Below are 144,179 nucleotides of genomic sequence, written 5' to 3' on the forward strand. Positions count from 1 at the left end.
CTTCTGAGACAGAGATCATATCCACAGAAAGCACATGGCCTGTTTATAAATATCGAAACATGGCCCGTTTCTATTCATTCGTTCATTCTATTTATCAATGTACTAGATACTGCAATGGCTCCCCCAATACAATACTAATTTGAACAACACATTTAACCATTAACCGGCCTCAAATCGAGGCCTCCTTCACTAGCCATATATAAGCAACTATGTTTGAGTGTGTGAGAGATAAATACATGTAATTAGCATGTGTGTGTGTGTGACTGGGGTGAACTGGCGACATGCTTTTGAAGGAGCGGAGTTTAACGCAAATCACATGCGCCGAATCTGCCTTCCTTTTATTAATACGCCACGTTACATTTCATTCTGCAATCAAACCAAAGCAGCCAATTCGTTAATTAAATAAAGGGTGATTATATATTTCAAAACATCACGTAGTTTGTTCATATATAAATGAAAATAAAGCTTTAGAAATGGATCTCCACCAATGATTCAATCGCGTTATATATAGGCAGCTCTGCCACAGCGCCTCAACACAGAGCAGCATCCTCGACAACGCCCCGCTGCCACAATGACACACCAGGACCCCCCAAAATGGCTTAGGCCTTACTGCGTCATATGCATTGGACCTACAACTCTGAATAACGGAAGAAGAAGAAGGAAAAAAAAAACGACATTTCCTCTATGGGTGGGTGGTGGGATAAATATTCAACCATTACGCCTAGTAGTATGGAGTCAGTTCAGCTATGCAGAATCACACTCATATTAAATGATACAATCTGTAAAAGATACTGACTGGACCTTTGATTTAACACGAAAAACAATGCTGTCAGTGTAGACCCTCCACGCCAAACAGATGCTTTGCAAACACGGGCGCCTGTTTATTTCACACACGCCCTGCACAAGCGTGGCACTTTGTGATTCAAACGAAAAAACAAAAAGCACCATAGACAGCCAAGGGCGGCCATGCGCATCTTACTACAGGACACTATTAATTGGGGGGAAATTGACACGGACACCACTGTCTTTGGCCAGGGGGCAGTTGCGCACTGTCTATAATTTCTAGCTCACCCGGAACAAAGCTATTTCTGCAAAGTGTGTTAGCTGTAGAGCACATGGGTACACCTTGCGTGGCAGCGACACACTGCCTCTGTGGTGTGGTAAATGCTAGACCACATAAATAACAATATACACAAATACTTATACGCATATATACAGCTATGGTTTAAAAGCACCTTTCTTACACACATACACATAGCATGCATATACTGAACTGGTTATCATGTGCTTTTACAGCCGACACGGGCAGCAGCACAGCTCCCCCCCGGATAAGCGCTCCGCCGCTCCGCGCTGAGGCTCAGACACCCGGAGCCGCGCAATGGCGACACGGGGGGAAACCTGCCTTCATTCATAAAGTCGGCAAACGAGGCGAGTACTACAGCGCCGTGAAGGAGGCGGCGTCCGCAGCCTGTGCACCGCCCAGCCCGGAGAGAGGCAGCGGGGGAGGGGAGGAGCAGGAGGGGGAGGCGGCAGCGTGTGTGAGACGAGCCTGAGAGCAGCAGCGGCAGGAGTAGTAGCTGGAGGAGGAGGGGGAAAGGAAAAGAGACGCGCGGTTTCGCTGAAGATGCTACCGTTTGTCTTTCCGTGGGCCCCTCCGCCAGACCACGAAGCTTGTTTTCGTGCGGGGCAACCGGTCAGAGCAATGCCTCCGAGCTGAGCCTGTATCGGTGCACAGAAGCGCCCTAAGCCTAAACGAGCACGGTCTTCTAGGGGCAAAACAACACACATCTCCATAAAAACAAAGCGGATAACAATGATACATAACACACACAAGTGCGATCTGTCACTTTCAATGAAGGGCGCATTTTGGCATTGGGAAGGGGAGTGCTGCAAAGCAAATCATTCGAAAGAAGATGCCTACAAAAAGCAAAGACGAAACCACATAAAACACAATAATAATTAATCAAACGTGCTATTTTTGTCGTGCAAACGCTGTGAAATGTTTCTTTATCCGGTCTGTGTTCAAACCTGAATTATAATTCCTCTAAAAGTCAAACGAAAGAAAAACCTGTAATTCAAAAGGACCCTTACTGTTTAGAATGAACTGTTCAAATTCTTTATAAGATCAATAAATGCACTGTAATTAAAATACGTGTTTATATAGAACCAAATAAAAGTATTACTAATACTCCACACTCCATTGATTAAAATATCAATATCATGTTTAATATCATGTAAAATCAACAACTACACAATTGTTTTAGTAAAACAATCCTAATATCCAGAGACAACAAAACCACGAGGTTCTATTGTTCTGACACTTCCTCTAAAACTACACTACAACTGGGTGACAAACATTAATATAAGGTTATCCACCTCATAAGTCATAAAGTGGCTGTTGTCTGAAATAAAACTAATTGAGAGAAACAGCCGTTTAAATTAGGTTACTCATAGTGCACAATTAAGTCATATTCTTTTATCATTTTTGTTTAAACTTCAGAACATTGTAAAACTACTTTTTAAATGTGTTTTTTTTGTTATATAAAAAGATGTAACAAAAGTTAAGGACATCTAGGAAATTGTTAAATTGGATCTGAGTTTACTTTACATTTATATTTATTATTGTTATTAATAAGAATAATTTAACTTCATTTAATAATCATGTGTTTCCTTATCTAAAATAATTTATTTTGAAAGGAACCCCCCCTAAATAATCTCTTATATGTGTTACTGTTTCCCAGGTCTGGGGGAAAAAGCTGTTGAATATGTCAGATTTCTTCCATTTCCACTGCAACTGCCTTGTTTTCTCCTGGAATATTTTCCACCACTGTTAAACTAAAGATAAATCTAAACATTTATCATCTTAAAACACTATTTGCTACCTGAAAAGGACTTCACTTGTATCAGCATATGACTCTTTTCTAAGAATAAGCAGTTCAAAGCCTTTCCATCTGAGAACATGATTGATCTGAACCAGAGAGGCACCTTATGTAAAAACAGCAATAACCAAACATGTTTGTGCCTTGAAGTGTTTTAAAAGAGAAAATGTTTCTTCAGACACAGCACAAGAGACTCAGTGTGGACTTAAAGAGTACTATCAATTTTTGCTTTTTTGTTACAAAACATAACAAACTAACTAAAATGTAACTGATAAAACATCACAAAACTTCGAAAATGGTTTGCTTTTACAATTGTTTTTTAGATTTTACTTTACAAATTACTATTTGAACCAATACATAGAGCAGAAAAGCGGTGTGTTGAGTCTTTCTATTACAAAATTTGAATGGGATCACTGGCTTTAATTTTCATAGCTAGGATCAACTATTAGCTTTATTAAAAACTTTGCAGAGAGCCTGAAATTCTGTGATTTACAATGAGAGAAAATATAAGAGCAAAATCTAAGCTTCACTATTCTACTTTTAAACACTTGCAAATTAGAAGCAGAACATTCTCAAACATAGAAACAAACGCTTAAAAACTTTTTTAAATTAACTTTTTAAACAAAAATCCCTCCAACTCCAACCAGCAGACCTCTCTGTTGGAAATGGCAAACTTCTTTAAATCATTGTTTTAAAAGTTATTCTGCAGCAAACTTGTATAATAACTTGTCCTAAAACAATTGTTTTCTAAAATAAATAAATAAAACTAAGCAAATTACTTTTCTCAAAGCAGGTGTTTTATGAAGTCCTGGGAATTCATGAGATTTCTCATTGCTTTCACTACAGAATTAGGATTTAATTTTTATAAAATACAATACTGTATAAAACAAATTAAGATTTCCAAATAACATTATACAACTGAAAATATAGGTATCCAACAAATAAACATTAATATTTATACAACAGTGAAAGGAACACCACAAATTAAAATGAACTGTTTTGCTTTCACTAATCCAGTACAATTATTTTATAAATTAGTATCACTTGTTAAACATTCTATCAGGATAAATAAGCATGTCAAGATCTTGCTGAATTAATCTTAGTTTAAACGAAATGATTTCCTTACACATGCATCTTGTGACTATACTTAAAAAAAGACACACAAAAAACTAACTTTAAAAACTCTACAAAGGGTTATTTTTTATCATGAATATGTCCCATTCTCCATTCTGTTCCAAGTCATGTACATGTAAATATTTTCTCTGTTTTCAAACAAGCAAAATAAAGTTTAGAACATGATTAAACCATAAAAGACATACAAATAATTCAGCACTCAATAAAAGTAATTTATTTAAGATTTCTTCACCCTTATATCTTATTTTATTACACTGAAGGCTCGAATATCTTGTAAATGCACAAAATTACCTGAAAAACTTTTTTTTCCTCTTTAATTACAAACCTAAGAAAACTTCTCCAAGTAGTAAAAATTGATTATTTTAAATCTGTTTCCTTTAACATTGGCTATTACATACAAATTAATGAAAACTCCTACTGCATCAGTTTTTTGAAAACAGACAAAACAAAAGAGACAATTTTCTCTCTTAACAGCCCTGTCAACAACATTAGGTTGGGTTGCATGAAATAATACACATAGGATCAAGCGGAAATCCAGGATGTAACCATTGTATAGCAACTGGGTGACTGGAATATTTAGGCTCAGCAACTGACAAACTCCATCTTGCAACTTCTTCATTTTGGTTAAACCACATTGCAGCTAAACCAGCACAAAGAACAACAGCTGAGTTCTAGAACACAACGTGCAATTCTCACATCAGAAAAAACTAAAAACAGTTAGAGAATATGCATTTCTTTCAAACCATTTTCAAACATGAATTTATAAAACAAAATAGGATTTCCAAGCTACAAAATTTAAGAAAACCAAACAGATACAAAATAAATAAATTAGTACAGAAGGAAGCCAGATAGTAAAATCCACACGATTTTACTGTAATCATAACAAGACCAATTTTGTGTTTTTATCCCAAGGAAAGTAATAAGAACTTGAATTTTGAACTTTACGAATGGCTTCCCTTTTTTTATATCACTATACCTTATGTATATTCTTAGTTATGTATTTATTTATTTTTTACATTTTCAAAATATGAATTTGGCTGGTTTCGTTTTTTCAGTTTAAAATCTAACTGATCTCAGCAGCAACAGGATGACACTTCATTGGATACTCTGAGTTGTGCAACCCCAAAAACAACCACTAACCAAAACATAATTTCAGATTCGTTAACAAATACTACCTGAATCAACTTCATGAAGTAAAAATATTAAAAAGTAAAATAATTAACCATATATTGAAATCATTGTATGCTGTATCACCACCCTATCCCCTTACTCAGTAGATATGTTTACATCAGAATACAAAGATAAGTTTAAGGCATATTAAATTATGGTTTTGATACTGATTCTGCAAATCTAGGTGAATCAGGAAGAGACTGTTTCCTGAAACTAAGTTAATTAGCTTTTTAAATTGCCAGCAAAAATATTTCTGAACATCCCACTTTGAGATGTAAATCACTCTTTTTTTTATAATTATTTGTATTGAGTTTATGAAATAGTTCACACAGTACCAAACAAGGATACATGAATATGATATAAAATGCAGAAATATCATAAACTTCCAAGCACAGTGTGCTTTTTAAGACAAAAGATTAATTATGGGACGTATATACATTATATCCCCATCCCACAATCTTAATAATAATAATAATAATCATAATAATATATACACATATATATAATAAATCATATTACAAATAATAATATTAACTGAAAAAAGGGGGGTGAAAAATAACTACCATGCACAGCCAGCAATAAGTAAAATGAAAGGCAACCAAAAAGGGATTTGGGTAGCTCAGCCTCCAGCTAAGGTATGGAAGGGAGGCTCAATTTATCAAAAAGAGACAAAAATGGTTGCCAAATTGAATAAAACTTCTCAGTGGACCCTTGAAGTGTGTATTTGTTTTTTTCTAATTTGAGAAATTGCATAGTGTCCCTGATCCAGTGAACAAATGAGGGTGGGGCAGCCATATAAGTCTAAAATACTGAGGACCAGAAAGGGACGAAGTTGGGACATGTCCAAAACATATGGATTAGAGTGGCCAGAGCCTGATTACACCTGTCGCACACTGAGTGCAAACCTGGAAAAATCCTAGCCAGTTTGGTTTTAGATATACGGGTACGATGTATAATCTTGAATTGTATAAGCCCACGTCTAGCACACACAGACGAGGAGTGCACCCGAGATAAAATAGCCACCCACTGCTCGTCATGGAAAGTTATGCCCAAGTCTTGCTCCCATAAAGTTTTTAATACGGACAGGGAGGGACAGTGTAAGAGAAAGATAGTGGAATAAATCTGGGATATCAGACCCTTGTTACTTGGTAAAACGCCACGTATGGAATCTGTATCAGTTTTCAGGGGAAGTGAAGGAAATTGAGAACGTATAAAATGCCTAACTTGCAGATATCGAAAACAATTGGAGGTCAATGAAACTTATTTGAGAGCTGTTCAAATGATATAAAAATCATATATTTTTATAAATCCTGAATGGTTATAATCCAAACATGAAATGCATGGTCTACCAGAGAGGGAGGGAACAGGTGGTTACTGTCAATAGGGGAAAGTACAGAAAGTGACATCAGGCCAAAATGTGTTCTAAATTGAGTCCAGATTTTCAGAGTGTCTAACTATGGGATTTTGACTATAGTTTGAAATTGGTATTGGCAGAGATGAACACAGTAAGGCAGTAAGAGATGAGAATTTACAGGAATTCACTTCTATTTGTAACCAAGCTCGGGTAGTTTCTTGTGATTGGGGCTGGCACCAGTATAACAGATTCTGAATATTGGCTGCCCAGAAATATATTTGAAAATCAGGTAGTGCCATGCCCCCATTGCCTTTGTAGGAAAACGCTCTGTATGTGAGGGGATTTTTTGTTCCAAATGAAGGAGGAGATCACCTGATTAAGCTTAATGAAGAACAATTTAGGGGAAAAAATTGGGATGCATTGAAAGAGTTACAAAATGGTGGACCAATGGATAAGGTCTTGTTTAGCACATTCTAAAAGTGGGGTAAAACTGGATTAGCGTAACTGAAATGCACAGATATCTGAAATTATCATGGGCAATTTTAAAGTGTGAAGCGGGTATTGGGTGGCAGCTTTAATAATGGGAAAATGTTCACTTAAATCAAGGTTCAATTTATATCCTGAGAACTTCCCGACTGTTCAAAAATGGGTATTGCATGGGGAAGAGAGGTTGACGGATCAGTATAAAGTAATAGAACATCAGTGTACAGGGTAACCTTCTGAGTGTGACCTCCCCTTTCTATGCCCCACACCTGCTGATTGTCACGAAGTGCAGTGGCAAGCGGCTCAATAGCTAAGGCAAAGAGGAGAGGGGAAAGTGGACACCCTTGTCTGGTTCCAGGCTGAAGAGGACAATATTTAGACTGGGTACTATTAGGTCGGACAGAAGGAAGAGGGGAAGAGTACAGCAATTTAATCCAACAAATGAATGTGCCAAACTGTTGTAACATATCAAAAAGGTCGAATTATCGAGGGCCAGACAGACTCAAGATGCAGGGCTAAAATGTTAGCAAGGATTTTAACATCCACGTTTAAAAGGGATATGGGACGATATGAGCTGCAGGTGATGGGGGGTTTATTTTTCTTACGCAATAAGGATAGGGTTGAGGAATTAAAAGCGTCCAAAAACATAGAAATTAGGATAGGTGATTGCCATAGTTATCTCATCAGGGGAAACAGGGTCTTCTAGTGAAGACTTCATATCAGAATCAATAGAGGGAATGTTGAGGTCATTAAAAAAGGAACCTAGAGAGGAAGGTTCTGAAGGCGATTCGGATGTGTAAATAGATGAGTAGAAATTATAGAACTGATTGTTTTTATCCTTTTGATCATTTACCAGGCCAGACTGGGACTGAATTTGTGAAATTAAATGGGGAGCAGCTGACTGCCCAAGATGATGGGCGAGTGCTTTACTGGCCTTGTCACCATACTCATAAGTTGTATGGCGGGCTTTGTACAGCAAATGTTCTGCCTGTTTCGTAGACAGAAGATCAAATTCAGTCTGATAAGCTAGACGCTCCTTGTAAAGTTCTGGTGTAGGGGAGCTGGCATAAACTTGATCTGTCTGAGTGATGAGATTCACCTGTTCTGAAAGTCTCCCTGATCTGCATTTATTATTTTGAACAGTAAATTAAATTATTTGACCTTGTATATAAGCCTTAAATCTCTCCCAAAGAGTGGAGGGAGAAATCTCTGGTGTGGTATTTGTTTCTAAAAAAAATCTGTTAGAATCAGACAGTAACTCTCTAGTTACTAGTTAGTCTCCAGGGATGATGTGTAGCAGATTGATTAGGAAAACTTAATTCTAAGGTTATAGGAGCGTGATCTGAAATGGCAATACTGTTGTATGTGCATGAACAGATAAATGGGAGTAATTTATTGTCAAAATAGAAATAATCAATCCGGGAGTAAGTGTGATGGACATGGGAGAAGAAAGAATATTGTCCTGAAGATGGAAACAGGAACCGCCAAGGGTCAGAGATTGCATAAGAATCAAGGAAAGACATATTAGAAGAGTGGTCAAGAGCAGGATTGAGGGAACAATTAAAGTCCTCACCAAGAATCAGCTGGTGGGAATCCAGGAAGGCAGGGAGGAAAAAAAGTTAGTCATACCAGTTGGGGGCATAGACACTGGCCAAAATTACAGGAGCATGGGAAAGTTTGCCAGTGACCACAATGAATCTACCATTCGGATCAGAGGTAACCTCCGATGCAATAAAAGGAATTGTTTTGCACACTAAAATTGCTACTCCCCGAGCCTTTCTATGGAAATTTGAGTGAAAAAGCTGCCCCACCCAGCCCCTTCAAATCCTGAAGTGGTTCGAAGTGTGAAAATGGGTTTCCTGTAGAAATGCAATGTCTGTCTTAAGTTGTTGTAGGTGAGTTAGGACTCTATTACGTTTCACAGGGTGATTAAGGCCCTTCACATTCCAACTGGTGGAGTTTACAGAGCACCCACCAACACAGGACCTCTGTCTGGGATTAGTCATAGTAAAAATATTTTATAAGATTGGACTGATTGATCACAGAGTGGCATAAGAAATAGGAGAGTGTTACCAATCACATGTTGCTTGGCTGAGCACACATCAGTTACAAAGATGAAAAGTGAAGAAAAAACTAAAACAAAGCAAAGATAAGAATACAAATAAAATTCCCACCCTCCATCCAAAAACACTTCCCCAAACAAAGTGTGACGTACTAATAAGAGTACAACACACATTACAAATCAACAAATTCCTCAGTTCCATCATTATTTCAAACACATTTTGAAAAAAACAAAACAGAGCTACCAAAAATTATCTATCCCCATAAATTCAGAATAGAGAAAGAGAAGTTAGAAAAATAGAAGAAGAATTTAGAAAAAGATCAGAGTAAAAAGGACACCAAAACTAAATAGTTACAACAATAATTACAATAATGTAAATAACAAAGTCAAACATGGGCAAATGTTTAAGAATGTAATGCAATATGTGCAGGAGGATGGTCAGAAGTGAGAAAACAACAATAATAAAAGTATATATATATATATATACACACACACACACGTACATACACACAGATAACACACGCATATATACTATTCTTCTGTATTTCACACGGGAGAGGGGGTGGGTTGGGAGTAAATTAAATAAAATGAAATGGAAAAAAAAAACAAAAAACTGCAAACTCATCTAAAATCTTATAATGCAGAAGTAAGAACATATGAAAGTTTACAAACGAGAAGAGGGCATTCAACCCATTGTGCTCGTTTGGTGTCCATTAATAACCGAGTGATCCAAGGATCCTATCCAGTCTGATTTTAAATGTGCCCAAACTTTCAGTGCAGCTCGCTGTCATGGCTGTGTTGTGTAGCGTGGTGGGGTGTGCTGTTGTGTACCCCGGTGCTGAGAGCCCAGAGAGCATGCGGGGCTGCGAGAGGGGGCTGGGCATGCGGGGCTCCCTTGTAACTGATTCTGACTGAGTGATTGTCTTGCCTAATCTACACTACTATCTTACCACACAGGTCACAGGCAGCAGAGCACTGAGCACACACACACACACACACACACACACACACACACAAACTCACCCACTCTCCCTCCCTCCCTCCCTCTCTCACACACACACACACACACACACTCGGTCACTCATTCCCTCTCCTAAACACACAGTTACATACATACTCCCACCCTCCCTCGCTCTCTCTCTCTCTGTCTCTCTCTCTCTCTCACACACACACACACACACACACACACACACACACACACTCTCCCACCTCACATGTGTTCACACCCTCTTCAGCACACACTAATCCAGAAACTCCAGTCTCCACATCGCTGGGGCAGAAGAGGGAGGATTTTACATGTTTAAATAAAGACAAAGGTTTCTATTTTCTGCGTGTGTGGCTGTTGTTGCTAAAAACTGCTACTTTTAAAAACACAAAAGTTTATTCTTTTTATGAAAATGTGTCAGGTTATGTTTTTAATTCAATGCCAAACAGAAGCATTTCAAAAAAAATCTGATTCTTGTTTTTCTAATTATTTTGTTGTTGTTTTTGTTTGTGGAATTTTATGCTTTTGGTTCTCTCACCCACTTGGCTGTTCAGTTGGCAAAATAAGCCCCTGACCCTTTTAAGTCACTATTTGAAAAGGTTAAATACCCCATTAGAACCTAAATACCCTGAGCAAAACTGCTGAGAACTTCAAACCCAGAAACAGTGCTTTAAAAACAAAACGAAAAAACAAGACCCTTAATTTGAATAACATTAAAACAGGTAAAATAAATATGTTACTATTATAAATTATAGACGTTGAACATACTTACCAGAAAACTAATTCACAGTACAAAAATCAAACCAACATAGCACAACACAAAACTGGACAACCTGATTAACAGTGACCCCTCACATCACAACCCAACAACACAACACGAAGCGGAACACAATCTCACTGATGCTCTGAAGCACGAAGTATTGAGGTTCAAGTGTAATTTGCAGGAGAAAACAACATCATTTTCTCCACAGCATCTATCTGGGTAGATTTGCTGGAGAGGGGCTGGGGACCGGGGTCGGGGGCAGTCAGCGAGGCCTGATTTAATTGCGCTGCGAGGGGCTGGACGGGCGAGCGAGGAAGAGTGCGATAATACAGGGAGTAGCAGCGGGGGAGGGGCAGGGAGAGAGAGAGAGAGAGAGAGAGAGAGAGAGAGAGGAGAGGGAGGAGAGGGAGGGGGCACTGGCATTTGCTCCCTGAACAAACTTAATTTGCACCGAACAGGAGCATGTCCTGTCACAGCACCTTAGCCTATGGTATTCGCAGACATGCAAAAAGGTGAAGAAAAATAGAGAGAGAGTGAAAAAAGTTTAGATTTGAAGACTTGACTATATTAAAGTTCTTTGTGTTATTTTTGTGTTCGTTTGTTTGAAGACATTGCATTTGTTGATTTAAAGCTCTTCTATGGACCAAAACGCTACTTTAAAAACTAAAATGCCTGTCAATTATTTTTTCTTTCTTTCATTTTAAAGATTTGTAAAAATAAATAATTATTCCTTTCTTTTTAAAATCAAACATTTCCGTGAACTGGAAATAAATAACAATTGAGGAAGACGAGATTAATCATTAAAGGCTCCTAACAGAGAATATTTAAGAGTAAATATGTACATCAACATTTTGCTTTTAGGTTCTTCCCTGAAGCTGTTGTTTTCATCAAACACTTGGTTTTTAGACCAATGCTGAATGTGTTTGGAAAAAAACACAACCATTTTTATTGTACAAGTATTTGTGAATGAAAGGCAATCACCTGCCCTTTGTATTATTCTCCTGGACTAAAACTAACACTTTTTCTGAAAATAAACTACAATCTTTCTGTACAATACAAACTAAATCACAAATATATTTTTGTGATTTAGTTTGTGATGTTTTTTTTTAACACCCATACAGTCAACCACTATAATAACACTAGTAAATGAAAATGTAGCTACAGTTTAAGAAGTGATTAAATACTGAATCTGAAAACGAAACTCTTCAACAACTGTTTTGCCGCCACCTCACTTGAAGTGAATACTACATATATTGATCAAATAACTATCAAACTTTGCATTTGAAGAAGTATTGGAACTTAAGTGGACAAATTAGTAAATTTTCAATTTGGCACCTGAATGTAACTGTGGTAGTAATTGTTATTGTGTAAATGTGCAAAAGAGCTTGTTACAGCGTCTCCACAGCTGCACTGAAGAACATTATCAAGCCAAAAATTGTTAAGGTCACTGAATTTCCTTTCTGCAGCTTTACTGAACGGTTACTTGAACTCTCCCCGTTTGCAACAGACTGATAAAATAACAGATAAATAGTCAGTGTTAAATATTTGCTTTAATCCGTATGTTTTAGTCAGAAACAATAAATAAAAACAAATACACACACACACAATTCAAACAGAAGACAGACCTGCACCATTTCTGAAACACAAAGCAGCACAAGATTGTGAAACTCAGGTGGTTCTGAGTCCCTGTACACAGCTGACCGAACTCAACCGGAGTTGGTGATGATGCTGAACTGCTCTGTGACTGATCCTAGGGCTCCTTACCCCCATCGCTCGGCTGTGTGGGAGTCACATCACTGTGCCATGGCCGGTGTGTGTGTCTCTCTCTCTCTAGGGGCTTGGTCACATGGGCTACTTTTGCCAGCAGCAACCAGGGGCACACAGCAGTGGTCAACTTGTTGCCTAGTTTGCCTGATTGTGGCCACCCTGGTCTACACCTCAACAACAACTGATCAGGTTTTCAAGCCACCGGTGAGCAAACATGTTCCACCACAGAAACTCACCAAACTCTCAAAGTGTTTTGCAGCCACCTCCCTACAAATTATTACTCCACATATTGATCTGGTACATTCCAGACCGCCGCATTCGTTTTATCGTTTGCTTCTCGGTACAAGCCTTCACTGCAGCTCATTCGGGACGTTCTGCCTCTCCTCGGCCCGGCTCAGAGGGCTCCCAGCTGCTGCCTGCACACAGCCACCTCCCAACTTCCCAGAGCAACTTGCTGTGCGTGTAATCGCGACACCCACACAGGTGTGCCCACCCCCCGATGTTAGACTACAGCTGCAGCCAGCCACCGCCACTGCATAGGCCACCATTTATCACACACCTCCCACTGCAGTATCATCTGCCCAGGCTGAGCCCATTGTATATATTTAGTTCGTTAGGTAATGAGTTGGTCTCCAAACCCCCATTCAAGACAAAAGGCAAGCTCAAACTGTCAACACGGGTGTCCCTTGCTTTCGTCTTTGCTGTACCTGGGACTGCAAGGCTCAGATTCGCTCAGGACACACTGAGGGGGACGTCAACTAAACTAAACTAAATATTAGGAAGAATTTCACATCTAGGTTTTGGAAACTATATATTTTATATGCATGTGTGTATTTATATATACGCTGTACATATATATTTAATTTTCTGCATAGGTTTTCTTGGAGGATGAGGATTTGCAGAACTATTCTGACAGTGTTGTGATTGCAATGACGGCCCTGTTCTTGGAGAGTTGTTTCTGTCTGCTGTGTGTGTGTGTGTGTGCAGCTCTCAGACAAGGGCTCAGTGAGTCAGGGGAAGAGAATGAAGAAGGAAGTTCTACCCAGTTTGAACAAATTTAACTGGTTTCATTAAAAAGAGAGACTTTGTCTTCTAGCAAAGTGGAAGACTCTGCTCTTGTTCTGCTACTACTGCTTTTCCACACCAGTCCCAAAATATAGAGATGAGGAAACAAGCAAATTAATTCGTGAGAGAGTTTGAACTGATGTCAGCTGTGGTTCAGGATGCTTTAAAGCATTTTAAAACTGCTGCTCACCTCTTTAGCTAATTTAGAGGCCATTCAAAAAAGAAAAAAGGAAAGGGAAGTTGTTATAATAATGATAATAATAATAACAACAACCATTATAAGGGCTATAATTACTTTGTTGTGGTTTTAAAAGTTTCAATACGGACATTTTCTTTTCTTTTTTTTGTACTCTTTTTAATCCAATTCCTCAAGCCAAGATCCAGAACGGCAGTTTAATTAGTTAAAAGTTCAAACGTTCTCCTTCTTCTTTTCCCCTTTTAAGGCAAATCCAGTATATTTTCATCCCCTTTTTACAAGATAATTCTCTCATTTGACAGGAGGATTATGCAGGCTATAGAAATAAATGCTCACCGTTGTTCACAGGCTGGGGATCGTCTAAACCCCTATGTATGTGCGAGAGAAACTTTTCGAGTGTGTGTGTGTTTCTGTAGCGTGGTCTCTGGATGGGAAAAGAATGCCCGGGCCATATCAGTAGCGATTTAAACAGCGTAGGTCCTCTCTGAAGCAACCAATCCATGTTGCTGTTAGTGGGGCACGCCTTCTATCATTAACACTATATTACCCCACTCCTCCCACCTTTCCAAGTCCTGTACCGATTCCTGGGTTGGAGATTAAGTGACGCCACCATGAACTTTCAACACTAAGAATCCCTGTGTTTGATGTGTAATAACTGTTAAAGTTTGCCTGTCTCGGCGAGGACCCGCCTTCCATCTCTCGTCTCTCCTCCGCTCCTCTCTCTGTCTCTCTCTCTGGCTTTTGTCCTCCAGCCATTCAGAGTCACAACTCACCAAGCGGGCCGGTTTGCGATGGGGAGTTTAAAAAGATGCTGAGATGCAGCTCGGTTCAGGAGAAACACAGGGAGAGCAGCTGCACTTTTTGGGGAGGAGATCCTAACCCATTTCAAACTACACCTCACGCTGACAGGACGGCGCAGAAGAACACTGGACTGCCACCCCACAGATTTACCTGTTGAGCGAAATGTCCACACACGGTGTTCACAGTAGGACAAAACTCCAACAGCTCTGCCTATCATTAAGAACGGGCAGCTCGGGTTATTGTGCGGAGGATTAAAAGGATATTATTAAGTTTGCATTGTATCCAAGAGAAAGACCACTGTATCTATTTCACATAAAAAACAACCAAAAAATAAAAGACCTGGAGTATAGATATCAGAAAGGCAAAAAGGCAAAACAATCCCTACAATGCCGATTATACATATTGCCAAAAACAATAATCATCACACCACAATTCCACCTGTACAAGCATTAACTGTACAGAAACCACAAGGGGACAAACAGGATTTACCACAAATAATAAACATGTCCCCATGGATATGGCACCTCTCTGAACATCTTTTCCAACAGTGCGAGAAATATGACCCAACTTTTTTGGGAGGTGGAATACATTCAAGAAGCAATACAAATAAATTAATGAAATATTTCCAGGCTTTAGGTTGTGAAGATATTAATAATAACCAAGGAGTGTGTGTCATCTGCGCAAAGCCACAAACAACCACACTCATTTCAATGATTGTTTTTTACCATATTCCTCCACTAATCTGGGCACAGTTATTGGGGTTGTGTCATTCAAAATTCCTAGCCAATTTAAAATTACCGTCACACAATGCAAACGATCACCCAGCAAGATTACATTATAGTGCATCAAGCCGCACAGTGTGATCTTCACACCTTTTCATGCTTTTGTTGTTCTTAATGCTGAAATTAAAACACTGCTAACAGATTTTATGATTGTTCTTTTGTTTATTGTTTAAAGAAAAAATACAACTAATTGGAAAATATGATCTTTATTAATAAAAAAGTTTTTCTTTGTACTTTTGATCAGGAAAAAAAAACGTTCTGCGTCTTGGCCACTCTTCTCCTTTTTTACATTCAATTTACATTTTTAGTAAGTTACTTATTTATTTGTATGTATTTGTAGTGGAAAACTTCTTCAGATTAGATTTCTTTAATTACCAGGATTGTAACAGAAACTGAAACGACAAGATCCTGGACACCCAGGTACAAACACAGGGTGGAAAGACATTAGGGGTTTTCCACACTTTGTTCAAAATCAGACTAAAAGCATTTCCGCCGTCTGTCAGAAAAGTGCTGATTACACTGGTGGAAAATGTTCCTTTATGGTTTTATAAACATTTTTAGATAATACATTAAAATTTCATCAAATTGAACACCCTTCTTGCTTTTTGTTTTAAAATAATTCCATTATCACCTGACTAAACCTTATTTCTTCTTTGTTTTTAGTTTTCCCGACCTCAACTGTAACACATTTTTGGATGAGATGTGATTTTTTCTTTAAGAAAAGAAGAACTAAACATGACCCCTCCCTGCTCTCAAGACTATGATTCTCCACCGCCATGTTAACCTACACCGCACCTCGTGGGAAAGGCCATGTCCAACCCCTCACCCATCTACCCCTGACACACATGCAAACACTTTTTTGTTTGCTGTTTTTTTTTAGTGTGATTATTTAGTGTTTTTTTCATCCAGATTTGAGAGGTTCCAACTAAAAACGTATGTCATCTCAGAAAAGGAAAAACATGATTATCCTGGCAAAACCTCCATACTAAATCAACTGCATTGCAGCATATCCATTCTCATTTAGTTAAATGACACTGATTCACATTATTTCATTTGTTTTTTCACCTTTCTGTGGATTGGGTGTTGGTTCAAACGGGGCCGTTTTATCTTCTCTCAACAAACAAACACATTCACTCTGAGACGTGTGAGACTCTAAAGGCAAGGCATGGCTGCCCAAGGACCGGCCCTGGCCATTTCTGTCTTCACGTGTGTTTGTTTATTTGTTTATTCATTCATTTTTCCCAGAGCTAACACGCCACTGCTCCCATGCTTTGAAGCTCACTGTTGACAATTAAGTAACAGTCTCCTTCCATGTGTTGTGTCCTGCTAACTATTTTTTTCACATTTAAATGGTTAGAGAGTTCAAAACATACAATATATTAATAATAATAATGTAATCGATCAATTATAAGTGCTGCTGTGGTCATAAACCCTGGCATGGGCAGTGCTTTGCCCGATTCCAAAGATCTGGCCTTTCCTGATGATGGTGTGATCCTACATTGAAGAAAAACCCAAAGATGAAATGTTTTTTATTATTATTTTATCTTCTTCCCCTTTTGCTTCCTTCCAGGTCAATGGATTACAATTCTAACTCAATTTCATGAGACATCCTACCACCCCCCTGGTCCACTGTGTACTGGGGGGTGGATGTGCTACAGCAGCTCAGTGGCCATTGACTGGTTTCTGTCCTGCACTATGGGAGAGGGGCAGGGAGAACTGGGACACAGCCCCTTTAAAACAAGACAGATGGTTCGAACCAGAGAGGAGGAAGACAGCATTTCCAGAGAGTGGGGGGGGGGCTCTTAAAGAGACAGCTCTCTCTCTCTCTCTCAGGACCCGTCGACAGCAAAAACAACTACTGTGGATGATCTGGGGAGGGGGCCTGCCACAAAACACACTTCCATGCAATGCACAGAGATACAGGCCAGTCATTGTATCCCATCTCCTGCCTGTGCTCTAAATCAGATTGTGTTTTTTTTGTGTTTTTGTTTTGCTGGGGGGTGGAGAGGGAGGGGATTCTACTTGCTTTAAATATATATTTAAAAAAACCTCCAAGGAATGTTCACTGAATCCAATCCAATATGCGTTTCCTGTTTCAATACAGTTTGCGCACACTGACTTGAATTACACACATTTCTACTAGTGAATTTTAATAATTATTATTATTAATGTATTTAATTACTTATTTTTTTTAATTGCACAGTGCAGGTTAAATTGTCCTTATCTTGTGCAATAAATAAAATAAAACACAAGCAGAGCACTTTTCCAATTCATACTTTATAGTGGAGGAATGCTCATAGGTTTCACTGCTAAAATTAGCAAAACTTTAGAAGGTAACTTCCCTCTAAATCTGAGAGCAAAAGCACAGGGCACACAATGGAGGCATACGCGCCCCAATTCGCTGCTAATTCATGGCTTCCATACACACACTGATACATCTGCTACTTCAGGCATGTTTGAAGTTCAGGGCAAACCTGTGCACTCACTGCACAAAAAACAAACGCAATCACGGTCACGCCTGTGGCCAGGAGCAGCCATTGCCATGTTCCCTTCCTGTGCCATGCCTTGCCACTCTGCAGCAAGAAAAAACTGAAAGACTCCCTCCAAATACACAACAACTTACTCTCTACTGAGAGACAATGCGCAAAGCATAAAAACACCAAGATTGATTCTTGGGGTGCATGAATAATTAGTACAATAAATACATACATGCCTAAATAAACAAACAATAAATGTATCTAATCTCTCTAATTTTTCCTTTTTATTTTTATTTTCAATCAAGTGTGATATTTATTTAGATAAGACAACCATGACACAATATTGCACAAAATATTTCACAAGAAAATGTGTCTAGCTGATCAAGTATGAGGGAGGGCCAGTGAGGTGGACTGACACAGGGGGTTAAATTCTAACCAGCCCAGCTAATGTATTCCACTATCCCCTGATTTCCCCACTACCACCAAAATTACACCCACAATAATAATAGTAATAATAATACAGAACACCTTTCACAATTAATCTCCACGTGCTGCACACAGAACACAAAGAGCAGACTGCACAGAAAGACCAGGTCACAAAATACAAAGCATAACCTACATATATAAATACATTTATTTAAATGTAATAATAAACTCCACATACACACACAGGAAGAATTAAAAAAATACATTTAACAGTCTGTACAGGAACAAGTAGGCAACGAGGCAAATAAGGAACTGATATCGCCCACAGGATTGGGAATAAATCGGAGGTTTAAATAGCAGTTACTGTTCAGTGACATTTTTGTGTGTTGCCTACACCTTGCTTTCCCTGACTTTTACACCCATTCGCAATCTTAGCAAGGAGGTGGGGGACTTATTAAGGATTAAAAATTCCATTTAAAATATGTTTTCTTATATGATGAGCACACACTGTGCGCTAATTAAATCCACCAGTTGAACCACAGTAGTTTTGAATTATTTTCTATTCTTTTCTCTCCCACAACCAAACATTTCCACCAAGACCCGTTCCCTTCGGGTGCGGAACAACATATCGCATGTGAAACATTATCAGACTCAGCAGCAGCAGATCTGCAGAGCATGCCGGGTCTCAATGTCCTCCTATGATGGTGGCATTTTCATATTATACATAGCATCCCCTTTCTGAGGACGCATTTGTATTGCTGCTGCTGTGGTTGAACAAAAGCCTGCCCCAAAATGTAAAAATCACCCTGGTGTAAGCCACCTTGATTGTAGTCAGACATCAACCACTCCTGCTTTTACTGCCAGCTACTACAGCTCGTGTCTCTGTGTTCTATCCATGACATCACAGTCCACTCACTGTGACATCAACAAACATGACCAGTGGCCTCTGTCGCGGGCGTCCCAAACCCAGCACAAAGGGGACATGACCAATGTACAACTCGTACCATCACAAACAAAAAGAGAAGATCCACGAAACACAAACATGTTTTGCACAACCATCACCTCCTGCCTATACGGCCACGCTATTGATTTCTATGGAATGGCAGTTCAAAGGTTTACACAGACCCTGTATTAACTCAGTTCAGTCAGCTGTGTTGTTTAGGCTTAATCAGCATTCAACCAACTCCAAAAATATAAAATTAACAAATAAGTAGACTTTAATGAGCAATATGTTTAAACCAAACAAAACCCTGAATAACAGTATTTAAAATGAAATGAAGTTATGAAAACTTTCAACTACAGCTGTGTGTATGTCTATACACACACACACACACACATATATATATATATATATATATATATATAGAGAGAGAGAGAGAGAGAGAGAGAGAGAGAGAGAGAAGGATGAACTGCCACATTTTTAAAAACAATTCAGGATATATGAGAAAAAAAATAAGGTTGATGTACACCAATAATATAAATAATTACATTTATTTCAAGATATTTGGGCAAAGAGCCCTGCTGTGTGTATCTGAGTATATATATATATATATATATATGTAGTTTTGCTTTCTGGTAAGCATTTCCAGTTTTCTATCACTGAGCATTGTAAACATTTTAACTGACCAACACAAAAGCTTTGCTACCCCCCCAGCACCCGAAACTGTCAGTCTGTCAGGAAGTATGTATGTATAGGAAACACTTAAATGACATGATCAGACTTCACAACCGTGTCACATGGTGAAAGAAGGAGGGCTGTGAGACACACAACTGACCTTTTCTGCCTGTTCTAATGGTCACCTTTCTCACACAACCTAGCCTGGCTTTCTTTTGTATGAGAAAACTAACACAGCTCTACAAACATGATTCACAGAAGACAATTACACACCGACAGACAAGGGTTTACAGCTCATGAGGAACTGCGTACAAACTATTTTTGTTGTAGTTATTTTCTTGCTGTTGTGATTGTTTTTTTGCTTTTTTGTTGTTGTTTCAACACAAACTGCTGTCAGAAAAAAGTAATTGGCTCAATTCAGACACACAGATACATAGATCAAACCATCACCCCAAAAAATAACCATAATAAAATAAAATGAAATAAAATCACGACGTTACTGTATTTTTAGTGACAATATTTGTACTGCTCCCCAATAGCCCTTAATACTGCATTGCCATGTGGAGCGAGTACTTCTCGCTCTCACAGTACAGCGTGGCCACATGGTTACCGTTCAGGGGTAATATTAAAACATTTATTGTGGCACAAGTGCATTTATGTGTAAGAATTGCTGCAAATGACAAGTGCTGTGTAATTACATTTCCCTGCAAGCACAATCCTCCATTGTGGGTCAAACGTGCAGTTCTAGAACGCCATTATTGTCTATGTGTGACGTAAGCGTTCGCCTCTGCGATTGGAGCACGTGCTTTCAACCCACATATTTATTTTATTTTGTGTGTATATATAAATATATTCAAATATATCTGTATGCCCTGTATGTATCTGTATGCCTTGTATGGCAAAACGAAATATAATAAAATAACACAATATCGACACCCACAAAGAAAGTTAATTGAGGTATGGAATTAATTAAAATTAAAAATATATATATGAAATAAACAGAACAGACAAACACTCCCTTCGTTACATAAGAACACTCTGTTGGAATATAAAAACAAATACGACACTTCTGCTGGCGAAAGATTTTTAAACCAATTTTCTGAAACCCTGGCACCACGGTAACTCCCAATCGGTGTAATTATGTTTATTGCAATAGTTAGTACAACACACCGAACCAGCGCAGTATGCTTGTACCCAAGCGCCGACCCAACAGGTTTCCACCAAGCTTAAGGGTGACTGTTATTATCATTATTGTCGTTGTTGTTGTACAATAGGATGAGGGTTAATTAATTAAAGGTGATTCCACCAAGAAACGTATTTAAATACAATACAAACAACTCACGCCCACCCTCACTACTAAACCTGTACTAAACTGCTTCTCTGTGGTCTCTGGTAATGTAGTAATATATATATTATTGTAGAAAACAACAAGTACAATAACAATAATAATAATAATAAAAACAACAATAATAATACTTTTTGGGAACAAAATAAGGCCTAATTTGCATACTACACAATGGTCGGCGAGCACCACAGATCAGACCTCGCTCCGAGCCTGTGTTTCTCCCCAGCACACCCTGTCTTTTGGTCCCAACATGAATGTGCTGTGCGCGTTGTGACCACGGAGTTACATTTATTTAGTTTTCCAAACAAAATTAAAAACTATGGAAAGAGAGGGAGGGGGCCCCTTTCGTCCTTCAGTTCTAATACTTGAGCACTTTAAAACAAACTGGCTGCTGAATTAAGCCCCACCAACCCCCACTCCCACTCCCACCACCACCACCGCCATTACCATCACCCTACCCCCTTCAACAACACAATCGTTATAGACTTTGAACCAGACTCCACCGTTTGTGTGGTGTGCTCCGATTTTTTTGGCCGTTTCCAAAAATATGTACTAGAAGGGCAGAGGGAGAACGTGAAACATACCTGTTCAAATAAGTTTCTTAAACTGTACAATTACAGTGTCTTACACACGTAATGTGTCACTTTAGAAGCGATTGACAGCATAGAAGACACTGTAGTTTAAAACCACAGATTCTATAATAGTTCATTAACATAACCATTCCCCAAAATGGGGAGCAGTGAACAATGCAATAAAAGTATTTAGGAATTTAATATAAGCATTCCAATGGTTATGTGTGTGTGTGTGTGTGTGTATATATATATATATATATATATTTTTTTTATATATATATTTTTTTTTACACACACACACACACACACACACACACATATATATATATATATATATATATATATATATATATATATATATATATATATATATATATATAACAAAATCAGAAAAATGAAGCAATACTTTAAAAGAAAAACAACACCACATTAAAAAAACATGCAAAAGTCAGCCAGCTTCTAAAGTTTGCGTAAACAACACTGAGATAGACGCACTTATCCCCCATTCTCAAAGCCACCATACTTATCTGCGCACAGATAACTAATACCAAAAAATCATCGAGATAAAATAAATCAATCCAAAAATGTACACACACCACAGCTTCATTATACTGAATGACTGGGCCTAGAAAAATTACCATGTGCAGCTATAGTGGTGACGTTACGATGAATGTGGGGCTATGCTGCTGTGTTACATTCATTCAAACTTTTCCTGGTCATTTTACATTTCTAAACAATGCATTTACGAAAAACTAATGCAGGCAGGAGTATGACGAATATCAATAGCAATGTGATGTGAAACAGTTTTCTTCATAACAAAAATGCACACAATGGGGGAGGGGGGTGGGGGGGGACAATAATACAAAATAGATTGTTGATTTTGATCTGGGCCAAATCAGCGTTGAGTTCTCTTTAAAAATCACTAAAATCTTAATTAGTAAATTAAACTTTTCGTGTGCTCTGGGACTAATTTTCACTATTAGGCCCCAGTCGGGCACTGTGAGTTATGTATTCGTCACACTGCAAGACTTCGACTCCTAGACCCACTCGCCCAGACTACTGAATGCCATCAAACCAAAACCACGTTGAAAAAAATGATAATAATAAAAAAACACATCAAGAAAATAAATTGACATAAGGTTCAAATACCTCTGCTTCTTAGGGACAGAATGTTCGACTTCTATACGTTTGCCATGAAGTTCCACTTTGCCTGCAAAACAACATGTACATTTTTATATTTGTGTATATTTATCAATGTTTATATTTTCATACACAGACTCCGTCATTCATTCTTCCTCGAACGTCGAACATGACTTTTTAATATATTTTCTTAAAGCACTTTTGTTTCCTTGACATAACTAAAGGCTTAACAAAAAAAGAACAATACACAAATCATACAAACACAGCTCACAATCAGCTTTGAAAAAGTTTTGCTATCCCAACAAAAAGTTTTTGGGGGTTGTTTGTTTGTTTGTTTGTTGTAAAGTATTAACAGCACACCAGCCCCGTGTGGGTAGCTAAACATACATTCTGTCGATGGCTTCACATCTTTAATACCAACTGTAAAAACATGAAGGTTGCCATTGCACAGTGATCATGTCCACAACAGTACAATTCAACAAGGACAATGTGTTCCTTCCAGCACAGACCTTGCCTGCACGTTTCCTCATTACACAAATCATTAAGCTTCTACAATTAACAAGGGGAAGTTTTACAGCTCGTCCTTCTATTTGACGAGCTTATAACTTTTGTTGTTGTTGTTTTTTTTCCTCGTCCTTTTCTTCAATTCACGGTGGCGCTACACTTTCTGACAGTATAGGACTTTGACTACGGAATCGCACACAGTTCGACAGCACTACTCTCGTTCGAGCAGGCTACTATAGTTAAACCGTAAGCATAAACAGCATGGCGACCTTCGCGCTATATGGATCACATCACATGCTACATCAAATGTACAAAATCAGGAACATGCATTTCTCAAAAGGGAGACCAAATAGATTCAGTTGTCACATTCACGGTATATTTAAATAACCACCACCTTCCCCTCAGTTATATACTGTATATACATATAGTTTATATATATATATATATATATATATATATATATATATGTATGCAGGGGATGTATGTATGCATGTGTATGTATATCTATATATGTATGTATGTATGTATGTATGTATGTATGTGTAAAAAAAATAAAAAGTGTGAAGGCTATATATATATATATACACTAATTGAAATCTATACAGTACAGTTTGACCTAACGGCTGGCCTTTTTTGCACAAATATAATTCAATTCTTCTTATCTATAATGGCCTATTATCTAAAAAGGGGGAGGGGTGCAATGTGATCATATAGCTGAAATGTATGAAAAGAAAACAGCCGTGCGAAGCTTCAGAGTTCCTATAGCTTTTGCACACACACACACACACACACACACAAAAAAAGGCAAAAATATGTTATATTTACATGTACATGTACACACTTGGCGATACAACCCCCCGGACTACTGTTTCGGAATCGTCCCTAACATGCAATTCATTTAATTTCAGATTTATTTATATTTGTAGGAAACTCAATTTGTATATGTCCCCCACACACACACCCCACCCCCGTTAAAAGTTGAGTATCTCGTTCTCCGGGTCATTCCAAGAATCCTAATACACCTAATCCCTAAATCAAACGGAATCGATTCGCTTTCTATAAGATATCCCATTGCCCACCCCCCGTCCCCTTCCCACCCCGCTGAAAATAAAGTATGTGGAATTTCAAATTAAGATAGACAGCGTTTTCAGAGAGGGATGCTTTAAGTAACATTCCATATATACAGATATATAATTTACCACTATTCTGTGGCTGTTGTTGATGTTCGAACCATTGTTATGAATTGTCTGATATTCAATTACTTCATAAAATCCACAGCACGGTAGAAAGGTTTCGTTATATTAAATGGCTTACCAGAAAATGTCTCGATCGCTTTAATTGCCCATTGGTCGTCCGGACAGTCAACGAATGCGTACCCGGTTTTCAATAGAAACTGACCCGAGAATGGGATCTTGCAGTCTTCAAAGACTTTGATCAAGTCTTCTGGAGTCACGTTTTCGCTCAGATTTCCAATGTAGAGCTTGTTCATGTTGAAGAATAGAAAAAAAAAACTAAACAGGTACCCCCCCTAAAAAAAGAAAAACTATGATAAGAATAATTATAATATTATTAATAATAATAATAAAAAAAATAATATATATATATATATATATATATATATATATATACCCCAAAAAACTTAAAAAAGACGGAATAGGAAGAAGAGGGGTGGTCTACTCCAGATAATAATAATAACAACAATAATAATGTTAATCACGCAAACAATAGCACTTGTAAATTATTATTATTGTTATTACTATGATGATTTAAAAAAATAATAAGAAAAAGGCAAAAACGATAAGGGGGGTGGAATAAACGAAAATAAATGAGGAAAAAGTTGTGTGTAAGTGAGAATGCAGCCGGAATCAGTCGAATTAAGATCGCGGTAGTCAAAGCGGAGTAGTCGACGCTGCGGTACCCACTCTTTAAAGATCGCAACACTGTATCAATACTGTGGACTCGCAACAATCTTGCGCTGCTGATGGTCGCGTCCGTGCTGGTCGTAGTAGTAGTTGTAGTAGTATGGCGGGTTCATGAAGAAAAATGTTCTGTGCGCTCTCTCTCTCTCTCTCTCTCTCTCTCTCTCTCTCTCTCTCTCTCTCTCTCTCTCTCTCTCTCTCTCTCTCTCTCTCTCTCACACACTCTCTCTCTCTCTCTCTCGCTCGCTCGCTCGCTCTCTCTCTGCCCCTAAACCTTGAGCTGTACCCAGTACTGTCACAGATCTTTCTCCTTTGCGATGGCACCGCCTCTAAAACCGAGCTGGAAAAAAAAAAAAAAAATGAGTCAATTTTTTTTTGTTGTTTGCAAAGAGGAAACCACGTGGTGTCGGAGTAGCGCGAGCTGGGCCGGCCCCGCGCGCTGGAGCCCGTGTGCATGCTGCTCGCACGGGAGCGCGGTGTGTGTGCGTGTGTGCGTGTGTGTGCGTGTGTGTGTGTGTGTGGCGCGCAGCCGGTGTGCATCGCCAACGTATAGAGACGTGCGTGCGGGAGCCACAAACACAACAATGCACGCAAATGCCCGCATGCATGTGGCGCACACCTATAGCGAGGTGGACGGGGGTGCATTGGCGTGATCGCGCGGGATGTGCTCGCCTCGCCATCTGTTGGATTCCAACAAGGCGCGGGATGATCGGGGTGTATGAGGGTGGTGGTGAGGGGGATAATCAATACCCCTTTAAAAAAACAAAACACCCCCATTACGAATGATTCCCAAACCACTGGGCCTTTTTTAAAAAATGGTGTTTCATGTGTTTAATTACCTAATGCGCACTGGGGCGGGTTATCTGGTTCCATGTGCACGCATTGTTGCGATCTTACGAGCGAGCCAGCCATTCCTCAAAATGCATGGCGTATCAATGCATATCCCATCCCTCAGCACTTGCATCTCCTTGATGCGTGTTCCTGTTAAACCAGGAACCAAAAAGGGGTATTACTAACCATAATACTATTACAGATGGGTTCATGGAGTGTTGCATTCGTGGATCACATCGCACTGCATTGATAAGAGGAAGAAGAAACTGACAGCCTGCGTGGGCCTCAAAATCTGGGTGAACTGAGGGCGTGCGGCGGGTGTTCCACTTTTCCGCCGACACCGCGCAGCCGCTCTCCCGGGCGCCGAGCCCCCTCCAGCAATGGCCTCTCCCACTTCCCCACGCTGTGCCTCGCTAGGCCCGAGACCAGGGAGAGCCACTCCTGGATAAAGGAAGCCTGCAGTACAAGTCACAAACCACCACCGACTCTCGGGAGCCTGAGAGAAACACACACACACTCTCTCACAAAACTGCTTTCTCTGCCCTCTCCACCCCCCACCTCCCCTTCCCGCCCCCTTCTATCCCCCATCGTCGCTGCACCGGGTTTATGGTTAAAGTACACCCAGAGTAGAGTATTGTGAGGCGCTGTGTATGTTTCTTTTTTCCTCATTTCAAAATGGTGCTTTGCAACGCAGTAGGCCTCGAAGCGCAGGAGCTGGAGTCAGTGTTTCCAGCTGCAGCGAGAAAATGCACGAAAGCGAGAGCAGTGCAGCGCCGGTCTCTCGCTCTCTGTCGCCTCTATCTCTCGCTTTCTTTCATTCTAATGCTTGTTTTACAATTTTATTTCTTAATTTTAGCCCCATTATGAATGACCTGCGCTGTCGGTTTTCTTAAAAAAAATCTATATAAAAATAAGCATAATTTATCCTAGCCGTGAATTGTGTAAAACTAGAACAATTTCCGTTCATTTGGTCATACTAACGTATTTCTTTGTTTTTTCTGTTTAATTCCAAACTAAAGTTATTTACATTTTAGTTAACGACTTTGTTGGATAAAAGATTTAACAAAGAAATATTGCAGTATTGCGTAAGGTATTGGTTGCGTTTTCGTTCCCTTCCCCCAAAACATATGTAAAATGTATATTTGCAATATGTCTCTACGTGTCATTTTTCTGGCTCAAGTGCAGTGTTTTACTATTGTGTAAATCTCGACTCTGACGTAGTTTATCTTCTATCGATTTAATATATTTTGAACAGGCTGTTGGGATCAACTTTTCTTACGTGTAACGAAATGGGCTTTGCCGCTGTCGATTACACGGTCACTATTGTATTATTTTTAAGTTCATATTTTCTGTAGCTTTCACAGGTGTTAAACTACATAATACTGAATACGACCCACACTGGAATAAATTAGCTGTTAGGCCTACATTTAGAGTATAATCCAGGAGCTAAAAGATCATCATCATCATAATAATAATAATAATAATAATAATAATAACTCATCATCAGAAAATATTTGTGATTATCTTAGTCAAATTAGTTTACTTTTGAATGAAAAGTTAAAACATGTTTATTACTACTTAAAAAAAATAATGGTGATAATGTATATTAAAGTGAGAATCTAAATTGTCACTTTTTACGTTACAAATATTCAAAGCTGCTCTTAGTTTTAGGAAATGTGTGAAACAACTACAACATGTAAGCAAACCACATTCAGCCCTTCCACAGGGTTTGTTCAGACTAATGCAGTTTTTGCAAAGATCTAATAGATTTGCATCAATTTGTATACAGAGAGCTATTAAAGCACATTTTAGCATTACACACAAGGTGAACGTAATAACAACACAATCTTATTCAGGTAACTAATGTGTCATTACTCAAGTAACTCATTGTTTTATTTTATCATGTAAGACATTTACTGCGGTTGTTTCAAGATTGTGCAACACCAAACATTCACAGAAAGTTATTGAGGAATAAAATAAAAAGAAATTAGACCAGTTCACCATATAAATGGGCTATTTAAATGGCAATGTGCAATATATATATATATATATATATATATATATATGTAAAGGATCAAGGGCCAGCACTTATCACCTCATTAACAGATAATTCAGACAAATCAGAAAATTTACACAAACAACTTTGTCAGAATGGACATTACTAATCTTGAGCAGCTTGTTTTGGGGGGCAGTAGATCAGAAGAAAAAGCTAGGAATAGCAAAGATGACATTTGCTCCTTTATCCACACAACAAAAAACAGGAAGCAAAGAAGGGAGAAAAACTCATCAACACAAAACACATTCACTAACTGTGCAAAATAGGCTGCATTGCTACTGGGGAAACATACTCTACACACACACTACACACATACTACCCTGAAGCTGCAAAATACTATCCTGAGTCACAACCACTCAAAGTTCAATATCCGTCATATTGTACTGTCATATTAAAAATTACACTCAGGAATCCAATTAAAAAAAAAGAGCAATAACTAATTTAAATCCCATCCATCCATCAGGACCTGTTGTTGGCATTGTTGAAGATCATGTGTCATGTGACTGGACAATCTGTGTCCTGCAGCCAGCACTGGACACTCCTTAAGGGAATGTGATTGTGATGTCAGCTGGTGACATCATAGTATCTATTGTACATCACAACCCCTTCCATCTTAATATACTGAATATATATATACTAAATAATGTCTGCACTTGCTTAAAAAATATATTGAAATGGAAATATAGAAAAATAGAAAATATATATATTGAAGCCAGTGGTGTAGTCGAGGGACTGCGTCCACCTAAATCATCAACCGGGGGGGTATGGTAGAGTATACCCACCTTTGAATCACTACAGCAGTGGCTGAAACATAGACGGGACAGTTTTTTCTCTTCTTCTTTAAATATTCCTTATGTTTGTCCAATCAGTCTGCATGTGTTACAAGATTAAACAAACCTGGGACTTTTTATCCCTTGAAAGGCAAACAGTGTTTCTGAACCCGTGAACCAGGAGCTACTGGATCTGCTGCTGACCCCCCCCCAGGTCCTAGGAGATCTGAAGTGTGAGCAGACACATGTCCTATCTCTTGAAGGGAAAGACCTACGCGGAGATCCTCACACACCAGGGCAAAGGCAGCTCGATGTGTTGTCCTCTGTGTTTCAGATGCATGCTCTGCGGCAGTAAACAATCAAACCACAAGCTAACTTTTATTTTTATTTTTTGCTTCTGAAGATTCTGTCCTCAACAATTATACATATACATATATAAAAAAACAACATCTGTACCCCATTAGGGCTACAGTGTCCTACATATGGAGTGGGAAGGCTGCATCGTGCACCGCATAACGAAGGGCTGTCTCGCCTAATGAGGGAAGGTCTGGTGGTCCCTTACTGCAGTGGCTCTCAGCCCTGGTCCCAGTGCCCCGTGCCCCACTGGCTTTTGTTCCAGCCGAGCTCTCAATTACTCCATTAAAATAAATTCCTTGTTTTGGAATGATTATACATATCCCCCCTTAACATTTTTTTTTATCTGGGTTTCCACAAAACACTTACCTGGCCCAAGCAAGAAACAGAGAGAGAGAGAGATTGGTCAGCCTCCTATCACACAAGGGGAAAAGGGACTCGCTGTTTGAGCGCAGACAAAAAGGAGCAGGTGGTTGGGTGACCTGGTGGTTCAGGCAACAAGAGCCCACATAGGTCCTGGTTTTCCATCGCTGTGAAACCCCGTCCATGGGGTGGGAAGTGGCTCAGGAGGGTGAAGCTACCCACCCTGTGCAGCATCTGTTGACACCGTAGTTCACCTCCTAGCCTCTGTTAATCAAGCCAATGTCCATTTCAAATGTGGCCTGATGCTCTGCACTTTCACTTTCAGCAGGAGCAGCTCTTGTCCACCCTCTGCAAGACCAAGGCCTCACGATGAAGTTTCATCTCGTCTTGACTTACATATATATATTTGAATATATATGATTATATATAACAGCTTGTACAATATATATATATAGACACAACGGGTCACAATATTACGATGCTCAGGCTTGAGACTTGATTGGGTGTTAGAATGGCCCTCTCTCCTTGTACTTCTGTATTGCAAAGCCACGCGAATAGTCCCAAAATGGTGCTGTGTATGTGTTTTTACACATGCACACATAGATATATACTGAAAATTGCAGAGCATGCTCTTCTGAAACACAAATAGTTTGTTAAAGCAATTTACACACATCCACAGCACACAGAGACTCTCTCTCACGTTCACACAAGACTCACACGCTCAGCTTCCTCCCCTGGCTGAGATGTTCCATCTCTGTTTGTGGTCTCAGTGCCCCTGGGGTAGAGCTGATGCCCTGACCAGAGTATCTGAGGAGCCCATTCTGTGTGTGTATGTGTGTATGTGGGTGGGGGGTTGGCTTTGTGTGTTCAGACAAACCTCAGTTCAGAGAAAGCTCATCACTGGTGCGTTTGTGTACTGGGAAAATCAAAACAAGTAAAGTGGGGGAGTTGTATGGCAATGTGCTGTGTGTGGTTTGGATGGATTAAGTTGTTCATTTAAGAGGCCCTTTTCGTTCATTCAAATACTGTTCGGTACAAATAAACATAAAATAACAGAAGCAAGGCAGATTATGTTTCGCTGGTTTATAATGCTGCCCTCAAAGCAAACAGGATCTCAGCCCTCCTTGGGACTACAGTTGGAGAGTGCATTTCCCTGCTAATACTGTACTACGTGTCTTGAAAAGTGTATATATATTTTTACAAGATCTATAAGTTACTCTGGGTAATGGCGTCTGCCAACAAATAAATACGAATTAAATACTTAGATGTACACACACACACACACATTACCGGCACCCACACAACTGTGAAAATATTACGAGGTGGGGGGGGGGAGCTCTTAATGCAGTGAAAGTGCTGGGCTGCATAGAGGTAGGTTTAGCACGCAATACTGAGAGACAGTCAATTGTCCCACTCAATCATAGGCGATCATTCATAGACGTGAAATGCCCCCCACTCTTTGGCATGCTTCTCCCTGTTTGACCCCCCCCCCCCCCCCATAAACATCTCGGCGGCCCCCCCTTTCAGAAACGAAAGTTACGCCACTGCCTCTCTGGTTGTCTGTGCAGAAAGCCAGCCTGCACAGCCCCCTCCCTCTCATGCACAGTCAGTAGGTCAGCGGGCCTCCCCGTCTGCTGCACCCCCTCCGACACTGGCCCGGACTGTGATCCCAGCTCAACATGGACCCACACGCCTACAGCACAGCTCCCCTTGTTAAATGGCGGCCTCCTGTTCACACAGCACTGGCTTGCATGCGTGTCTGCAGCGAGGCTCCTGCAGGGTGGGACCGGGGGTCTCGTCTATAACGCCGTGATTGAGTGTTTTATTATCGTGATCAGAAGAATTGGGCGGAAGGTCGGTTTAGTTAAAACAGTCTAAGCACATCTAAGAGTTTTTTTTTTTTTGCTCGCAGTGGCATTGACAAAAATAAAGACAGACCAGAAATAACCCCCCGTAATGCATCCTAAGCACAACGGAAATGATTCAGGATTTCGTGTTTTTAAGAGGTACCCCAAGCGCCTGTGAGTCAAAGTCTACTTGCAAAGTATGCGGCTGCTATAGACAGTATCAGTCATGCGTTTTACACCACGTCCCCCATACCCCCAGTTCTCCGACCCCGAATTCGTGGCCGTGGTTAATATACACATGCATTCGCGTTGTGCACGGTTGCGGTTGGCCATTTTCGCTCATTTCCACACTCATTTTAGTGTGATGTCACTCGGCAGCATCGCAGTGCTGGGGTGTCGTTTCCGGGCCTTGTGCACAGGAGAGGCCGACAGCAGCGCCTCACAGCCCGCCGGGGTGAGGGGGACAGACGGGGGGACAGACGGACACACACACACAGGAAGAGACCCAGACACACAAAGGCACGGCAAACGGCTTCACTTGGGTGGAACTGGAAACAATAGCAAGCCAGTTAGTATACGTAAAGAAAACAAAAGCAAAGCTTGAAACAAACAATATCAACATATTGCATTTAACAATTATGTCATTACACGTGGCAAAGAGGCGTGTAGACAATGGCCGTGATATTGCATTAATTTATATAATTGTGTTATGTTGCATTGGCTGTGGACTTTTACAGGCGATGAACCACACACACACACACAGAGCAATCAACAAAAAACACAAACCCTGGAGCTGAGAATAATATAATAATGTATTAAACACTTATCCTAAAACCAGTCCTATATGTATAGATGCTTTATTCCAGCGGCAGTGCTCAAGGGTGAGCAGCGAGCCAATTCTTCGGTCAGTTTTCTAAACAAATCCGTGTGGCCGGTTTGCACTGCAACACGTGGACACACTTAAAAGTTAAGACCTTTGCAACACAGCACTGGGAAGGAAAGAAAGAAATGGCACCCAGACGGGCAATGTGCCGGAGGAGAAACCGCTTGCAGCTGCTGCCATCAAGCGGGAGAGCCGAGTGAAACACCGGCCGAGGCTCGAGTCTGCTCCCCGCTGCAGCACACACACACACACACACACACACACACACACACACACACACAGACAGACACACACACACACACACACACACACACAGACAGACACACACACACACACACACAGACAGACACACAGACACACACAGACAGACAGACAGACACACACACTCTACACACACACACACACACACACACACACAGACAGACACACAGACACACACAGACAGACAGACAGACACACACACTCTACACACACACACACACACACAGACAGACAGACACACACACTCTACACACACAGAACCAAAGACCAAAGTCAAGATACGTCATCTTATCCTCAGACATGAATGTCAAACATAAATCAGAGTGCAAATAACGTGTATTTCATAGTTTTACATTGATAACAATAGCTTTTGACATTTTTAGCATCCAGTGTTAAATTTGCACTCACCCATATAATTGTAACACTTTACAATAAGGTACTGTCATTCCTCATGAATTAATATATGAATACCATAGGATTTAAACATCAATACATCATGAGCATCAGCTGAGTTCTGATGCTGAGCACATGAACCACAACCCTAACCCTAACCCTGTTATACATGTGATTAACATAAGAACTCACATGACGTGCATGACATGTTTATCCTGTGGTATTCATATATGAATTCATGAGGAATCGCGGTAACGTAAAGTAAAGTGTGAAACATATATATATATATATATATATATATATATATATATAATGCGATTCCATGAGAATATGTACAATCATTCTATAATTACAGAATGTAGCTGCATTGGCTGGTATTGTGGGCAAATTCGTTGCTCTAATCAAATTACAGGCTCTGTCATTACTTTCGTCAAATACTGCAATTTATGTATTTCAACGAAAATAGAAAAACGAACTTTGCAACGATATGGATGCAATTTTGATAGCATATTTGTATTCCTGTTCTCGCCAAACTGATGAGTTTCTGTTGCTGTATACAATGTTTAGCCAAAGCTCAGTTCTGTAATGGAAAGTGTGTACTCTTAGAACTTATGCCTTAAATGTAACATATTCAGTGTTTGTTCAAGTGTTTAACTTTGTGTTAAAATGTACCCCATTACAACAAAATCATGTGTATTTTAACACAAGAGTGTGTACTTGTAACACACATTATTGTGTTGGAATTTGGTCAAGTGTAACACAAAGTTGTGGTGTCCTTGAACAAACACCATATGTTGAAGTTTACAAATGTGCTTTTAGAGTGGCAGACAGATCTAACTGATATTCAGACGCTTTCTACTTCTTCTGTCTCTTATGACAATTTTCTTTGGCTACCATTTACATATTAAATCAAGGAATTACGATATAAAAGCTGCTCCATACTTCTTGGGGGCTGTTCCATGCATATGATCAATTCGCAGGTAGTACAAATCCACGAATCATTTCACAGATCTCTTGGTGGCAATCAGTTGTGGAAAACGTTGTGTTTTTTGTGATTCTGTCTGTATATATATAGGCTACACACCATCACTTACTCGTATCGCTTCATGGAATGAAAACAATGGACTGGACACAGCAGCGGTGTAAAGGTTTCCCTTACAGGGTGTCCCCGCCTGCACTTCTTAACTGGAACCTGAGCCTGAACTCACACATTGTCTAAGCAGTGCGTTGACCTTATTTCCAGCCCCTAAATGTTAGGTGATTTCACACTTACTTAGAAAGTTTTACTCGAGTGTTTAAAACAAGATTGTAATTGTTCAACACTAATGAAGTACATCATTGTTGTAATGTGGGGTTTTGGTCTTTTCGGAGAGGCGAGTTAGAACGGAAAGCTGGAGCGCGACAGAGAACGCCCTGGGTAAAATGACACACACACCAAAAACACATACATGCTAATAAAACCATACAACGATTTTTTTTTAACTTAAACATTAATTAGTACACATTTCCCTTGTACAGGATTGTTGAGCAAACACAAAAACACTTTGTAGAGGTGAATCGCCCGTTTTTCGCCGACATTAACAAAGACCGAAACCCCAACGCGTGGGAATTACACTAGCATCCTGTTTGATCGCACGGAATCATCGTGAATAAAACATATTTTAGAACAGATAGTGAACAGAACACCTCTGTTAAAAACACACTCCGTTTATCCTGTTGATAAAACGGCTCAATGTTCTATAGCCTATTATATTTTACATTTAAAGCACAAGTTAATAAGTGGAACGTTCTATCAATATTTGTGTAAATGATACTACTACTACTAATAATAATAATACTAATAATAAATATATTATAATTCGTGTATTATAATACCAATAATATGTATTATTATTAATAGTAATAATAATAATAATAATAATAATAAGAAGAAGAAGAAGAAGAAGAAGAAGACAAGTATATATTTATTTATGTATGATCGCCATGTATTCTGTGGTATTCTGTATCAGCTTTTAAACGAATTAACTCGGTTAACAAACAAGTTTGGCTTCCAAAAGTTATGCTACACAACATGTATTTCAAGTATACAGGACCACTTCGCCAGCGTGGTTTCCCCCTTCTTATTCTAGAGCCAAACAAACAAATGAACGCTGGTAATTAATATAGGCTGTATGTGTACAGTAATTGTCTTTGTGTATATGGACAATATTGGCGTGTATTCGAAAAAGCAGCCCGTTCTCTTATTCGATACTGTTCATATTGAAACGGAATGTCATTCTGAAATACAAGATTGACGTGGAGATTGTAACGGAAACAGCCCAGGACACGACTGTGTATTTCAATAACGTCTGTTTTATTAAATATTATTTTAACAAACAAAACACTGTATTGCGTTGTTCATTGTAACACCTTGAACACAAGCTTTGTGGGATTTGCTTGTTTTTCTATGTGATAACGGTTAGATTTAGTCTCCAGTCTCCCAATTCTGATGGGTAGAGCTGTTTGAGATGGTAACAATACTCAAAACGATCCAAAATAAAAATAAAAATTGACTTTCAAATTGTACTGAAAAAACAAAACATGTTTTTCGAAGAAACAACGTCGCCGTAAAAACCAACACACAAACTCAGACAACGTGTATTTCCACACATAATCAAGAGTGTCTTACATTGTGAATTACCTGCAATCTGAGCACCACACGATGTTTTCAACACAATTGTTATTACATATTCCACAAATCAAAGGGTACCCCATTATAAAACAAAAACAAATCTATTTTATGTGTAAAACTCTGAGATTAAAAACAGCTACTATGCATTATGATGATGATGATGATGATGATGATTATTATACGAATCAGAATACAAATTTCTCAGTAGAATTGTTACAGAAAATTAACGAATTGCATGCTTTCACACGATATTATTATTAATAATAATAATAATATTAGATTTTCTTTCAATCTGCACACTAGACTTAAGTGTACAACAACAAAATGTCATTAAAATATAAAAAAATACAAAATAGACCACTCGGTGAAACGAAAAAGGCTATAAAACACAACACAAGAGGTAAGGTTGAGGTACGCTTACATACAAGCTACACAATATACTGTACCTATAATCGATTATACCATATGATAATTAAATCGGAAACAATCTAACAAGTAGAATAGACACAATCTGCCAAACATAAACACATACATTTAACCATGATCTGCAACAGCGGTTTAGTAACTCGGTTTAAGCCACAGGGTCGTATACGCAGCTCCCTAACGCCTACATACATCAATGGGACGGAATATGTAAATATTTAACATACACAGATGTTGTCGACATTACTCTCACACCCCTCATTTGAAACGACGTTATTCGTACATTCGTTTAGTTTAATAAGTACTGTTTATTCCTATTCAATAGCCTACTGTTGTTCCTACACACGTAGCCTATCTCAAGCCTATACATGACAATCTCATGTATTTGAAAATGGGTCCAGTCTTGAGAAAACGGTACAGATTTCGCCTGATTGGACTGAGCTTTCAGCGGGTTTAAACTCAGTCCAGAAACAACGGGGAAGCAATCCGAATGAGGCTATATGGGTCTCTTATCAATCTGTGGTCTAATACTGTCTAATTATCAGATTCCGTGCGCAATAACAACCACCTTTAACTCAAACAGCCCAACGTTGTTAGAAAACAAACGGAACTGTTGTCCACTTATTTGATGCAAAAGGCTAATCATCGTCTCTAATGCGGCGGCACTAAATTGTTTTTGCCCCGTGGAGGGTTTGAGCTGGCGATAAGCGCCTGTGTATGTCTCTATAAAAAGGCGCAGGCTCGGTTCCAGTCTGACAGGGACGCAGAGACGCCAGCCGAACTCCGTTTGCAGAACCGAACCACAGTCCAGGTGAGCTAGCGCTATGAGTGCTCTGTGCTCTGTGTCCTTCTCTGCTTCTCTCGGTCTCCTTTCCATCCCAGACATCCCAGAACGACACATAACACCCAGTACTGACCTGTGAGAGGGGACAACATGGTCCTAAAGGCAAGAGCGCAGGAGCTTTGGGGACAGGTCCAGAACCGGGTGATGGACACAAACGGGAAAGGTGTATAACGACTGCAGGTTTAAAAACCGCATGCATGAGAGATGCATTCAGGATACTACAGGTGTGGAGGGATTATGGGGAGTCAGAAGTACAGTTAAGTCTCCTGTATGCACACTTAAACTTTAAAACAAAAGCATACTTATGATTTACTTGCATATACTTTTTCTCAAGGGGGTAGTGGGGTTTGGTAACCGTTTACTACAGGAGGTTGGATTAAATGTGTTCAAGTTTTGCTGAAGACAAACAAATAAACAAACCAACAATTAAACTCAACACTGAGCTCTGAGGCTCAGAGGGAGGCAGGAGGTGGCAGGGTGGGGTGTAGCAGTACAGCTGTGCACTAAATCTCACCCACCCTGGCGTGTACGCCCTGTGCCCCTGGTGTCCCCACAGACTCAGACAGACCATGCCGAGGGTGCGTGAGTGCGTGCTGCTGCTGTGTGTGGTGGGCGCGGTGCTGGCGCAGAGGGAGTCCGCAGAGAGCAGGTGTGGGGATGGGGACGGGTCTGTGTTTGTGTTCGTGGCTGCCTGCTCTTAGGTTGACCGTCACACAGCCCAATGGTCGTGCAGCACAGATCAAACTGTCTGTGTCTGTCTGTGGCTCGGCGTGAGTCTGTGCTTCTGTGTCCGTGCTCTGCGTGTGACATTGTGTGTGTATGCGTGTGCCAGGCTGACGTGGGGCACGGCAGAGCGGGGCCGGTTGCTGGGCAGACGCTACGCCGAGTCTACCATCGCCAGTGACATCAGCAAGATCGTAGACTCCATGGTGCAGAAGAACTTTGTCAATTTCCTGCTCACCAGGAGGGAGAAGAAGAGCGAGTGAGTGACAGAAGAGGGAGGGGAGCAGAGTGTTGGAGGGTAGATCTCCCTATTTAGTTTGTCCTGAGTTGTGTAATTCTGGTATGAAATATTTATTTATTCAATATTTATATATTTCATATTTTATTTTATTTTTATGGTGTGTGTTCTTTCCACACCACCACGATGATGGCACTCCAGGTTTGAGAGAGTCCTGTGTTGGGCCCGCGGCGAGAGGGCTGCTCTGTACAACCCCCTGCCAACATGTGCTCTCTCTTTTCTTCTGTCCCTCCCCCTCCCCCTCACAGACACACAGCCGACTCCTCCGCTGAACTGGGTGAGACGCAGCACCTCTTCAACGACCTGATGAAGCAGGAGTTCACAGAGTGGGTTCTCAGCAAGGTCAGCAAGGACAAGTGAGTGCAGGCCCGGCCTGGCCACCCCTGTATGGGCACTGGAGGCGACAGGTCTGACAGGTGTTTCCACTGAAAACAGGGCTTTGGCAATCCCACCGAAGTGAAATGCATTGGTCCTCCTCCATACCTATCTAACTATCTTCATCATTTAGTCTCTTGCGGTTCAGAAAGAACATTAAAAGTGACAGCTAGTGTCAGTCTGGCTCAGTCCTGTAGCCTGTGATGTCAGGAGAAGAGCCGAGCAGTACTCCACCGAACTGCTCCAACTGTCATTTCAGATCTAAACCAGCTGTCTGCCTGTCTCCCTTTCGCCTGTTTGCAGGGTCCAGTGATGTCACCTGTTCGGAGTCTCGGGATCACCAATCAGAAGTTGGGAAAGCAGCTAATTGGGATACACCCAAAAGGGTGGTGATGGCAGGGGGGATTGGGGGGATAGGGGGAGCATAGTGTTGTGTACTGGCAGAGTTGATTCTATTGTAAAAATGCCACACACAGCCTGCAATAAAAGCTGCTGATTAAACAACTCTGATCGTCTCTCTATTGCTATGTTGTTTCCTGCCTTTGCGACTGTTGCTGGGAGTGCAGTAAAGCAACAAAATGTGAAAACTGAGAGGGTCTGAATACACTTGCAAAACACTGTACACACAAACACAATACTAAATAATATGATGATACAGAAAGGGGGTTAAAGAGTACTGTAATTGTAAACCAACGAAGCTTATAGATCCCAGTTTACTGAAGGTAAATAAATTAAATTCCTAAAACTGTGTAACTGCATGTTACCAATGGTTAGAGCTCTTTCAGCAGAGGGGTTTGCTCTCACCCAAGATGGCGGACTGACATCTCTCTCAGCTGCGCAGCCGCGCTACTCTATCCGCGGTACAGGAAGACGTCATCAGCTCTTTCCTGCCTCTGATGCTCAACGTAAACATTCTCAGAAAGAGACAACCAGGAAGCGGCAGCAGATTTTCTTTTCGATTATATTTCTAGATGTATAATCTTTGCCAAAAATTAGAGCAAAGATAATCCGAAGAAACTAACAAATTTAAAAATGAACCCGCAGCAGTATAATCATGCAGTGACGGTGAATTAGTGATGCGATGACCGGATCGGTGCATCGGTGATGTGTTGAGCAGTTCACACACGGAGATCAGAGAATAACGCCTGTTATTAACGATTTATTTATATTAACGATTTATTTTGAGCACACCGGCAAGATGCACCGAAGGGGAGTGGGGGCCGGGGCGATTGCCAAGAAAAAGCTCGCAGAGGTAACTGTCGGATGCTAGATACGGGTTGGGGACAACAAGAAATAAGCTGACCGTGTTGTTATTATTGGTTAGTTAGTTGTGTGTGTGTGTGTGTGTGTGTGTTTTGGGGTTGTCACTGCCTTTTTCATAATATGCATGCTTTATAAACAAATATACAAATATAAATAAATATGTTTCACTTTTCAGGCAAAGTACAAGGAGCGGGGGACAGTGCTGGCGGAGGACCAGATTGTGCAGGTTGAGTTTCGGGCGACTTCTGTATTTTTGCCTTTTTTTCCAGTCACAATGCAGGCACAGGTCATTTTTTAAAGACTTTTGATTCTTCCAGATGTCGAAACAGCTGGAGACGTTTAAAACACACCTGGAGGAGTTCGCCAGCAAACACAAGCAGGAGATCCGCAAGAGCGCCCAGTTCCGAGTGCAGTTTCAGGAGATGTGCGCCACCATCGGGGTCGACCCTCTCGCCTGTGACGTATTTGTTTAACTTATTATTATTGGGTCATTTGGCCATTATTTATTAAAGTCTTTAAACAGTGCTATATTATATAATATGTGAATTATAAATCCCTTAACTGTCCCCTAAATAGATTCACGCACTGTGCTCTTAGGTAGGCTCTCCTTCTCGCATTGCAGATAACGAAAACATGCTTTCATTTATTTGTGTTTGTTTATAACTGGAGCTCAGCTGATTGTGTGTTTTCCTATTTTTTTAAAATTTTTTTGGTCTGTGCAGCTGGGAAGGGTTTCTGGTCAGAGATGCTGGGCGTGGGGGACTTCTACTACGAGCTGGGGGTCCAGATCATCGAAGTGTGCCTGGCTCTGAAACACAGGAATGGGGGTGAGTCCTGGGGAAGCCTGCTGTGCATACGCGGGGTAAAACTTCCTGGATTCATTTTGCAAGTGAGGCTTATTCTGTTGTACAAAACAAGATGATGGCAGCTATGGGTGGTTGAGCCTGGCGGGGGTGATGCTCTGTGGGAGGCAGTTGTCTTTGTTGTAACTGTAGCTCTGTCTGTCGGGCAGGACTGATCACCCTGGATGAGCTCCACCAAAGGGTCCTGAAGGGGAGGGGCAAGTTCGCCCAGGATGTCAGTCAGTGAGTATGCAGCCCCGGGGAATGTCAACAGTTACATCCCCTCAACAGCAGTGTGGCAGCCCTGTACCCCAGCGCCACCACTCTGGACGCTGTTGCATTCAGAACCTCCTGTGCTGTGTTTTGCTCTTCGGAGCGGTGCTGAAGGCCTCCACAACTTTGTCTGACTGTGTCCTCGCCCCACAGGGATGACCTGATGCGTGCCATCAAAAAGCTGAAGGCGATGGGCACGGGGTTCGGGATGATCCCGGTGGGCGGCTCCTACCTGGTGCAGTCCGTCCCGGCAGAGCTCAACATGGACCACACAGTGGTGCTGCAGCTGGCTGAGGTAAGGCAGGGGCTGGGTCGGGGGTGGTCGAGGATTCGGGTCTTCTAGGCGTGTCTCTGGCGTTGGCGAATCCCGCCCGGCTGCGTGTTTACTACACTTGTGTTATCATCCGCAGAAAAAGGGCTATGTGACGGTGAGCGAGATCAAGGACAACCTGAAGTGGGAGAAGGAGCGAGCCGGACATGTACTGGTGAGAGAGGGGGGGCTGGGGCTGAGGGGGTTAGCTGCTGGTGGGAGGAGAGGGGACTTCAGGAGGATGGGACAGACCACCAAGACCTGGGCACCGTTCCTCATAGCTGGCTAACTGAGTTCAGGATAACTTGACGTAAGTCTGGTTTGTTCCTTTCCTGGAAGCAAGCTTAAAGTCCAGCTGAGTAAATTATCATAGATCCTTAATCGTAAACATGCTCCAGCACAGCCTGACTCAAATTTAGCTGAATCTGTGCGTAAAAGCTTGTGCTTCTACAGAATAAAAGCATTCAACACAACCCCTCTAAAAAGTCAGCACCCTTCCTTAGAGATTAAGGAGCAATTTTAATTAGATCAGCTTTTTGTAGGGAATGAGTACTGAGAGATCACCAAGATAATTTGCATAATTGACATGTTTTTCAATTTGAGTGTTGTAAATTCGGTTTGCAAAGTATAATTTACCTAATAAATATATTTAAGCCATACATTGCCCACACCACCTGGCACAGCCGTGCTTTGACAGTAACGCAGACTATATGCATCGCACTGCGCTTGTGTGTGCTAGTGGCGCATTCCTGTACTCAGTTGGATATATCGGCAAAGCTGCTGCTACGAGGTTATATACAATTAATACAATTAATATGTAACCCTATTGTTATAGTTTTATAGACTACATTATTATGCAGAGATCCACAAAGTAATTGGTGCTGTGGACTGCAATCAGATCCCCATCAAGGCACCTCGGGACCAAATGAGGCAGATTATGTGAACAGGAAATCATTCCACAGCATTCATGTACAGGTGCTTATGACGTTATCACTTACATTAAATTAAAAATTAGCTGCAATTCAGCAACTGATGCAACTAATCATTTGAATGACAATGATACAATGCCAGTGCTAGACAGTAGGGTATCAGACTTTGGATAATACTGTACATCATCCATGCCTCCACCTGCCTCATTTCAAGTATTCCTCAAAACATTCCATGAGAAGGTATTGCTCAGTCAAACTGACAAAAGTTGCAATGTCATCTCTTGTGCAGATCAGTATTTCTGTGCTCCACAATCCTCCCTTGTGAGGCAGCATGAGCATGTGCATGTATCTGGATTTCTTAAGTTGGAATCCAGCAAACAAGACAAGATTAGCCTCTATTTAGCTTCGAGGAACGGAGAATTATCAGATTAACTGAACTAACGTTTGATTAGCCTGAATTAGGTAAACCAGGTATGAGTAACGGTGCCCTGCTATTTATTATTATTATTATTATTATTATTATTATTATAGTTGTTTTGGATGTCTGGTGGCTCACCTGACTGTCGTGTCTGTGACCTCTGACCTCTGTCTCCTCTCAGGATCACCTGTTGAAGGAGGGGCTGGCATGGCTGGACAGCCAAGCGGGGGGGGAGCCGCAATATTGGCTGCCTGCTCTCTTCTCCGAGCTGTACTCCTGTGATGTCAGCCCCGAGGAGGCCAATCAGATGGTGCCGTGAGGAGTAGGGTGGGGCAATGCAAAGCACAGCTTTCTGACAGTCACAGAGACACTCAAGACTGTTCATCTCATACTTCGTGAGCCACATGTGCCGAAGAAGGAACCATATTACTACTTAACATCAGGGGAAGTGTCTGGAAAAAGGGATTTAAATAATAAAAACAACTTTTTGTAAATAATTGAAGTTGTCACTGAATATTTCCTCTGCTTATGAGATATTTTAAAAAATTGTTTTACATTCAATCAATCAGTTATTTTCTTTTTAATTTGATACCTTTTCATTGTAGGACACGGGTGGTTTATGCACCCTGCTATAAGTGCACAGTAAGAGTCAGTTTGTGTCATTTAAAATTAGTATGTGTGTGTGTGTGTGTGTGTGTATATATATATATATACACTCACCTAAAGGATTATTAGGAACACCTGTTCAATTTCTCATTAATGCAATTATCTAACCAACCAATCACATGGCAGTTGCTTCAATGCATTTAGGGGTGTGGTCCTGGTCAAGACAATCTCCTGAACTCCAAACTGAATGTCTGAATGGGAAAGAAAGGTGATTTAAGCAATTTTGAGCGTGGCATGGTTGTTGGTGCCAGACGGGCCGGTCTGAGTATTTCACAATCTGCTCAGTTACTGGGATTTTCACGCACAACCATTTCTAGGGTTTACAAAGAATGGTGTGAAAAGGGAAAAACATCCAGTATGCGGCAGTCCTGTGGGCGAAAATGCCTTGTTGATGCTAGAGGTCAGAGGAGAATGGGCCGACTGATTCAAGCTGATAGAAGAGCAACTTTGACTGAAATAACCACTCGTTACAACCAAGGTATGCAGCAAAGCATTTGTGAAGCCACAACACGTACAACCTTGAGGCGGATGGGCTACAACAGCAGAAGACCCCACCGGGTACCACTCATCTCCACTACAAATAGGAAAAAGAGGCTACAATTTGCACAAGCTCACCAAAATTGGACAGTTGAAGACTGGAAAAATGTTGCCTGGTCTGATGAGTCTCGATTTCTGTTGAGACATTCAGATGGTAGAGTCAGAATTTGGCGTAAACAGAATGAGAACATGGATCCATCATGCCTTGTTACCACTGTGCAGGCTGGTGGTGGTGGTGTAATGGTGTGGGGGATGTTTGCTTGGCACACTTTAGGCCCCTTAGTGCCAATTGGGCATCATTTAAATGCCACGGCCTACCTGAGCATTGTTTCTGACCATGTCCATCCCTTTATGACCACCATGTACCCATCCTCTGATGGCTACTTCCAGCAGGATAATGCACCATGTCACAAAGGTCGAATCATTTCAAATTGGTTTCTTGAACATGACAATGAGTTCACTGTACTAAACTGGCCCCCACAGTCACCAGATCTCAACCCAATAGAGCATCTTTGGGATATGGTGGAACGGGAGCTTCGTGCCCTGGATGTGCATCCCACAAATCTCCATCAACTGCAAGATGCTATCCTATCAATATGGGCCAACATTTCTAAAGAATGCTTTCAGCACCTTGTTGAATCAATGCCACGTAGAATTAAGGCAGTTCTGAAGGCGAAAGGGGGTCAAACACAGTATTAGTATGGTGTTCCTAATAATCCTTTAGGTGAGTGTATATATACAGTACTGTGCAAAGGTTTTAGGCAGGTGTGAAAAAACAGCATCAATTCTTCTAAGTACACTTGCACAAAGTCAGGGATTTTGTAGGCATATAGTCAGGTGTATGATTAAACAATTATACCAAACAGGTGCTAATGATCATCAATTCAATATGTAGGTTGAAACACAATCATTAACTGAAACAGAAACAGCTGTGCAGGAGGAATAAAACTGGGTGAGGAACAGTCAAACTCAACTAACAAGGTGAGGTTGCTGAAGACAGTTTACTGTGAAAAGACACACCATGGCAAGACTGAGCACAGCAACAAGACACAAGGTAGTTAAACTGCATCAGCAAGGTCTCTCCCAGGCAGACAGTTCAAGGCAGACAGGGGTTTCCAGATGTGCTGTCCAAGCTCTTTTGAAGAAGCACAAAGAAACGGCAACGTTGAGGACCGTAGACGCAGTGGTCAGCCAAGCAAACTTACTGCAGCACATGAAAGACACATCGTGCTTACTTCTCTTCACAATCGGAAGATGTCCAGCAGTGCCATCAGGTCAGAATTGGCAGAAAACAGTGGGACCCTGTACACCCAGCTACTGTCCGGAGAAGACTGGTCAGAAGTTGCCTTCATGGAAGACTTGCGGCCAAAAAGCCATACCTCCGATGTGGCAACAAGACGAAGTGACTCAACTATGCACGAAAACACAGGAACTGGGGTGCAGAAAAATGGCAGCAGGTGCTCTGGACTGATGAGTCACAATTTGAAATATCTGGCTGTAGCAGAAGGCAGTTTGTTCGCCGATGGGCTGGAGAGCGGTAGACGAATGAGTGTCTGCAGGCAACAGTGAAGCATGGTGGAGGTTCCTTGCAAGTCTGGGACTGCATTTCTGGAAATGGAGTTGGGGATTTGGTCTGAATGAATGGTCTCCTCAATGCTGAGAAGTACAGGCAGATACTTATCCATCATGCAATACCATCAGGGAGGCATCTGATTGGCCCCAAATGTATTCTGCAGCATGACAATGACCCCAAACATACAGCAACAGTCATTAAGAACTATCTTCAGCATAAAGAAGAACATGGAGTCCTGGAAGTGATGGTGTGGCCCCCACAGAGCCCTGATCTCAACATCATCTAGTCTGTCTGGGATTCCATGAAGAGAGAAGCAACTGAGGTGCCTAAATCCACAGAAGAACTGTGGTTAGTTCTTCAAGATGTCTGGGCCAACCTACCTGCTGAGTTCCTTCAAGTGCAAGTGTACCAAGAAGAACTGATGCTGTTTTGAAGGCAAAGGGTGGTCACACCAAATATGGATTTGATGTAGATTTTAATTCTGTTCACTCACTTCGCATTTAATTGATAAATATAATCTATTAACATGTCTGTTTTTGAAAGCATTCTTACTTTACAGCATTTTTTCACACCTTTTGCACAGTACTGTGTGTGTGTGTGATATATATATATACACACACACACACACACACACACACGTCTGCCATTTTACAGGAGCAGTTTCGTCCAGGTATGTTTGAAATATTCCTGTTTTTACAAATTCTGAGATCTCATCTTGAGAAAAGACTGTTCAAAACCTGCTTAATGCACAAAAAAAAGCAAACTACAGAAACAGTGTGCCGTTTATTAATCGTGTACCAATACCTACCAATAACAATCTTGCAGGAGCGTAGTACAGTGCACTACCCACGCTAGAGCACGTTCTTGCACAGATGTCAGATTAAATATACAGATGTAAAAACTATATGTATATAAATATTTTTATTTTTCTCAACCCAACACTGAGTTCTTGCACATACCCCCATCTGTATGTTGTGGATTACTTTTTTCCCTTTAACCCTTTAAAATGCAACAGCAACAAGGAACATAAACAGGTTTACAGCTGCCTCCAGCAACCAGCCTGGGATGGGGAGGGGCACTCCAGAGCAGACACGCATCTTCTGATTCTGTTTGGCTTTTGACTTGACAGACCAGTGAATGTCCAGCATAAATGAGATTTGTATGTTGACAGACTTTCTTTATTATCCTTATAATTATTTTACAAAAAAAAAAAAAAGTCAAGGTGTACCGGGAGGTAATGAACAGCGGTCCTGGGGAGAAACCTGGACACCCCAAACACAGAGAAATATAGAGTAATAAAGCCCAATGATCAATGGGCTCAATTAAACATCAGGATATAAGAAATCCCAGTGGTCCTGCCCCCCACCCCAGCGGTACTCCCAGGTGCTGAGGTGCATTACAGCGCGGTGCTGGTTCAGCAGTCTGCGCTCAGGAGGCCAGCGAGTGTCCGTTGGGCTGCAGGAGGTAAAGCCACAGTGGGGGAGTAGCTCCTCCAGCACAGCTCAACGGCTGCACTCACCCTCCCCGTACATCAACAACGAAAAAAAAACACACGCTGTACAAAAGGCTACGAAACAAAAACAAAAAACATCTGCAGAAATCGAAAAGGCACAGAATTGGAGGTCAGCTCTAATATTCAAAACAAAAAGAAACAAAACACATACACAAAAGTACACATACAAGTATCATATGAAAGCAAGGCGTTGAGGTTTGCTAGTGTCAGTGGCCCTGCGTCTGTGTTGGGGAGAAGTCCGCAGTGTGTCACAGTAAAACAAACAAGGAAAAACAAGTGTCCTCAGTCCGCCTGCATCAAAAAGCCCCCGCTGCACCCCCGCCATGCAACCCCGCCTGGTGCACTGCGGGCAGAACTGCAGTCCAGCTACTCAACATAACAGTCAAGATTTTTAAATTATTTAATTTTGCAGACCATGTAAGCTTGGGTTATATGGCTTTTTGTCTGGGAGTAGGGGGTGAGGGAGACTCTCACCCCCCAAGGTACGTCCAAGCTGTCAAAGGTTCAGAAAACTCCCCCACCTCAACCCCCCACAAACACTAAAATACCCAAAACATGGTCGAAAGACTGAGGGAAAGGGCCCAGACAGAGAGGAGCCCCCACTGTGGGAGTGTTGGGGGGGTATCATCCTTCCAGAATGGTGCAAAAGGGTTCCAGAGCACCCACGCTGAGAGACCACACAAAAAGGGGGGGGGATCCTGCAGCCAAACCTCCACACAGTTTTTGCACAGTCCTGCACTGTGGTCAGGCCTCCCTTTGCCACCACCACAAAATAAAACACAAATATTACAAATAAACAGAGTCTGTATTCACCTGGGACAAGGCCAGACAGAAATCAAGCCGGAGACGACAGGACGGAGATCGGAAAGAGGTTGGCTGGGACTGCCAAGCCACACTGCCGAGGGAACGAGCGATTTCCTCTCCGGTGTTTGTGTGGGGGAGGTACCACCTCTAAAGACCAGTCAGAGGTGGGTCTGAACGTGGCTTTAGGCAGCCCAGCTCCTCCGGGCTCAGCGAGGGGAGGTTCTGAGCGAGTCTTCTGGTCTCTTTTCTTTGCGAGCGTGTGCCTGTGTGTAAACGGCAGACCACGACAATTGCACATTCGGGCAGGTCAGCGTTTTCTTTTCCTCCCCCAGCGAGCCGGCCCGTCGAGTCTCCCGCCTTTTTGTGGGCCAAAGCCAGGCTGCCCTGGCGCCGGGCTGGTCGGGGCTCTGTCTCCAGTGACACGCGCCGCTGCCGGCTGCACCGCGATGGAGTTGTGTGGCAGGCAGCTCTGGGCACCTGGAACCACAAGGATCTTTTGAAGCCCTGGACCGCAAAAGGTCTTTAAATAGCGAAAATTAAGTCATGCGATTAATTTGATGCAACCACCAGCCTGTAGTTCAGTCATAGAGAGGCGCTCCAGAAGTAGAAGGGAATGCAGCCCCCTCCGGGAACTGACCCGGGCTACGGCCCACCCCCCGGGACTGCTGGCTCAGGGGAGGGACCGGGAGTGACATGGCGCTTTTGGCGTCCTAGTGCTTTAATCACAGGGAGTCTCCACGCCCCGACCAATCAGCAGTCTGATATCACTGAGATGTGGCCTCCTTTTGAGTTTACCTTAAGGCATTGTTCAATTATTTCCTTTACTACAAAAAACGGCTCTGGTACAACAGAAATTAGTATTATTTAAATCTTTACAATAAACTTTTTTATTTTTTGCATTTTTTATCATTGTATTTTTTATCTTTTATAAATCGATAAAGATAGGATTTGGTCATTGTTAGGAATCCAACAACAAAAAACAAATCATAATCAAAAAAAATCATAACATAGTAGAAATGTGTCGGCCTCTGTTCCTCTCTCCATTAAAGAGATCTGTCAACAGCCCCCTCAGGACTCACCCTGGCGTTTAACTCTGCATTGGATGTTGGAGGGATTTGCTCTTTGGTTTGTGATGAAATCACCATCAAAGCCTCCGTCTTTCCCCTGGTTAGACAGGGACAGCTTGCCGGTCTCAGGTCTGTGTCCAGCTCTGTGTCCAGCTCCGGGTCCCCCTGTGGCCCAGTGCAGCGCTCCACGTGTCCCCCCCCGGAAGCACAGTGCTGGCAGATCCACGGCTGCGTGCCGATGCTGGGCCCACATAAAACAGCACCTTAGCTGGAACAGGGAGCAGCCGGGGTAGCGCTGCAGGGACTGTGATGGGAGCATCCCACAGCCCGCCGCCGCCCCAATCCACACACACACGGGGACTGACTGGACACCAATTTCGGGGACGTCTCTCAGTACAGAAAGCTTCCAGAAAGACCGGCAGCTGGGTAGCATCCCAGTCTATTTCCTCCTCCCTCTCCTCTCTCCGGGTCTCACACTCACTTTCCAGGATGCCAGGGATGGGGGCGGGGAAAGGGCTGGGGTGGGGCTGGGTTGGAGTTCTAGAATAATGCCCACCAATTCCAGAATCCTTCTAGGGCTCGTCTGTGTCACTGATGATGTTTTTGTATTTAATTCTGATCTCTTTCTCTCTCTTTATATATATTTTTATATATATATTCTTTTTATAATTATTTTATTTACATTTTCCACTCCAATCCCTCTATCCCTGTTTAAGAAGAGAAAAAAACAAAACAGAAAAACAAACTAGGGGAAAACGAAACAAAAAAAATATTTTAAAACCCATTCTCTGTCTTCCTCTATTATTATTATTTTTTTTACATCATTAATTTTATTCTAAACACTCCCCCCCGGGAAAAAAACAAACAAAAAAAACAAACAAACAAACAAACCCTGCTTCAAAAAACAGAAGCGTCCTAAAGGGTTGTTTTCTATTTTTTGTTCCTTCTTTTTCTCGAAGCGTACAGAGCACAGGCTGCTTCGTCGGGGGGGTGGGGGGGTGACGAGGCGAAGGGTGGCTGCCCCAGCCTGGCTCCTGTGAGGCCTATGGCTTGGAGCTTCCCTGGCTGTCGGGGTCGGTGCCTGAGGAGCTGCTGTCCGAGTCCGTGTCGGCCTCTCCCTCCTCCAGGGGCAGCTTCTCCCGGAGTCGCTGCTGGATGCTCTGCAGGCGGGACAGCAGGGCCTGATAGTCAAAGTGGCCCCTCTTCTCCCCAAAGGGGTCCTGCCGACACAGCAGCCACAGTCAGCAATCATACACTCCCACAGAGTGATATACACACACACACACACACATACACCGATCAGCCATAACATTATGACCACCTGCCTAATATTGTGTAGGTCCCTCTTTTGCCGCCAAAACAGCCCTGACCCGTCGAGGCATGGACTCCACTAGACCTCTGAAGGTGTGCTGTGGTATCTGGCACCAAGACGTTAGCAGCAGATCCTTTAAGTCCTGTAAGTTGCGAGGTGGGGCCTCCATGGATCGGACTTGTTTGTCCAGCACATCCCACAGATGCTCGATTGGATTGAGATCTGGGGAATTTGGAGGCCAAGTCAACATCTTCAACTCGTGATTCATCAGACCAGGCCACCTTCTTCCATTGCTCCGTGGTCCAGTTCGTGTCCATTGTAGGCGCTTTCTGACTGGTCTGCGGCTACGCAGCCCCATACGCAACAAACTGCGATGCACTGTGTGTTCTGACACCTTTCTATCAGAACCAGAATTCACTTTTTCAGCAATTTGAGTTGGATCGGACCACACGGGCCAGCCTTCGCTCCCCATGTGCATCAATGAGCCTTGGCCGCCCATGACCCCGTCGCCGGTTCACCGCTTTTCCTTCCTTGGACCACTTTTGATAGGTACTGACCACTGCAGACCAGGAACACCCCACAAGAGCGGCAGTTTTGGAGATGCTCTGACCCAGTCGTCTAGCCATCACAATGTGGCCCTTGTCAAAGTCGCTCAGATCCTTACGCTGCCCATTTTTCCTGCTTCTAACAACTTTGAGGACAAAATGTTCACTTGCTGCCTAATATATCCCACCCACTGACAGGTGAATTGATAACAAGATTATCAGTGTTACTCACTTCACCTGTTAGTGGTCATAACGTTATGGCTGATTGGTGTGTATATATATGAATTCCTACTTCAAAGTGTCATAACTGCAAGCTTTAAAGCAACAAACCAACAAACCACGAGAGGGTCTGAATACTTTTGCAAGGCACTGTATACATACACACACACTAATATATATACACACATACACATAGTGAACACACAGACCCACAGACAAGCTCTTGCCCCCTACCTGCATGGTCTGGCCCTGGAGGTGCAGCCTCTCCTTGCAGGCTCCCTCGTAGAAGTCATAGTACTCCAGAAACGACTTCTCCATCACACTCCTACACACACACACGTGCATCATTACATGGTGTTACACTCTATATTCTATTCTGTTACCTTGTATAAATATTAATATAATGTATATCAGTCAGCCCTCATTATACTGCCTGGTAAGAACCATTGGCAAAACTGCCAATATAGCAAGGCTGGCATTATAACATGGTTATTAAAAAAAAGTATGACTTATTTCCAGGCTATTTTAATAAAGATGCATTTTTTAACAAACTTCAAAAAGTATTTAATAAGGCATTTTACAGTAGGCTACTGCAATACAGTAAATTTTGTACAGTATTTAAACTTATATAATATTTAACACAATTTCTATTTTTTTTTTCCAGATGCAGCATCACTGTGTCAACCAAGCAAAAATTGTATAAAGCCAAATTTAAAAAATATATATTTCTACAGTACTGTATTGGTGATCATTAACTTTACTATATGTGGCACAACTGGTGTTTTTACAGGACATGGATCTTTAAATCGTTAAATGTTTATTTTCACAAAGCAATTACTAACTACTAGTAGCACATAGCACTGCTATTTAAGTACAGTTCAAACACATTACAATAATAAACAATGTACAGCGCTGTACTTAACATGCAAGCCTACATTCAGTTTTACAGTACTCTGCTGATTTTCATTTGTTGGGCTTAATTTAAGCAGAACCTGAGCATAACATAAAGATTTCATATTGGGAAGCATTTGTTCAGAAAGTGTAAACTAGGTTGGCGGTATTGCTCGGGAGCACTGTATAAACAGTACAAATAATGTTCATCTTAACTGTACTCCTCCTCCTCCTCACAGCTGGATGGAGGCGTACAGTGGCTTTCAAAAGTATTCACTCCTCTTGGACTTTTCCACAGGTCATTGTGTTACAGCATGAAATCAGAATGGATTTAATTAGGAGTTTTTGCCACTGATCAACACAGAAAATCTCCATAATGGCAATGACAAATATAATCTGCAAATTGTTCTAAATTTATCACAAATTCAAAACAGAAAATAACTGAATGTATAAGTAATCACCCCTTCAGTCAATATTTGGTAGATGCTCCTTTGGCAGCAATTACAGCCATGAGTCTATGTGGATAAGTCTCTACCAGCTTTGCATATCTGGACACAGCAATTTCTGCCCATTCTTCTTTGCAAAATTGCTCAAGCTCCACAAGTTGGATGGAGACCTTTGGTGAACAACAACTGTCAAGTCTTTCCACATATTCTCAATTGGATTGAGGTCCGAGCTTTCACTGGGCCACTCCAAGACATTGACCCTTTTTGTTTTTAATCCACTCCAGTGTGGCTTTGGCTGTATGCTGGAAGATGAATCTTCTCCCAAGTCCCAGGTCTCTTCCAGGATTTCTCTGTACTTTGCTTCATCCATTTTGCCTTCTATCTTTACAAGGTGTCCAGGCCCTGACACAGAGAAGCATCCCCATACCCTGATGTTGCCACCACCATGCTTCACAGTAGGGATGGTATTCTCAGGATGATGTCTGGTGTTAGGCTTGCACCAAACGAAGCGCTTAGTGTTGAGACCAAAAAGCTCTATTTTGGTCTCATCAGACCATATAATCTTCCTCCACTTGGTTTCAGAGTCTCCCACATGCCTTCTGGCAAATTCTAGCCAAGATTTTATGTGAGTTTTTATCAACAATGGCTTTTGTTTTGCCACTCTCCCATAAAGGCCACTTTGGTGAAGCACCCAGGCTATCATTACAGTCTGCACAGTGTCTCCCAGCTCAGCCGTGGAAGACTAACTCCTTTAGAGTTGCCATAGGCCTCTTGATGGCCTCCCTGACTATTGCCCTTCTCGCCCGGATACTCATTTTGAGAATGGCGTGATCTAGGAAGATACACAGTTGTGGCATATTCTCTCCATTTCTGAATAATGGACTTTACTGTGCTCTGGGGGATATTCAGTGCCTGGAAATGTTCTTTTGAAGAACCTTATTCCGGATTTGCATTGAATGTTCCTACGTCTTCATTATGTAGTTTTTGTTAGGAATTGTACCTGCATCATGTGACACACCTTAATTGCACAGAGGTGGACTCCATTCTGCTAATTACGTGACTTCTAAAGACAGCTGGTTTCACCACAGCTCAATCAGGTGTGTCATAGCAAAGGGGGTGATTACTTGTGCATTCAGTTATTTTCTGTTAATTAATTTAGAACAATTTGCAGAATCAGTGGCAAAAACTCCTGATTAAATCCATTCTGATCACATATTGTAACATAATGACATGTGGAAAAATCCAAGAAGAGTGAATACTTTTGAGAGCCACTGTATGTAAGCTACAGTTAAGGATATCCCATCATTGCAGGATACATTTGTGTTGGATTATTAGCATTTCATGGTGCAGACAGACTCACCACAGGGCCTCTGGGCAGGGGCATTTCCCATCCAGCATGTCACACACGGCCACCCGCATCGTCTCGTGCCGCACACACTCATTATAGTTCTTACTGTCTCCGGGGTGCCTCTCCTGTCACACACAGAGACACAGGGACACGTGTGTCAGAGAGTGAGTGAGTATGTGTGTGAGTGTGTGTGTGTGTATTATACTGGGAGAGGAGCCTACCTGCTCGAACCCAGGCTCGTTGTGATAGGGGTTCTCGGTCATCAGGGACTGGATGGAAATCAGAACTGAGGAGATGCTCTGGGCTGGACTCCAGGCCGGGCCTGTCCAGGTCCTGCAGAACAAAAGCCCACAAAACACACTCAGACCCAAAGAGGAATGCCCTGCAGCAGCGCACAGCTGGAGGCACACAAGAGGCCCACAGCTAGCTTGACACAGCATGCAGTGTGGATAGCTGGGACAGCGAGTTTGATGCGCACACACACACACACACACACACACACACAAAGACTAGTGGCAGAGACACAATCAGGGTGCATGACATCACCCACTATCACAGGCTACACACAGCAGCAATTGTAAACAAACACAAAGCACCACTGCAAAATAATCACAGACACAGATGCTGACCTGAGTATACACACACACACACAGGGACAGAGAGAGACAGACACTCACGCACACACACAGGGACAGAGAGATAGACACACACGCACGCACACACACACAGGGACAGAGGGACACACACACACAGAGGGACACAGAGAGAGACACACACACACACACACACACACACACACATGGACAGAGAGACACACACACACAGGGACAGGGACAGAGGGACACACACACACACACACAGGGACAGGGACAGAGAGAGAGACACACACACACACACACACACATGGACAGAGAGACACATACACACACACAAACACACACACACACAGGGACAGAGAGAGACAGACACTCACGCACACACACAGGGACAGAGAGATAGACACACACGCACACACGCACGCACACAGAGGGACAGAGAGAGAGACACACACACACAGGGACAGAGAGAGAGACACACACGCACGCACACACACACACAGAGGGACAGAGAGAGAGACACACACACACACACACACAGGGACAGAGGGACGGACACACGGACATAGGCCCAGGGCCCTGGCTCAGCTCTTACCCCAGGATGCTGAGACAGACCTTGCCGTTGCGGTAGAAGTTGGGGTTGAAGCGCACCGTGTTGTTGCCTGTGGTGATGAGCTTCACCCGCGGGGGGTGGATGGGGTAGTCAGGGGGGCAGCGGAACAGGAAGAGAAAGAACCCCCCCTCGTAAGGTGTGTCGAAGGGACCGGTGATGAGAGCGTGGATCTGAGGAAGGAGAGGGACGTTTACACTGCTGCACAGTAGGTTTATATTGTTTTTGTTTTATTATTCGCACCCGAATGCACCGCCCGTCCCAGCTGTGCACGACAGGGGACGGACAGTGCCTCCCTACAGGTGCCCGATGGACAGATGTGGAGGAGAGCCACTCAAGTCACTGGAGTCAGACGTGTGTTCAAAGTGAAGGGCAGACAGACGCTGGAGTCACCTTAGTCATGTCATGAGGGTCTGGGACCACGAACATCCCAGGGGGAGGCTCCTTATAGATGGACATGATATCCCTACAGAGAGAGAGAGAGAGAGGGATCAATCAATCTTTATTTGGTGTAGTGCCCTTCATGAGAGGTGGTCACAGTGGTCTATTATTACTAACGCAAAAAGAACAACAAAATAAGAAATCATCCTCATGTCAGATATAAAAACAAGACAGACACTCAACATCTGCGGCCGGGACTTGCTCAGACTCCAGGAATGCATCGCCAAACACGTCCCAGACACCACCTGACATCACTGTTACAGGAAACGGGAAAAGAGGAAACCCCAGGAACTCACTGCGGAGTTTCCCAGCCCAGGTCCCGACAGAACCCCACATTCCATCACCCGAACAATCCAGAACGACTCTGGGGATTCTGCCCGGTGTGAAGCCCACATCTATAACATACAGTGCTTTGCCATTGGAGACTGTATTTGCTCGCCTGCTAAAACTTTGAACCATTTTCCTGGGAGGGGAGAGTGTCGCAAGTCAACAATCATAACGACCTTCAAAAAACTGGATATTTTCATTTTCATTTTTGCGGTTTGATATAGAACAACAACCATAATAATAATAATAATAATAATAATAATAATCACCATATGCGTGTACGTGCAAGTGTGTCTGTGTGAGCGAGAGTAGCCTCAGCACTGGCTTTAGGGTGGCAATGCCAACACTGCCCATGGCACTACAAGAGTAGCCTGCCGTCACCTCACTGCACCCCTGAAGGTACCCGTGTTAAACAATACAACCCCCACCACCGTAATGGCAGCTGTGCAGAACCGTGTCGTGGAGACTGGGTCCATGCAGTACCTTTTGATCCGCAGGATGCACTGCTGCGACGGCTTCTCGTTGTCCCAGTCGCTGCTGAGCGTCGGGTCCCAGAAAGTGGAGTGGATCTGGGACAGCAAACCGGCCCCGGCCAGGTTCGGCGTACCGGTCACCCCGATCCCGATGCCCGGCGGCAGCACGGCGGTCCCCACCACGGCGGGGGCGGCGGGACCGAGACCACCGGACGGGGCTAAGATGGCTGTGCCCACCGCCGTGCCCAGGACGCCGATCGCGGTGCCGAACCCCGCGCCCATCGCCGAGGGGGCCATCACCGACAGCTGGGCCTCGGCCGCGGCCCCGGGGACCAGCACCGGGCTCGGGTTCGCCACAGTGGAGCTCCCCAAGCCGGGCAGCAAGGGAGCTCCGCCGCCCGGGTTAGACGCGATGCTGGCCGCCTCCTCCCCTGCGCTCTCCGCCATGTTTTGGGATCAGTTTATTATTGCAAAGCTGCACTGACGGTCTCCTCCACGGTCGCCGCTCCCTGTGCTGCTGTCAGCGTCGGCCCTCGTTATCCTCGCCGTGCGATTCTTCCTGTTCGGCCGGGCGCTGCTCCTCTTCTTCTGCAGCCTCACTGGGTCCCGCAGCCAACGAGGAAGAGGAGGTTTGGAGAGAGAGAGGGAGGGAGCAGGATTGCGATGTACCTCGGCTTCCCACAATTATATATCTGTGTATATATGAGTGCGCACACACGGGATAGCGAGGGGTGCAGGATCATGGAAAAGCCCCAAACTCAAGTCGCCAAAGTGCACCAGCAGCCTCCGCTCCTCTGAATTCAGCCTCTTACGCTGCTTTTTTTGTGCTTCACTTCCTCCTCTCCCAATAGAGACACTGTCACCTAGTGGCCGCTCCCTGCGCTGCCCTGTTCATTTCTTTCTTTATCTATCTGCCCATGTTTTATAATGTTTCTGGATGCGCTTTAATATTTAATACCAACGGACGCTGTAGGATATGTTTTATATATGTTTTATATTCTGTATTTGTCTCTTACACATTTAAATTCATTGTTACGTCATAAAGAAAGCGAGCTTTATGTACGTTCCATGGCTGTCACTGGTATTCATTTAGTTTAGCTGTGGAGCCTCATGGTTTTCTGATCTTGTCACAACACCTGCGCTCATTTATTATACCTAACATAAAAAAAAAAATGTGGAATAAATGATTTATTTGCGTTATGATGCGTGTCAACCATCAAGTTAAAAGTATCTTTGCTGCTAATGCTGACTTCATCCATCCATGCATCCATTTTCGAAAGTCGATTAATGCAGACTCCTTCCCTAATAAATTAATAAACATCCTCCAAACACTGTACTCTAGAAATAGAACCACTCAAAAGTTGATGCTGCCCTCGTTTGTATTCAATACAACAGGCCTAGTGTAACAAGCCTGTGCAATCTCCGTGCAGTGCAGTCTAATGGCTCTAGATCAAAATAAAACAAATAGCTCTTCAATGTCCAGGGGGTGTCCAGTGGAGCTGCTTTTTCCATTGTCTTTAACAGACCCATTGAACCAACACTCAGGCAGAGCTCAGAGACCCCAACGGAGACCCCACCCACCACTGTTCACTGTACACAACTGCCAGGAGACTTCACACTTACCTGTCCTCCCCTCCCTTCTGACAGAATCCCCTGCTTCCAATTTTCATTCTACCCATAGCTGTTAATTAATTAATTGAACATTTAACACTTTGGGGGGTTTAATGCTAGTGAAGATTTAAAGAACTCCCTCTCTATATACATATACTGTGCAAAAAGGTGTGAAAAAATGCTGTAAAGTAAGAATGCTTTCAAAAATAGACATGTTAATAGATTATATTTATCAATTAACTAAATGCAAAGTGAGTGAACAGAAGAAAAATCTACATCAAATCCATATTTGGTGTGACCACTCTGCCTTCAAAACAGCATCAATTCTTCTAGATACACTTTCACAAAGTCAGGGATTTTGTAGGCATATAGTCAGGTGTATGATTAAACAATTACACCAAACAGGTGCTAATGATCATCAATTCAATATGTAGGTTGAAACACAATCATTAACTGAAACAGAAACAGCTGTGTAGGAGGAATAAAACTGGGTGAGGAACAGCCAAACTCAGCTAACAAGGTGAGGCTGCTGAAGACAGTTTACTGTCCAAAGTCATACACCATGGCAAGACTGAGCACAGCAACAAGACACAAGGTAGCTCTAAGCAAACTTACTGCAGCAGATGAGACACATCATGCTTACTTCCCTTCGCAATCGGAAGATGTCCAGCAGTGCCATCAGCTCAGAATTGGCAGAAAACAGTGGGACCCTGGTCCACCCATCTACTGTCCGGAGAAGTCTGGTCAGAAGTTGCCTTCATGGAAGACTTGTGGCCAAAAAGCCATTCCTCCAACGTGGCAACAAGGCCAAGCGACTCAACTATGCACAAAAACACGGGAACTGGGTTGCAGAAAAATGGCAGCAGGTGCTCTGGACTGATGAGTCAAAATATTAAATATCTGGCTGTAGCAGAAGGCAGTTTGTTGGCCAAAGGGCTGGAGAGCGGTAGACGAATGAGTGTCTGCAGGCAACAGTGAAGCATGGTGGAGGTTCCTTGCAAGTTTGGGGCTGCATTTCTGCAAATGGAGTTGGGGATTTGGTCAGAATGAATGGTCTCCTCAATGCTGAGAAGTACAGGCAGATGCTTATCCATCATGAAATACCATCAGGGAGGCATCTGATTGGCCCCAAATTTATTCTGCAGCATGACAATGACCCCAAACATACAGCGGAAGTCATTAAGAACTATCTTCAGCATAAAGAACAAGGAGTCCTGGAAGTGATGGTGTGGCCCCCACAGAGCCCTGATCTCAACATCATCAAGTCTGTCTGTGATTACATTAAGAGAGAGAAGCAACTGAGGCGCCTAAATCCATAGAAGAACTGTGTTTAGTTCTCCAAGATGTTTGGGCCGACCTACCTGCCGAGTTCCTTCAAAATCTGTGTGCAAGTGTACCTAGAAGAATTGATGCTGTTTTGAAGGCAAAGAGTGGTCACACCAAATATGGATTAGATGTAGATTTTTCTTCTGTTCACTCACTTTGCATTTAGTTCATTGATAATATAATCTATTAACATGTCTATTTTTGAAAGCATTCTTACTTTACAGCATTTTTTCACACCTGCCTAAAACTTTTGCACAGTACTGTATATACAGACAGGTGACACCTTAAAGGATAAACCAGAATAAATGAGTGGAGGAACATAATGAATGCAGATGCCTCCAAACAGGTGTACTGCATGATACAATTAAGCAATTAACATCCTATCATGCTCTGTGGCCTGTATAAAAATGCTGAGCAGCCCAGTTGACCTAGATTTTGGATCAAGAGGGCAAGAGGAAAGGATCTAAGTGACTTTGAAGGAAGTGAATGGCAGGAGCTTCAATCACACATACTGCTGAACTGGCGAGTGTTTCAATAGCAATTGACTGAAGGTAAATCTGCATTGAGATCTATGGGAAAGACGTCAGTAAATGGGGTTGGAAATTGTGGTGGAAAGCGCACATTCAATGACCGTGATGCTCGTGCATTACTGTGATATGTAAGGAAAAACAGAAGAGCACCTCTTTCCCAGGTGACTGAGAATGTCTATGCAGGACATGATCAGACTGTCCATAAGAACAGTCTGTTGAGAACTACACAGAGAGGGATATTATAGTAGGGTTGCAGTGCAGAAACCCCTCATTACAAAGACAAATGCACATCTGAGAGCTCTGTGGGACAAGAACCATAGGCACTGGTCTACCGAGATGTGGAAAAAAAGTGATATGGTCAGATGAGTAATTTTTCACCATATTCTAGTGCATGTGTGATGACACCAAGAGATCAGTACAGGCCTGACTGCTTGACCCCTACAGTGAGGGGGTCTGGAGGCTGTTATGCTGTGGGGGGCATTTTCCTGGCATGGTTTGGGTTCACTCGTCCCCTTCGAGGGAAGGGTCGCTGCAAATCATTACCATGTCATTCTGAGTGATCACCTTTATCCTATGGTGACACATTTCTATGCTGATGGGAGTGGTCTCTCCAGGATGACAATGCCCCCATCCACAGGGCATGAGGGTCACTGAATGGTTTGATGAGTATGAAAATGATGTGACTCATATGCTACGGCCTTCGGTCTCCAGATCTCAACCCAATTGAACACCTATGGGAGATTTTGGACCGACGTGTTACACAGCGCTCTCCACCACCATCATCAAAACACCAAATGAGGGAATATCTTTTGTGCCAAGAGCACTGAAGCTGTTCTGGGGCTCGTGGTGCCCAACACCTTACTGAGACACTTTATGTTGGTTTTTCCTTTGTCACCTGTCTGTATTTACCTTTAAATATAAAATGAAAAAGAGCTAAAAAACAAACACATGAAAGATTAAGTAAATTTTGCAGGCGTGACATGGAAAAGAGAAGCTGTGGCTCAAAGTAGAAGTATCTTGAGGAGGCCTTCATCCAGCAGTGGATCTATATGGGCTGTATGAGAATACAACCACCCACAACACGATAAGGGTGAATTTTGACCAGCCCGACCAGTCATGATTAAGTGAATAACCAGGTTTTTGGGCCCTGATGTTTTGTGCATGAACATAGTCAGCTCTCATTATAACACCTGGCAAGAACAATGGGCAAAACTGGAGATAGAGCAGGGGTGGCATTATAGCGAGAGTACTTAAAATAAAATCTACATGATGTTTGCTATAACTTTAGGAGTTTTAAGTTTTATTCCCAGGTTATTTTAAGATGCATCTTTAACAAAACTTAAAAACAAATTTAATTAGGCATTTTACAGCAGGCCACTGTACTAGGAGGCCCAACTGAAGTACAGTACTTAAACCGAGTATTTAAAGCAATTTCTATATTTCCCCAATGCAACATTACTTTATCAACCAAGCAATACAATGTAAAAAAAAAAAAAAAAAAAAAGTTTCTACAGTAGTGTACTAGTGATCATAAACTTTACTATACTTGGCACAACCAGTGTTTTTATAGTATCAGGAATGTTTAAAGGTACTGTAGTATATTTTCAGAACGCAAACACTGTACCTTCAGTAGCACATAGCATTTAAGTTCAGTTCAAACAATGTACACTACTTAATATGCAAGACTACATTACTCTGCTGCTTTTAATTTGCTGGGCTTCATTAAACTCTGCTCTGGTACCATGAAAAAAAAGTTACATTGACAGTACCATTGGGGTGGGGTCACAGAGACCCCATGGTACCACACCAGGGTGAAATGAAACCTGCACGGTACTTTTAATTTTATTCTTTTGACCTCAGCATTTTGTTTGTGGTTTATAGAAGGCCCTTATTTTAGACTGCATCAAGCCTCTCAGAGGAAACTAATCAACCAGAGACTTCAGATGCGTTTAATCCTGTACGTCTTCAGGAACAGGAATCATTTCACTATAACGAGGTACAATGCTTATCAGTTTGGCTTGCGAAGGTGGCAGTTTAACGGAGAGCTAGTTTTCTTATTGACAGACATTTGTTCAGAAAAAGCAGATGGTAAACTAGGTTGGTGGCAAAGCACAGGAGCACCAAGAACTAATGCACCTTGAACACTCTGGTAGGTGATGTGGTAAGTCACTTCCCTCCCCCCCCTCCAAAAAATTGAGAAACACTTAAATTTTCCCAACTATTTATTTAGACAAATTTTGCCTAAAATTCAGTGAGATCTTACACAAAACTTTTTTTTTGAAAAACAAAAAATAGGTAGATTTGTCATCCGTCTTTGAAATTTGGAATGGCGATGTCACGGCCTCATCAGCTGCACGTCCGAGTTCCGATTCCCCGGGGGGCGGGGGTGTGACCCCAGCCTGCCCCCCCGAGAGGGGGAGAAAATGGGGGAGGGGGGGAGCTGAGGGAAAGACATTTACATAGCGAAGAGGATGAGGAACGCCACCATCAGACAGAACAGCCCCATGGCCTCGGACAGCGCGAAGCCCAGGATGGCATACGAGAAGAGCTGCTGTTTCAGGGAGGGGTTCCTGGAGAGAGGGAGAAAGATCAGTCCAGTCACAGCCTGTAGAGACTCATCATCTTTAAATTACTCCACTGAACTCATACAGGGTACAGAAGTTTTCCAGGTATCAAAACTACCAATTTGAAAGTCACTTTGAACATGTTTTAGAAAGCCTTACTCTAGAACACGAGCAGAGTGCCAACATCAGCAGCGTCAGGTGGGATTAATGCCACCCGAGAAGACTGGTTAATCCCCTGTATCATGATTCCACCGCCCCACCCACCAGGCTGCAGCAAGATGCCCGCTCAGGTATAAGTAGTACAACAGCACCCTCTGCCCAGTGAAGGGTGGCAGGGGGGGATTGCAGGCGGTGTTGGGGACTCACCTGGCGTATCCGATGATCAGGCTCCCGAACACTGTCCCGATACCGGCCCCAGAGCCGGCCACGCCCACGGTGGCGGCTCCTGCCCCGATGAATTTGGCCGCTGTGTCGATATCCCGGGACACGGCGCTGGTCTGGAACCCCCGGAGGGACACCTGCAGTGCGGACACCTCGCTCAGGGGCTGCGGGAGGGGAGAGGCAGAGTCAGTGACGGGTCAATGCTGCATCCTAGTGAAGACACTGATGGAGAGAAGACCTCAGCAGGTCATTTTACACCAAGATCACCAGACAAGGGGCAGGAAAGGATGTGCTCAAATACAGCTGCTGCTTTTTTTTTTTTTTTTTTTTTTTTTTTTTTAATCTGAAGTTTAGGTAGCGCTCTAATGGAGGAGGAGGAATAAAAACTTACCTGCTCAGTTCTGGCTTCAGGTCTGTTGAACAGAGACACTGACATGGGCCGGGCCAGCACTCTGGATCCACTGCGCAGCTGAGAGGGGGACAGAGGGGAAGGGCAGGGGCTTAGTGCACAGGACTGAATGCAGGCATCCCTGTGTTCCTACAATCAATTTTATCCCATCAACAGCATTTAAGAGCTTAAAAGCCCAGCAGTGGAGGAGCCACAGTGTACTTTGGGCTTTGATATCACTTTCAAGGAGCTTTTGATTCCAAGGGGGCACCATTTATAAGCATCAAATAAAGCCAGCTAATTGGCTAGAATCGGACCAATTCGGTGTCAGGTGGGAACAAACCAGGAGACTGTGGCCATCCAGGAGAACAAATTACATAAACCACCCCCCTCCACCGTTAAGGGTTACCTGTGCACTGCGGGCACGAACATCACACCACTGTCAGCACTGGGAGGCGGCCGATTCAGGAGAGAACTTACCACAGCTGGCGAGGTGACAAACTTAGCACAGGCGTACATCCTGGATTTCTGAAAGAAAGATGGGTACATTAGGTGCCAGTGCAAAGCTTTAGACAGGAATGTACAGGACACCCCCCCCACACACACACACTTGTCTCTGGGTCCCTGAACTACAATCAATCCCCAAGACTGGAGCAAACGGATAACCTAGCGGAGTCCTCTAGGCGAGACCCTCCAAGGTGACTGCGGTGAGAAGCTACCAGACCAGGTCCTCCACCGGACAGACGCGTCCCTCCTCCTGCAGGGCCGGGGTCAGGAGCTCAAGCACCGGTCTCCCCCAATCCCTCGCCGGCAATGTGAGGTTGCAACCGTATATTAGAGACATGCATGCAGAACCGGACTGCAACCGGAGCAGCCGGTCAGCCATAGCGCTCCAGTAACGCGTCAATATCAGATGCGGTATGGAAAGGTCGGGCGATGTGGGTACTTTCGCCCGGGTTCAAGTTTAAACTAGTCAATGAGAAGATTGCATTCATTAATCGGGAGACTCGTTTATTAGTTTAGAGACCGGTATCAATCTCTTCTACGGGACCCTGAAGGTCAACAGTAATCCACCATGTCCGACAGATCCGAGCGACCGTCCCCGACGCAGCAGCGAAACAGGACTTTAAACCGGATTCGTCAAAACGGTGTAAAGCGTCTTAAAAACGCCCCGCCGAGCGGCCCAGCGCTGCGTACGGACGTGCGGCACTAGGCCCCGATGTGTCCGACATCTTGCACGAATCCACCCGCAGCACGGCCATCGGGCAGGCGGGGGGCTGGACACGCTGACCGGTGCGGCGGCGCTCGTCCTCGCTGGGTGATGCGAAGACACGCACGCCGAAAACCACCGGCTCTCCGAGAAGATGTAACCGGACGGAAGAGGTCCCCGACCGGGCACGGCTGTCCGCTAATCGCGTACACGGAGAGGCGTGGAGCGGCAGGCCTACAGCGCCAATTAAACCGAGCCAAAATGCACGCAAATCTGCACTTATTCCCAAACGCGACACGGCTGGCGTCGCAAGGTCTCTGTAAGGTTTAAAACACACAGATGTGCAACAGAATAGTTACCGGTCGGTGACAGTACACACGCAGGGAGCCGGAGACACGAACACACACGCACGGCAGCAGGCAATGAGTGAACCGGGCGGCCTGTCACCTTGTCATTTATAAGCACAGACTCGCCGTCCTCAACTGCCATTGGCTGGACCGAAAACCCCGCTGCCTACAATTGGGCCTCTTCCAAGGAGAATCTTGCGACTGGCCAATGGGAGAGCAGGAGAAGAACCAGCACGCACGCCGCTGCTGAGCTCTGATTGGTCCAGGCGAGAGCTGCCGCCCGTTCTCTCGCTACCATTGGACCAGATTACCGGCAAACTACACTGACATTTTTTTCCATTGGATGACAAGACTTTAACCTCTCCGAGTGTATCCTAGTGTCCTCTGTCCTCATTGGCCGCTCAACCGGAAAGCCCGCCTACAAACGGAAGCGAGGCTGTGGTCATCCATCGCTGTAAAACGGGTCTGAATTTGAGTTTCGCCCTCTGGCGGCTGGGAAGCTGAAGGCAGGAGTCGCTCCAATCGCACATATGAGGCGTTAATGAGAGCCATAAGGGGATTTAATGGGTTTTAACAGTTTAACTCATTCAGATCAGGGGGATTAGTCTGTCAGCATGAGGCCCTTACCGCTGAAAATATAACTTTCATGCACATGCGTTATTCTGCGTGTTAGAAGTTATACCCTGCGAGTGTAAATGCATTGTTTTTGAACAGAAATACAGGGCAACCTCTGTTTAAGTGGCTTTCTCCAACTAATGTTAAGTACTAGCTTTATTAATTGCTCTTTATATGATGATATGTATCAGTAGTCAGTGTCTGTTAGTTTTTGTATCTTTCTATCTGTCTTTTGTGGGTTGGGGAGCTTGCAGGTTTTGTGGTTTGGTGTATACTGTGTATTTGTATCCTGTATTTTGTGGAATAAAGTTCACTTTAAAACCTATCAGTGGTAGTAGTATTAAACGCAATTGCCTAATGTGTGTGTTTGCACATGCCTGTACATGAGTGTATGTCTGCCATGTGTGTCTTACAGGCCCAGCTTCCGCCCACACAGAGACGGGATGAGAAGCTGGGAACGCAAAACGGATTACAGCCGAGAGCAGCTCCGATGGGCCCATCTGTCATGATCTGGTCCTGAGTATCTGCTGGGTCGCAGAGTGCCATCCAGCTGTTTCTCAAAGGAACGCAGCGCCTCGCACAGCTGGCGCGGAGATTCCAGCGCCTCCCCCCCCGCTGGGCCGCGCCTTTGAACTCGCAGACGATTCTGCCGACGAGGACTCTTCTTGTGCGCAGGCATCCGTGCTGCACACCCCTCCGGCCACCAGGGGTCGTCACTGCAGTGGGAATGAATGCACAAGGACACTGCCCCGACCGCGATGAAGGAGAGAGGTCGTAAGGTCTTCTGCATGGCGTGATCTTCCCTCTGCGGAGTCACGCACAGACCTTGGAAAATGAGAAAATGATCATGACTCTGTGCTTGTCCTGTCTGACTCTGTTATGGATGTTTTTAGGGCTCCATCCAGGGTTAGACGTTGGGAAGGAAGGAAAAGGCTCATTAGGTTGAGGATTCAAAATCCAACATGCAGAACCAGCTCCACTGGACCCGGAGCTCTCAGAGCCTCTATATTCAGAGGCTGGTGTGGAGTGGTAGCTGTACCCACCAGGGGGCGCTGGCGGACCGTGGCTCAAAGTGCAGTGAGCTGCGAAGACTGTCCCATTAGCTGATTAGTATATTTCTGATATATAAAATGCCCCTCTCTGTCTCACGTTTTGAACTGGTTAAGAGAAGGTCCAGAACTTAAACTATTATTAATATGATTAATAATAATAATAATCTACGCTGATGAACATCTTTACCTATAAATATACCCCCTGATTACGAGTCTCTCTCTCGGACCGGTTGATGTTTTACGAGGCCGCCCTCTCTCCCTGCTGACTCCGGCCTTATCTCCTGCGTCTGCAGAGACACTTAAAAGCCACTTTGCGATAAAGAGACTGGGCTCGGCTGTGTTTGATGTTCACAGGCAAGTGCTTTTTTTTTTTTTAAGGGAGAAGAAATAAGATAACCCCGCACCACACACACACACATGCACTTTAAAATAAAATTGCATCTGGCAATAAAACGCACTGAATATCACAGCAACAGAGACTTACGCAACGAGCGGGCGATTGGGCCAATAGGCTACTCACAACAACAGACAGATACAATACAAAGATCAATATTGACGTGCATACACAGACATATGCGCTCATGATAGCTGTGCTTCCTGAGATATAACCCGGCATATTGTTTTCGACTTCTTGCAGCAAATCAGTCTCCTTAAGCAACGTTTAAATTAGCACTGGGCCTGCAGTGTGACCAGATACGGATGTGTGGTCTCTGATCTTATTAAGCAGAAACCAGAAACCCAATCAGTTTAATTAACACCGCGCCTGAATCTTTCATAGGCGAGGACGATGCTCATTCCCCGTCTGGGCCACTGATTACTCGCCGGCAAATTAATTAGACGGGCGGTTTGCCCAGGAGCCTGGCTGTTGTGGGGGGGCGCTGTGCTGTAGTATTTGACAGGCGACTCGACTTGACCTCAGGCCCTGCCGAGTTGCCAGTTTTAATACTTGCAAAAGGTCTGTTAATTAATATTTCACTCGAAATCCTTTTCCGAATGTGGAATCCGCGCGCTCAGGCGAGGGTTCCATTCGATCTCCATTCCAATGCGGAGTCTCCATGACAACGCTCGTTAAAAGCCGAACACACGAAACCAGCTCTTGTGGTGGTGGGGGCATGGGGGGGAGATCCCGTTTCTCCCGCTAGGGGCAGGCGAGTACTGCTGTCCCCAGACTCACAGAGAGTTTATTCTTATTAGTCCCCTGAAAGAATGACGGCAGGTGTTTTGAAACCAAGCCATTTATTGCACAGTGTGACACACAAGGAACAGAACAGAGAATACACATTCCAGAATTCATAATTACAATGTGGAATTATAACAGCAGTGATATACCACAGAGTAGAATTTTCAAAGCTGATTGCGTTTATATTCAAGTTCCTGATCCCTATTGCAGTCATCTAATATTTTCCTTAATTAAACCGGATGTAATGAGAACTGACACGCAAATCTGGAAATAATAAACGTCAAACAACCGGTGAGGAGCGTGGTGCGGCGCAGGGGGCAGGCTGCACACGCCTGACCCATCACAGTGTCAGGTTGTTCTACACGAAGTTCATCAATTTACATTATGATTAAAACAGTTTCTGCTTCATCTAGGATACCAGCAAAGATCAATATAATTCAGCCGCCGACAGAGACAGTGCAGCGAAGAGCCTCGAGCTGAAGGGAGCTGTGGCACGCCGCTCACAGCCGCGCACAGTGATTATGTGTAATATGCAGGCAACAAGAAGCCGAGTACGGAGAGCAGCAGACTCCAACGCCACAGCCTGGCCCTTTCTTGTAGCTCACACCAGTGCGCAGGGGGCTAGTCCCCGTGACTGTACACGTGCTCCTCGAACTGCTGCTGGGTCATGGGGTCACACAGCAGGCTGCAGTACGGGCACACCTTGTGGCTCTGCTCATGAGTGTCCAGCTCTGTTATGCTGATGCCGGGGAACAGCTCTCTGCAGAACTGGCACTGTCTCACCGCCTCCTTGGAAGAGACACACAGACACAGACACAGATTAGTACGTGGTCCTAGAGAGGACGGGGTGAGCACTGCCGCCTAGTGGCTGACTCTGAATGGCACCATTGAGCCCCCTGCCTGCGTCTTCACACCCCATTTCAGCTTCAGAGCGGCGAAGGAGCAGAGACGCAGGCTCTCGAACGGCCCTCTGCATCCACCGCTCACAGGAGCTCCTTCATGGACCCTCTGCCCTGTGTCGAGCTGTGGCTGTCAAAATGGCTGCCAATTTCAGACTATGCTGAACACTTGGCGTTCTTGTGTACACTGAAGTGGAAAGCGCATCAAATTTAAACAATGCTATTCAGCGGCACTATACATTATTATGCAAATATTTATTTTCACTAAGACTGCCGTTATTTTTGGTGTTTTTTGTGGCAATTATTACCCGTTACAAAATGTATGTATACGTATGCTATCTAAACGTGTACGATATTATATTTTCAGGGTTTCACGATGGATTCTTATAAATATGGAAACAAATCCTGTTACTTTGGATCACATAAATGAATATATAACAACAACAACCACAATAATAATAACAATATGTGCTTACCTGTGGTTCTGCAGGTGGCGCACCTAAGGGAAAAAATTGGTAAAATCGTTTTTTTTGTCGCCTGTTACGTGTCACACACACATACACACACACGCGCGCACGAACACGGAGAGCAGTGCAGGCAGTGTGGTTTTACCCGCAGTGTTGAAGGGATCACTGTAGCGGAGATCAGGGCTTTCATACAGGCCGGTCGTGGGCACAGGGGGGATGCTGTACGGGTTGGAGTACAGCAGGGAGATGCTGGGCTGGGGGGAGGGCTGGCGAGCAGACATCTGCTGCCGCAGTCTCTTCATGTCTCTCCGCAGGCCCTGACACATCACAAACACACGGCAATGTTCACGGTCAGGAAGAGTCAGGCACAGTACAGAGAGCAGGTGCGCAGGCGGTGCCCGTGTCTCGGGCGCTCTCGGTGCGACTGCCTCACCTCGTTCTCATCTGTCAGTTCCTCCTTCTCCTGCTTCAGGATTTCGAACTCCATGGTTCGGTTCTCCAGCTCCTGCCTCACCTCAGTCAACTGGATCTGTAGGTGACAGACAGAGACCGACACACTGACTGACAATCTCCTACAGAAACACACAAACACACACATCCCCTGGTGCCTCCTACACACTCTCTCACTGACACTCTGTCCAGCACGCACCTCCACCTTGCAGCCCTGTTCCTTGACCTTCTCGAAGCCCTTTTTCCAGTACTCCAGCTGATCGTGTGCTTCCTCTGCCTTCTGCCCAACATCCCGCAGCCGCTGCTCTTCCTGCTCCCTCTGCGCGCGCAGCTCCCCCTGCAGCTCCCGCAGCCGCTGCTCTTCCTGCTCCCTCTGCGCGCGCAGCTCCCCCTGCAGCTCCCGCAGCTGCTGCTCCATCTGCTCCTTCTGCACCTGCAGCTCCTGCAGCTGCCTGGACAGGCCCTCGTTCTGCACAGACAGAAAGACAAATGGGTACGAAGTCAGACAAAAACACACAGACAGACACAAAGACACCACAATACACAGAGATAGAAACACAAAGACACACAGATACCAGGGATACACAATGCTCAACACCACGATCCCCCACTGAACTCCCACTGGCGTGTAAGAGGAGAGAGGGAGAGTGCTGGACAGAGCAGGCCTGGTTGTGTGTGCAGAGCTGTGCCCACCTCTGTGTCCCCATGCCCCATGTTGTCCTCCCTCTCTGAGAGGCTCCTCTTCAGATCCCGGTTCTCCCTGCGCAGCCCCTCTATCCCCTCGGATACCGCCCGAGCCGCCCGCAACTCCCCAGACAGCTTCACTGCCTCCTTCTGAGAGCTCTGCAGGTCCACCTGGACACAGAGACACAGAGAGAGCAGTAGAGGAACAGACAGGGACACAGAGAGGACAAAACAAAGACTCCCTAATGCTCCAATTGGAGCTGCGCATCAGACAGCGCTGGGCTGTGTCCTCCTGCCTGCGTGGGCAGCACCAGTCTCTCCGGTTATTGTCCCAGAGGCACGAGACTGTGCGTCTGCGCTCTGTCCCCCCTCGTTCATACCTGCAGCAGCTGTATCTGGTCCTGCAGCCTCCTCTGCTCCTCGAAGGCCTGCTGCTTGTCCTGCTGCAGCTTCCGCACCGTCCCCGTCAGGCTGCACAGGGACATGACCAGGACACAACGGACACGAACACAGGACACACAAGAGACACAGGCATGAGAGATCATCAGGGATCAGCCCAATGTGGAGGCTGGCAATGATCAGCCAGCAGGGTGTCAAGCACAACCACCACAGCGCAGTCTTAGACATATTAAATCTATCCTGGGGATTTGCCAGTGCCCTCGGACTCACCGCGTGATCTCGGCCTCCTGGGTCTCTGTCTTGCCCCGCAGTTCCTCCCTCTCCTGCCGCAGTTGGGCCACCTTGGCCAAGGTCCGCTCCATCTTCCCCTGCTGGGACACCAGGCTCTCCTGCAGCTCCTGGAGGGGCAGAGAGAGGCAGACAGGGTGGTAGTAGGGGAGAAAAGGGGAGAGGGCAATGAGAGGAGGAGGGAAGAGAGAGGGAGCGGGGAGGAGGTGGGGAGAGAGAAGGAGAAAGATGGGCAGAGGTCAGGGACAGGAAGAGGAGGATACAGGGAGAGGAGGGACAAAGAGAGAGACACAAGGAAGAGTTTCTCCCAGCTTATATCCCATAACATTATTCTCAGGCATCACAATGTTAACGCCATCCTCCTGCAGATGCTCGGAGCCCTGCCCAGCCAATCAGGGCACTCGCTGCAGCCATGAACCCTGCGGGCGCTGCGGACCTCCCAGCCCACTGTCCTCCTCACCTCTCTCTGTCTGAGGATGCTCTCCTGCTCCGTTTTGGACAGGCTGTCCTGCTTGTCCCCACACTGTGCCATGATGGCCTCTTTCTCTCTGTCCCACAGCACCCGCTCCCCCTCTCTCTCGGTCTCCCAGTGCTTTCTCTCTTCCTCTCTCTCTCTCCTCCACTGCTCTCTCTCCTCCTCCCTCTCCTGCTTCAGCATCTTCATGGTCTTCCCCAGCTCATTACTGGAGTCCTGTGGGAGGGGGAGCACAGCAGGCCTCAGTGTTCAACAGCTGGATAACATCACAGCACAGGAATATTGTATACGTGTTGGGACAGACAGAGAGACAGAGGGATGGACATACAGAGAGACAGATGTGCAGAAACAGAATGGTGTTGGACTGATGGATAGACTGAGAGACAGACAGGTGGACGGACCCTGAGACGCCGGAGCTCCAGCAGCCGGTCTTCCAGCTCCGCCTGCAGGATGCCGATGGTCTCGCTCTGTTTGTCCACCTCCCTCTGCAGCTGCTCCTTCTCCTGCAGCCCTTGCTCCACCTGCTCCTGCCCTCACACACAGACAACCCCCCGTCACACACACTGCACACAATGACGTCTCCTGTAGAATACAAGACACCCCTTGCACAACCTATTGACTTATTATGAATCACACACATAAAGGATTAGACGCACATATCTTTTCAGTGATTTTCTTTCCCCCCATCCAATTGAACAATCAACCCCCCTTTTGAAATGCTTTGGTCCAGGACCCGCTGTGTTCATGTTCATTGTGGTTAAACTTAAAAAAAAACTGATGAAATGTATTGACAAGAGAAAAGTATAATGTTTGCAAATGCTGCTCAGTGATTGGCTGGTTTCTCACATGTGTTTTATAATTGACCTTTCGCAAAAGCCCCGCCCACTTAGTTACTGTTGCTGTGCCCGTCAAGCCGCGCTGCTCTGTAAGCGGGATCTACAGTAAACACTGAGCATGGAGGGGAAAGCAGCACATTACCGCTCAGTGTAACTGACTCTTTCTGGAGTAGTACCTCTGTGATATCCTCCAGATCGAGGCAAAAGGGATTGCAATATGCAGTAGAAGGATATGTTCAGAATATTCAAATCAACAAGGAAGGGGACACAACAATAACCGAAACACAAGCATGAGAAACCCCATAAACTCACCAGCGACCAGCACAGCCTTGTGGAGTGGCCATGCACTTGCACTGCCGGGTCAGTTCTGTTTATATAGGTATTATTGAAATTTTCTATCAGTCAACATCCTATCAACTTCAGCTGAAAGTCACCTGTAAAAGTTAAGCCTACGAGTGCCCCGACATAACAAGCTCATATTAGAGGTAGCTCGCTATCTAGCGAACGTTAGTAGCAGCAAGTCGTATTAATGGTCACGTTAGCACAAATAACTATAACGTCAGTGTTAGAGAACATTGTTGTCCAAGGAATAATTATGCATAAATGTTGACAAAAGCATTTCACAACCCAAGAGAAGTCACTGTAATTAGCTGATGCCCATGGCTGACGCTATTTAGGGAGGCTTTACCCCCCCTGTATTTTCTCTCAGTCCACCTAAAAATAATACAGATATGAAGTAACGGGGCGGTCAAATAGTCCGACACAGCACCTTTAGCCACCCCTTGTATTTTCACTCATCGCCCCTAAAAATATTACCACAAAAGAATCAAAGAATGAAGTAATTTTGCAAAACACTGTCAGCACCCCCCCCTGCAGCCCCACGAAGCCCCCCTAAAACCTGAAGTGTAGTCCCGCCGCTGGCGTTAGCTAGACAATGACATCATCAGCCACCTAGCTTACCTTGGAGCAGACAAATGTATGTTTGTTAATCTTTGCGGTATTTAGCGGGGAATGGGGACTCTCACACTGTCTTATCCACTGCCGGCATCTTTCCTCTTCGGTTTTGGGCTTTGGAAAGGGGAAAAAAATGACTCCCCCCTCTAAACTTCTGGGGTCCCTGCTGTCGGGTTTGCAGGGCTGCAGGCACAGCGTCTCACCATTGTGAGCCTGAACGACGAGAGCTTGATGGACCTTCTCGAGTAGTGACCTTATGCTAAGGTAGGATTGGACAAGGACCGTTTGGGGGCGGGGCTTTGCAAAAGGTCAATTACCATTACAACTATGATGCTTATTAGTGTTGCTGCAATGTGGGGAAAATCGAATTAAAAACTTGACTTTTCATGTAACATGAATACAGACCAAGACAAGCCCATCTCTCAACATGAACTCAGTTACAGCCACGCAGCACGTCTTAACACAGCGACCCCTTGTCTGTGGGTGTGTGTGTGTGGGGGGGGTCAGACCTGTGTGGTGATGACCAGCAGGTCGGTCTCCAGGCTGTTGATGGTGAGGCTCTGGAAGCGGAATGGCGTGCTAGCTCCCCTCACCCCCCCATTACTGTCCACATAGCAGAACTGGTAGAATTCACCATCCTCCTTCGGCAGGTAGTAGGCTGCAAAGACACATGCACACACAGAGACACCACATCAATGTGGGTTAATATGTGTGTTTGTCTGTGTGCATATTGTGTCTGTGCATGTATCTACAGTTAGGTACATACATATTTGGACAGGGACACGATTGTCATCATTTTGGCTCTGTACACCACCACAATGGATTTGAAAGGAAACAAGATTAATTAAATTGTGAGTTTCAATACTTGGTTGCACATCCTTTACAGTCAAAGACTGCCTGAAGTCTGGAACCCATAGACATCACCAGATGCTGGGTTTCTTCCCTGCTGATGCTCTGCCAGACCTGCACTGCAGCTGTCTTTAGTTCCTGCTTGTTCTTGGGGCGTTTTGCCTTCAGTTTTGCCTTCAGCAAGTGAAATGCTGCTCAATGGGATTCAGGTCAGGTGATTGACTTGGCCATTGCAGAACATTCCACTTCTTCACCTTAAAAAAGTCTTGGGTTGCTTTCGCTGTATGCTTCGGGTCATTGTCCATCTGCACTGTGAAGCCCCGTCCAATGAATTTTGAAGCATTTGGCTGAATCCAAGCAGATAATACAGCCCTAAACACTTCAGAATTCATCCTGCTGCTTTGGTCAGCAGTCACATCATCAATAAATACAAGGGAACCAGTTCCCTTGGCAGCCATACATGCCCATGCCATAACATGCTTCACAGGTGAGGTTTTATGCTTCGGTTCATGAGCAGTTCCTTCCCTTCTCCATACTCTTCTCTTCCCATCATTCTGGTACAAGTTGATCTTTGTCTCATCTGTCCATAGGATGTTGTTCCAGAACTGTACAGGGTTCTTTAGATGTTTTTTGACATCTCTAATCTGGTCTTCCTGTTTCCTGTGTACATCTTGTGGTAAACCCTCTGTATTTACTCTGGTGAAGTCTTCTCTTGATTCCCGACTTTGACACAGATACGCCAACTCCTGGAGGGTGATCTTGATCTGGCCAACTGTTGTGAAGGGGTTTTTCTTCACCAGGGAAATAATTATTCTGTCATCCACCACAGTTGTTGTCCGTGGTCTTCCGGGCCTCTTGGTGTTCCTGAGCTTTCTTTTTAAGAATGTACCAAATACTTGATTTGGCCACACCTAATGTTTTTGCTATCTCTCTGATTGGTTTGTTTTGATTTCTAAGGCAAAACTGAAGGCAAAACTCCACAAGAACAAGCAGGAACTAAAGACAGCTGCAGTGCAGGCCTGGCAGAGCATCACCAGGGAAGAAACCCAGCATCTGGTGATGTCTATGGGTTCCAGACTTCAGGCAGTCTTTGACTGTAAAGAATTTTGCAACCAAGTATTGAAACTCACAATTCAATTCATGATTATGTTAGTTTGTCCATATACTGTTGAGCCCATAAAATTGGGGGGACCACTTATAAAAATGGGTGTAATTCCTACACCGTTCACCCAATTTGGATGTAACTACCCTCACATCTTGATTGTTTCCTTTCAAATCCATTGTGGTGGCATACAGAGTCAAAATGATGACAATTGTGTAACTGTCCAGATATTGATGGACCCAACTGTATATGTGTGTGTGTGTGTTCTTGTGTACAGGGATGTGGACATGTGCTATTCTGTGTTGATGTGTGTGCGTCTCTGTATGTGTAAGTATGTGTGTATACCGACGTGCATATGTGTGTGTGCATGCATGTATTTGTTTTGTGTGTGTAGCTGTGTGTCTATACAGATGTATGTGTTTGTACAGATGTGAGTTTGTGCGTCTGTATATGCGTGTCTTTCTGTGTGTACTTGTGTGTGTTTCTGTGTCTATGTGTGCGTGTTTCTGTGTGTAAATGTTCGTAGCCTCACCTTCAAACACCACCTGCTGCTCCAATGGCTGCTCCCCTGGGGTCCCGGTAGTGGGGGGCGCCCACAGAAACGTGTAGTAGTCTCTTGTGGTGCTCCATCCCACCTGGCAGACAGACAGAGGCAGTGGTCACCTGGGAGCTTACAGACAGCTCAGGTCTTTGTCATAACCAGACTTGGTATGATTTTAAATCTGCACTGGTTTCTGTTAAGGACTGTAAACTTGCAATTGAAGACTGTTTGTTCTAGATATCTCTGTCAGAGTCTGCTTTTTCTTTTTCTTCTGCTTTTTGTGTTTTACTTGCATGGCCAGATAAGGAGTGTAGTGCCCTGGCAAAACAACCATCACCCTGAACTGGAAACATTGTTAAAAAAGCCTTTCAGGAAACTGACGCATGCTGTGCATTGCTGGGCGAGGATGTGGTCATACAGACACAGAGATTAAAGACAGAGATATGTGCCAGCCCGGCCCAGACAGGAAACTGCAGCTGAATAGCACGAGCACAAGGGAGGAGACGGACAGGAGACAGCACTTTGCATGGACACCCAGAGCCTTCAAAGATCTTCCACAACTGAACTAGGAAGTGGTAGATTCCAGATCCACAACCCCACCCACCCCCCTCCTGTTTACTCCTCTACATGCAACTGGTCTGTTTTTGTGCTTTAGGCCCCTACATCCTTCCCTCAGTTTGGAGAATCACACTGCCTTGCCTGCTGTGACCCTCCACGGCACTGCTGGAGTGTACAGCAGACTGTCCTCAACCCTAACATTTCCCTTGTGGTGCTTGGCATGCAGACACAGGACATCCAAACTGAAACGTATCCACCTACCATGTGACTCACACTAGGTCTGTGAGACTCTGTGAGATGGTAAACAGGAAGTAGGTGGAAGAGACTGCAATTTCACACAGGACTGGCTAGATACTCACACTCTGCACACTGAACTGACAGCTCTGGGTCGGGGGGGGGGTGGGGGGTGTCTCAGTTTTCCAGTCCTTCAGATTCAGTGCAAATCAACAGCGTCTATAATAATCATAATATTTATAATAATAATAATAACTGGAGGTGTCCAGGACACTGACCTTGAAGATGCCGATCCAGTCGCGGCGGTGCGGGATGAGCTGCGGGGTGACAGTGTAGCTGCAGCTCAGGACGGTGTCGGGCGCATAGGCCTGGCTCACATTGTTGAAGAGCACCTGCGAGTAGTTGGCTGAAGACGTCATGACGGTGGACGTCGGGGGCTCTCCTGTGCCCTCGCTCATCGCGGACTCTGGAAAGGGGCACGACGCCTGTTAAGACTGGGACGAGGTGATGGTGGAATACTGGACCTGAAGAATAAACAAACAAATAATAATAATAATAATAATAATAATGATAATAAGGGCTCTGGACTCATAACTGGAAGGTTGTGGGTTCAAATCCCGTGTGGGGCAGTGCTGTTGTACCCCTGAGAAAGGTACTTCACTTAGATTGCTCCAGTGAAATTCCCAGCTGTATAAATGGGTACAAATGTAAGTCACCCTGGATAAGAGCATCTGCTAAATGACAAATAATGTAATGTAATGATGTGTCTTAATAAGTGCCCTTTCTGCCCCACCTCAGTGGCAACACATTTGAGCATGATATCACTGATTTCCATTTGAAATATCAAGAAACAGATAACATGACACTGTTGCTAACTTTGGCTATGATTCAGACTTTTGTAAAAATAAATACCAACAATCATAGCAGCGAATAAAGAAATGTCGTCACCACCACCATCATCATCATCATCATAATAGGACTAACTATAATAGCTGAATAGCCGTATATTAAAAACTGCGCAGTTCAGATGCGTGTTACTGAGCACAGCAGGGCAACATGGCGCTTCATTGCGACACTCCGCTTGTGTCAGACTGCGCTTCTGCGTTTCTCCGATCAGTAACACACAATCAATACAAATAGACAGTTAATCAACCTGCTTTTGAAGCCACTGTGCATCTTCCTTGCTACGATCGTTTCAGTTCAACCGACCAGGGCTGTTTCCACCAAACAAGAAAGTGAAACTTATTCTCCAAACTACCCTGCGGGTTTAAAGCCACCGAAACCTACAGGCTGCACTAAATACAGCGACAGTCATAACGCTGTTTCTGCAGTGAGCTTATTGTGGGAGGATAAATACCTGGTTTAAAACCTTGATGCTGGCGACATCGGTACGAAGCAGCGTCTTCTGTGTTTATTTACTTTTGCTTTTCTTTTCTCTTTCTGGACTGTCACTGGAAGGTACAGCGCCGCCTACGCGCAGCCCAGCCGCTGTGCACGCTGGGAGATGTAGTTTGTCTTGCTGGAGAAGTCTAAACTCCAATGCAGGTAAGAACAGCATTTCCCGGCGTGCACCACAGAAGGAGAGTTAAACTGTCCCAAAGCAGCGGAGGCGGATTCCCCAGCTGGGGTGCATTGACTCCGCATTCATTAAACAGACGAGGTGAGTCAAACGGAACAACAGCTGACACCCCTGGAGCAGGAGCAGCTTCAGACTGCGCCCCCCACCACCTCGCCCAATGCAATCAATAACAAGGAGGAGTTCCATCTAATTGCATACAAACAGACAATTACATAGAAATCAAGGAATAGCGTAACATAAGATATTCCACATCTCCACAGTGTGTGCTCTTGGTGGTTTTCAAATGTGCACTTTACATAAATTAAAAAATAATACACTTATATAGTACACATTTTCAGCACTGGTTTAATATGTTTTCATTTAATTGGGAATAAATTACACATACATACATATATACATAGCTAAGGATATCACCCAACACACTGGGTTCAGCCTGGTCAGTCATATTGACATTTTCTTGACCGCGCACCAGAGTGGTTGGTTAGCTTATACAATAATTCAATTTAAATCTCGTTGACCTTTGTTACTGTACAGCAAAGGGCAGAGTGAGGAAATCTCCACGTCATTGTGTATTATTTGCAGGGATTGAATGATTGTGGAGCACCTAGTGAAAAAAGTATCCGGTGCAGGTGCAGAATGTTACATAATGTTGTTTTCTGGGTTTATATTTGCCCAACAGAGATAGATTGTTGCCCAATCCGTAGCTGAAATAATATTATTATGAAGTCTGGCTGTGTGTGAAAAGGGGGTGGTGGCAGTATTCGGCTTCATAGTATTTTATAAAGAATGAGAAAGACAAAGCTGGCGAAAAAATGAAATATTGATCAAAATCACAATCAATGTAAATTCTGTAAACGTCTCTTAATTGTATCAAAATGGTATCCATTTTCATTGCTATCTTCATAAACACGTCGAATATTTTTAGGACCCTCCTGTAAAGTGGTGTCAGAAAACCGAAATCACCATCTTATTAAGAGCAGGAAACAGCTCAACACACAACCCCCACCCCCCACTGAGCAGATTCATAGTTTATATTGTATTATATTTCTGAATATCTGAATGTCTGAATTAAGAGTTCGGGAGAGGCTGGGTGGGCCAGGCAGCAGCAGAGAGGAGCACATAGAAAAATATGAATGTTCAAACCAATACCTTCCATGTGTAAACCTTCAAATTGAAAACATTAATATTATTATTGCTGATGTTATATTAATATTACTTCTGTAGAAATCTCACCGATTCAGTGCAAGACTACTACCTATTCTCCTGCATTTCATTGGTTTATTCCAGATTCATTTCAATCAGGATATGAGTTTGATGTGTGTAAATCTGTGGGGGGTCTCTGTACCCCCCCATCAATGTACGGAACCCCAGAGATACAGCTTCTGCTACCGCGGGGGAGCTAACCTGTCTCTAATTCAATTTTCAAACACAAATGGAGGCATCAGCCATTCATGCCTCGCACGGCAGCTTTCATGTGACGCGTGCACAATGCCATGATGGAGAGCCGGGGTATGGTTCTCGCCCTGATCTAATTTGGCTACACAGTGCCCATATGTAAAATCTGTGGCCCCAGAACATGTGCGGATGGCGCTGTTTTCCATAACAAAGGCACCGAGGCAATGGAAGCGGCAGGGCGTGTGTGTGCGGAACAGTTGGACAGTGTGGGAGAGAGCGGCCGGGGAGCAGGCCGTCCCGCTGCAGCTTCGCACCTGGGCTCGCACTCCATATGGAGGCTGCGCTGTGACGTTGCAGGCTGACTCCACCCCGCCTGTGAGGGGCGTGACTGTATTCTGCCCTATGGGATTACAGTCAGTCAACACCCAGAGTAACGCCCCCATTACCAGATTTTTTAAAATTTAAATCATTGCATTCTTTTTGTTATACGTGCAATACGCTCAACCATATTTCTTGACTAAAAATATTGACAGTTCGAAATGAAAGGAACTTATGTCACAGCTTAGTGTAGTGTAATTCTAGTTAATTAACAAAACATCTCCCAGCTTTTCTCCTTATTTTGTGGGGCTTTGTAAATGGAATATACATGTCTTTAATTCTTTCTTTCCTTCTGAGAAATGAAGAGGAGCTCGGCCATGAACACTCTGGTGTCATGGGCAATATTCATATACATGTCAAAGTGCCACCCATCCAACTTAGTGGTTAACATTAACCAATGGTTAGGCGACACAGTGCCGGTTAAACGGTCAGTGAATCCTGACCAGAGAGGCTGGCAGGTTGAAGGGCCCGAGACTGACCTGGCCAACACGTGCACCTATAGCCTGTCCTGGGCACACACCTGTCACAGGCTCCACTGCAGACGGCAGGTCATCCATCCAGCCGTGCGCCATCGCTGCAAGTGCAAAATCAATAGAGGCTCTTAGCCGGGAAGCAGGGTCCAGGCTCTCCCACCGCCCGTGACAAATGAACACGGCCTTAATGGATGAGTTACGAGTGGGACCCATCCTTCTCCCAGGGTGCATTTAAGCCATTGGCATTAAAAACACATGAAGCCTGCAAGTGTAACCACCTTAACATCCTAACATGTGTCACATCCGGCTTATTCCTGACAATGCAACACCCCCCCTTCCATTTGGCTTGGAAAATGGGACACTTATCACACTAAAACGCTGTGATGCATCATCATTCACGTAAATACACTGTCGATATCTCAGCAACTCCTGTTACCACTGTGCTGATTATTCCTCCGTGCTTTGTATGAGAAAACACAGATGGACACACACTCACAAACACTCTCTCTCACCCTTAAAGAAGGCTTTGAGATTTGAAGATCCAAGCTTTTGAAACACATATACATATATATATATATATATATATATATATATATATATATATATATATATATATATATATGATATTAAAGTATCATATATAATCATAATTGTTATTTCAACTTTATTTGAAAAATATTCTTATACCAGGTGGACATTTGTGCTGAGCTGATTACAAACAGTGATCAGTGATCTCTATTATACTCATAGCTTTTTATTTCACATGAGTTTTTCCCCCTAAAGGCTATAAACGTCCCCTGCAGTCTTTGACATTAATTAACAATGACTTCAAAACACACTGCGTCTTTAAAATAAACCTTATGTGCTGTGACTTATTGCTTTTGAACTTCATCTGGTATTGGGTTCCCCTTAGACAAAGTGTCAGTAATACTGTGTTCAAATCTGTGTGGAAGAAGCCCACTGAGAGACGCCTCATGGCTGCTGTTCTGCTTTGACTGCCTTCAGAGTTTTCTTCTCTTTCTGAATACATCCGCACAGACCCACACAGTGTGCAGCTCAGCCCGTCCTGGGGCAGTCACTGTAGTCTCTACTTCCCAGGTCGGCAGAACATCTCCAGCTGTCTTTCGGGGGGGGGAGGGGAGTGGGGCCTTTGAAGCTGTACTGACAAAGAGGTCCCTATTGCTGGGGACTCTAGCTGGCCCTGTTGTTCTCAGTTGTAGGGGCACAAACATACCTTCTTACAAGAAATACACACAGTACACACACACACACACACAGTCTTGCAAAAAGGGGTACAGAGGGACACACACACCCTCACAAACACAAAAGCAAGCTTACACGCTGTTCAAGCACATACACACACACACACACATGCGCTGTCCAGCACCCCTGCAAGAGGAGTGTGTGCGTGGGGTGAGGGGTGTCCAGGGGAGTCCAAGTGTCCATCTCCCAGCTGTCGACTGTGTCCAGCTGTCTCTGGGGAAAAGGGGGGGCAGGGAGTGGACAGTGGCCTTGAGGGGGGACAGGCCTGGCCAGCAGCTGCCAGTCAGTGATCAATGTCCCTGTCAATGCAGACCAGCAGGCCGAGAGGCACACAAAGACTCGGGTGCCTCAGCTGCCTGGGCTGACGTCTCTGCGCAGGGAGGGCTGCCATTGTGCTGCCTGAGAACACGCACGCAGTTCCAGAATGTGCTCAGCTGCAGGCGGCTCTGGAATCGCTGTGGCATTGGGCCGGGCTCATTCAGGGCTGGGGATTGAGGTCCTGGGCGTCCAGAGCTCCAGTCAGGTGTGGTCACCCAGGGGGGTCCACATCCAGCACAGGAGAGCTGTGTGATGACCTAGGGGGACGGTTAAGAGTAACCCTGGACTGATTTGAACTGGCAAAATCTAGGCAAATCCCACCAGCATTGTCTGGCAGAGCGATTGCACAATACTGCACTTTAAATAGACATTTATCTTCTTCAATAACAATAATAAACTTTAAAATGACAACAATGATAATAATAATAACATTTTGTGAAAGATACAATGGAACCTCTCTCTTGTTCTCGTCCTCTCTTGTCAATCTGGGCATTGATATTTATGGCACGAGCAACTACCTTTTAAAAGGATTAGGGGAGGTGACACGTCTCCCGGACAGAATATATTACAGGCAGCACCAGTGCGGGCTGTGTGGTCAAGACGGATGGCCGGGGCTTTGGTAATTAATAACGTTTTTACAAGACTGATGGAGCTGCTTAGCGGCTCAGAGAGGAGAGGGCCGGCACATCTCGCACCATTGAAACGTGCAGGTAAATTGATTTGTCCATCGAATTTCCTGTAGGAATCATTAGGATTAATGGAGAGCAAGGGAGGCCCATTCAAGCACCCTGATTTATGGGCCCATTTAGGCAAAGAAGGAAAAATGAGTATTTAACAGCGCAAAATCTGACAGGGGCTGTAAACCACGTCCTGAGCAAGGGGAAGGGCTGTGTGTTGTGGAGACTGGGAGGGAGGAGGGGGCAGAGTGAGAAAGGCGGGGTACTCCAGCTTTCTGACTGACTCTCTTATTAGTGGGAAGTGATGGGCACTCCTACTCGAGCACTTTACACAATACAATGCAAAGCAAGCCCGGAGAGGAGAGGAGAGGAGGGGAGAAGAGAGGAGAGGAAAGGAGAGGAGGGGAGAGGAGGATTTTTAAGTGGAGGCTTGCAGCTATCACAGCTCAGATAAAACACACACTGACTGTGGTGAGAGCCACACAGACACACACACACAGGATTTCCCTGGATCTGGCTGTGTGCTTCTACAGAATCTCTGTCAAGAAAAAGCTTCTGAAAACATTTTCAAAGCCCCACAGTAGAGGAAACAATTTTCCCAGTGGGACAGAAGGAGGGAGGGGTATGACCATTGTGCAATCTTTTTCTCAAATGGTCTTCAGAGTGCTGCACCACAGTTAAATTGCTCCCCCAGGTGACATTTCAGCATGGCCAAGCAGGTTTAATCAAAGCAGGTACCCTGAAAAACACAGGCTTATCAGACACCACAGGAGGCCCACTGCCCAAACCATGGAGCCAGTAACTGAGAAAAACACACCTCACATTCTCACCTGGGTATTGTTTTCAGAAGTCCCTTGTATCAGCACCAAACTGCAACCCCTTACTCCCCAGTCAGACTGTGCTGTATGAGGGGGGTACTATGTGTGAAGAGGTTTACAAAACAGGATAGGGAGTAGTGCAAAACATATTGGTCATCCCCACAGGAGGATGCCTACCACACATGTGACTGCTCAGTGTGCTAACTTTATTCACAATGTGATGTTGGCATGTCAGTGCAGTGCGTCGTCTCTCTCCTGAAAGTGACTTTTCCCTGCTGTGTTTGGTGGTGGAGGAGGAGGGGCGGTATACTCCAGTAGAGGAGAAGTTGTCCGTTGCATCTCTGTGGCACTACATAAACACAGTGGTCAACTGGAACTGGTTACTCCCATTACCACTGTGTGTTAAAGCTACTGAATCAACCCCACTGTGATAAGGTGCATGTGTGTGCGTGTGTGTGTGTGTGTGAGTGTGTGTGTGTGAGTGTCTGTGTGTGCGTGTGTGTGTGTGAGTGTGTGTGTCTGCTTGTGCAGGTGAGTGTGCCTGTGTGTGGGAGTGTGTTTGTGTGTGTGAGTGTCTGTGTGATCCGACTGTGTTCTTCTGAAGAATCTTGTAAAGCATTTGGTCAAACATTTACACTGTGATTTAAATGGCAATGCATGCACTGTTTGTTTTATCAGTGATGCAGTGGTTACAAAAAAACACCTGCCTGAAAAGGTGCTCCACCAGACTGCCAGACATGGACCTTGCTCCTCTGACTTCAGGCTGCTTTGTGGTGAGCCGTGTCTGTACAAATGCACTACTGTCTCGGAGTGTCCAGTGAATTAACAGCTTCACTTCAAATCCTGAATATGATTTAGGTGTTTGGATAATTAATTTACGTATCTGTAAGAAATGCAGATATTGATGTTTATGAAAACAGCCACAATACAAACAAAAATGGGGAAACCTGATGTTAGAAAGTTTGACCCAGCGAAGTTCTACTTAGGGATCAGATGAAGGTAGGAGTGGTATAAGGGTGACGTTGAGGTTGTTCGAGTATCTAAGCTAAAGCAGGCATTATAATTCAATTCAGTTATAAAATTAGGGTTACAGATTGACCTGGGTCTGGGCTTGAGTGACAGCCCCCAGTGCATGTAGAACCCCAGTTATACAGAGCTGAAAACAGGTGGTAAATAGTGTGTGTTGGGGGATGGGTTGCTGCAGAGAATTGCACTAAACAGTCAAAATCCTTAAAACAGTGTCTCACCTTAGAGACTGGTATGAATGTCTACTCCAGGCAGTGTCGCCATCTAGTGGCTCAGGATATCAGATCCACCTTCACCCTCTGCACACAGCCCCACCACGAACCCTGTGTGAATATCTGGCCAAGCCAACACTGCCTTTGTTTTAGTCTCTCCTCTCTGTGCTTGTTTTTTTTCCTGGTTTTATCTCCAGATGGCAGCTGACTTGTTCAATAGGCAGAGAGCCTGTGGGCGCTGATCGAGAGGTGTGGGGTGTGGCTGTGGGGACAAGAACAGTATGCCAGGGGGTGAGTGTGGGAGTGAGGCTCTCTCCACGCCCCAGTACAGTCACTCGGCTGGCTGTCTGGGGGCCTCAGAGCTGCTGCCAAAGCTGTGGTTCTGCAAGAGTGCCTCCACTGTGGCAAATTACCTCTTGCTCGGCCCTTGCCTTGTCGGGGGGCACAGGTACATGGCATGAGGCAGGTGCATCAATCATGAAGATGCATCACCAAGACGGGCAGCAGTCGTCCACTGAGCCATGCTTTTTCCTCTTCTGTCATGTTTTCCCTTCACTTTTTTCCTTTGCCTTTTGTTTTCTCTCTTCCATGTGCAGCAGAGCAGCAGCGGAAGCAGGACAGAATGAAAATGCCATAACAGGCCCCACATGAGAAAATAATTGAGGAGAGGCAGTGAGGATGTCACCTGACCTCTGAGTGACCTGCTGGAAGAGAATGCAGTGAGTGTTTCTGAGCCTCTCACATATACTGTCTGCGGCTCCGTTTTGTATTAGTGTAGTGTTATAAATCACAGTGTTGTGTAATGTACTGTACGAGCGTAATGTTACATGATACACTAATAATAAACATTCTGTTGCAAATAATTTTAACCTAGTGTACATCATACATTGCCATTTTGCATTACATATGTGTGTATGTGTTGAAATGAATCAAAACCATGTGCAACAGAAACCAAATGTTTGAAACAAAAACAGACTAATCCTGATCCTGTGTTGCCTCCGATAACCGTCAATGCAATGACGTCACGAATGGATGACATTTTTCATTTCACTTCCAATTTGTAGCGTCTTCAATCCCCATAGTAACGCACATCATGACCGCAGCCCCTGTCAGCGCAGTGTCCCGCCTCCCGGCCGCAAACTAGCCAATGACAATCCAGGAAAAGACAGGCTGCACCAATGGGGGGGGGGGCGTGGCGGTGCGAGGGCTGTCGGAATGTTTTGGCTGCCAGACGAGTCCTTATTCTCCGGGACGCACAGAGATTTACACCGCCGACACAGTAAAGGTAACCCCAGTCGTTTTCAGACTCTTCAAGTGTCATTTTGAGCAATGCACTGTATTGTGTCAGTTATTCGCACGCGTTATATTATTTACGTTTCATTTCAGATACAGTGCACGTCTCGTAACCATGGCAGGGGGGCATAAAAAGAGCTCGTTTGGATTTTGATGTTTTTTTTAATTTAGTTTAAGAAAATGCCATCAACCGATGTTAGAGTTTATTATCACTTCTGTTTGCGTATTCAAATGTTATAGCTTTTGCATTTTATGAATTATTGAATGCACGACAGACGAGAATTTAAGAACTTGTTCGAGCAGATATTTAGAAATACACGTTACAAGAAAAATAAAAACGTAATAAAACGTGCTAAGATCTCCAGAAATGCATTAGATCTGTGTGTGAGATAATTAAAGTTGATTGTTTTACTTGATTAATACTAGAAACATTATCGCTCCTAGAGTAAAACTTATAGTACTAGTGACAAAACCGACACGGAGCAACTGCGAAACTTAGTAGCGCTTTTCCACCAAAAAAAACCCCGACAAACACGTCACAGTCAGACGAGAACTTTGTGTGCGCATGTTTCCTTGACAACCGCTACAAGATTCGCTAAAATCGTCTATTTTGCAAATTATGGTAAAAAATCCCCCCCCCCCACTTTTGATATTTCCTCTTATTATTATGGCTACAGGGTATGTGCAAAGCATCCTGACCAAAACTAAAAACTAAATTAGAATTTCATTGAACAGAGTGTAAAAGTAGATATTTGCAAGATTATAATTAACATTTACTCTGCATAGATAATACGGTTTTCCTCCATTCTTCTTCTCTCTCGTCTGTTTATTTTTATCCCTTCTTAAAATCACTACTCTTTGTGCTCTTGTTGTTGCTGTGATATAACCGTACCCACAGTTACCAGACCGAGGTGCAGGAGTTGTGTGTGTTTAGCCTCCTGCAGAGGAGAACAGGTGCACCTGAGAAGAGATAATTCTTTAGCACAGCGTTTATCCACCACTCTATCACTATCACTATCAGTACCATTTTCAGTACCACCAGGGGCGGAACTTTAATTTCAAAAGTGTGTGGGGGGGGGCATTCTGTGAAACTGGATCCCCATCTATCAAAAAGTAGGGGGTACAAATTGCCACACTTCAAAAATTGTGTGTGTGTGTGTGTGTGTGTGGGGGGGGGGGGGGGCATGCACAGGCCTTCTCTGTTATGGTGTTTGCTGTCCAGAGCTGTGATTGCAACTGGGAAATGTGCTTCCCTAAGAGGGCCTGGACTGGGTGGACCCTTGACTGCCTGCTGGACATCCAGTCAGAGCTCCCTGCTCCTCCCTGCACCCTGTACTTTCTATAACAGCTTATAAGACTAGATGTAGTTACCCTAACTGCTTCAGTGTGCCCATAGTCCTAACTGGAGCAATTTGGGTCTGTGGTATTCAATCCACTCTCCTTTCGTCTCTTTCTCTCTGTCTCCCTCTTTCTCGCTGTCTCCCTCTCTGCATCTCTGTCCCTCCCTCTCCCTCCCACTCTCCCTTTCTCTCTCTTTCCACTATCTCCCTGTCTCCCTGTCTCTCTTGTTCTGTTTTCTCCAGCTCTCCCTCTACCGTATCAGGTGGTTCGTGTTTGTTTACTGCGCTTCACTCCTCGCTGGGAGGTCACTCGATCCTCAGGGCTCTTACAGAAGCTGTAAATCAATCTTGATCTCTCGTAGTTAGGCAGGCCCAGGCTGCTCACACAAGACCCCCCCTTTTTGTGCAGGGATTAGCAGCGGTGTGTTGCTGAAAGGCAGAGGGGAGCAAGGCAGTCTGACCAGCTCCCGCAGGGTGCGCCACAGCCAGGGCCCTCCCGCTGGAAGAGGAGCCCCGAGGAGGTGGAGCCAACCTGCCAGTTTTATGAGAGAGCAGCCAAGAGCTTAGCTCATACTCTCTGTCCTCACATGCAGGGAGCCTAGTCACTGCTCTACTCTGCCATGTGACTGTGGGGTCTTACCACCCTGCTCTATACTCATGCTGGCGCTGTCAGAGAGGTGCTTTTGATTGAGTCTGGAATATCAACACTGTTGGACAAGGGGGTCAGAAAGCACACACTCCTAAGACTGCCAGACTGAGCAGACTGGGTTGTAAAAAACAGCAAAGGCACAAAAGAGCTGACGTGAGCCTGAGCAGTTAGAATAGATAAGCAACAGTAAGCAGAGGAATTCACATTCTGCTCGCACAGGGCTCTGTCAAACACAGGAGACAGGAGTACGCAGGGTGCTGGGTGCTGCTGTCTAACTAATAATAGAATTATCATATGAAGTACAGCGACAGAACTGCACCCAAGATTGCATGACAGGTCATGGCATTAAAAAAAGAAAGATTGTATGTGTGTATATACAGTTAGGTACATACATATTTGGACAGTGACCCAATTGTCATAATTTTGGCTCTGTACGTCACCACAATGGATTTTAAAGGAAACAATCAAGATGTTCTTTAAGTGTAGACTTTCATCTTTATTGTGAGGGTAGTTACATCCAAATTGCGTGAACTTTGTAGGAATTACACCCATTTTTATATGTGGTCCCCCCAATTTTAGGGGCTCAAAAGTATTTGGACAAACTAACATAATCATGAATTAAATTGAGAGTTTCAATACTTGGTTGCACATCCTTTGCAGTCAATGACTGCCTGAAGTCTGGAACCCATAGACACCAGATGCTGGGTTTCTTCCCTGGTGATGCTCTGCCAGGCCTGTACTGCAGCTGTCTTTAGTTCCTGCTTGTTCTTGGGCCGTTTTGCCTTCAGTTTTGCCTTCAGCAAGTGAAATGCTGCTCAATGGGATTCAGGTCAGGTGATTGACTTGGCCATTGCAGAACATTCCACTTCTTCACCTTAAAAAGTCTTGGGTTGCTTTTGCAGTATGCTTCAGGTCATTGTCCATCTGCACTGTGAAGCCCCGTCCAATGAGTTTTGAAGCATTTGGCTGAATCCGAGCAGATAATATAGACCTAAACACTAAACCCTAAACATCAATAACATGCTTCACAGGTGAGGTTTTATGCTTCGGATCATGAGCAGTTCCTTCCCTTCTCCATACTCTTCTCTTCCAATCATTCTGGTACAAGTTGATCTTTGTCTCATCTGTCCATAGCATGTTGTTCCAGAACTGTACAGGGTTCTTTAGATGTTTTTTGACTAATCTGGTCTTCCTGTTTCCTGTGTACATCTTGTGGTAAACCCTCTGTATTTACTCTGGTGAAGTCTTCTCTTGATTGTTCACTTTGACACAGATACACCAACTCCTGGAGGGTGTTCTTGATCTGGCCAACTGTTTTTCTTCACCAGGGAAAGAATTCTGTCATCCACCACAATTTTCTGTGGTCTTCTGGGCCTTTTAGTGTTCCTGAGCTCACCAGTGTGTTTCTTTCTTTTTAAGAATGTACCATATATATATATATATTCCAAGAAGAGGTGGTTGGTGAGAATTACAGAGGGAAGAGTAAGAGGCTGGAGGGGGAGGAGGAGAGGGGCAGGCAGGGAGGCTGTTGTAATGTCACACCCAGTGGGGTCAGAGAGCCAGGGATCTGAGCCGGGTACTGGAGCAGGATAATCCAGACCAGAGGTGCAGTGTACTGTTACCCTGCACCCAGACCTCCCAGAGACTGAGAGGATGTTCTGCACCCCCCCACAGCGTGACTCACTGTTTCCATTACAACCCCAACTGTGCATGTGTGATGTGTGCACGTATGTGTGTGATGTGTACGTGTGTGTGTGTGATGTGTGTTGTATGTCTCTGCAGGATGAGGCCGCCTGAGGGGAGCCTGGAGAGGCACCAGGAGGGGGAGGAAGAGGAGGAGGCGGCCCACAGGCAAGGGAGGGGGGTGGGCGAGCAGGATGAAGGGGGCGACAGCGACAGCCAGGCTGAAACCTGCGAGCCCCAGCAGCAGCCAAGCACCGCTGATGGCAAGAGGAGGAAGAGGAGGAGGAAGAGGTATGCAGACAATGCTGGGCCTGCTCTATTGGGCCCAGTCCGTCCCAGCTGGGGCGGGGCAGGGTGGAGAGGTAGGACAGAGTGGAGTGAGGAGTGGTAAAGCCGTCTTTTCATTGCGAGCAGCTGTCGGTCCATAAAGACAGCGGGCGGCGCCGTGCCTGACCGGCAGCCTCGGCTCCTCGGGTTACAGTACCTGTTCATAAAAGGGGCCTGGCGGAGCGGGACGCCCTCAGCAGAACAGACGATGAAAGAGCGTCACCCCAGAGAGGGGGGCACTCTGCTCTTAATGAGCAGAGCTAGAGCCTCCCCCCCAGCAGCTGCTGCAGTGACCCGGTGGCAAGAATCCCTCTGCAGTGTGCTGGGGGTCCAGAGAGTGGGGGGCCTCATGGGGAGTGGGTTGGGTGCGGGTGGTGGATGCTACTGTTTGCTCCAAAGCCATAGGGTCCCACAAATAGTAGCTGTCTGAATAGGGGAATGGGAATAGGATATTTTGGGGAGTGCATTGAGATGGGACACACATTGATTGTTATTGCTGTTGCTGTTGCCACTGTTATTTAATGGATCCGTCTCTCAGATGCAACAGGGTAAAATACACACGCACATGTCTTTTTATACCTAAAATTAACCACACAGTTTAATGTTCCAATTACCTTGCAACTGAAACCTGGTGCGCATGCCGTCATGTGTAGAAGCCGGTGGATGAATTTCAAAAGGGACAGTTAAACAGGCAGCCCTGCTGGACCGCGCGTCTCTCAGTCCCCGTGAATGCGGTTTATTGAGGCTCTTGCACTACAGCCCTGCTTTTATTGTAAACCTAGAAGTCTCCACAGTTTTGGAACTGATAATAAGCACCATGTGAACTATATAAGACCTCAAATGAATGCTCTCAGATGCTGTTTATGAGATACATAACTTTACAGAGTCTATGTTTTTCCACTGTAAAGAAAAAATGAGAAAGGAGACTGCCCCCCCCACACAATTAAATGTGTGTGTGGTGGCAGATTCCTAAATCACAATGCAAGGACTAGCTTGTTTTATTGTCATTTACACTGCTTTATTTATTTAAAGAAGTGCTTTTGTTGTTTGAACTGGAACATGTGTTTTAAGTCTGTGCACACAAGATGCACAACATCTCCCAATTCAGAGTTCACAGCAGCTCCCCTGTACCAGCAGTCATGGGGCCAGTAATGAGAGGGCAGTGTCCTCACTGTCCCAGAAGGTGGCAGTAAAGATAAGGGATCAATGCTACAGCTGGCCAGTGTCCAGACAAAGCCCAGTTTAAAGGCAACTTAACTGTGTGCATTCAGACATGAAAGCGCAATGTCAAGGCTCGGAGTATCCTCATATATCCTGTTTAACTGTGATGCCGTTAATGTCCCGTTCCATCAGCTCTCATTGCACTTTCCATCACAGCTGCCATCGAGGTCCGTCTTTTTGTTTGCCTGGTTGTGATTTGCATGATTATAGATAATTGAGAATATTTATGCTTGTTAGTCAATGAGAGAAAATTCTCAGGCGTTGGGGTTCAGGGCATTAGCCAGCCAGCAGTGGAAGCCAAAACATGGGATGCTTCCAGTCCCAGGGCACACCTCTGTCCCTGTCTCTCTCTCTTTTCCAGATGACTGTGGATCAACCTGACCAGCTGCAAGTATGAGAGCGGTGAGTGGAGACCAACACCACCGTGTTTCCACAGGCCTCAAATACTGCTCTGGGCCTATTCCTATACATGGCCAAGAAATACTCTCTGTACAGAGGGCAAATATGATTATGGATAGAAATCCTTTACAGCTGAGTAAAGCCCTCTGAATCACTCTCGGGCTCAGCACAACAGTATGAACTAGGGATGGGATTGACAGGCACTGTGGTACACAGTGTGCTGCCCACACTGACCTGTGCGTTGTCTCCCTGTCCAGTGCGCCGGGCAGCCAGGCGGTATGGGCTGCGGGAGGCAGGGGAAGGGGAGGACTGGACTCTGTACTGGACAGACTGCTCCGTGTCTCTGGACCGCGTCATGGACATGAAGCGCTACCAGGTACCCCCATGCAGAGAGAGAGAGAGAGAGGACCATGTTTATAGTGTTAGATTAATAGTACAATATTGACAGTACTGTATATACAGTGTTTACAGTACAGTATGTAAAGTACAGTATTGACCACGGTACAGTGCAGTATAGACAGTATGTACAGTATTGACAGCAGTACAGTAACTGGTCCCTCTGCTTCACTGCACTGCAGAAGATCAACCACTTCCCTGGCATGAGTGAGATCTGCAGGAAGGACCTGCTGGCCAGGAACATGAACAGGATGCTGAAGCTCTTCCCCAAGGAATACAACATCTTCCCACGCACCTGGTGCCTGCCTGCCGAGTGAGTGCCAGGGCTGGGGGGTGGTTAGGGGGCCAGGGGGTGTGGCAAGGTGTGGGGGTTATAGTTATGGGGGTTATGGTTATTGGATCACATTTCGAAGATGTGTGGGTTGGGTCTACAACATTTCATCACGGGGTACATTTCATTACCAGCGACATTTCATCACCAATTTGTACACTCACCTAAAGGATTATTAGGAACACCATACTAATACTGTGTTTGACCCCCTTTCGCCTTCAGAACTGCCTTAATTCTGCGTGGCATTGATTCAACAAGGTGCTGAAAGCATTCTTTAGAAATGTTGGCCCATATTGATAGGATAGCATCTTGCAGTTGATGGAGATTTGTGGGATGCACATCCAGGGCACGAAGCTCCCGTTCCACCACATCCCAAAGATGCTCTATTGGGTTGAGATCTGGTGACTGTGGGGGCCAGTTTAGTACAGTGAACTCATTGTCATGTTCAAGAAACCAATTTGAAATGATTCGATCTTTGTGACATGGTGCATTATCCTGCTGGAAGTAGCCATCAGAGGATGGGTACATGGTGGTCATAAAGGGATGGACATGGTCAGAAACAATGCTCAGGTAGGCCGTGGCATTTAAACGATGCCCAATTGGCACTAAGGGGCCTAAAGTGTGCCAAGAAAACATCCCCCACACCATTACACCACCACCACCAGCCTGCACAGTGGTAACAAGGCATGATGGATCCATGTTCTCATTCTGTTTACGCCAAATTCTGACTCTACCATCTGAATGTCACAACAGAAATCGAGACTCATCAGACCAGGCAACATTTTTCCAGTCTTCAACTGTCCAATTTTGGTGAGCTTGTGCAAATTGTAGCCTCTTTTTCCTATTTGTAGTGGAGATGAGTGGTACCCGGTGGGGTCTTCTGCTGTTGTAGCCCATCCGCCTCAAGGTTGTACGTGTTGTGGCTTCACAAATGCTTTGCTGCATACCTCGGTTGTAACGAGTGGTTATTTCAGTCAAAGTTGCTCTTCTATCAGCTTGAATCAGTCGGCCCATTCTCCTCTGACCTCTAGCATCAACAAGGCATTTTCGCCCACAGGACTGCCGCATACTGGATGTTTTTCCCTTTTCACACCATTCTTTGTAACCCCTAGAAACGGTTGTGCGTGAAAATCCCAGTAACTGAGCAGATTGTGAAATACTCAGACCGGCCCGTCTGGCACCAACAACCATGCCACGCTCAAAATTGCTTAAATCACCTTTCTTTCCCATTCAGACATTCAGTTTGGAGTTCAGGAGATTGTCTTGACCAGGACCACACCCCTAAATGCATTGAAGCAACTGCCATTGATTGGTTGGTTAGATAATTGCATTAATGAGAAATTGAACAGGTGTTCCTAATAATCCTTTAGGTGAGTGTATATTCACTTACAAACTACATACGGTCTCTTTTGAATTTGATCAAATTTTTGTTAAATGTCCTACAACGATTCCAAAACAGACTTTTATTAAATCCTACTATTACTATTACTATTGTAGTCGGTTTTTCAAAGTACGTATTCAATTCAGTAAATAAATATCGAGGTTATGTGTGCCAAAATGTATAAATAAATAAATAAATAAATATGAAACACAATGGCCTACATGAATAAATAAAACACAAACTAAATAAATATATAAATAGATACATATATTTATATTTATTTCCTTTTTTATTCATCTGTGTATTTCTTTCTTTCTTTACTTAATATTTTATTTATTTATTTATACATTTTGTCGAAGTGCAATTGTTGGAGCTAAGGTTGAAGTGTAGTTCTGGGTGCCGACGATGTGCAGTACAGGAATCAACACGGGGCGACCGTGTTGCCAGATTGGCCCGATGGCCAGTCCGCCTATGGTTGATATCAAAACTACTTGCCTAAATAAGTTTTTGGAATTGCAAAGCGAGCAGCAATCTTGATAAAACCAACAAAATAAACAAAAATAGAAATGTTTCTTTCTAAGAACAAAACCAAGCAAACACATAGCAAATTAAAACCATAGCATGTAAATGCCAGTGCAAACAATACAAAAGAAAACAAATTAAAACCCAATAGTGCAAACAATGCAAATAGATTACCATGTGTAAACAAGCAGACAGTGATGCATTATTCGATAAAAAGGGTGAAATTAAAGAATTGAAAAACCAACTACAACTGCCATGGGTAACTGTAGGATTTAATTAAAGTCTGTTTTGGAATCATTGTAGGACATTACGAAATCTTAGATCTAAATCAAAAGAGACGGTCTGTGTGTGATTTGTAAGAGAATGTGCAAACTGGCGATGAACTCTCACTGGTGATGAAAAGACATGATCCTGCATGGGTTAAACAAATAATCCGAATTATTTTTTCACCCGTTCACTCATTCACACGCATGGGATGATTTATGTTGTTGTTTTGTAATGGTCAAGTGATGAGCGTGTGTGTGTGTGTGTGTTTGGTGCCCCTGTCTCCTCCCTGCAGTTACAGTGACTTCCAGGCCTACAGCCGTGCCAAGAAGCACAAGTCGTACATCTGCAAGCCGGACTCGGGCTGCCAGGGCCGCGGCATCTTCATCACACGCTCCGCAAAGGACGTCCGGCCCGGGGAGGACATGATCTGCCAGGTGTACATCTCCCGGGTGAGCCTTCCTCCACTGTTTTCCGCAAGTCTGTGGATGTGATGAATACCCGTCACGATGATGATAATAATAATTTGTAAGAATCATTGACAGTACCCTCCTGTGCATTTTCAATCGTCTTTCCCAGTCAAACAGCATCGTACACATGCTTTAGCTAAGCGGTTGTCTGAGGGGCCCCAGCTAATGCTCCACAGGACGGGCCGTGTGAGATTTAGAAACTGTTTGGGAATTGTATGTGTTGTATGTTGCACGCCCTGATGAACCCTGCTTGATTTGGTGTGGTATTGTGTGTGTCCTCCCACCCTGTCCTCTCCAGCATGTCTCTGCAGGCCCGGTCTGCAAGTTTAGCCTCTGTACGTACCCCGGCATAGCTGTATGATTAAAAAACACCGGAAATAAATACAAATCGTGAAAGAGGATGCGGCAGGAGGTGCCTGAGACGGGCAGGTGTGTGTTAGTGCTCTGTGTTGACGGACGCTCTCTGGCGCAGCCCTTCATCGTGGACGGCTTCAAGTTCGACCTCCGGATCTACGTGCTGGTGACCTCCTGCGACCCTCTCCGCATCTTCCTGTATAAGGAGGGCCTGGCCCGCTTCTGCACCACCAAGTACAGCGACCCTACCAACAGCAACGTGGTACGTGTGGCGTGGGGATAGTGGGAGTGCAGGAAGGGGACAGTGGAGCTGTGGTCGGGGTGGTGGGTGGGAGCAGTCGGGAGGGATATGTGGACTCTTGATCTCCTACTCCTCTCCTCCAGGACGACGTCTGTATGCACCTGACCAACTATGCTATCAACAAGCACAGCGAGAACTTCGTGCGAAACGATGACACAGGCAGCAAAAGGTGAGGAGCTATGGGTGGGGTTATGAGGGGTGTTTACAAGCAGCCTGGCGACACAGACCACATTATGAAAGCATTTTTGTCCTTATGTGTGTATGTGAGTGTGTGTGGGTGTGTTTTTCTACATAAACTCATCTCCAGATCAACATTAAAAATAAAGACACCTCTCTCTCTCTCTCTAATTGTCCCTCTTCCTCCCTTCCCCTCCTCCCCACTTCCTCCCTCCACCCCCCGCCTCCAGGAAGCTGTCCACCTTCAATAAGCACATGGAGTCTCTGTGCTACGACACGGACAAGATGTGGGCAGACATCGAGGACGTGGTCATCAAGACGCTGATCTCGGCCCACCCCACCCTGAAGCACAACTACCACTCCTGCTTCCCCCACCACGCTGTCGGCAGTGCCTGCTTCGAGATCCTGGGCTTCGACGTGCTGCTGGACCGCCGTCTCAAACCCTGGCTGCTGGAGGTGAGTGGCATGGGAGTCAGACTGCGAGAGAGTGACTGTATTGGGGGGCTGTGACTATACTGACCGATTTTTAATCTGTGTGTATCTCTGTCCGTGTCTCTCTGATTGTGTGTGTGTGCGCGCAGGTGAATCATTCCCCCAGCTTTACGACGGACTCCCGGCTGGACCGCGAGGTGAAGGACGGGCTGCTGTACGACACGCTGGTGCTCATCAACCTGGGCGCCTGCGACCGCCGCCGGGTCATCGAGGACGAGCGCCGCCGGGTGCAGGAGCGACTGCTGCAGCACAACCGCTCCCGAGAGGCCAGGTACCGCCCAGCACCGCAACACACTGCACACATTGCAACACACTGCATGCACTGCAACACGCTGCAACACGCTGCATACACCGCAACACACTGCACACACTGCAACACACTGCAACACGCTGCACACACTGCAACACACTGCACACACTGCAACATGCTGCACACACTGCAACACACTGCAACACGCTGCATACACCGCAACACACTGCAACACGCTGCACACACTGCAACATGCTGCATACACCGCAACACACTGCAACATGCTGCATACACCGCAACACACTGCAACACGCTGCACACACCGGAACACGCTGCACACACCGGAACACGCTGCACACACCGCAACACGCTGCACACACCGCAACACGCTGCAACACGCTGCACACACTGCAACACGCTGCACACACTGCAACATGCTGCACACACTGCAACACGCTGCATACACTGCAAAACCACAGCAGCACAGCGCCAAAACACAGCAACACACTGCAAAACTGCAACACCGCAGCACCACAACACCCCAACACCCCAACACACTGCTATACTCTGAAAACACTGCAACAACGCAACACGCTGAACACACTGCAACACACTGCATGCACTGCAACACGCTGCAACACGCTGCATACACCGCAACACACTGCACACACTGCAACACACTGCAACACGCTGCACACACTGCAACACACTGCACACACTGCAACATGCTGCACACACTGCAACACACTGCAACACGCTGCATACACCGCAACACACTGCAACACGCTGCACACACTGCAACATGCTGCATACACCGCAACACACTGCAACATGCTGCATACACCGCAACACACTGCAACACGCTGCACACACCGGAACACGCTGCACACACCGCAACACGCTGCACACACCGCAACACGCTGCAACACGCTGCACACACTGCAACACGCTGCACACACTGCAACATGCTGCACACACTGCAACACGCTGCATACACTGCAAAACCACAGCAGCACAGCGCCAAAACACAGCAACACACTGCAAAACTGCAACACCGCAGCACCACAACACCCCAACACCCCAACACACTGCTATACTCTGAAAACACTGCAACAACGCAACACGCTGAACACACTGCAACACCGCAACACGCTGAATACACTGCAATACACTACACACACAACACACGTTACGCACATTGCACACAGTACACACACTGCACATGCTATAGACATGGCACATGTTACACACACTTGACACGCTATACACACTGCATTGTGCTGTTCTGTGCAGTAGGATTCTCGTCTCGCTCACTGCAGGAGTGAGGAGCTGAGGCAGAGCCAGGCGGCCTGGCTAGATCGGGCACAGCGCTACGAGGAAGGGCACCTGGGCGGGTTCCGCCAGATCTACCCCCGGCAGGGAGCGGAGCAGTACGACAAGTACTTCACACACAGCAGCTCGCTGTTCCAGGAGACCGCAGCCTCCAGAGCCAGGGAGGAGTGCGCCAGGTACCCAGACACACACACACACACACACCACCAACATACACACTAACTCACACACACACACACACCACTAACATACATACTAAGTCACACACATACATACACTAACTCACACACACACACCACAAACATACAATCTAAGTCACACAAATACATACACTAACTCACACACACATACTAACACTACAAGCGTACACACATACACACACACCACCAACAAACACACTAACTTGCACACACTCACACACACACACACACAGACCAACTTATACACACACACACTAACTCACACACACACCATAAACACACAGACACACACAAACACTAACTCTTTAACACACACACACACACACACGCACACACACGCACCCCTAGTGTAGAGGGACTCTAGCTCTCCCTCCTCTCCTCCCTCTCTCGGCCCGCAGGCAGCAGCTGCAGGAGCTGCGTGTGAAGCAGGAGCAGGAGGCGATGCAGAGGGGGGGCCGCAGGCGTGAGCTGCAGGGGGAGTCGGCGGGGGAGAGGGTGAAGCCCCGGAGGGCCCCCCCCCGCCGCCCGGTCAGGCCCCTCCACACCTCAGCGCAGCCCTCTGTGAGCATGGCAAGGGTCGGGGGGGTATTGTGAGCTCACAGTGCTCACATCAGCCCCAGAGGCACGGGTGGTAGAGGGCAAACCATGTCGTTAACCCTATTGAGGAGCACTGTGTGTGTCTGTCTGTTTCTCTGTCTGTCTATCTCTCTGTTGGCCAAACCACTGATTTCACATTAGTGGGTGAGTTGAAGACTGTATTAACTGACCTGTGAGTGTGAGTGCATGTGTGTGTGTGTGTGTGTTTGTAATGACCCTTTCTGTGTGTTGTATTGCAGATGCTGTCCATGCCTCCCCTATTGGAGCCTGGCCCCCTTGACCTGGGCTTGGTGGGCGAGGGGGAGGTGGAGGAGGAGGAAGAGGAGGCGCGGGTGAGTGCACTGCAGCGCCGGGCTAGTCTGCTCAGAGACATGGGCGTGGTGGAGAGGGTGTACCAGCTGCTGCAGGGCAACCCCAATGCCCCACCTCATGCCTGCCAGCCCCCCCCACAGCACAGGATCAACCTCGGTCCCATGGTGAGACTCCAGCCTGAGTTGGGGGGCGCAGTGCTGCCCTGTAAGAGCTAGGATTCTCTTCTAGGCCTCCCACCTGCCCGCCTGCCGTCTGACACAGCTCCGTTGCTGTTGTGGTTGTCATTGCAGCTGCAGTCGGCGGGGGAGCTGAGCCGGATGCCTCTCGCCCAGTGCGGCCCGGTTCCCCGGCATGTCCAGATCTGCGGCCTCTCTCTGCCCGCGGCGCCGGGGGTGCCTGAGGCCAGCCTGTGCCTGCAGTATGTGAACTCCCAGGTGCTCAGGCAGCGTTGGCCAGGGCTGCAGAGGGGGACCCTGGGGCCAGGGCCAAGCGAGTGGGCTAGTGCTCTGCGTTGCGACGCCCCGGAGGAGCCGCCACAGAGAGGGCCAGCGCAGCCACGCAGGGCCAGCAGCGCACACCGGATCCCCAGGACCAGTCAGTGTCTCCGTGCTGCTGAAAGGGCTGCTGCTGCTACTCTCTCTCCTCCCCTATCTCTTTCTCTCTCTCTTTGTGTCCAGCTGTGCCCACTACATGCCGCTCTTCCCACCTTCCTTATGCCCTTCGCTCTTTCTCTTTAATCTGCCAGCACACACTATATCATTTTCACTCAGTTATATAAATATAGTCTTCTGAAACACAATGCTTATTCTCTCCCCCCCCCTACCCGGCCGTCTCACAGGCAGCGCCAGTCTGGGCACACCGAGTCGGCTAGGCAGCATGAGCTCCTACTCGGAGTCCCGCGGACGGGCACAGCTTGGCAACGTGCCCCCCAACCGGCCGCTGTACCCCCAAGTGGGCGCTGACCCCCAGGCCCTGCAGAGCCTCTTCGTCATCTCCAGCGCGGCCCCCCTGGTCCGCCGGCCCGGGTTCTCCCAGCCCATCCGAACCAACACCCACAAGACCCTGCAACCCACGACGGGCAGGTAGGGGGGACCCCCAGGCTCTGCCTCTTCTGTGAGAGGACGACCCCAGCGACCACCCGCCATTCCTGCCGGACCGGGCATCACTGGCTCCCTTCAGTATCTATTTTAGTTTTTCATTGTGAAACCCATGAACAGAGGCTAATCAACATTGTGTGCGATCAAATGAAGTCTAATTAAGACATGGGCGAGCCTCAGTCACAGGGGGAAGGAACAGAACCAAACCAAAAAATGCAGGATGCAAGAAACGATGCCTTTCTGTGTCTCCCCAGCATTGATCCCCGCTCTGCTCAGGACTCCCCCGGACTGGCGCTGGTATTTTTTGTTGGATCTGTCTTGCAAAAGGACCAACTGAGATTTCAGTTCCTCTTGTTCTCCACACCGAGCCCTGTGACACAGAGGCGTCTGGCAGGGGGCCGCCCACAGTCCACAGTACCATGTGACTGGACGCTGCCTCCAATGTGCAGTGCCAGCTCCCGCTTGGCTGCCGTGTGTCTGTTGTGCGGTAGGCGGACCCTTGCCCGTAAGCTATGGAGTTCCAGGCTGCAGCAGCTCTGGCGTGGCCCTCCTTCACCCAAGTGACGCGTGGAAACAACTCAGGGCTGTACTATAATTGACCTCAGGTTACTCTCAATATAATTGAAATTGTTATTATTTATATATATATATTTTTCTTTCAAATTATTTATATATTTAAGAAAACAGAGATCCCACTAAAAACACTTGTGTGGCCTAAACCGCTCTCGCAACACGGCCCTGAACGTCTGTGTCCTTCCTGTTCTGTACAGGTCTGCTGTCCTGTGTGGTGGGGGTGGAGTGGGGAGTGGGGAGTGTGGAGTGGGGGGTGGGTGGTGTCTGTCCTTGATGGTGCTGTCTGTGTGATGCTCCTCTCAGCTAACACAGGGGTGTCTGTGTGTTCATCAGCCTTGAGGTCGGAGAGATGAGGGTCTGCAGGCCCAGGAAGACGAAGAGTCACACTGACATCAAGGCCTGCTGGTTCTGTTCACTGCCTGTTGCAGACAGGACTGTGTACAGTGGACCCTGTCCTCGGGGACAGGCCGGGCTCTGTGGCCCTGATTGGGACAGCTCTGCGTCTCTGACAGACCGGCCCACACTGCGTAGCTTGCACCACCGCCCGTTGGCCAAAGAGGGGATTCTCAGCCACATACGATCCCATCAATACGGTCTGATTTTATTCTTCCTTAAAATACATATCAGCTTATTATATTCTATATCCTTAAAGTATATAAATACATTTTTACAAATGAAAAAAAAAAATCCTCAGGTGGTTGGAAACTCGTATGTTGCTTCTCTGCTCGGGTTTTGGAAAGGGGATTAATATATTTTTTACAAATCTGTCCATATAGATTTATATAATAAATTCTCATGACATGACAGTGTTTGGTTCTATGTGCTTTTGATGATCACAATCTTCTTTGATTCACCCTCTGTTTGCTATATCAGCTTTTGGTTACAGTTCATTGATGGTATGAATAATTCTGGAGCAATATATATATATATATATATATATATAATTATATTGTAGTAGCCTACACTAACCTATAAAGGAGAAGACCTGACACTAAAAAAGCACTCCTGTCAGGGTATGAAAAAGAAGGAATGTAATCCTGCCCGTTGTGAAAGTTCCTCCTGTCTGTTGCAATCATTTAACCTAAAACAAAACAAAACAAAACAAAGCAACTCCTCCCCCCTCCCAAACAGCTGATTTAATATCAAAGTGACAACTGCAGACAGTAGCTGTACCGGCCCTGATCCCAGTTCACAGCCTGCCCCTTTCATCTGCCCCTGCTGATCAGAGGCAGGTTAACCCGCACTAATGAAAGGCGCTTTGCATAGCTTTGAACCTCCGCGACACCTCCGCCAGCTTTGAAGAGAGCAGCCCGGCAGTCTGCAGCCTCCCCAGCAGTCAGAGCTGTGCTGGGGAGGAGCAGGACAGGCCGGCTCGTTTGCATGTGTGTGGGTTACTGTACCTGCTGCACACAGGGGGGCTGTGTGGACTGGCGTGCACTCACTCCAGCCTTCCCTGGATCCCCTGGGAACCGAAGCCGTCTTCAAGCACTTCATTTCCAGACTTTACGGCCGGGTTCTCAGCTTCTGCTGCCACTCTGTAGTAGGGTTTCCTCTGGGGTGGCCTGTACTGTAAAATTAAATACCTCCTCGTAATTGGATCCCTGCTCCCCCGGCGTGCATGAAGTCTTAGGAGTGAGCAGTTAGTGTGTTACCTGGCTCCCTCTTCCCACTCCTGCCAATGGTGTGTCTCCCTGGCCAAGGTCTGGCTAGAGGAACGGCAGTGGGCTTCTTCCTCCTGGGGGCTGGGAATCTTGCATGAAAAGAAAAAAACAAAAACAAAAAAGAAACTTGTTACCATATGTTTAGATGACTAATGGCCTTAGCCCCATTGTCCCCACTTCCCAGTCAGCTTTTTTACAGGGGAGGAAATAACTCTGGTGTCTGGGGCTGGCTGGGCAATGGTCTCCTCACTTCAAAGCCAGGGGCTCATTCTGCAAAGGCAGAGGTGGTGGAGAAGGGGAGTGGGGGAGGTGGGGGGTTTGATGGGGGGAGGAGGGGAAATTAATGCCTTCTTCCCCTTACAATCAGGATGGGTTGCTTTCTTGGAACTGGAAGGTGTTCTTCTCGTGAAGTTATACCTTAAAACATGTCAGCTCACTGAGTGTGTGTGTGTGTGGGGGGGTAGTCTTGGTGGGCAGGATCAGGGGAATAGGGGACTCAGATCCCCACACTCTTGATGCTGTTGGCCGCTCCTGTCTCTGCAGACTCCGCTGCCTCGCTCTGGACCTGTGGAATTCAAGACAGAGGCCCTACCCAGCGAAGTAGAACACCTCCTCCCAATTTAAACCAATCACGACAGTCGCCAGTAATACATTAATCCCAGGAAGGATCGTGCAGCACTCTGTGTTACCTCGTCACAGTGGAGAAGTTTAGAAATTGGGTCAAACCGTCACATAACTACCAGACTGCTGAAGTATGTGACGGTGTGCGTAAATTGACCCATCGATCATAAAATAATTTAACTGATTCGCAGCAGGACTGTGAAAGGGGGATGGGGGCCACTAGGGAAGCAGGGCCGCTGTGCCACAGACAGACAGCTCTGGGCCTTGTGGTGAGGGTGGGGGGCAGGCCCTGGTACAGCAGGAGGAAGTGAGAGAGAGCCCGGCCTGCACCTCCACGCTGGATCAATGAGTCAGCTGACGGGGAGCGCCTTCCCCTGTAATTTGCAGACAGTCAAACGACAGCCACAGGGATGCAATTACCCTCCATTATCATCACATCATATCAGCACAGTCCCCCCTCCCCTTCCCCCCTCTCCTCCCTGCCTGGGTTGCCCTCAGCTGGTGGGGAGCTTTGCCAGTTGGGCGGGTGTAATTACACAGCTCCGGCAGGAGGGAAAACGCAGTATACGGACTCCCGCCGAACACCATTCTCTTAGACATTCAGCGAGGCCGGGAGACAGACTGGAAGTTCACTTTGTATGTGTCCGGGTGAAGAGATCGAGGTGGCTGGCTGATCTATTCATTGTACGGAGGTCCCAGAGCAGGCACAGCGTGTGATGCTGATACAGCGGTACTGAGGGAGACGGCTGCTGTAAGTTAATGGGATTCCGACGCCAAGCCCCTGCAGTGGAGACACAGCCGGTCGGGTAATAATGGGTGTGGATGGTCTGGAGAAAACAGCAACCAGGATAATGACAAAGACAGCCCCCGCCAGCCCACACACCGCCCCCCCCCGCCCAGCTGAGCTCCCTCCCTCACCTACACCTGACCCTCCCCAGAGCCTCAAATCACTGTAATAATGTGCCCCTGTCTAACTGCATGTCTGGGGGAATCCCGGTCTCGGGGCCCCGGTCCCCGACTGTCCACAGTGCCACCTGAGCAGACACAGGCAGGTATGCTTCACCCCCCTGCTATTTCCTTCCTCCAACGCCCATCTGATTTCTTTCCCATGGGATCCTTCACTCATATAATTTGATGTTCATTTAGCACCTCTAACCCCCCACCACCCCCCAAACACACACACACCCCGCATCACTGCTCATCTCAGGAGACTGGGCTCACCACCCTGTGCTGGTGTGTCTGATTGCACACAGTCCCCACGCAAACCCCACATAGTCGATGAGGAATGCACGAGAGCAGAGGAAGCCAACCCCTGCTTAGATGTGTGATACATACAGCTCAGAAAGAAGGTCCAGATAAGCTTGGCCAAGGTGCTGGGGATAATATAAGAAATGTGAAAGTAGAAAAGATATCCGCACACTGGAATAAATGCTCCCAAGAGCATTTATTCCAGTGTGCGGGTATCTTTTCTACGGATGCATACAGAAAAATAAGCCAGACAGTGCAAATGACTGCCCTGCAGGAAGTGACAGGTAATCAGGGCTGGTCGCCAGTCTGAAAGAAGCCAACCCCCCCCTCCCCTCCCACACACACACACACACACACACACACACACACTTCCCCAGAGCTGAGCGCACAGACAGACACAACAGCCCTGCACTGCACACACACTCACCTGTGCAGCTGACTTACAGATCAGTTAAGGCTGTGTGCTCCTGTGTGCAGCGCCTCTGCATTCAGCTTCTCGTCTGCTCCCCCAGCACTCAGTGGCTATTATGGGTGCTTGGTCTAACACAAAACAAACACAGCAAGCCAGGCATCAGGCACAGGGCACAGGGCACAGCCAACCGTGAACCAGTGCATGTACAAATTGTATTAGTATGTCAGCTTTGTATCAATGTAAAACATCCACTGGGTTATTCACAGCAATCAAGATATTAAACAAAATAGTCCAATTATTTTCTTAACTTCTTTATACTGAATTTCCATTAAATGATGTTTCTTCTAATAATGGCCCAATAATAATGTTGCAAATAGGGTTTGTACATTATTGAAAACAAACAAAACAATAACGCGGAATACTTTACGAGTGAAAATACTATGGTAATAACTGTAGTAGGCACCCATAATAATAATAATAATAATAATAATAATAATAATAATAATATTTTTATAATTATTATAATTATTATGATAAAATACAAATAATTATAATCACCGAAATCATTAATCATGATCAAAAAGTGTGATGGAGAGGCCTGGAGGATTGTGACCTTTGCTCCCTTGTAATATAAGTGTTTTTTTTACATTGTAAAAAGTACCAGCGCGGTTCTTTGACCTGCAGAATGCCAAGCACGGGTTCACCTGTTTATGTTTTGTCTTGGGGCAAAATTTGTTTCCATTTTTAGCCCGTAGAAAAAGCTCCCCTAATGCTGTGTAATTTGGCAGTGTTGGTAGAGATTTATAATTACAGCACTGGGACGCACTCCGTATGTCAACAGATAGCAATACCCATAATTGCAGGCTGGGTGCAGGCAGCGGGGCAGGCCCGGCCCGGAGTCTGTGGACGGTGTCTTAGCGGAGAGATCAGCTGATGGGGCGGCCAGGTGAGTGTCGGGCCTGCGGTTGAGCGCTACACCTTTAATGATGATCATAGCGGTCAGACAGTCGAGAGCCACATATAAACACTTATCATTGCACGATTAAGTCTAGATATACAGTATGCTCCCAGCCTGCTGTCTGAGTCCCAAAGGTGTAGTGGACAATGCCCACGTCACGGTCCATGTGGGCAAATCGTTGAACGTGAATATTGCAGAGTTTTATTGTGAAGAATATGTAAACTACTGGAATGCTTTGAGATCACTGGATAGAAAACTATTATTATTATTGCTGTTGTTGTTTTTGTTGTTGAGTTTAGTTATTTCTCACACAGTGGTCACTGTCGCAGTATGAAGCGTGTAATTTTATAAACATTCTGTCCCCCCCAATCCAAATCCCATCCTTCTCTTTGCCAGCCTGTCTCTGTAGATTTCAAAACACCTTTGTGGCTTAACTTGTATCATATCTGCTTACTGTTTTAACCTGACTTTACACCAATATTATTGTCAGCTACCAAAATAGCAACTGCCACAATTCACACGTTTCAAATGGATCCAAGGAAAAACACGTTGAATCAACTTAAATATTTTTTTATTCACAACATTTTGACAAATCAATTCAGAGCAATTAAAGGAAATATGTACAGTCCACACTCCACATTTATTCCTACAGCAGTGAAACTATTTACATATTTATATATATACACACACACACACTCATTTGTCATCTTCTACAGAACCAGTAGTGCAAATTTAGTTACAATAATCGTAATTGAACAGAATTAAAACATGAACCAAACATATAATATAAACAGACACAAATGATCAGGACAACATTAATTTCTCTAGATACACTATTTTCAAAGGTTTGTCACTTCTCTCCAGCGTATCTGCTCAACAGAGAGTTGGAAACAGAAACATAAGGCACATTTTTTTTAAAGCTTGTTTTCCACAATTATCAGCCATGATCTGACAGTTCAGATAAAATCCCTTTCTCCTCCTGGAAGGGCAAAACATTTTCCTATATTCTTTTACAAACAGCAAGACGCAACTACAACCTCTGCAGCATCTTGGCACAGTTATTAATTCTGGAGCGAAGACGGACGTGTCCCTCTCGACTGTCAAAGAAAGCGATTGTCCACACACATCTTATTTTAACATGTGCAGCAAAGTTCTTTACTTTGCAGAGCATCCGAGTGTGCCATCACAATGCGCCACACAGCAGCACCACTCAGCGCGGTTATCTGCTTTCCAAAACGTGCATTTCTAGTGCCTACACAAAACACCATTCTGTAGGTTTTTCATGCTCGAGGTAAAAGCTTTTTCTGCTGTCATATCAAAGAGAAACAAGTGTGCACTGCTGTCCTCACTAACCACCTACCCAACCTCACTTACTTGCCCTTGTTCACTTGTGGAGCAGTCACATTAACCAACATTAAAAAACACAGAACAATCTTACTTTCTGCTACTGCTCTGTCTCCTGGCTTGATAAACCCCTAAAAGGTGCAATTTAGCCCAAGGTCTGTCTTCTCTTCTCTTTTCTCATAATATAAGATCTAGCAATATATTACAAAAGAAAAACATTTGTCTGAGGCAAGGTGGAAAGGAAACTCCAATAAATAAAATGATACACTACTCTGGCCATCAAATGCTCTTTCACAGTGGAAAACCTCTACTGTCTGTGTTCTGTACAGGACAGCACCATTTTGGGGTTTATGAGACTGATAAACTGGGCTCGATAGGGAGTTAATCCGGGCATGTGTTCAGAAGTCGTTGATGACATGTTTTTCGGTGTTGAATGTCCCCATAAGCGAGTGGCTCTTCGAGCTTCATCTAGGCACAGGCACCTCCTCTCTCCTGTCCAGGGACACTGGGGGGGTCTTGAGGCTGAGAGAGGGGTTCAGGCTGAGAAGGGCATCTGTCCCCCTGGAGCTGGGGGTCCGGAGATGGTCTGGCCCGCGGTGGGTGACGCAGAGTGGACAAGGGCAGGCGGCAGGGTGGTGCAGTCCATGGGAGGGGGGGTAGATTGCGTGTTGAGGGAGGCTGGCCAGGATCTCGTGCCGGGGGTACGGGGAGTGGGAGAGCCGCAAGGGGTCGAGGGTCCTGAGGGGGGTGCCGAAGGGGCTGGGGGCAGTGGTCCCGCTGCCCAGGCCCAGGTGAGAATACAGGTGCAGGGGCACATGGGGCAGGAAGGTGTAGGGCAGGCTGGCGGCTGCCTGGCTCATCATGTAAGCGTACAGCCCCGGGTCCAGGGGGTGGGGCCAGTTCAGGGTGTGCCTCTGTCTCTTATCCTTCATTCTCCTGTTCTGGAACCACACCTATTAGCACAGACAGACAGAAATGAGTTCACAATGTGGAAATGCTCAGTATCCAGACTGAGAAGAAGCAGGAAGTTTCCCACTGTATCCCACTTAATGTTGATGACCGAACTCCGTTTCAGGGTGTCATGATCTTAAAAAGCCTTTTACTTAATGAAAACCTTTAATTCAGAATTATTTTTCCTCTCCTTCCAATGTATTAAGATATTCTGCGGTGGAGGACAGACAGGCAGGAGGCAATTTACATGAATAAATAAAAACACTGAAATGCTACCATTGAACATTGAAATGCCTGTGAACGAATGGCATGACCCTCCCCAGGGTTAACAAAGTGAATAAAGGCTGTGAACTGGTTGACTGCTCATGCAGTCGCTTGGGAACTCCATACTTCACCCAGTTAGGGATGCTGGGATTTTTTTGCCCTTCCTTTTTAAATATTTTTAGCCAAAGCTTTCGTTTCAGTCTTTTCTGTTTTAACCCTGACCTCTAATGCGTCTCTCTGTTTGGATAGACCTCTGGGAAAGCTCTCTGAGGAGTCATCCGCCTTCTGCACCTGAGGCAGTGGTGTGTGCTGATACTGGCTATAGGGATACTTTAGAGGAATCCTACCTCTAACACTAAACTAACCTGACATATAAAGTGTACATAGGTATGCGTTTGTGGGGACTGTTACAACAAACACACCACATAGTTATAGGACGCTTGTACTCGTGTACGCTTGTGTGCTTTTTCTTGCATGAGATAAAAGGGCTGGTTTTGCTTAATGTTCTCTCTTTCTGGTCTCTGGAAAGTGCATCCAGGTGCGTGCTGTTGGGAGGGCCCTGCATGGAGTGTGCTGTCAGGGTGGGGGTGTACCTTTATGGTGGTCTCAGGGAGGTTCAGCGCCGATGCCAGCTCGCAGCGCCGCGGTCGGGACACGTAGCTCTCTTTGCAGTACTCCTGCTCCAGCCGGGACAGCTGCTCTCGGGTGAAGGCTGTGCGGTGCCGCCGGCTCTGGTCCACGGCGCCCGGGTATGAGCTGCGTGGGGACGGCTCTTCCTCGGCCTGCTCCACCTCGCCGTGACCATTCATAGCGATCGGAGACTCTCTGCCCTCGGCCACTACAGGACATCAACAGCCGTCTTTGAAGATTAGACTCTCTTATGTTTATTGGGCTTGTTTAAGCTCTGACGTGGATCTTTCACACCCGTCTAATTAAGAAACCATGTCCCATGTTTTTAATTCAGAAAGGTAAATACAAATTAGATTAAACATTTAAATTAATAATACAGAGATACACTTTTGTTTGTTATACAGTAGCAATTGCAGGCACTACTACAAATATTGGCAAGTAAAACAATAGGTGTACAAATAAAACCTATGCATTAATAAGAAAGAATAATCAAAATGCCGGTTTGTTTAATGCGCGGTTAGTTGAACCTGCTCTGCTTTCCCACCAAGTCCAGAGCCTCGGTTGATACTGCCAGCTCTTAATTTTGCGTTTTTTATTTTTTATAATATATAGGGCCTACAATCAAACGTATAGTCTTTATGTATTTACTTATTCAGAACGTTTTGGATTGATAATCATTAGCCACTATCAGTAACAAAATTGAAACCTTTTAAAGGTTCTAATTTTAAGGTACTATTTTATTACTTGTCTATAAACTTAGAAGAAACGCAATTATACTTTTAATATCACCATGTGGGAACAGGACCAAATATTCACACACAGAAAGCCATACTTACGCATATTTATGTGGACGTCTGTTTTCATGTATGTCCAGTTTCTTCAATCTTATTTGGTGTTTGGATGTCAGTGATATCGCTACCGGTGACACTGTTTCATTACAAGATGGTATTCAGGTCTTTAAAGCTCCTCTCCAGTCCTTTCGAGATTCCACTCACAGTCGCAGGTCGCCTGTTTCCACGGCAGGAATTGGCTGCGATCAAGCGCTGATACCGTGTGTCTTCCTTGGTGGCTGTGACATGCTTCTCATTTGAGCCAAGTTCGTTTACAGTGGAAAGACCTGACTGTTTTTGCTCTGACCTCTCCCTCTCTCCTCCCTCCCTCTCTTTCTCCCTTTTATATCTCAGGTTGTCCTATCTTCCCTAATGAGAGACGCGGTCTCTCCGGCACGGCGCCGCCAGGGCGCAGTAGAAAAAAGAAGGTGTTAAGTTGTCTTCTTTCGCAGACCTGTCTTTGTACTTTTGTTATGGAGAACTAAAATACACCTCCCTTACTTTACTGTTAAAGAAGCTACCCCGTAGAGATAAACCAACCCTCATTGTCCCTCGGCGTTTGATGTTTGTGTTTTGGAAGTAAATCATTAGAATCCTAATGTCCGTAAACGCCTGGGCGAGAGGGGGTGTTCTGCAGCAGTCAAACCACAAGATTAAGCTGCAAACAATTCTATGATTTTATCTGTTATATACAGGCATAGTGTATACTTTATTAATGTATGCATTTATTTATTAATACCTGTATTATTAGCGTACTCTAATTGGTTGTCTTACTAAGTCATAAAATAGTTTTAGAGGCTAAAATAAATTGAGAATATTTTGCAGGCGAATAATTTAATTTCGAAATGTCCAAACTAATACAAAATAAAACCAAATTAAATGTATTCCTAAAGAGCTTAATATTACGATAACATTAATATTAAATCGTGTACTGCGCACAAGTTTTAATCTCCACATTCTCTTACAGTTAAGATTTTTGCAAAGAATGAACGAAAGTAAATAAAGGACTATTATTTTGATGTGCTGTACTTTATCGAGACAGACAAGCATCTGTCTGAAATTAAATCACGTAAATTAACGAATTTAAAACAAACGATCCTCTTGTAGAAATACTGATTTAAGTGCTTTGAGTGCTTTACATTTGCAGTGAAATACATGTTGAAATGTTATCCCCGCTATCAGTGTGATTACACTTTGACAAAGTCGGGCACTGATTTTAATTATCCAGACTTAATTAGTGAGTATAAAACTTCTAGGCTTGCTCTTTGACTCTACGCTATCAGCATTTAAGATACTACTATACTATCCTATAATGTGGAAAGTGTTTTAAATTAAAAGTAACACAGCAGTGAAATGTCAATAAAACTAATCTTTTCTTACCTGTCTACTTTTATGAAGGTATCAAAACCCACTGTCAGTTATTCTATCAATTTGTGCTCGGTTTTAACAACAAAAACAGAAATGCACTTTTCTAAAACAAAACGCGATTTCTTACACGGCCCGCTTCAAGAAATCTTGTTGCATACATTTTAAAAGAAAACAAAGTCCCTGTTTGGTAAAAAAAAAGTGTTGATTTCAGCAGCCTATACTTTGAGTAGGCTATATACCTGATAAACACACAAACACGCACAGATATACAATCCAGCAAGAAGTTAAACGAAGAACCATACACACTTAGTCATTTGTGATGAAATATATTAAACCTACTTTTAATTCATTAGACATGTAATCGGCCATAATAGCGGGGTTGGACAGACAGTTAACACGGTATATACACGTAGGATTAAATTACAGGTCATGCACCAAAATATCAATTCGCTGATCCCCATCTGAAGAGACAGCATCGCAGCCCATCTTAATGTCTGTGTGTAGCCTGATTAATGTTGTGTTATGTGGAGGTCCGAGCAGTGCAATCATCTTCAAAACATTTTAATTACAAACTAACTTCAAGAAGCAGCGGCATGATCAGTGCGAGAACTAGCTTGAAAGGTGCTGATACGGAATCGGTATCTCCGATAAACGTCACAACGTGGATCCTAAATGGTAATCATTAAAGTCGTGATCACTGGAGCCATTTTTAAAGACTTAGTTGCGCCAGGGCGAGATTAGCTTTTTTTCCTAGTGTTAATTAGGAGTAATCAATGGACTGATTAAGCATCTTCGTTCTGACAGCGCTGCTTTAAATTGGTTTAAATTGAGGATTACATGAACCCACAATGGGCTTTAGCTGTTTCAATTCCATTTAATCCTTTTATAAAAATGTTATTGTAAATCACATTGTTTAATAGTGCTGCTTTAATCTGCTGCTGCTACAAGTCCCCCTAGATAGGCCTATAAAGCCTGGGGAAATACGTTTCGTAATTAGTGAATAGGAAATGTCAGTTGCCGAATTAATGTACTGCAAATGACGTATTTGTAAAGACCAAAGCGTGCCCCCCGGGGATGCCGTATTTAAAGTGATGCAGTAATCGCTGCAACACCACTGTTTACCCCTGCCAGGCAGTCTTCCCGGGTGACAGCGGAGATATGCTGCACCGAGTCTCTAAACGGGCACGGGTAGGCTTTCTACCAAAGACAAGCAATTTCAGATTTGGAGATTTAGTACCTGGGGACCTCCTCATACCCAGGAAGCGCACCGGCTTCACGCAGCTTGTTATCTGTGCCGTTGTCCACCATCGCTTTCAACACTGTGGCTGGCTCCATGCTGGCTGCAACCTGAGGGTACAGACGGTGGTAACTTGTTGTATATCACACTTGCAATGATTAATCGCTATATACAGATAAGCACTCTTTCTGAATGTATTTACTCGTTTCCCCACCTTCCAACACGATTTTCTTTAAATGAATAACTGTGATATAATGAGGGAATACGTTGAATAATGTATCCCCAGCATGTGTTTAATAGGAAACACTTCGTACTAAAATATTAAAAATCTGAAGATAAATCCCCCTCAATGGTGCAATGAAACACTAAGCAGCAGTACAATCAATTAAACACACTATACTGATGTACACAATAACAATGAGGATTCTTGTGATTATAAGGACTACCAAACTAAAAATATATAATTCAATATCTATATATTTGAAATGTACTATAATAATAGTATATATATATATATATATATATGTGTATATATATATATATATATATATATATATATATATATATATATATATATATATATATTCAATAATAAGTTCGATATTCAGTTACCTCCGTCTCCACCAATTAATTCCTTATTGTTCAGTTTTGTTTTTAAAACACATCAAATAAACTACAAGGCCCATGATTCCAAGCGTTTTGAAAGACTGGCCCCTCACCTCTGCGCACACCTGTGAAAGGAGTGAGTGAGTGAGTGAGTGAGTGTGTGTGTGTGTGTGTAGGGGGTGGTGGTTAATTTCTTCCGCTGTAGACAATGCTCTCGGCGTTTATAACCCCCACACAAAGAAGCACTATCATAAAACAGGTAAAAAGAAAGAGTTTTACTGTTACCTTTGGGAAGTTACTCACACCACGAAATTCTGTTTTGTGCGTGTCTAACAACTATACCAGGCTAGGATTATAGTCCATGTAAACCATTTTTTAATATTTTAAATGTGTACAGTATGTATGATATTCACATGTATCATATACCCGTTAGCTTATACAAAAACATCAAACATCGGCACCGACGATAAGAAATGTTCCGATTGCTTTGTTTAGCATCCTCAATAAATATAATGGGATCACTAAGATCGGGACGCGACGGGCGTGTGCCATATTCAGTCCTCAGAGTACAGGAGGCTGGGATGGGAACGCGTCATACAGGCATGGGACGACCATTGTTTAGCATTAAATAAGTCGAAATGTCCTCCTAAAGACTGATATAAAAAATGTTGATATTATGGCGCATTTTTATTGTTTTTACACAGACTGGAGAATATCTGCTCACACACACTTAAGAGGGCAGCAGGTTCATGGATATAGTAATTACTAAACCGAGTTCAGGGAACGGTTGGAACGTGGTGATATTAAAATTAATAGTGACTGTGGCAATAATAACTATCAATGAGATTTTCTAAAGATGTGTCAGTATTCTTTGCATAAAATATTGATTATGTAGCTAGGGACAGTGTGAATCTCGACACAAATATACACCTATGTATGTGTGGCCTTCTAAATTTAGTTGCATTATACACGGAATTAATGTCATTGTTATAAATGCATCTTCTATATTTAATGATGTTCATTGCAATTTCATTTGAAATGTTTTAATTTCAGAACGGACTAGGAATCGTTACCCTTTCCCAATGTATTTGTTCGTTGGATTGCTATCAGTCTGTAAGTACTAATCGTTTCTCTAAGGTGTATTTCTCTATTTCTTGTATTGTAGTAGTATGAAATTCACATAGCGATTAGGTTTTTGTACTAGCTTTTTTCCCCCCAAAAAAGAAACATTCTTAAGTTTAAGTAAAGCTGAATCTAATATTTATCCTGAATCTGTATTATTAAATCTGTATTATTAAAATAATTATAAAACAAATCCATAAGTCTAACATTATTCGTTTAGAATAATTTGGTATAATGTAAAACATACGTGCATATACCGTCCCTTAAATAGGTTTGTATTGCATTGATTCTTGAACATGCACACACATGATTTAATCGCTGATTACGGTTCTCTTGTGTTCAGGGTGACATGGCGTTTGCCTTGTTGCCTTGTGATGAAGATAGTTTTGTAAGAAACGCTGTTGGTTTATTTTCGGCCACTGGTGTCTGGGAACTGAATACAAGTAATGAATAACAGCCGTGGAGGTTATTGGTTTGGCCCGTGCGTTTACATTTATGTTAGTATCTCACATTTTCCCTTTTTATATTAATCGAGGTGCACGCTGTACTCGTTTAACTTATTTATTTTCATTTTGAACATTAAATAAGAATTTAAAAAATGAGGACAACACGATTTTGTTGTATAAGATCAACGTATATCAATTATGTTTTACTAAAACATTGAAATATGTATTATTATTATTATTATTATTATTATACACACTATCTCTTCAACAGCTTTCTTTCATTGTATTATTCCTGTTTGTTTTACTAATGTTACAAAGCCGGTGTTCTTCGCTGGCACTCCGCATACTCTCCAAGTGTGATTCCTGCGCTGTGGGGCGCACTGTCTGTTTAACATCGGACACACTGGGGAGGGAGGCGGTGTCACGAACCGAATCGGATTCCTGATCCCCCGCCAATCAGCTTCTCAGACCGAAACTGAATTTCGTTAAGTTTATAACACCTGGCCAGAAGCCACTGCCTGAGCGAACAGGACTCTTCCAGATGTGTTTAGGAGTTTGAGACTGAGAGCCTTGTCGGTTTTGTACCCAGTCGAATATATTATTGTTTTTAGCTTGGCGCTGTTCGCTGTGTATGTATATCTTCATTGATAGCTGTCCAAATTGCGCAAATGTGTTTTCTGTTCTTTAACTATCTGTTTATCTGCAAATGTAGCACTTAAATTACTTCCCATTTTGTTCAGATGTTCGTTTTATTGTAATTATGCAAATAGTGTTCAGACGCAAATAATAATAATAATAATACTATATATATATATATATATATATATATATATATATAACAAACCTTATATATATATAAGGTTTGTTACAAAGCCTGATAAATCAGTTCCAGAGTCAGATTCGTTTTTCACAATAGCATAATTGTTATGCTTTTTGTTGTTTATGATTGTTCTCAGTCAATGTTCCGTGTTTCATGAGCTGAAATGAAAAATACATTTCTCATCCACAAGAAAAGCTTTATTGTCTCCGATTTTGTGCACAGATTTGGTTACATCCCTGTTAGTGCGCATTTCTCCTTTGCCAAGATAATCCATCCACCTGACAGGTGTGGCAAATAAGAAGCTGATAAAACAACATGATCACAGGTGCACCTTGTGCTGGGGACAATAAAAGGTCACGCAATGTGCAGTTCTGTCACACAACACAATGCCACAGATGTCTCAAGTTCTGAGGGAATGTGCAATTGGCCTGCTGACTGCAGGAATGTCCACCAGAGCTGTTGCCAGATAAATGAGTGTTCATTTCTCTACCATAAACCGCCAACAACGTCAGTTTAGAGATTTTGGCAGTATGTGCAAAACGCCTCACAACACCACTGTATAACAACACCAGCCCAGGACCTCCATATTCACCTTCTTCACCTGCTGGATCATTTGAGACAGTTGATGAAACTGGGATTACACGACCGAATAATTTCTGCACAAACTGTCATGCATCTCAGGGAAGCTCAACTGGGTGCTAATCATCCTTAACAGGGTCTTGAATGCAGCGCTGGTGGACATCCTGCAGTCAGCAGGCCAGTTTCACTCTCCCTCAAAATTTGAGACTTGAAATCCATAGATTAGGGCATCATTAATTTATTTCAATTGACTGGTTTCCTTGAATGAACTGTAACTCAGTAAAATCTTTGAAATTGTTGCATGTTGCAGTCATATTTTTGTGTTAGGGTTTTGTGTATTATTATTATTATTATTATTATTATTATTATTATTATTATTATTATTATTATTATTAATAATAATTATTTTTATTTTTATTTTTTGTAAGGGATGCAATTATTAAGGAGTGATGGGTCATGCACCACATTCTGCCACTTAATGGATACAAACCGGTAGAATATTGATCGAGTGTGCATTTGAAGGGGGTTATGGTGGTAAATAACATTCTGACTATTTAAATTAAGTTTTATTTACATCACAGTTTGTCCATTCTATTCCGTATTTATTGCTTATTAAATGTTAGGTTTACAAAATCATTATCGGCTGGCGGGTAAGTAGCAGCACTGGCTCAAGAGGTTTGGAAGCCCTTCTTTCCTGGGTGCGTCGGTGCGCAGTTTCCAATACTCTGACCCAGAGCCGCTGCTTAAACTGCTCCTAACGGGTCTGCTGTCGAAACCCTTACATCTGCACCAGGATGGACCCGCAGCTTTCCACAGTAGTGCGTACACGTCTGTCCGGTTTTAGGACTGGGGTGTGTGTAAGAGCTGGGATGCACCCGGTATGGTAATTAGAGTAATAAAACTAATGTGGGTTTGTATAAGATGCATAAGTGTTTTCTCTTGCCTTACGTCACCTTCAAGGCCAAACATCTCCAGTGCGGCAGGTGCATCGTGTTGGCGGGCGGGACCTGGTTTAGATCTGTTTCCAAACCCTGAATTCACCGGATTCACAAGGTAATCGAAACCACTCAGATGCGGAAATAGCTGCTCGCTGGCTACACACATGTTTTTTCACCTAGTAGAAATGCAAAGTCGAAATTCATTGAAATATGAGCAGTACCAAAAATACGTTTGTTCAGTAAGTTTCCCTTCATAGCGTTTAAAAGCTGCACGTATCGCAGTGATAAGAGAAAGGAGTACTTTATTATTTGCAGACATCCTTATCCAGGGCGACTTACAATTTTTACAATAGATCACCTCATTTTTAAATAGAATTACCAATTTATACATTTTTTCTTCCACTGGAGCATGGTACTTGCTCAATGGTACAATTGCTGTGTCCCCCACCTGGGACCCTCCACTCCAGAGCCCTACTCGCTACTGCACGCCCTGTGACATAGTGAAGACCCTTTCTCGATCATCATGATTATTATTGCTACTGCCACTTAAAATAACTGCATTGGGTCATTTACAACCTCCGACATTAATCATATTCGTTTTTGTACAATAAATGCTGTCCTGTTATACGAATGCACGCATTTTTAATACAATAATATAAAATTTGGGTTGAAAATTGACATTTGAATGAAAGGTGATTGCTCTTGGTAATCTAAACAATCCGTAAATAATTATTGATTAAAAACCAAACAAACATTCAGGGCACCAGAAAATACTGAATACATAAAATGAGACAATCTTATATTTTAAATTACGCTAGAGTATTATTGAAGAAGAGCAACGACACACCATAAGAATAGGAATTGTCAAAGCAATCATTTTGTTTTATCAACCAAGAACATCATCTATGGCACGATATTTTACTTTCAACTTCAAATTTGGTCAGAGGTCTCAGGCGTGTTTCTCATTTAATAAAATCACTGTACATTTTAATCATTTTTAGAATACAAATTTGCTACCGATATTGCATTAATATGTTTTACTACACATCATGGGTCAAGTCCTGGGTCGCCTGTTATCCATTTTCTAGACTTCAAGTTTTAGGGGGGCTTCGAAACGGTGTCCAGGATCGGGGGTGGGGGGTGCTGACGGTGTTTTTTCCGGTGTCAGATGGGCGGGGGTTGTTGACAGTGTTTTGTGGAGTTACTTCTTCATTCTTGGATTCTTTTGTTGTATTATTTTTAGTCGGGCTGAGAGAAAATATAGGCCGAAGTACCCCTAAATAGGGTCTAGCGACGCCGCTGTGTGACATTATGCTTTGTTTGATTTTAAACACATTTTCAAAGCAAAACAATAATGCTATGATGGGGTTTTCTTCATGCGCAGCGCGTTTTCTTAACGGGATTGAGCCCTACTTTAGTGAAGCAACAAACCCGTTTTGCATCTTAAAAAGCATCGTGTCTTCATTATCCTGTTATGTTTCACATGGTTTCATGCTCTGCCTATTTACTTACCTGAAAATAAGTTTGCTCTCTTGGGATCTATACCCTTTTAGAAGGTTCATTTTAATTACTCTCTCTGTGTGAAGAAGTGTCTCCTGTCTTCTGTCTTGAATGCCTTGAAGCCCAATTTCCATTTGTGTCCCCGGGTGCGTGTGTCCCTGCTGATCTGGAAAAGCTCCTCTGGTTTGATGTGGTCGATGCCTTTCATGATTTTGAAGACTTGACTCTGAACTGCCTCTAGAGCAGCGATATCTTTCTTGAAGTGTAGAGCCCAGAACTGTCCACAGTATCCAGATGAGCTCTAACTAGTGCATTGTACAGTCTGAACATCACTGCCCTTGTTCTCAATTCTACACTTTTGACAATTTACCTAACATCCTGTTTGCCTTTTTTATTGCTTCCCCACATTGTCTGGATGGAGAAAGTGAGGAGTCCACGTAGACTCCCAGCTCTTTCTCATGCGTTACTTCATCTAGTTCTATTCCTCCCATAGTGTCATTATAGTGGACATTTTTGTTACCTGCATGTAATACCTTCCAAATGCTACATGCCGTCTCTTTATTGGCGAATGCATATAGTACAGGAACGTGTCACTGTGGGACTACACAAATACTTTGAAAACTGAATGACGTTTCTTATCTTTACTCTACCCCCCTACCTGCAGTTCGAACAAATGCACATTCTGCAATGGTCTAACGATATTAACACTTGCAATTTAGCACAGTGCTTCTGTATGATCTGGTGGGCAATGCTGGAGTTGCTCAGGGCTATGGTTCTGCTGCTAGTCTTGACAAAAACTAATTTTCCAGACCGTTGTTCGCTCTTTTGTAAGAAACGGTATAGGCTCTGGGCTTGGGTCCAGAGGGTGGTGTCACCAGGACAGACTGTGGTCTGTTTCGGTCTACTGACGGGTGTTTCTTGGTATAGCAACCCGTCCTTAATGCGAGGCAGGTGGGAGCGGTGAGCAGTAAAGCAGAGGTTTGCGATTACATGTACCAGAGATGGAGCCAAACGCCATGGGATATTGACACATAAGGGACCTACTGAATGCAGCCTAACATTTCAAAATCGGAATATGAAACACGTCTCTTGACACCCGATACGGGTACGTGGTGTACTTATCATGCCCCAAACCTCTTGCCATACTGTTATTATTTTGGTCTATTTTTTTAACAGTTTGACCACGGGGGACGAAGAAAAAAGTCGTGCTTACACAGTGATGCTTGCTGTATCACTCGCTGCGAACAGACACTGTTTCATATGTTCAAACTGCAGATAAACGCGTGTTTATACGAGGAAGGTACATTCTCTGCGTCGTGCCGCACTGTCCCTTGTATAGGATTATACCTTTAACATTGCACAGTCACTCTAGGAAAATCCTCCGCAACTTTTGATTGACAGCGGAAAGCTTTGGAAGTCGGCCTGTTAGTTTCGAAATGGGAGGTGTAGCTGAAGTGCGGTGACTCGGGTGTTGATGCTGCTTCACTTTTGTGAGCATTGAAAGGGAAACGCAGGTCTGCATTTAATAAACCTGCGTACCAATCGCAAATTAGAAATCTAGTTCCTCCCGCTATCAAGTACTGGGGCAAATGCGCTATCTATACAATACACGTATAGTAGGATACACTATTTCTAATACATAACCTGCATAACCGCTGTGCTTCGTCGAAATCGAAGCCCTCTATATCCGTAGTGCTGATATTAACTTAATTCCAATGCAAAGACCCTGCTATATAAACGTTCATCTTTTATACGCATTTGAATTAGCTAGTGGTAAGACCCAGTGTGGAGCCTTTTGTGGAGTTTACGTGCTTTGAATGCTGGCAGTCATAATAAAATAATGGTCTCTACAGTGAGATGCATGTGATTAGACAGTCAAAATGACAGTTTTAGGGAGTTATGTTTTTGTATTCTTTACCTGGAGCTGATACATTAAAAATAATAAAAGATATTGCGTAAGAAGTCTGTGTTTGTTGATTTTAACCACACAATTTAACCGAACCTGTTCATTGATTGGTTTATAGGAAGTAATTTTTTTGTTGATTTGTTGACTACGTTGGTACAATATTTTAAAGGAAGTTCTTTATATCAAATGCACTTGGGTGTAACGAACCCCAATCCCCTTGTACATCGTTTGCACAGATTTGTTGGGTTTGTAAACTAGATCGTTTTAGATACATAGTAATTAGAGTTCATTGCTTTTTAAAATCTCAAACCAGAAAACAAACTTCTCACCGTGACACATTGCAACCCTGAACATTTGCCTGTAGACAATTGCAGCATGCAATCTTTAAGAATTTGAGTGAGAAGAGTCCCTTGGAAGAAGAACTGAAAAACAGCCTTTACTGGTAGAAGAATTGTAAGATATATCCGATTAAAATGATATGGTGGATCTGGACATTTTTATGATTAAGAGAAATAGTAGAGGGTTTAAATGCAATCTTTGTCGTGTATTCTCTTGATTTTATTGATGTTTAATTTTGTCCTCGAGTGATATTATATATTATATATTGATATTTAAATCGATATAAGACCTGACAAGCATGTGACCTCTGACACTTTACATATTAAAAAAGTCAAAATGAAATAAAATCAAATTTCACCATTGTGTGAATTTTTAAAACATCCCCTTGTAGAATTCAGTACTCCCCCAGCTTTGGTTAAACCCAGGAAATGTCGAGTATTCTTTAAAATATGTGTGTGTGTGTGTGTGTGTTCATATATTCATTCTGATTTTTAACATGAATCTCATAAATGATGGAGATGTAACTAGAGATTTTAAGTAGTATAGACTTGTCTCTTGGGAAGCCTTGCAAACCTAATTTTACATATAGGGTCAATTTGGCTTTTTTCAATATTAATTTTTAATATTGGTTTGGGTGAACATGGGTGAAAGGAAGTGCATTTTGTAACATTCCTAGTAGTTCTGTCATTCACCTCCGAGACTATTACTACACAGGTTTGTAACTCGTAGGAAAGCCTTTTCTAAAGCCTCTCTAATTAAATCACTTCATGTATTTTTTAACACTTTAAAGTATTCCCCACCCTTCACCGACGCACCTACCGCAGTTCCGCACATGTTACACAATTTCATTATTAATATGCAACTTTGTGTTTACAGAAAGACGAGAACATTAATAACGCTCTCATGAGCCGTTTTAACTAGTAAATGGTACATCATAAATTATATAAGCCAAAAATGTTTCTGTACTGCGTTTTCAGCACATTCTTAAGTGTTGGTTGACGATAAAGCATTTATTTCTCGGTGCTGTGTGGACATGTTAATCGTAATATCTTTAAGACTATTTCCAGTTCTTTTCAGGTATTTAAAAATAACTACACAGTGAAGACCTCCGCACAATAAAGCAGCTCTACAGAGTATTACAGGATAATGCTTTTATACATGATGTATACACACGTTGTTAATGTTGTTGTTGTTAGTATTATTATTATTATTATTATTATTATTATTATTATTATTATTATTATTAATATTGTATTAATATGCATTTTGGAAAGAAGGCAGTTTTTTTTTGTTCATCGTTATTACAGGAGCCGACAGTTCGCTTCTTTACTGATCAGTTATCAGACAAGCCTCCCAGGACTTCTTTCTCCATTATCGATTAGTCAATTTACATGTTCGTTCCCTGTCAAAACTACAAAGTGTATAACAACATTTAATAACAACACACGTACAGTGTGCCACACAAATCAGTGGAAAAAATTAAAACCTGTTATAGCAAGAAAATTACAAAAAATGTTGAGGAAAATCGTTCAAACCACTGTAAATGAGCACCACTACGGCAGCACGGATACTCATTGTATTTGAAATTCCCCGCGTTTGGGTTTAATCGCACATACAACAACGTGCCGATTTGGAGAGAAAAATACATACATTTAATTGGAAATTTTGAGGACTAACTGAAACCATCGTATTGTATATAAGTTTTAAACCAGTACCGAGGTTAGTTACTAACATTTTAGTCGATATCGCATCATTTCACCATTATTTGTCGCATGCCATGCTGATAAAGTAAAAATTCTCATTCCTGTGACGGCAAATTAAAATCACGAAACACGATAGAGAAAACAAAGCGTTTTGTGATTGCTAACACAACAGATCTACATGGGCATCTGCATCTGCATCCTCTTTAAAGAAAAAAATACACGTTTAAATGAGGTGCACATTTGAAAGTTTCATCTGACTTCTCTCTTTATGTAACCGCGTAATAATCCCCCGTGGTGCCAAATTATTTGCAGGATTCTGTACCATTTGGTTTTTTAATGACGGGGGGAAAATATGAAGCATTTTAACATATGTGGCATGAAGTACACATACGATTTCAATTTTATTATATAACAGTGTTTTTTTATAAATCTCTGAACTCACCCTGAAAAAAGGTTTTTGAACAGGTAGGCCTACAACACATTTTTGTTGTTAACATCAACACCCTCTCTATAAAAATGTTTAAAAACAACATAACCCAAAGCAACAGAAACAGTTGTTAAGGTGTCCTTGTCTCACCCGCATACAGTTGTATTAAAGGATGCATAAACCCGCCACGCCTCTAGTATTATTATTAATAACAATTGCATTCTAATTAATAATAAACGGCAACGGAGTTAACCTCGTAATTACCGTTTACGTCTTACAAACGGGTACACGTCCGGCTTAACCGTAAGTGATGCTCTGTGTTGAAAACGTGTGATTGTGGGTCTGTTAACATTTTGGATGTGTAGCTATGAGCTATATTGACATACGTTACAATTGTCACCTTTGTTGAGCACAATTTCATAATAGATTTTTCCAAATCAGCTGGTGTGCCCCAAACTAGGAGATATCTGGCGGAACCAATTCAATTCGCTCCTGGTCAAGGACTGTCTGTACTCCTCACGTTATCAGATGACAGCGTGCGAGGCCGAGAGCGAAGGTGGCTTCCACCGCTCCGTGTTACAGATACAACCCCACACTGTAGGCTATACTGTGGGAAACCTGAAATACACCAATTTACTTTTGTGTCTAACCTGACAACTTCGTGTTAAATCATATTTACATTTGTGTGCCGATTGACGTGTGGATTTTACAGAAACAAAAATCTGATGAAACGGGCAAACACAATGTAACGATAAAATCAACAAATATTAACCGGTTTCTTACACAATTGGATATATTGCTGTTGAATTTATCACGCAAGGTGGATTTTAATTAACTTCCTTCGGTGTATGACGAATGTATGGCGACTATTTGAATACCTATAGTGTTACATTGTACCGACATCACATTCACCCTTGACTGGAATAAATACTGAGGCCGAATGTTTAGTGTGGTCATTCATTTTACCAATAAGTGTGATACCATACTTATGTCAATTTCTATATGATAATAATATTTAATAATGTCTATATTGTTTTTCTGTTTGATTCTGGTAAAAACTTTAATCAAATGCTTCTAAATATGAATTAATAAATACAATTAAAGAGCAATAGTGAAACCAGATATACAATTCTGAGTGTTTCATCTCCTCCAGGAGAGTGCTTGGTACTATCGTCGCTTTGCGATGTTTTCACAGGGGGGCTTGCTTTGACTGACGTGCTCTCTGATAACATTCCTGTTCATTGTTGGCAGAACATATCAGTCCTGTAACTCCTCCATCCACTACGTGTCTTTAGACACTCGGAAGTGAGGTCGTGGTTTTCGTGGTATCATCATCATCATCATCATCATCATCATCATCATCAACAACATCATCATCATCATCAAAATGAAAAGTTTTTGAAGTTCTCAAGAAATCATGCTTTTCACTACACATTCTAAATACATTATTATTACTTCACTTCCGTGTCTATTGCTGCAGGTGCTCATACCAATCTGTGTAATTTATCTAAGAAAATCAACAGCTTTCTTTTTGATGAAGTGCTTTGTGTTAACAGAATCGAGTAGAACTCTCAATCCTAGACAATAGGTCTATAATCATGTGTGAGTATCTATTTGTAAAGACAATGAGCTCTTGCATTTACCTGCAGTGTTGGGTGGCTGGCAGGGACCCGTGCGGAATGGCAGTCAGTTCAGCCGCTCCCCGTTCAGTTGCCAGTTCCCGGCCAGATGAACTGGCTTCAGCGTGGAGCCGCACCGGAGCCCTGGCATCGAAGCCCCAGCGTGGCTGTTAAACAGTCGAGGTCTCTTGTTAATTGGGTCTCGTTTAACTAAAAAATATTTTGATGAGCAGTAATAAGTACTAGCGAGATTGCAACAGCGAGAAGCGTCTATGGAAGCTATTAAACTGGCGCTATATGTTTGTCATATAATATGTGTATCATACGATGTATTTGTGTATATTTGCCCTATATATAGTTCCTAAAAATCTTTGGTATAATATCTAATTTCTGCATTGGCACACACTAAGAATTGTGGGGATTTCTTTTTATTTGTTGGGGAATCCATTACACCCAAACGGACCAGCCTTGGCCGTTCCCATGTACAGCTACCCAGCTGTGTAGTCATTTTCCCATGAAAGTTGTCTTTTTATAATGTTGTCTGTGAGCATTCATACTCCTCTTCGCTCGAGGCCAGGCGAGGCTCGGCATCTTGTTGACGCCCAACCTACTGCTTATCCAGATATATCGACAGTGCATTGTGGCAGAGCTAAGCATAGGCCAAGGGCATGCAGTTATGCTAAATGCGCATAACGGCAGAAAGACCTATCGATTAATATTCAGTGTTTGCAGTTGAAGATTGTAACTGGGCTGGCAATGCCGGTACTTCACTTTGCCCACAGTGCCCAACGAGGGGTTATTAATATTCGGTGAACAAAAAAACATAAATATAAAGTCTAATGGATTTATATTCGGACATGTTTGCCTAAATATATTTGGATTCATATAAGCACATAACGAATATTTGAATAAAGGGTTTAATTAAATTTGATCAAACTATCAATGACATCTATATTTTCAGGACACTTCTGAAAAAAGATAAGCAGATATAGTTATAGTCGAACATATCCTCGACTTTGGTTATTATTTGGTTATTAATTTAATGTATAAATATTAGGAATGAAATTATACTTCTCAGTGACGTGTTCATAGTTTTTGTTCGACACTGTGTCAGCATGGAGAAAACTGTAACGTTTCCCGTCGATTGAACCATTCGGACAGAAGGCGTGTGAATTCTGAATCCGGGCTTTATTGCGTAAAGTCAGGGGAGCTACGGTCAAACGTTTGCACAGCCCCTTACGTGTCATTCAATTGAATCAATCTTTAAAGTGTATTAGGGACTAAAATTACATGTGCATCGTGATATGAGTTTAAAATGCTGGTATTGTATTTCGGAATGACTGATTTCTCTGTTGCTGTAATGGGAGCAGGTGAAGCTGTTTTTTGTGTATTCACAGCTGTTTCCCCACTACAAATGCTTTTGCCAATCCAGGGCGCAGAATCTTGTAGTTGAGGTGTAAAACGATCATTATGAAAATACAATGTTTGTGGTGCTATTTGTTGGTTTATTCGTTAAAAAAGTGACAGTTCTGATATTTAGCATTTAAATATTTGACTGCTTTAGGGGATGTTAAGCAATGACCATTTGGCCGACCCAAAGCAGGTTATAAATTTACTCCGAGGTTTATTGTTATTTAATTCATCTGAGATTACGAAGGCTACAAACATTGTTTGACATCTTAATATGATTTTCCTGCTTCTTTAACCTTCTATCGACATGTCTAACTGACACGTCATTAAAAAGTGCGAACGTTTAATAAAACATAATATTTCTTAAGAAGAAGTTATTTTAAACCCAAACCGGCGATTCATTTATATTTTTCTATGTGTGTAAAAATAAACTGTAATTTAGAGTGTGGGGGGTGGGTGCTGGCTGTGGTTCTGACAAGGTCTCTGGAGATGTATCAAGGGAAAGCGCGGCACTGTGTACTGCGAACTCGGCCCCGGAGCCAAAGCGGAATCTCATACATTGATTGTCCCCGACGAAAATAACCAAAATAACAATAATTAGGACTAAATTATATAATTGTATACCTGTATTAATGCCCCATACATTTGTCTCTGAAACGTCATTTCCACTTTCCACCAGTGCCCCCCCCACACACACAAACACACACACGTCCCTTAAAGCTTCTCAGACCATTGTGTATATATGTGTTTTATTTATTTATTGGCTGCTATTTCACATTTGCTGTTCTACGCCAAAATCCAGTTGGTTGTTTTCGACACATGTCATATACAGGTGCCAGTTTCTCGTGGGCTGAGACCTGTCTGGAGCTGAAGCGCTATCGCTGTCTCCCCTTCAACTTACTACTTTACTGAGCTTAAGCGTGAGTTGATGTGCTAGTCAGGTGATTTTTTATTCTTATGATGTAAAATTAAAAACTTAAAAACAAGTTATTTTTGTGTTAAAATATCCAGTTATTCTGAAAAAAATATCAGTCTCCGTTTATTGTAGCACGAGTCAGTAGAGTACCATGATTGTTTGCATGTAGGCCTAATGCGTAAATTGCATTTTCGCTATTTCAATACCTTTTGTTGTGTGGTTGTTTTAAGTTGCACAAGGGATATTCGGACTTGCTCGCAGTGGAGATGTTGAGAAGGACCGTTTAACTCGAAATCATTGATTTCCCTTTCTGAACGTGTTTGTGAAGTTTTACACAAAGTGTGCGATTTGTCATCAGATTAGACAACACCTTTTATATTGTTAAAATAAAATAATAGCCTTGATATAAAGTGCCGTTGAAAACAAAGGACACGGTCGTGTTTTGCAACCATCCGCAAATGAATATGTTCCTGTCTACCCGAGACAAGCAGGTTTGTCGAGACCTGGTTTACCCTGTAACTCCATTGTTTTTTTCAGTTTTTCACCATTCCTCAACAAATCTGTAATATTAGTGTGTGTATGTGTGTAAAAACTAGCTAAGAGCTTGAATTTTGACCAGGAACATTTTAAAACGCACTTCAGTGATTTGTTTAAAGTCCTGTGCATTTAATATGTATCAGTATTTCCAGTCTTTAATGCCAAATAATGCACTCACTTTTAATTACTATTATTGACATGAAACGGAGTGAAAAACTGCCAAGTATCAGATGGGACACAGTTTCTTTATTTGCTTTGTAAGTGCACTTAAATGCCATAAACCCGCAAACTGTCTTTCCTTATAATATGACTTCTGCGAAAGCTTAAATCTAATTAATAACGGGGAGTTTTCTTAGCGGTGTAAATGATGTTAATTTATACTGTTATTGAAAATGCGATCTCCAATCGTGAAAATATGTGCGAAGGTGCTTTCATGCGTCTCCCCTTCGTGTTTTTGTTTCCCCTCAAGAGACTGTGTGGAAGGCTTGTGTGTCTTTCTCCTGCATATTCCAGGTGCTCTAATTTTACCAGCTATCCCGAGCAGTAACATGATTTATTAGCATCAAAAAGACAACTTACCTCCTTCTCGTCCCTGCAACACAAGTGTTTATACATCAATCTCGACGCGTTTGTGGATGGTATTTTCTTTTTGATGCCCTGACAGCCGTGTAATGTACCAAGGCTTTTGTTTGGTGAAGTCATTATACGAAGCAACAAGTGGGCAGGAAGTTTGACAACAAGGATATTAAGCATTTCCTGGGTACAGTAGCGGCCAGAAGCCCTGTCTGCCTGCAGCCTGTGCCACGAGGCTCCTGTCTAGAGGCTTGTGCGGCTACAGGGTTACAATGGGTCAGACAGGAGGATTTACACTAAACAGTCATAAATACACCGTCCTCCTTTCTAACAGACACAGCACAGCTTTTTAAATTAGTGTTTTAATATTTTTAAACCTTAAAATTAAAGTATATAATAAAGTTTTTGTTTGAAAATACATTGTTATGCGATTTGGTGATTTTTACGCAGCCGTCGTATTGTCTCTTATTTGATCACCAAGTTTCTGATTTCAATATCTTTGAGCCCAGCACATATTACAAAATAGCTAACCATCTCATCAAAGTTATGCGTAATCCCGTCAGTAGCAGCAATTAATAATGTAATGCGTGTATTCGATTCCCACTCACAATACAGTTAGCCCTGTCCGGACAGTTGCCTGAATATCTTTCGAGCTACGGTTATTTGCAACATGGAAATTTGTTTTTATTTCATTGTTTTTCTCTGTCTAATACACATATATAATGGAAACGGTATATGTTGTGTTATAGTGTCTTAACGTCGCTGCCAGTCTCTCAGTTGTACAAATCGGTATTTGTGTTGTGTTGATCAATGTCTGTGCTGTGAACTTGGGCGAGTTTCCGTGCAGGGCGGGGCTGGTCTGCAGCGCTCCTCTGAGAATGGCACCTTCAGGGAGGCTAGACTCTTAACTTTCAACTTGGCCTTGACCTTGAGGGCCCTGTCTGACCCGTATGTAAAGAAGCTCGCGGGGGTGGGGGTGGGGGTGGGGGGGGGTGTTCACAGAGAGGCATAAACACACCAAACGTCTAAAACCTGCCTAACGAGAGCACGTCGTCAGTCAAGTTCTTTCAGTGTTTATTATTATTATTATTATTATTATTATTATTATTATTATTATTATTATTATTATTAAGTAGTTTTGGTAGTTGTACTAGTAATTGTATTTAATAAGTTATCTGAATACACACAGCAGCAGAGAAGAGAAGAGATTGAAGAGAAGCATACTATCGACGCTGACCACAAAACAAGCCTGCGAGAAATTAACGCACTTTTTATTTATAAGTAACTGTTACATTAGCATATAACTTTCTTATAGCATATACAATTAAACAGTGCTGAAAATAAGTGCACAAAGAAAACATTTGTGTTCTTGTAATCATCGTACCGCATTGTCTTGACGGATCTTATAACGCACCATTTGTTTTCCTGGTCTGAGCACATTTATCAACACCAGTCTGTGTGTGTGTATATATACATGTTTAAAGACACCATCTATTCATTTATTGTTGATTCTTGTTAAACTTATTATGAGGATAATTGGAAAATTATCTTAACTATTCAAATATTTTTACTTGCACACGTTGTGTCCTGTCTGTGCATTATGTAACACATTAACCCCACTTACATAGTCATGATGAAACATTCGACATAATAAAATTAATACATAAAGCTGTTTATCTATCCTTGTATATATTCATATTGCTGGTATTTTCTTTCCAATTAAACATTGCCATTAGAACATTTTAAATTCTACTTGTAAGAAATTAAGACCTTAGGCTGCATTACACAAACCACGTGGTTTGTTAAAATATTCATTATCTTGGCACATTTTCAACGGCCAAGTATAAACTTGTTTCGGATTATTGTGAAATTCATTCATATCTTTGGGATATAGGATATTACTACTATACTGCCCTTTTATGCAATTTGAAATAGTATTTTGAAATTAATGGAGATTCTGACATTAACTAATTAATTGTAGCATCATTAGGGAGAGGTAGATAAACCTTCGGGCAATTCTGCGCAAAATTGTAGTAAAAGGGGGGCTGAACTGCGCAGTTTCTATCTGATATAAATTAATTAACAGATAGCCTTGAGCGTGATTATTGGGCAGTTCCCTGTCTGTGTGGAGAGAGCAGTTTCGTAGCTCAGACTCGGGACTTCTACTCGGACAGTTGTCCACAGTCCGCACACGTGGCTCCGGTGCGCTGATTGTGCTCACTGGATAATCAAGCGCCCAAGAAACAGCACTGCAGGGAGCACTGGTATTTCTTAACAGCATATTTTTAATTGACTGTTAATGTGCTACTTTCTGTATGCACAAAGTATTGTATACATATACCCGTTTGTATTAAACATACACGTTTTTTAATACAAGTATTATTTTGTCATATTGTTTATTTGTTAAAACGCATAATGAGATACGTTTGTTCAAGTTCAATTAATGAAGAAAGAAAACACTATACAGTGAATTTATCATTAATGTTTGCAAGTTGTCTGCAGAGTTAATTGATTTGCGGGGACAATGAAGCAGACAAATATATATTTGAACTGTATTTATATGGAGAATTTTACACCTGCAATTATAATTGAAAACAAATTTCTCGTCTTAAAATCCCAATCAGATATACATTATAAGCTACCATCTTTTAACATGTTTAGCAGTATTTTTTAAATTTAAAATATGAATAATATTTGTTTATATATCATTGGCTTGTGTGTTGCTGTTTTTGATTAAATGCAAATAGCAAACAATTTGGTTTCACATAAAATAATTCAAATATATAAAACCCTTTATATGTTAGCCTCATGCAGTTTCTCCCAAGTAATAAAATTCAATTTTCTGACTGATTTCTACAAGCATATGTTTTGCATATCACGTGGTCAGGTCCCAGCCAATGGATCGACTTTGTTCTGGACTGTAGTGCATTGCGTCAATGCAGATCTTTGGATGAAACCGAGTGTCCTGTTCTGGACCCCAGTCTTTAAAACAGAATCCTTTGCCCGAATGGTGAGCGTGCTATGACCACCTCCCTGGTCCTTAATCCGCGCTGGGTGGACTCGGTAATGTTTGTATACGAAAACAACTTGGATGAACTTAACAAGAACATGGAGGGTCTGGTGGGTGCCGGCAATTTCGCAGCCAACCAGTGCAGGAATCTGATGGCCCATTCCGCCCTGGGAGGCCACCCTTCCTCTCTCGTACACGGCTCCGGCTACTCCGCAGTCGATGTGACCGGGGCTGGATCCGTAGAAGCGGGAAAGCAATGCGCTCCGTGCCCGGGGGTTCCCCAGGGGTCTTCCGCCGCTCCTCTGCCATATGGGTATTTCGGCAACGGCTACTACTCCTGCAGAATGGGCAGAGGTGCACTGAAGTCTTGCACCCAACCCAGCGCCCTCTCCAGTTATTCCGCAGAGAAATACATGGACACCCCTGTGGCGTCCGAAGAGTACCCTAGCAGGGCCAAGGAATTCGCCTTCTACCACGGCTATGCCAGTCCCTACCAACCCATGGCCAGCTACCTGGACGTTTCTGTGGTGCAGACAATCAGTGGGGCCGGGGAGCCCCGGCATGAGACGCTGCTGCCAATGGACAGCTATCAGCCGTGGGCACTGACCAACGGATGGGGCAGTCAGATGTACTGTTCCAAAGACCAGAGCCAGACTGGACATCTTTGGAAATCTGCTTTAGCAGGTAATGATTGACTGCTGCAGACCTCACACGTGAAGAATAGAGATTTTATTATTATTATTATTATTATTATTATTATTATTATTATTATTATTATTATTATTAGTAGTAGTAGTAGTAGTAGTAGTAGTAATACTGTTGTGCTGTTCAGTGTAGCGTATATATATATATATATATATATATATATATATATATAATTTTTTTGCAAATTAATTTCAAAAATAATGCTATTCTGGTCTAAATTAGATTTTAATATTGAAAGCCTTTGCTGCCGATATTAGCTAATAATTGGAAATCCAAAAAAATAAAAATAATTGAAATATTTGTATTCTATATTGCATTAAAGTGTACGAATGCATATATATATATATATATATTTCGTGTGTGTAAATTAACAACATATGAATATACTTTTTGTTTTAAAAATAAATGTTAGGTATTTTTTGTTCAGCTTTTTGTCTATGGAAATAAAATAAACTACATAAGAAAATGACATGATGATGAATGATGAATGTGCGGTTGTACTGTTTTGATCTAAAGTAATGATAATGACATCGGCCATTCGGCATATTTCATTCTTTCGGTAAAAGGGTGTCTGTAATGCGATTGATACAGCGTGTGGCAAGTGTGGCTCTAAAAGGGGAGAAATCAGAGGCAGAGCAGTGTCTGTAGTTATGCTGTTATTATTAATTGCAGACGTAGTGGCCCACCAGCAAGACGGGAGCTCCTTCCGCCGCGGTAGAAAGAAAAGGATACCTTACACCAAGGCGCAGCTAAAGGAACTGGAAAAAGAATATGCCGCCAACAAATTCATCACCAAAGACAAGAGGAGAAAGATTTCTGCAGTAACCAACCTTTCGGAAAGACAGATTACTATATGGTTTCAAAACCGGAGGGTTAAAGAAAAGAAATTCGTGGCAAAAGTCAAACCCAGCGCTCCTTAATCGTATTTTGTAAAACGGAGTCTTTCCGTGGGATCTTTGGACTTAATTGTACTTAATTAAAGAAAGAGACACACACAGAGAGAGGGACGTGAAATGTGAATCGATGGGGAGTGAGCAATCGTGTATTACTTGTTTGCCTGCTAAATCGTTTGAAAGAGTGTTGCCCCTTTTACACACAACCCATACATTAGGTATTCACTAAGAACAATTCGTTCAAATGGCCGAAGAAAGCTTAAAAAATGTAAATACAATAAACATGTGACTGTGCCTGCTTGCATATTACTCGTGGTTTTATATCTGCTTTTGCTTTCTAGTGGCAATAGAGGCGCCTGTGTTGTTATTGCTGTAGTATAGCCAAACATATTACGCATTTATCCTTATCTCAAGCTATACTGCTTAGCACTTGTATAACAGTACCAATATACCTATAATCAATGCTAATAAAATGCTTAAATCCAAGAGTGAGTTTAATAATAAAAAAGACTAAAAAAAAAACACATTTAAATTATGGTTTTGTTTAAGGTGTCATCTTTTCATACGTGGTATTTCATAGTAGATGGGTCCCATTGAAAATATTTTGCCAAGCACCACCAGAAAATATTCTGAATTCCTATTTCAAACAGTCGTTGTCATGAGAATAAGTTTACAACCTTTCCCATTTAAAAGTAAGTTAGTCTAATAATGTTTAATAATGTCCTAAGATGAATACGTAAATATACGTGGCCTATACAATTAATCAAAACATTGTTTAAACTACTATTAACTGATAGTTAATAGTGACATTTCTGTCTTCCAGTCGATGCGGTCAAGTAGGTTGGATTTGATAGTAGGCAACGTAACTGTTATCTGGTAATTTCATGTGCAAGTCACCTAGTAAGCGTGGCCTACTATGTATATTGTAAAATGTATTCATCTGGATTCTAAAAGTGTTACGTTTATAGTACCCCCTAAAGAAAATAGTTCATTAAATGTTTTGCATGGTAGTTTAATAGTCGGTTAATTTAAAGATATCTCGAGGGGTCGATGACAGCGATTTACAAAACCACAAAATACGGTTCCAGTGTGATTTAAAATGGGAATGTGCAATGCTTTAAAATGCACCAAACACGAAACACGTTGTACAATTAAACAATTACTCTCTCGCCGAAGGAAATTCATCTATGTCCCTCTTATTGTTTTTATTAAGCGTTCGGGTTTTTTTCTTTTCTTCACTCAGTCCAAGCCAATAAAACTGATTTGTTAAATACATCTTGTGCGCAGATTGACACGTTCAGTGTGCGACGGGCGGTTGGAACAAAACGCACTCACAGAGCAAAGGCAAAATGTAATAAAACATAGAAATAGTCGTGGGTTCTTGATCGGTACAAAATAAAATAATGAAACTACGTTAACGATGTTATTTAAATGTGTACATGCGTAGCATTTTATTTTAAGTTTTGGTGAGAAGATTTCTTGTTGCCAATATTTACAACCCCTGATTCCTGCTCTCGGCGGGGAATGTGGACTGTTTGATGTGAAAGAGAAAAGCGGGCGAGGTACAGACAGAAGCCCTAAATCAGCCCTTGACCTTGACCTTGCGCATGACGTGCACACAGATAAGCAATGACCTTGACTCCCGCAGCTCATGAATAATCAAGCAGGCACCGCTCCTCGCAGAAACGACCAATTCCGCAGGTTTGGCGCAGACCAACCGCGACCCCTGCTGTTCTTCCCGTTGTAGTCATGCAGAACTTTATTTTAAATATATTTTATATTTAAGCATTGATTTGTTTTATTTTAAGTATTTTATATAATTGACTAATGAGTATCCCAACATTTTAATTGTGAACCGTAACCAAATCTTACACATGTTGCCATTATTTTCCTAAAAAAAAAATGTTTTTTTATTAAATAGAACGGAGCATCTCAATACACACCTACGACGTTTATCTTTTAGTTTATACGTATCTATTTCACTTCCCGAAGAAATGAATGTCAAAATTCCAACCCACGCTCATTTATCATCTGGATACATAGCCAGCTAGGTATATAGCTTTAGAGAGGGGTCCATCCAGATCTTGTTTGGCGGAGAATTTATGCATCTGTCGTGACTTGAACAGTTTAAGTGTCGGACAGTGAGCAGAGCCGCGGCGCTTTAAAAAGCTGGAGGTCAGTGCAGCTCAGGGGAAGCGCAGGCGCTCCAGGCCTCTAGACTGTCTCGGCTGAAAGGCTTCTGTCGTCACCTTCTCGACACCTCTTTTGCACGTCAATAAGCAATCTGGTGCAACGTTTGCTTTGGACCTGGGACATTTCGTGTTCCGGTTTGGGTTTCCATGAGCTATTTCCCTCATCAATTAAATCGTCTGCAAAACTGTCAATCTGTTTACCTGTCTGTGTACTCTGTTGTCCCGAATTGCCTCTCACCCTCTCGGACTCGTGTAACGTCAAATGTGCTCAAGGTATATATATGGTATTTTCAAATTGGTACGGTTAATCAGAAAACCAAAAACACAAAGAAGTCACAGGCAATGAGAGAGAATTGATTCCCACCTCCGACTGGTGAACTGAAAGATAAGCAAACTCGTTTTCTGGTGTTTAAATGTGGATATCAGTCCAGGCTTGGTGCGCTGTCCTAGGAGCGGTTGGCATTAAAAACAGAACAAGGAACTCGACTCAGGAATGAGTGTTGCGGTAAAGGTATGTCATTCATGTGTGATGTTATATATGTGTTAATGCTGCCCCAATTAAATTGGTCCCTGAGTATTTATTCTGATATTTTTAAGGAACGCAGACGTCCATTTGGACCCCGAGTCGGATGCAAGATTCGGGAATGGCCATCTTAAATAAGCAGGCTATTCATGGACGTAATTGAACGGATGAGCTCACGGTTATGGCAACACCTGGCCAACCAGCAATATTCATTGTTTTCTAATTATTCAAAAGAAAGGACAGAGAGAGGTGAAACTAACCGGGGATTCAATTATCTAAACAATATACAATTATGTATTTGTATAATTCTTTATACAAATTACTGTGCCGATCACATTTTATTGTGCACTGACGTCAGATAGATTTGAAGGCGATGAACTAGTGGATTGGGAAACAAACACGCTCTTCCTGTTAGGTCTTATACTTTGAGCATTTATTTTAAGTATTATTGGTGACCTGTAAGCTGCAGAATCATGAAGGATTATAAGAAAATTATTAATTTCAGTTAGGAATTTACTTTCTAAAAATACAATTAATTAAATTGTTCAAAAATGAAAGGAAGCTTTTCGAAAGTTGTCACATTTCATTAAAACGGATCTCTGAAAGGAACTGACAAATAATTAACAACATTTTTATTGATGTATGGACATCACAGGTTTTGCGTAAAAATCGTTAAATTGCAAACGTGGGTTTATCACAAATTTTGATGGTATCAAACGTATCTTATACACTCTTAGAACTAATGTAGAACTAACTAATGTAACACATTCTGCGTTTGTTCAAGGACAATACAACTTTTTGTTAAAATTCGCAATGTAGTCTTTGTTGGTACATTACATTATTTGTTACATTTTAAAACAAAATTGTGTTAAACAGAATGGACTAAGAGTGTGGTTGAACACTTTGTGTTGTTTATACCTGTATTTCTGCGAGAATTGTGTTTATTTTCCATGGTCAGGTATTTGTCTGTGATCCTATACACAATGGCCTGTAACTATAGGCAATATATAACAGGACAAATATTTAAATTTCTTGGCTGCATTATCTCCCTTATTGGGATTTTCATTGATAAATCCCTGGTTCAACGTTTGAAGACACTCCAAGATAATTCTATATTATATTACTGAAAACATCGAATTGTTTATTTCAGAAGGCTGTAAATTGCGTATGATGACTGAACTAGATCATTGACTTAACTGGTAATAAGACATCGCTCTGCCATACAACCTGTATCGTGCCTGTTCGGAAATAATAATACATATAGAAGCGAATATATGTTCACTTGAAAATAAAATAATCGAATCTCTCTGCCTGTTCATCATCATACATGCATACACTTTTCTCCCACCATCCCAATGAAGTTAACTGGTGAGCAATTATGGCAGAAAGCCCCACCGCCGGTAGTTAACATTGAACTTGACAAAAGCGTCGCTGCTCCTCTGTGTTTACTTTCGGAACTTGATGTCTTGGTCTTCCTGCTCTCCAGCCCGCGGGGTTTTGCATGGTGTGCGCCTGCATTTCCGCACTTCATCTTCCATCGAAATACACGAAATATATTACAACTTTTATAATTATACCTGCGGATATAATTGCGATATACATTTGCATTTTTTCTTTATCCGTTGAGGAAATGTAAACTTAATAGACTAAATGGTTATTACTTTACACTTGTTCATATTTCATAAACGGGAAACTGTAGACTTTATCATCTGACCTTCGAGCACCAGTGACGGGGTTATATCGAGTTTTTTAAGCATATGCACTTCTTAGGATCCCTGTTTGAAATCTATCGCTCTCTATGAAGAATCAATAGGTTTCGACTTATCTTCCATGTGATTAATCTATTACATATGGACCCAATGGGTATTTTTAGATAAAAAAAATGTAAGCACATTTTTCATCACTTCGAATCTGATCTGCTTTGTGGAATTTATGTATTTATTTTTAAATGTGTAATTTTTATTATAAACGTGTGTATATTCTATATATATGTGTGGATTATGTACATATATAATATACACTTTATTTTACAAATCAATATACATCGCCTATATATGTCCTATCCATAGTATTATATCTACTATTTAGAATAATATCATGAAACAAAGATTGAATTGATTGAGTGCGACATTTGAAAATATCCTCCATTCAGAAATATTCCAAAGATGTTTGTTTAATAATCTTAGTTTTTGTAGTGTTGTATATTGTTGTCGCTAGTTCTGTGTGCATTGAACATTCTCATTGATAAATCACAGAATTGATTTATTTTTGATGACGCCTTCATCCAAGGAAAGAAGCATTACAAAATGAGATTGCATTAGAAAAGCTATACCGTATCATTCTTAGTATTTGAATTATTTGATTTTCAATCGCATTTTAAGCACCTCGGTGGAAGCTGATACATTTATTTTCGTGAGATCTTAACGTTAATTTTAGAATATGTAATTACCAATATGAAACAGCGCACGGGTCTGTAAATCATCGGTTCCCCCAAAAAATCCGTCATTTGACGTGGAAATGTGTGGCTTCCTTACGATTTCTCCGTTAGTCATCATGAGTGTGTAAATAACACAATTCCGTCAGTTTACCAAATTTACCAAAGGGGAAATATACTACACCAACCAAAGTTATCTTTAACCTGTCATGGAGTTATTGTTTCAAAAGCTTAACTATGACACACAATGTGTATTACTTTTTTTATAATATTTGAACTATTCATTATTTTTTAACACTTTATATTTTTATGGTTTTGGTTCGTGAAATTAAGCCCCATCGCTCTTATCCGATTTTGACTATAGTTTTCGATTTCACATTTTGTGATGCGTAATTCTATAAATGTGTGCGTACCTAAATATGTAAAGTACGTTTGTTTAACATTACATATATCGTATGTTTATAGTTAATATGCAGTAGGAGTGTACAGGAGTGTAAATTTGGTCTGATTTGGTACATTAGTCTGTGTTTGAATGTTCTCGCCGTTTAACTCGCTTCCAGTGCGGCCTTGTCTTCGGCGTGCGGTGTGTATAATCAACCCAGTCTCACTAGAAACGTCAATGGAGAATTCTCCACCGAAAACAAAGGGCTCCGCGCCAGACATGGTGCAACACGTTATTAACTAAACAGCCACTGGTTTTTAAATTAGTTACTTCAATTACTCTCGATGGGGGTTCTTGCGCATAAAATAAAATTGGATTTGGGATCGGCCGAAGCCACCAGGCGCACACACTTGTGCAGATGCACTCTGCGGAGGGGACATGTCGGCCAGCTCGCCCCGCGGTCACACAGTGGCTCCGGCTTCTCACTCTCTGGCCACTTGTTTTAACAGCCTGTCTTCGGTGTAGGAATGTCTGACTCTCTCAAGTTCACGTCCATCTCCCCTCCCCCTTCCACCCCCACCCCCCTCCTGTTGTCTGCAGTGCGGGTAGTGTTTTGTTACTCGGTTGACTTTGCAGTTGAACTTGAGACATCTTGTAAACAATTAGTAGTCTGGCCCTTGTCTGGACAGAGGTGGTCAGCTAGCTTGGGGGTGCGACAGTAATCCGGTTTACACGGGAAAACAGAAGACAAAATGCTCAGACCCTCAGGCAGAACTGAAGCTGGACTCCCAAGGAGACACAAGCAGAACGAAATTTTGTGTAAGCCAACCCCCAGGAACTGTATTCAAATTAAATCCCATAGGCTGTGTGGGCTTCTGTATATTAGTTTATTCGATGGTTTGGAGGGAACGCAGGAATTAAATACTTAGACTCAGTGTTTTATTCTTATTATTTTAAGTTTTTAAGTTTTTTTTTAAGTCAACCAATATAATTTTATCCACCAGTGTTCATAACATAAGTGTGTGTGTATCTATATTATTTTTATGTTGCTCGTTGATTCTTCCCGTTTGTACTCTCCATTCTGTTGCTGCTATAAAATAGTACATTCATTCTTCATCAGGGGAAAAAAGTTACTTGAAGACTTTTTCAGAGGCCGGGTACAATTTCAGCAACTGTGGGATGCGCAATGAAAAGGTGCGACGCTGCTGCCTTAAACCAGGTTTTTAATGATCTTGTGCTAGACGGGTTTCTCAGACATAAGCTTCAAAAGGGCAGACAATATTTCCTGTCATTGCAGGATATCCTTTGTTATGTCATGTTACAATGTTAGATTGACACCTGACACTCTGAATTTACCGTGGCACGCCCAACGCCATTTAAGACAAAGATTATGATTTGAATGCAACATTATAAAACATAACCATGTAGGATACGTTATTCTTACACCACCGTAGTAAATTACATGATAAATAAGGACTGTAGTCGAGTACGTTTTTTATTGTATACGTTATAACTTATGGATCAATAAATGAGAAAATCCTAAAACAGGCCTTTACAGATGATTTCCTCTATACCTGTCTACCAGAGGCGGTAGGGACATTGTAGTATATTACAACCTGTTTAAGTTTTATACTTTGGGTAGCAAACAAACAAAGCGATGTCGGTTGTTTTCTTGAAGACGTCTGATGAAACGTCTGTTTTACTACTACAATTTACGTTATTTACGTTACAAAAGAGAAAATAGGTCAACCTGTACAAACTTGGAATAACTGCGATTAACGTTTTGTATTAAATATGTGTGTGTGTATTATTTATATATATATATATAATGTCTGCACTCACACACATTTAAAAGTAATACACTTATAACGGCAGCAAATTATGAAAACATGAATATGTCTGTGTATATCGAACAGTACATGTGGAGGTGTGGCTGCTTTGATATTGGATCTTGAGATTTTCAGATGTTTTTAGTTTTTACACTTACTTTTAAAGGCTCTTGATTTTGGGAAAAATGCAAGACATCAGTGGATGTGCTGGATTAATGTCCCCCACAGTCCAGACGAAAACACTTCCCCATGTGAAATCACAATGACTCATTCCAAGAAAATAAGCAGGTATTGAAATATATTGACAGGGTTTCTGTGTTTCAGAGGAACGTGTAACACATTCAATTCAATTCAATAGTATCAGTTTAAATTGTAGTGTTAGATTTATACTATACAAGATCATTGAACAACGGCTAGATTTAGTGTGGGGTGTCGGTACGTACTAACGTGTCTCGGGTTATCTTCATAGGTTGTACAGCAGTCTTCAAAGCACGGTATGGAATAAGATTATAAAACATCTTGCTATCTTACTTTATTATAGATTAGGAAAACACTGAATAAATGCTACAAATACATAAACAATAATTAGGGGCCACTGCGACTTCCAGGAGCTCCGGACTGAAACCCCTTGCAGCTACTCCTGGACACCAGACCCGTCTCTCTGTGACAGTGGATTCATTCCCTCGCACACGCTAAAGAAATAACAACAATATCAACATTAAGTGTCAACACAGGATTTGTATTTTTATTTTTTCTGTAATTGCTGTTAATTGTTAATCACATCTGTCGATTTTATTCTAACAGAGGAGAGGTATTTCCACACAGGCTCCCTTCTTAAGGAGGAAGGGTTCTGAAGCTGAAATCAATTGCTGTTCCCTGTGATTGAGAAGAGTGCAGTACACGTCACGCAGAGGATATCCGTTATTTTGCAGGATGATGATGATGATGATGATGATCATGATGATGATATGCATGAGGTATTGAAAGCATCGGCTCTTCGCTGTGAATTATTTTGCCAATTCAGTGCTCGGGTTTATTGAGTTCAGAGAAACCGAGAGGAAAAAGATTTGAAAATGTATATATATAGCGTATAAATTATCTAATATTCTTCCTATCGGTTGTTCTAAACTCGTCCATTATATATAAATATTACACCATCTAGAGTAACGATAAACGTGAATCAATAGTGGTGTCCGTAGTGTTTAATTTGTTATGATGTGAGTGGCAGCATTCTGATGAGACTGGCTCCTCGGCCCCTCGCAGGTTATTAGACTGATCTTTCGGGTGACAACTTTAATTCTGTAGCGAGGAAGGCAATCAAACAAAGCAACATCGGCGCGTATTTGTCCTTTAGTACATGTGTAACATGTCCAGCCTAATGTACATGTTTTCTTCTCTATCTTTATAAGTGTACTTTTGGTTTAATACAAAGAGGTTACGGAAATATAACAAACACGGTTCATCCCCAGCTTGCAAAATCAAAAGGATTCCGATTTGATCATCGCGTTGAAATGAATAAATGTGGATGTTTGAAGCTGTAGGTTCATACATAGCACAACCCCACACTCTTTGAACTAATGTTTAATTTAACACATTCTGAGTTTGTTCAAGGACAACACAACTTTGTGTTAAAATTGACCAAATTACAACACAATAATGTGTATTTGTAACGCAATTCTGTGTTACAAATACCCAGTATTGTGTTATAATTTAACATATTAGTTCAAAGACTGCCTATATAAGGCATATATATATATATATATATATAATAAGAACACAAATAAGAACTTGCGTATGTTGGCTCGTGCGACATTTTATGGGGAGTTGCAATAATGCTGACCTTATACATCTGTGCTGGAACGAGAAAAAATAATTGTTTTGTGTACTGATTGCATGAATTTGTTTATTTTTCCTTGTATATTAAGTGTGAATCACGTAAATTATATGGTAGCTTATTTAAAATACCATTATCTTATTAATTTTAATAAAAACATGTATTATTATTATTATTATTATTATTATTATTATTATTATTATTATTATTATTATTATTATTTTCTTGGCAGACGCCCTTATCCAGGATAAGTGCAATACAAAGTGAAAGAATACAGTTTCATATAACACCTATACACAGATAGGCTACAGAAATAAAAACGAAACGTAATTCTAAATATCTTATTAGTATCTCAAAACCAAAGTGGTGTCAAATAAATAATATTTTTCAATGATTACATCCCTTCAATGACAGAAAATACATTTGCAAGTTTGAAAAATATGCCACCTATTTCAGTTAAGTCAACTTAAAGACACGTATAGGGCACTTCAAGTTTAATTATACTGTGACATAACATACTTAGAAAACACCGTGTATGGTTTAACAATTAAAACCCGCCGCTGCTGTGGAAAGACGCTCCAGATGTGCGGGGTCTGTGATGTGCGGGGTCTGTGAGTAAATCAGATTTTAGGATTATGGGCCCTATTGATCAAAATGTCGCTTTTTAGAACTGTTCAATTATTTTTGGGACAATTCATTGTTTGCACCTTTCCTGAAATTAGGAGCGATCCAACACATTTGCAGTTCGAAATAGCGACAGTCTTAAAGCCACTTCTGTCGTATTTACATACGTAAATTACAATATGGGCAACCTACGAGACCGCACAATCCCAAGAAAAAGGGACCAAAATCGATCCACGAATTATCGATGAAGGAAAAGAAAGACGCAATAACCAATAGTGAAGCACGAATCGATTCCAATGTACAACCATACCCGTAAAGTTTTTTGCAACTATCTGCAAGGTTAAATTATGATGCTGATGGTCACTGAAACAACTATTCCTATACTACTATACCCGTGTCTTGGAAGACTTGACATTTTTAATTTAAGTTGGGGTAGATGTTGTTTCAGCCCGTTTACTGTTAGGTTGTTGCGATGTTTGGAATGATATTTGTATACATTGGAATAACTAACATTTGTTTTCCCGTATGCAACTCTGGTGTACGTGTGTATACTGTATACAATACAGTAATACAATAGTTGTATTAACAAGTATTCGTACGTACATACATACCTACATAAGTTTCCAAAAGTAATTTATCGTTTTATGAAGTCTTTTAAGTGTATTGAACACTATATTCCAATTGTTTCAAATAGAGGGTGTGCATACTTTCAACTACAACTCTACACGTATAACTTATGGTTGTCATTATCTTTTTAGCCCACCACAGCTCAACAGCAGTAAGGAGGGCAAAGTGCAGCTATTTCTGCAGTGGTGGAAAGTAAGGAGTCTTCTTCAGTGCTCCAGGAAGGCAACTCCAGAACCTCACACGAAGGGAAAAGAAACCTTAAATTAAATTATGAAAACAAAGATATATTGGTGAATGGGGTACTAAAAATAAAACAGACCTACTTGTCACACACAAGAAACATGTGTCATATAGAAATAGCATATGGGACAACACAGGCAACAAAATAAATGCCCAAGAGTCATACACAAGATGAACACGACGTGACATCCAGAAAAAAATATTAACAACACTTAAGGGAATGATCCAATCATAAAAAGTGTACATTTTTTGTTGCTGCTATTGTTGTGTTCTCGGGAAAGAAATGTAATTGCCTGCCCGTGTCACCAAAGCTCGTCACTTGGCGAAGCACGCATGACATTGTTGGCTGGCTCACCCCATGCGGATCCCTTCCAGGTCTCTGGCACGACCCAGTATAGCGTAAATTCACTGTGCCATTTGGACTTTAATCTGCACTGTTATGGCATGAGATCTAGTTGTCTGGCTTTCCAGGTCTCCCTTCAGCTCCTCACACAGGTCAAATATTGCAGCTCTATCCAGCCTGAATCTTGTTTTAACCTCATCATTGGCATGTTAAGAAAATACGTTCTTTGCTTAAAGATTCTTTGAGGGATTTGCTTTTGCTGACACTGATTATGCTGTTATTATGGAGTATAATTTGCGTAAAAATAAATACATACATACAATATTATGTATATGCAGATGCATACAGAAATACATAGATAAATAATAAGGGAGATGCATCTAGATATATGCATCTAATTTATTTCGTATTTTATGTATGTATGTATTTTTTCACAAATGATCCTCCATAGTTGTATAGCTGACTTTATAAGGTAATACGCATATGCATTTTCTAACATCGCCACAGCCTGTTTTGTCCGTGTTAATGACAACGTGGTGTTAACTAGGATAGAAAAACAGCCCTTCGCACCTGAAATGTTTGAATCTCTCCCCTTCCCCTACGTGCATAGGCAATGATATGCAAATTAGGAAACTGTAGGTATTTTTAGGATTTGTCGGATCGTGGAAAACAGTCGCTATTTGACTATTTGATTAATCTGTCCATAATAAGGATTTTTGAAACCGACTCTTTGATGAATAGGGGCCTAGGCCTGCAGACTACACAGAGGAGGGGCGTAGCCGTATGTGATCAGCCAGATACCATTGTCACTGTGTTAGGAGAAAAGCAGCAACCTGCTTAGTAGTGAGACGTAAATTCCTAGCAAAACAAATGTGTGCTTTATTTGTGTTTGGGATTGTGTGTGTGTGTGTGTGTGTGTGTGTGTGTGTGTGTGTGTGTGTGGAGGGTAGATCTGACAATTTACAGTCAACCAAGAATGAAGTTCTGATTAAATAAATAGGGCAGTACATAAATACTGAATGCATGCAGAGCGTCCTGTGCTTCCAAGATGAATGGGCCTATTACAGAGTGTGGTTTGTGTAGTTAATGCAAGGGGCGAATCTGTATAATTCACACTACACTGTCTTTGTGGCTCACTTCAATACTGTTGACTATAATACAACTAAAATGGTTATATTAACACACACACATCTATATATAGTTGTATATGTGTACAGGTTTGTCAATGTCCTTACTAGTGGGATATTACTTTTTATGGGAAAGAAACATAATAACAATAACTTTGCATTATTTCTTTGTAAAAGCATTGGTCCTGGCTGTACTGAAGCATTCACTCCCAGGATTCATACAGTATGAGTCATTGCTCTTTCAAGTTTAACTCACTCCTGCCCCCTTCTGCTGATATTGGCGAACTGCTTCATAGTGTTCCTTGAGTGGAAATACAGAAACTGATGGCAGCTTCTCTTCCAATTTCGCCAATGTAGGATTCTTATTTCATAGGTGGAGTCAAGGCTGGAAGGTGCAAGGTAAGATCAATTTAAAGTGTTTCTCAAAAAAGCACATTTTGAATACTCTAGATACTGTCTTGGATATTTCATATTCAC

General features: G+C 43.2%; 8 protein-coding genes across 11 annotated transcripts in view; 3 read left to right on the forward strand and 5 right to left on the reverse strand.

Annotated features, from left to right (window-relative positions):
* igf2bp1 (insulin-like growth factor 2 mRNA binding protein 1) overlaps positions 1-25,768 on the reverse strand; it is a 52,907-nt gene extending 27,139 nt beyond the window's left edge. Inside the window, exons 1-3 of one of the 2 annotated variants that reach the window (XM_066698791.1) lie at positions 25,443-25,768; positions 24,835-25,048; positions 23,026-23,086 (exon numbers count right to left, since the gene is read on the reverse strand). In XM_066698791.1, the coding sequence (XP_066554888.1) occupies positions 23,026-23,086; positions 24,835-25,009 (236 nt within the window). In that variant the 5' untranslated portion in view covers positions 25,010-25,048; positions 25,443-25,768. Of the gene's footprint in view, positions 1-23,025; positions 23,087-24,834; positions 25,126-25,442 lie in introns of those variants that run through there. The other variant, XM_066698792.1, reaches the window with a different exon arrangement.
* A 13,641-nt stretch (positions 25,769-39,409) lies between these two features.
* Positions 39,410-43,063, forward strand: snf8 (SNF8 subunit of ESCRT-II). The gene is made up of 8 exons (XM_066698793.1): positions 39,410-39,783; positions 39,970-40,020; positions 40,112-40,250; positions 40,517-40,621; positions 40,807-40,879; positions 41,063-41,204; positions 41,320-41,394; positions 42,748-43,063. The coding sequence occupies exons 1-8, from the start codon at positions 39,730-39,732 to the stop codon at positions 42,883-42,885; spliced, it is 777 nt and encodes a 258-aa protein (XP_066554890.1). The 5' UTR covers positions 39,410-39,729; the 3' UTR covers positions 42,886-43,063.
* Positions 43,064-47,641: 4,578 nt separating this feature from the next.
* ube2z (ubiquitin-conjugating enzyme E2Z) lies at positions 47,642-56,766 on the reverse strand. The gene is made up of 7 exons (XM_066698794.1): positions 55,945-56,766; positions 55,087-55,159; positions 54,679-54,866; positions 53,709-53,820; positions 53,500-53,612; positions 51,037-51,127; positions 47,642-49,946 (listed from the first exon to the last, which is right to left on the reverse strand). The coding sequence occupies exons 1-7, from the start codon at positions 56,379-56,381 to the stop codon at positions 49,770-49,772; spliced, it is 1,191 nt and encodes a 396-aa protein (XP_066554891.1). The 5' UTR covers positions 56,382-56,766; the 3' UTR covers positions 47,642-49,769.
* Positions 56,767-61,605: 4,839 nt separating this feature from the next.
* Positions 61,606-64,416, reverse strand: atp5mc1 (ATP synthase membrane subunit c locus 1). Its single transcript, XM_066698800.1, has 5 exons — positions 64,304-64,416; positions 63,215-63,262; positions 62,738-62,815; positions 62,332-62,510; positions 61,606-61,971 (listed from the first exon to the last, which is right to left on the reverse strand). The coding sequence occupies exons 2-5, from the start codon at positions 63,251-63,253 to the stop codon at positions 61,857-61,859; spliced, it is 411 nt and encodes a 136-aa protein (XP_066554897.1). The 5' UTR covers positions 63,254-63,262; positions 64,304-64,416; the 3' UTR covers positions 61,606-61,856.
* Positions 64,417-65,024: 608 nt separating this feature from the next.
* On the reverse strand, positions 65,025-77,382 carry calcoco2 (calcium binding and coiled-coil domain 2). 3 transcript variants are annotated; one of them, XM_066698798.1, is made up of 14 exons: positions 77,232-77,382; positions 76,153-76,398; positions 75,074-75,176; positions 73,100-73,248; positions 71,202-71,327; positions 70,786-71,016; positions 70,308-70,435; positions 70,019-70,109; positions 69,648-69,809; positions 69,154-69,423; positions 68,938-69,033; positions 68,650-68,821; positions 68,514-68,536; positions 65,025-65,731 (listed from the first exon to the last, which is right to left on the reverse strand). In XM_066698798.1, the coding sequence occupies exons 2-14, from the start codon at positions 76,330-76,332 to the stop codon at positions 65,720-65,722; spliced, it is 1,743 nt and encodes a 580-aa protein (XP_066554895.1). In that variant the 5' UTR covers positions 76,333-76,398; positions 77,232-77,382; the 3' UTR covers positions 65,025-65,719. The 3 variants fall into 3 exon arrangements, with proteins under 3 accessions (XP_066554895.1, XP_066554893.1, XP_066554894.1); XM_066698796.1 differs by lacking the exon at positions 65,025-65,731 and adding an exon at positions 67,178-67,927; XM_066698797.1 differs by lacking the exons at positions 65,025-65,731; positions 77,232-77,382 and adding exons at positions 67,178-67,927; positions 77,028-77,139.
* An 11,791-nt stretch (positions 77,383-89,173) lies between these two features.
* Positions 89,174-100,780, forward strand: LOC136744915 (tubulin polyglutamylase ttll6). The gene is made up of 13 exons (XM_066698795.1): positions 89,174-90,928; positions 91,183-91,301; positions 91,504-91,634; positions 94,115-94,271; positions 94,762-94,905; positions 95,028-95,113; positions 95,352-95,577; positions 95,703-95,884; positions 97,183-97,371; positions 97,794-97,956; positions 98,232-98,468; positions 98,595-98,898; positions 99,143-100,780. Exons 2-13 carry the CDS (start codon positions 91,281-91,283, stop codon positions 99,388-99,390), a joined length of 2,088 nt encoding a protein of 695 aa, XP_066554892.1. The 5' UTR covers positions 89,174-90,928; positions 91,183-91,280; the 3' UTR covers positions 99,391-100,780.
* Positions 100,781-105,428: 4,648 nt separating this feature from the next.
* eve1 (even-skipped-like1) lies at positions 105,429-109,198 on the reverse strand. The gene is made up of 3 exons (XM_066700236.1): positions 108,900-109,198; positions 108,027-108,271; positions 105,429-107,171 (listed from the first exon to the last, which is right to left on the reverse strand). Exons 1-3 carry the CDS (start codon positions 108,925-108,927, stop codon positions 106,683-106,685), a joined length of 762 nt encoding a protein of 253 aa, XP_066556333.1. The 5' UTR covers positions 108,928-109,198; the 3' UTR covers positions 105,429-106,682.
* Positions 109,199-129,946: 20,748 nt separating this feature from the next.
* hoxb13a (homeobox B13a) lies at positions 129,947-132,034 on the forward strand. The gene is made up of 2 exons (XM_066700237.1): positions 129,947-130,633; positions 131,327-132,034. Exons 1-2 carry the CDS (start codon positions 129,961-129,963, stop codon positions 131,572-131,574), a joined length of 921 nt encoding a protein of 306 aa, XP_066556334.1. The 5' UTR covers positions 129,947-129,960; the 3' UTR covers positions 131,575-132,034.
* The last annotated feature ends 12,145 nt before the right edge of the window (positions 132,035-144,179 follow it).

This window comes from Amia ocellicauda, chromosome 3, assembly GCF_036373705.1.
Source record: "Amia ocellicauda isolate fAmiCal2 chromosome 3, fAmiCal2.hap1, whole genome shotgun sequence".
Classification (NCBI taxonomy): domain Eukaryota; kingdom Metazoa; phylum Chordata; class Actinopteri; order Amiiformes; family Amiidae; genus Amia; species Amia ocellicauda.

What these genes read in the sequence shown, in the direction of transcription:
- eve1 (XM_066700236.1), bottom strand. Translation starts at nt 108,927, where the DNA reads ATGAAAACAGACGTCCACATAAATATGC. An exon ending in AGACGTCCACATAAATATGC is followed by an intron (nt 108,272 to 108,899) that starts GTAAGTATGGCT and finishes GATGTCCTGTAG; the next exon opens with TGGCCGAGGGCAGAGAGTCT. An exon ending in TCCCTGAGACCACCATAAAG is followed by an intron (nt 107,172 to 108,026) that starts GTACACCCCCAC and finishes CTGTGCTAATAG; the next exon opens with GTGTGGTTCCAGAACAGGAG.
- ube2z (XM_066698794.1), bottom strand. Translation starts at nt 56,381, where the DNA reads ATGGCGGAGAGCGCAGGGGAGGAGGCGGCCAGCATCGCGTCTAACCCG. An exon ending in ACCCTCATGACATGACTAAG is followed by an intron (nt 54,867 to 55,086) that starts GTGACTCCAGCG and finishes CTCCTTCCTCAG; the next exon opens with ATCCACGCTCTCATCACCGG. An exon ending in ACGAGCCTGGGTTCGAGCAG is followed by an intron (nt 53,613 to 53,708) that starts GTAGGCTCCTCT and finishes TGTGTGTGACAG; the next exon opens with GAGAGGCACCCCGGAGACAG.
- hoxb13a (XM_066700237.1), top strand. Translation starts at nt 129,961, where the DNA reads ATGACCACCTCCCTGGTCCTTAATCCGCGCTGGGTGGACTCGGTAATG. An exon ending in TTGGAAATCTGCTTTAGCAG is followed by an intron (nt 130,634 to 131,326) that starts GTAATGATTGAC and finishes TATTAATTGCAG; the next exon opens with ACGTAGTGGCCCACCAGCAA.
- calcoco2 (XM_066698796.1), bottom strand. Translation starts at nt 76,332, where the DNA reads ATGAGCGAGGGCACAGGAGAGCCCCCGACGTCCACCGTCATGACGTCT. An exon ending in GCAGCAGGTGGTGTTTGAAG is followed by an intron (nt 73,249 to 75,073) that starts GTGAGGCTACGA and finishes GTGTCTTTGCAG; the next exon opens with CCTACTACCTGCCGAAGGAG. An exon ending in CAGGAGGCCGAGATCACGCG is followed by an intron (nt 70,110 to 70,307) that starts GTGAGTCCGAGG and finishes GTCCCTGTGCAG; the next exon opens with CCTGACGGGGACGGTGCGGA.
- LOC136744915 (XM_066698795.1), top strand. Translation starts at nt 91,281, where the DNA reads ATGGACATGAAGCGCTACCAG. An exon ending in TGGACATGAAGCGCTACCAG is followed by an intron (nt 91,302 to 91,503) that starts GTACCCCCATGC and finishes ACTGCACTGCAG; the next exon opens with AAGATCAACCACTTCCCTGG. An exon ending in GGATCAACCTCGGTCCCATG is followed by an intron (nt 98,469 to 98,594) that starts GTGAGACTCCAG and finishes TTGTCATTGCAG; the next exon opens with CTGCAGTCGGCGGGGGAGCT.
- atp5mc1 (XM_066698800.1), bottom strand. Translation starts at nt 63,253, where the DNA reads ATGTACGCCTGTGCTAAGTTTGTCACCTCGCCAGCTGTG. An exon ending in CTGAAGCCAGAACTGAGCAG is followed by an intron (nt 62,511 to 62,737) that starts GTAAGTTTTTAT and finishes CCCCTCCCGCAG; the next exon opens with CCCCTGAGCGAGGTGTCCGC. An exon ending in CTGATCATCGGATACGCCAG is followed by an intron (nt 61,972 to 62,331) that starts GTGAGTCCCCAA and finishes CCCTCTCTCCAG; the next exon opens with GAACCCCTCCCTGAAACAGC.
- snf8 (XM_066698793.1), top strand. Translation starts at nt 39,730, where the DNA reads ATGCACCGAAGGGGAGTGGGGGCCGGGGCGATTGCCAAGAAAAAGCTC. An exon ending in CGGAGGACCAGATTGTGCAG is followed by an intron (nt 40,021 to 40,111) that starts GTTGAGTTTCGG and finishes TGATTCTTCCAG; the next exon opens with ATGTCGAAACAGCTGGAGAC. An exon ending in TGGTGCTGCAGCTGGCTGAG is followed by an intron (nt 41,205 to 41,319) that starts GTAAGGCAGGGG and finishes TATCATCCGCAG; the next exon opens with AAAAAGGGCTATGTGACGGT.